Genomic DNA, 144179 nt, shown 5'->3' on the forward strand with positions numbered 1-144179 from the left:
GAGGTTTAAGTTTTGAGTAAAGTAGAGATAAATCTCTTTCAGTTATAAACGAAATTAAATAAAATACATAGACTCACAAAAAGAAAAATATTTATGTGTCTCAGTAACACTGAAGTAGGGATGTATAAAAATACTGAATGATAATATAAGGTGACCACATCCTGCCTTTGGCTTTTGCCACATCATCTGTTAGCATATTTAAGTATTTAATTTGTTGGTTACGCAAAATGCAAACATAGAAGTCCCCTGTGGGCAATTTTTTTTTAACACATATTGATGCTTAAAAATTCGCGGCTTCTCTAGATCAAAACTATATATGTGTGTGGGTTTAGTAACTAAAATATTCCTGTATTCTCGTCAGAACCATATCCAGAAAAGTTATATTTATTTGAGAAGTTATGTTAGATAATGTCAGGAAAATAGGCCAAATTCACTTCTTCTGCTTTTCTGAAACTTAACGATTCCTTTGCGAAGATAGGCTGACAGCCGTACATACATTACACAAACCACTTAATGAAATTGGTACAGAAAGGTCCTAGATTTAGTATTACTCCATTTTTACTGCATTTCTTTCTAACTACTAGAAACTCTTAGTAAAATGAACTAAGTAACTAGTAAAATGAACTAATAGTCTGATTTTAATGTCCATTAGTTATATATCACTGTCAAATCCTGTGAAAGAGGTAACATTATACGACAGATATGGAAAGTAGGCACATTTATGATGCATATACTATGTGCCCAATTACCCCCATAATAATGTTATACATGGATTTTCCCGTGACGGGACTAATTGTTCTGTTGGAATATAGTGTTATAGGATGACATTCCTATCTCAGTGAAAGTGAGGAGGTATAAGAAGAGCTATTGAATGGAGTGAACAGAGTAATGAGCATGCACTATGAACTGAGAGTAAACCGGAGAAAGAGAAAAGTAATGAGATATAACAGAAATGTGACTAGCGATAAACCTAACATCATAACGTGAGGCCCGAATTAGACTAAGTAAAGGCTTTCTGATACTTCGGAAGCAAACTAGCACATGACAGAAGAAAAACGGAGGGCATATGAAGCAGCACAGCACCAGCAAAGAGGACATTCCTGGACCAAGGTATTCTACCAGTATCAAACATTGGCCTCAATTTGAGGAAGGAATTTGAGCAAATGTGTGTCTGGAGCACGCCATTACATTGACATCAGTCAGAGAATATGATAAAGCCGGAAAAGACGGGAATCGAGCGTTGGAGACTTGGTGGTGTAGATGAATGTTGACAAGTTGGCTGCTAAGAAGTGACGAGGTTCTCTATAGTATTATCAAAGAAATTGAAAACTGCAACCACGCACAATTTAATTTATTAATACTGCACAACAACATTCGAAATTTAATTCCTATTAATCAGGCACATATATTCTAAAGTGAGAGTTGTAAAACATACAAAACAGACACTATTTACAAAATTGAAATGCTGCCCGTAGTCACCGAATAATGCAATAGATCTTGCGAGAACTCGTTTCATTACTAGACGCCTTTTTTTTTTTAAATGAGTCAAAAAGGGACAATATGCCATAGCCAGTACATTTGGAGTTACGGAAGTTTCTCTTTTTCTTTCACCGACAAGATGGCACAATGGTTCAAATTCCCGTCTCGTCACCCATATTTACGTTTTTATGGTTTGCCTAAATATCTGGAGACAAATATCGTGATATTTCCTTTAAACAGAATACGGCTGATTTCTTTCCCAACCCTAACTTCGTATCAAATGACTTTGTGGTCGACCGGGCGTTAATCTCTTATGTTCTTTTCCTCCCTCCCTCCCTCCAAAATCGTTTAAGTCTGGCAACGAAAACAACAGTGTGTTGGATCAGTGAAGGCTCAATGGGACTCTGAGACATATTTCGTGTACTTAGTGCATATCCCTTAGTACTAGGCTTTCGGATAACAACAAGCACTGCAAATGTAAGGATATGAAACATGGGAAATGTTCCATCATCGTTGAACACATGCTTCCAGTAACTAGCTGTAAAGTAATAAAACTGAGCATCCCGTTGGTGATGTCGAAATTCGATAGCTGTGGCCAGTCTAATTTAGGGGAACCACAGGTATTTGTCAAAAGAATGTAGATTCACACCTGATACAGTCTAGGGCTGCCTTCTCCTTCCAAAGAAGCCAGCATCCTTCTCATGAAATTTACCACTCGCTTGTTGGATGACAGTCGAGGAAAACAGAACCACAGTTGTTTTACCACCATATTATTTGCCACACAGATGACAGTGCTTCGAAAACCTGGCGATCTTGAAGAACGCTGAAGAAGTATTATTTCACTACCACGCTTATCAACTCAGTGATTGATGCTTCCAGCCAAATGAGCTGCAATTTTATCATTCTGTACGATATAATTCCCATCAGGAGACAACTCCTCCCACACCGGTGAATAAGGGAGATCACCTATAGTTTCACAAGTTTGCCAATTATCTTTCCAGTATTAGGAGACGAAATGTTAACCAGAGAAATATTCACTGGACAACAGTCTAATGCCCATAAAACAAACACGACCAAGAATGAAATGATTTTCACAATCAGCACTTTTGACCCGGCTAATACAGTTACTGTTACACGCAACATATGCTATAAGAAATTGAATAAAGGTGAATAAGAATACCGTATGAGCCCCAATAATAAGTCGCCACCGCACAGAAAGTGCACCTCTAAATTCTGAGGAAGAAATTAAAAAAAAAAAAAATTGCGTAAATATTGAGAGGAGAAAAATTACCAGAACTGTACATGTATTGACATGTAACACATAGATACGTACCGTAAACTTGTGGTCTAAGACATGATACAACACACTGGCATCTGACATCTCGCTACCATAAATTAACTTTCCATACACTGGTAGTTTGGCCATATCTAACGCTACTTTGGTATTCTCTATAAGGTTTTTAATCATACTGTATTGGGGTCTGTTGGTAACGTTAAATTTCAATCCCTTATTTAAAACATTTAATTCTTTATCCGTGAAGATTATACCGGTAAGATTCTCGACTCTTTTCAAAAATTTGAAATTGCTATGTTCACTTTTTTCAGCGTTTTGACAGTTATTCCTACTTTGTGTAGCTATCAGATTAGATATTTTCTTTGCTTTGTTCTAATTTGTTCACTAACATAATGAGCAAAGTCATTTACAATTGTTATTAAATAATCGAATCGTAACGGAGGGACACTCTTACCTAATTGTAGATGTGCTAACTACAGCTTTTGACCCAGCAACTCTTTTCTTTTAAAACTGTCTTTAATTCGTTCTTTGAGCCACACTTTTTCACATACCTTTTTAGCTCGTTTTGCTGCAGTGGAGGAAGGTTTAATTTTCACGTTGATGTATTTTGGAGATATTTTTTTCCAACATTTTAGAGCACTAGGAACTGAAATGTGGGGAAAAAACCGCAAATTGGCATTTATAAGAAGAGGAACAACACCAAAAATGCAACAGGAGCGTAATATATAGAAAATCGTCCAGGCAACCTGTAAGTACAGTTCAAAATATTACTACATAATAGTGAAAACCAACCACGAGAGCCGCGCGGGATTAGCCGAGCGGTGTATGGCGCTGCAGTCATGGATTGTGCGGCTGGTCCCAGCGGAGGTTCCAGTCGTCCCTCGGACATGGGTGTGTGTGTTTGTCCTTAGGATAATGTAGGTTAAGTAGTGTGTAAGCTTAGGGACTGATGACCTCAGCAGTTAAGTCCCATAAGATTTCACACACATTTGAACATTTCTGAACAACCACCAGAACTGTTTGTAACCTTTACGAACATTGACCAAAATGTAGACTAAATAGCAAAAATATGTACATATTGCAAGCCACTGAAGATGCCTTGCAGAAATTAATGGCGAAACGCGTATGGCACGAAATTTGTGTTTCATTAAGTTGTAGTCAGACAGTCCATAAAGTAAAAATTATCAGTATACCGTAATATTACACGCAAGGACTACAGAAGTTGAAGATGTTAACGAAACAGTGTTTGTAGTGGAATGTTTCGTGGCTTATCTTCCTATTCGGGCTGATAGGAATGGGCCGTTGAAACACCCCAGAAGTCGATCTCCAGCTCTCGTACTTCACTGGGTTTTCCAATTCTCTTATGTTTTCTGTCGATCGACGTACAGTATTAGCGCTGCAAGGGCCCTGCTAAGTAATGCCCTTGAACCGTGAATCAACCTCCCGATGGGCTTCTATCTGCTGCGTCGACGATGCTGAAAGAGATTTTTTCTTGTACCTAGTGGAATAACACTGCCACAGAAGTGTAAACGCAGGCTTCCGCGGCCATTGTCACTGCCAATGAAATTCTTCTGGGCTGTTAACCGTATTTTCAATACATAAAACGACATTTCGGCCACTATTACAAGGGGCCTTCCTCAGTGCTTTGTGCAAAGCTGACTACTGAATGAGAGAGACTTTCGATCTTATATACGTCACAGCTACCGTCAGTTTCTAATCCGGCTGTTGCCGCCAATGGCAAGAAATTCTGTAAACACCAATCAAGCACGTCTTTATCCACCAATGAGAAGGAATAATATAAAGACCAATATAGAAGCCTAACACCCCTCCTACTGTCCTCAAGTTCTCTATCACATTACGTAAAAAGCTTCCTACTATCTGAAGTCTCTCTCATTCAGCTGTCAGCTTAGCACAAAACCCTGAGGAATGCCACTTGCAATAGTGGCCGAAACGTCGGACGATTTTATGTATTGACAAAGCGGTCAAACAGCCCACAAGAATTCTATTAGCGTACCCCGAGAAGTTGAACTCAATGTGTTTCCTATAACATACAGTTCTGACTTCATCTAATTGATCGACTACATACGCGTAAAATTCCAGCCAGATGTTTTCAAAAGTGTGTCTTACAAGAGTGTCTGAACAATTTTTGCAATAAAATCTGAACGTCAGTTGCCCTATCGGCGATGATTTCTTTAAAGTCATGGTCACGAGCGCACCATGCCCTTCACTCGCGGTCCCTACAGAGCAAACTGACTCCACCCAGCAGGTAGAAAGGCAGTCCGTGGCCCACATCGCTGATAGCACAGGATTGGTACAACTCCGATCTGCACGAACCATGAGAAACGTCCCGCAGTGGGGGTGCTTCCAACTTACTAACTACTTCAACTCACGAAAATCTTTCATCGGCCAATGGAGATCAAGAAGAGTCACAAGCGTCTTTCACCAAACTGTGTGCCTACGGAGTATCGCCTCAGTTGTGGGACTAGATTCGTGATTTCCTGTCAGAAAGGTCACAGTTCGTAGTGATAGACGGAATGTCATTGAGTAAAACAGAAGTAACATATGCAATATCTGCAAACATGTGGCAGGAATTTTACACGTATGTAGTCGATCAGTTTTTTACCTTTATCTTAGATTTTTTTATTTTCTTTGTTGTTTTAAAGATTTTATTTGTGCCATTTATTTAGTGAAATTTTTAAGAAAAGTTAATAGAAGAGTTAAACTTCTAGTTTTATGTTTTCAAAACATATGCTTTTCCTAAGCTAAATACTTATTTATTCGTTAATTAGCTTATCTAATGCGTTTCCAACATGGACATTAATTAAGAAGTATGCAAAGTAGATAATTGTTAAGATTTGTCCTGTTATGATGTAAGGTTCTTCAACTGGTCATTTACCAATTCATGTTAATAACCATACAACAACTACTATAATTCAGAATAGAATCTGATTAATAGGATAAAATTGGATACCTTGGAATGGTATTTTATTAAAGAATGGTAAAATTATTAGGATTCTAATTGATAAGAGTTGTGCAATAACACCTCCAAACTTGTTAGGAATTGATCGTAGAATTGCATATGCAAATAGGAAATATCGTTCTGGTTGAACATGAACTGCTGTTAGTAATGGATTAGCATGTACAAAATTATCTCGGTTTCATAGAAGGTAAGTGTTAATTAGACATAATATAATTAATAACGATGTTAATATCACAAATGTGATAGAATCATTGAAAGTAAAGTATGGGTGAAATGAGATTTTTTTGATAGTTCCATTTAGCCCTAATGGGTTATTAGATCTTGTTTGATGAAGGAAGAATAAATGAATAGCTGCTATAACTGCAGTAATAAATGGTAGTACAAAATGAAATGTAAGGAATCCATTTAATGTTGTGTTATCAACAGCAAATCCTTCTCACACTCATTGCACTAAATCTGTTCCTAAGTATGGAATTGCTGATAATAATTTAGTAATTACTGTTGTACCTCAAAATGATACTTGACCCCAAGGTAAAACGTATCCTATAAATGTAGTTGCTATAACTAAGAATAGAATTACTGTAGCAATTATTCAGGGGTATATATAAATAAATTGGCCTAATATACCACCAAGCAATGTTAAGAACAAAATATATGATAGTCAAGATCTTTCCATTTTTGTTACTGTTATTAATCCAAGTAAGAAAGTTTGGAGGATAATGAAAGGTGTTATTGATATTGGATGTATTAATTTAATAAAATTAATATTTATTGCAGTTGATAATGATATAATTATTATTTTAATCATTTCAGGGGTTAGTTTATATAAAATATCGGTTTTGGAGACCGACAATGGAAGCTTTCCACCTCTGAAGTTTTAAAAGTGGGGGCTAGACTTATTTCTGGTTTACAAGACTGGCGATTTTTTAAACTATTAAAACTAATGTTTATATTCTCTGTTTTTACTTCTTTGTTGGTGTATTTTGCTGGTGTTTATGTTTTTTTTCTAAATGTAAACATTTATTTATTGTTCTTCTGAGAAAGGAGTATATTGTTCTTTTTTTGTTTATAGTAATTATTGTTTTTCTTATTGAATTTGATTATGATTATTTCTTTCCTGTTATTTTTTAGTTTTTTCTGTTTGTGAAGGTGCTTTAGGTCTTTCTATTTTGATTTCAATAATTCGGTCACATGCTAATGATTTTTTTAATTCTTTTGGTTTATCTTTATGTTAAAGTATTTATTTATAACTATTTTTTGATCCCCCTTTGTTTATTAAATAATTGTTGTTAGTTGGTTCATTATTCACTGTTTCTGTTGAGTTTTGTTTTTTTAATTTGTGTTTATTCATATGCTGACTTAAATATAATTAGATATTATTTTGGTATTGATTATTTTTCTTTTAGTTTAATTTTGTTGGGTTTTTGAATTTGGTCTTTAACAATTACTGCTAGAGGTTCAGTTTATTTAAGTTCTTATAATTCTAATTGTTTGTTTTTATGATTTAAATTTTAATAATTATGCTTTATTGTTCATTTGCTAGATTGAGACTTCTTTCTTTTTATATTTTTTTAGGCTAGATCAGTCCCTACTTTGCTTTTGATTTTGGGTAGAGGTTATCAGCCTGAACGTTTACAGTTTGGTGTTGATTTAATTTTTCACGCTTTGGTTGCTAGATTATCAATGTTGTTGGTTTTATTTAAGGTTTCTGATTTTTCTAACACTCTATATTTCCCTGTATTGGTTGATTTTGGTTCTTATTATCTTTTATTTTATGTATTTATAATTTTGACTTTTTAAGATGCCAATATTTTTGGTTCATTTATCGCTTCCTAAGATTCATATAGAGTCCCTATTTCAGGTAGAATAATTCTTGCTGCTGTTTTATTGACGTTGGGTGGTTATGGGATTTTTTGTGTTATAAAGGTTATTTCTTATTTCGGTTTAATGTGTAATTATTTTTTATTATCTTTAGGTTTATCTGGTGGAGTTATTCTTAGATTTATTTGCTTCCATCAGGTTGATTTAAAGTATTTAATTGCATATTCTCCTGTCGCTCATATAAGATGGGTTATTGGTGGGTTGATGACCATAAATTGCTGAGGTTTTATAGGTTCTCTTTCTTTAATGGTTGGTCATGGTTTATGTTCTTCTGGATTATTTTGTTTATCTAATATTATTAATGAACCTTTAGGAAGACGAAGATTATTAATTAACAAGGGTATAATTAATTTAATACCTAGAATGGCTCTATAGTGATTCCTTTTAAGATCATAAAATATGGCTGCTCCTCCATCATTAAATTTGGTAGGTGAACTTAGATTATTAAATAGAACTATATCTTGATCTTCTTTTAAATTTGTTGCCTGAATCTTTTTATCTTTTTTTAGAGATGTTTGTACTTTATATATATATATATATATATATATATATATTCTTATTCTCAGCATAGAAATTATTATTCTGGGGTTTATTCTCTTGGTTATTTTCGTGAATATCATCTTTTACTTTTGCATTGGTTACCTTTAAATATTCTTTGTTTAAAGGGTGAGTATTTCTTTGTATAAATTTCTAAAGTATTTTAATTTAAAAGATTGTTTTGTGGAATCAATGATATGAAGTTTTTATCTTGGACTGTGAATTTATTTTCTATTGGTTCTTTGAGTTTTTTCTTTGTTTTTTCTCGAACCATGTTTTTTATTTTAGGTATTTATTATTTAATAATTGATTATAGAGTTTTTGTTGAATGAGAACTTTTTAATATGAATGGTTCTGTTATTGTTATAACTTTAATTTTGGATTGAAGATCTCTTATTTTTACATCTTTTGTTATGTATTTTTCTTCTTTAGTGATTTGCTACAGAGAGGATTAGATATCAGGAGAAAAGAGTATAAATCGTTTTACTATTATTGTTTTAATATTTATTCTTTCTATAGGTTTTTTAATTATTAGTCCTAATTTGATTAGAATTTAGTTATTATGGGATGGTTTATTTATTATCAAAATGTAAAATCTTATAGTGCTGGTATATTAACTCCTCTTTCTAATAGTATTGGTGATGTTGCTATTTTATTTTCAATTGTCTGGATGTTAAATTTTGGTGGTTGAAATTATATTTATTGTTATGATTTCATTTCTAGTGCTTTTGAAATAATGCTTATTACTATGTTAATTGTTTTGGCAGCTATCACTAAGAGAGCTCAAATTCCATTTTCTTCTTGACTTCATGCAGCTATAGCTGCTATTACTCCTGTTTCTGCTCTAGTTCATTCTTCTACTCCTGTTACTGCTGGAGTTTATTTACTGATTCGTTTTATAGCAATACTTGATACTTCTAATTGTGGTTGATTTTTCTTTTAATTGGTCATATAACTATATTTATGGCTGGATTGGGTGCTAATTTTGAATTTTATTTAAAGAAGATTATTGCTCTTTCTATTTTAAGACAACTTGCATTAATAATAAGAATTTTGGCTATACATTATCCAAAGCTTGCATTCATTCATTTATTGGCTCACACTTTATTTATGACATTATTATTTATGTGTGCAGCTTCAGTATTCATAATTTAAAGGATTCTCAGGATATTTGTTTTATGGGCTCAATTGCTAATTTTATACCTTTAACTTCTGTTTGTTTTAATGTTTCTAGTCTATCTTTGTGTGGTATACCTTTTTGGCAGGGTTTTATTCAAAGGACTTGATTCTTGAAATGGTTTGTTTAAGATGAATTAATTGTTTAATTTTGTTTCTTTATTTTTTCTACTGGTTTAATTGCTTCTTATTCTTTTTGTTTATTTTATTATTCAATATCTGGGGATAATAATTTTTATTCTAGATTTTCTTTTGATCATAAGGCTTATCACATTTCATTTGGTGTAATTGGTTTATTATTTGTTGCTTGTTTTGGTGGTAGTCATTTATCTTGATTAATTTTTCCTATTCCTCATATGATTGCTTTACCTTATTATTTAAAATTTTTGACTATTACAGTTGTTGTTTAAGGTGCTTATCTGCATTATCTTATTTCTAAGTTTGATTTTTCTTATAATTTTTTTCTTTAATTATGCTTTCTTTTGTTAGATTTGCTGTTTCTATGTGATTTATACCTTTTCTTTCAACTAAGTTTGTTAGATATGTTCCTTTAAAGTTGGGTTATTATTAGTCAAAATCATTTGATTATGGTTGAGGTGAGTTATTTGGTGGCCAAGGTTTATATAGATTATTTATTTATTTAATTGGTAATATCCACAGTTGATATGATTCTAACTTCAAGATTTATTTTTTAACTTTTATTTTTTGAATGTTTATTTTAGTAATGTATTTTTCGTATACTTAAATAGCTTACAATTAGAGCATGACACTGAAGATGTTAAGGAAGTATTTTCACTTTTAGTTATTTATAAATATAGATATATTATTTTTACAGTGAAAATGTAATGTTTTATTTGAACTATATAAATTTTAGAAATGTTAACAGAGTTTAACCGCTAATATAAAAAGTTAGCAGCTTTCATATTGGCTTTACATTTCATTTATTGGAACTTCATACTTCAATTATATTATTAACAGTAATATGCCTCTTTTTGGCTTCAATTAATAAGATTAAGGGTATGTTATTTACCAATCTTTCAGGTCGAAACTGACTGCAGTATTTCGTTTCTTATTCTATTTAAGGTTGATTGATTACATCAATACTTTTTGAATGCAACTCAAATGTTATAGTTAACTACAACCCTTCTGCTCATTGTAAGGCTCCTTGATTTCATTCATGGTGTAGTCCACCTAATAGAACTAGAATAAAAAATATTGCTGATAGTGTCCAGATTATAATGTCTGAAGTTTTGAAAATAATTACAATTGGTAGAATCAATGCAATTTCTACATCAAAGATTAGAAATATTACTGCAATTAGGAAGAATTGGAGGGAGAATGGTATTCGTGTTGATCTTTTTGTATCAAACCTGCACTCGAATGGTGAATTTTTTTCCTGATCATTGATTAATTTTTTTGATAATGTTGTTGCAAGGATTATAACAATATTTGGAATAATAAATCTAATAAAAACTCTTGTAGATAGGATTAAGATTGTTTTTCCTGATTTATATCAAGTTTTCTGATTGGAAGCCAACTGTATTATTTATACTAGAAAAACAATTATCTACTTCATTAGTAGTGAAATTAGGTGTCCTGCAATTATGTTTGCTGCTAGTTGTACTGCTAGTGTACCTGGTCAAATGACATTTTTAATTGTTTCAATTAATACTATAAATGATATTAATGCAGGTGGCGTTCCTTGTGGAACAAGGTGTGTAAATATATGATTAGTATGATTAATTCATCCAAATAATATTAATCTAAATCATATAGCTAGAGCGATAGCAAATGTTAATGCTATTTGTCTTGTTCTAGTAAAAATATAAGGGAATTGTCGTATAAAATTATTACATAGTATTATAATAAAAATTGAAATAAAGATGAATATTGTTCCATTAAATGATTTCCGCCCTAGTAGTGTTTTAAATTCGTTGTGTAAAGTTAAGTTTAGTTTATTTAAGATAATATTAATTCGTGATGGTGTAAGTCAGAACATTTATGGGACTAATAATAGCGCTAAGAATGTTCTAGTTCAATTTAATGACAAGTTGAAGATGTTAGCTGATGGATCAAATGTTCAGAATAAATTTGTTATCATTTTCAATTTAGTTTTTTATCTTAATTGTTCTTTTTTCTGCTCTTTTAATAAGGTTAGGTTTAAATGAGTAAAAATTATTTGATTGAATAGGATTAAAGTAGCTGAATATATAATGAATAGGGAGAATCATACGAGACGAGATATTTGAGGGATTTAGATTTAGTTTCCCCATCAGAAGTAGTCGTTAATTTACTATTGTTTGGTTTAAGAGACCATTACTTACTTTCAATCATCTGATGTTTCAAGGTGTACTAATTGTTTAGTTATTTTAGATTGACACTCTAATGTTATATATTTTAACTAACTCCTTAGATTATCTTAGATAATAACTTGATAAATAAATTTACTGAAGTTCTTTCAATTACAATTGGTATAACTCTGTGGTTTGCTCCACAATTTTCTGAACATTGGCCAAAGAATAGTCCGGGCCAGTTTATTGTAAATGTTCCTTGATTTAGTCGACTTGTTGTTGCATCAATTTTAACCCCTAGAGCAGGTACTGCTCATGAGTGAAGAACATCTGATGCACTTGTTAATACTCATACTTCTGTATTTATTGGGAGGATTGTTCAGTTATCCAGGTGTTTTTACTTTAATTTTTTTTGCTGAGTATACTAGAATTGTTTTTATAAGAATATTATTAGCTTCAATTTTTTTGTGGGTTGATTTTTATTCTTTTATATTTGTTATTAAGCTTGCTATTATATCTTTTGCCTTTATTTGAGTTCGGGGTACCTTACCATGGTCCCATTATGATAAGTTGATATACTTAGCTTGAAATAGTTTTTTACCTTTATCTTTGAATTTTTTTATTTTGTTTGTTGGTTTAAAGATTTTATTTATCTCATTTATCAAGTGAAGTTTTTAAAGAAAAGTTAACAGAAGAGTTAAATTTCTAGTTTTATGTTTTCAAAACATATACTTTTCTTAACCTAATTAACTTATTTACTCTTTAATTAGGTTATCTAATGCATTTCCAACATGAACATTCATTAAGAAGTACGTAAAGTAGTTAATTGTTGAGATTTGCCTGTTATGATGTAAGTTTCTTCAACTGGTCGTTTACCAATTCATGTTAGTAAGCATACAACAACTACTATAATTCAGAATAGAATCTGATTAATGGGATAAAATTGGATACCTTGGAATGGTGTTTTATTAAAGAATGGTAAAATTATTAGGATTTTAATTGATAAGAATAGTGCAATAACTCCTCCTAACTTGTTAGGAATTGATCGTATGCAAATAGGAAATATTATTCTGGTTGAATATGAACTGGTGTTGCTAATGGATTAGCATGTACTAAATTATCTGGGTCTCATAGAAGGTAGGGGTTAATTAAAGATAATATAATTAATAACGATGTTATTAATACAAATGTGATAGAATCCTAGAAAGTAAAGTATGGGTGAAATGGGATTTTTTCGATATTTCTGTTTAGCCCTAATGGGTTATTAGATCATGTTTGATGAAGGAAGAATAAATGAATTGCTGCCATAGCTGCAATAATAAATGGTAATACAAAATGAAATGTAAAGAATCGATGTAATGTTGTGTTATCAACAGCAAATCCTCCTCACAGTCATTGAATTAAATCAATTTTTCTTGTTTTGGTTAACTTTTAAATTTCTTATTTTTCTTTCCCAAAAGTTTTATTCTTGCTTGTTTATTCACTTTTTCTTTGTATTATATGTAAGTTTTGTTAAACTAAATGTTCTTTTTGTAGTAATTTGATTTAATTATCAAGTGATTTTGGATTTAGCAATTGATTTAGTATCTGCATAATTCGTTAGAGCAGCTTCTCTTATACGATTGATACAGGTGAATATTATTGGTTACAACAGTTGTTTATATTAGTAGGGTTAAAATATAAATTTGTAAGGTGAAATGTTAAAATTTATTTGTAGCTCTTTTTATGAATCTGTGAAATTTAAATAATAATCTAGGATTAGATACCCTATTATTTTAAATGTTAATTATATTTACCAGGGTATTATTAGTTAAGGTCTTTAAACCCAAAGAATTTGGCGATATCTCATTCCATTCAGAGGAACCTACTCTGTGATTGATAATACACAATTTATTCTACTTAATATATTTGTTTGTATATCTCCATTATCAGGGAATCTTTTTAGAGTTATAATTCTAAAGATTTATAATTATAAAATATTTCAGGTCAAGGTGCAGCTTATAGCTAAGAGAAGAGTTAAAATTAATTTTTGTTTATGACAGATTTGATGGTGAAATACTGTTAATGAAGGTGGATTTGATAATAATTTGATTTATTTAATTGAGCTGATATTGGCTCTGAGGTGTGTACCCATCACCCATCACTCTCATGATTGATTATTCTGATTGTCTTAAAGTAGCTTCAATTTAGATGAGATAAGTCATAACATAGTAGATGTACTGGAAAGTATATCTTAGAAGAGGTTCAAGATATAACTTATTAGTAAAGTGTTTCACTTACACTGAAAATTTTTCTGTGCAGATCAGAATATCTTGATTATTTATTTTATTATATTTATTTTTCGTTAATTTAATTATTTAATATAAATAATTTTGTTGGCCTTTGTCTTAGTATATTTTATAGAATTGTTTTTTAAAATTATAGTGTATTGGTAATGTAAATGGTTTATGAAATACTATTTTAAATTTTTTAAAGTAGGTTTTATTTATTGTCCCTTTTGTATCAGGGTTTATCAAAATTTCAGTACTTATTTTACTTTTCTCATTTTGGGTTGATTTATAAATAATTTATAGTTGATGTATCATAATTATTATTAAATTATTTATAGAAATGAGATGTTAATCGTTTCCTAAGATATCTAGTTTCTTAAGAAAAAATTTATTTTTTTAAAGTTACTAGTATTTATTTAATTTTTAAGTATAAATATTAAATTATTTGTTCTTTAAGGGATAAGCTTTGAAGTTATAGCCAATAATTTGTTTTTAAACATATAATAGTAAGCTTTAAACCAGCTATCTTTGAGATTACATTTTTGGTTCATTATTTTATATTTTGATTTTATAACTATTTTAGGTTTTTTAATTATGATTGTTGATTTAATTTAAAATCTTAGTAATAAAGATAGAATTAGTATATTTATTTGTCTCATATTTTTACCTTGTAAATTTATGATAAGGAATTAGGCAAAATTGGTTTCCAGCTGTTTATCAAAAACATGTCCTCTTGAAAATATTTTGAGGTCTGGCCTGCTCACTGAGCGGATTTTTAAAGAGCCGCGGTATTTTGACTGTGCAAAGGTAGCATAATCATTAGTCTCTTAATTAGTGGCTGGAATGAATGGCTTGATGAGAAATCAACTGTCTTAATAAATTTTTGTATTTAACTTTTGAGTCAAAACGCTTAAATACTTCTTTAGGACGAGAAGACCCTATAGAGTTTAAGATTTTACTTTTATATAGTTCTTTGTTTGTCTTTCTACATTTAATGATGATGTTTTGTTGGGGTGACATGAAGAATAAATAAACTCTTCATTATTATATTATTGATTTATGTTTGTTGTTATGATCCATAATTTATGATCATAAGATTAAGTTACCTTAGGGATAACAGTGTAATTGTTTTTGAGAGCTCATATCGACAAAGCAGATTGCGACCTCGATGTTGGGGGACTGGATTCGTGATTTCCTGTCAGAAAGGTCACAGTTCATAGTAATAGACGTAAAGACATCGACTAAAACAGAAGTAATATCCAGCATTCCTCAAGGAAGTGTTATAGGCCCTCTATTGTTCCTGATCTATATTAACGACATAGGACACAATCTGAGTAGCCCTCTTAGATTGTATGCAGATGATGCTGTCATTTACTGTCTTGTAAAGTCATCAGATGATCCAAACAACTTGCAAAATGATTTAGATAGGATATCTCTATGGTGCGAAAAGTGGCAGTTGACCCTGAATAAGGAAAAGTGAGATGTTATTCACATGAGTACTAAAATAAATCATCTAAATTTCGATTACGCAATAAGTCACACAAATCAGAAGGCTGTAAATTCAACTAAATACTTAGGGATCACAATTACAAATATCCTAAATTGGAACGATCACATAGATAATGTTGTGGGGAAGAGCAAACCAAAGACTGCGATTCATTGTCAGAACACTTAAAAGGTGCAACAGGTATACTAAAGAGACTGCTTACACCAGGCTTGCCCGCTCTGTTCTGGACTATTACTGTGCAGTGTGAGATCCGCATCAGGTGGGACGGATGACATCGAAAAAGTACAAAGAAGGGCAGCTCGTTTTGTATTATCGCGAAATAGAGGAGATAGTGTCACAAAAAGTTACAAATGTGTGTGAAATCCTATGGGACTTAACTGCTAAGGTCATCAGTCCCTAAGCTTACACACTACCTAACCTAAATTATCCTAAGGACAAACACACACACCCATGCCCGAGGGAGGACTCGAACCTCCGCCGGGACAAGCCGCACAGTCCATGACTGCAGCGCCTGAGACCGCTCGGCTAATCCTCCATGGCTGATAGTGTCACAGATATGATACGTGAACTGGAGTGGCAATCATTAAAACAAAGCCGTTTTTCGTTGCGACGGGATCTTCTCATGAAATTTCCATCACCAGTTTTCTCCTCCGATTGCGAAAACATTCTGTTGGCACCCACCTCCATCGGTAGAAATGATCACCACGCTAAAATAAGAGAAATCATGGCTCGCACAAAAAAATTTAAGCGCTCGTTTTACCTGTTCTAGAGTGAAACGGTAGAGAGACAGCTTGAAGGTGGTTCATTGATCTCTCTGCCAGGCACTTTATTGTGAATAGCAGAGTAATCACGTAGATGTACGTCTCATTCTACGAATAGCATGTTACACCTCAGCAGACCTACACAGTGTTAAGGCCAATATAATACCGGTAAAAATTTACATTGTGGCACCAGATCTGTTTACAGGTGCTAGTTGTTATGAGGGGGGACCCAAAAGAAACCGGACTCCGAGGGCGCTGCCATTCGTAGACGTAGTGCAGGGTTCTCACGCTAGATGGTGTTATCAGAGACCTTCATGAAACAGCTGTGCAGACGGCGTCAGTGTAGATCTGAGCGTGCAAGTGTGGTATTGTGTTTCTCTGACTGTTGCCGGGTTACCTCTGCGAAGTCATTATGGCAACTTTAAAAGAACAAAGAGCGTGTGTGAAATTTTGTTTCCTGCTTAAAAAAACTGCAACGGAGACACAGCAAATTCTTCAGGAAGCTTTGCAGGAGGACGCTATGAGCCGCACGCAGGTTTTCGAATGGTTTGGGCGCTTTAGACGTGGTGAGATGTGTGTTGAAGACCGAGCTCGTTCTGGACGCCCTTCAACATCGCGAAATGAGGAGAACGTTGAAATGGTCCGCCAAAAGATCAACGAGGATCGTCGCCAAACGATCGACCAAATTTCAGCAGAGACAGGAATCAGTTGGAGCTCGTGCCAGCGGATTTTGAGTGAGGATTTGCACATGAGACGTGTTGCTGCTAAATTTGTTCCGCGCCTTCTCACACAGGAGCATAAAACCATCCGCATGAATGTGTGTCAGGACTTGAAAACAGAGATTCCACGTGATCCAAACTTCTTGAACAAAGTCATTACAGGGGATGAGAGTTGGTGTTACGGGTATGATCCAGAAACCAAGCAAGCGTCAAGCCAGTGGAGGACTCCCAACTCTCCAACACCAAAAAAAACAAGGCAAGTGAGGTCAAATGTGAAGACGATGATCATTGTTTTTTTTTTATGTTCGTGGAAATGTGCATCGGGAATTCGTACCCCCTGGCCAGACTGTTAACCAGCACTTTTACTTGGATGTTTTAAGGCGTCTGCGAGAGGAGGTGAGGAGGAAACGCCCGGAACTTTGGCGATCAGGTGACTGGTTTCTGCATCACGACAACGCTCCAGCACACACGGCCTTACGAGTGACCCACTATTTCGCATCTCAGAGGTGGTCTGTCGTTTCCCACGCTCCGTATTCGCCGGACCTAGCCCCGTGCGACTTTTTCCTATTTCCACGAATGAAAAAAAAAACGCTAAAAAGGGGAGCGTTATGACGATGTGGAGGCGGTAAAAACAGCTTCGCAAAGGGCAATGTCAAACTTGAACAGTTCCAAACATGCTTCCAACACTGGGGAAAGAGAGTTGACAAGTGCATCGCATGTAATGGAGAGTATTTTGAAGGTGACTGTAGTAATTTCGTAAAAAGGTTCATCAATAAATTTTTTATGCAATCCGGTTTCATTTGGGTCCCTCCTCGTATCGTTGCAAATGAGCGAAGCTTTTTTACTGCAAGGATATATAAAGAGACAAGACAGCGAATATAAGCCGCACCCTAACTTTCCCAGGGTGAAATCTGGATAAAAGTGCGGCTTATTTTCGGGCCAGTGCTGTAGCGGTGGCTTCAAGTGCGTGGAACGGTTACAAGGACGGAGACGAAACGTGGAAGCCTGGTGGCAGCAAGCAGGTGCTGTGCCTCGCATATCACTACTTCCGGCGCATGCGCCGTTGCGCCCCTCCAGCAAAGAGCGGTGCCGCGGTCCAGCGGTCGGTCTGGGGCGACGCTGGAAAACGCAGGCGAGTGCGCCTCCGGCTCCAGCTGTGGCTCCAGCCACGGTTCCAGCTCGAGGGATCAATACGGTGCGTAGTTAGCGCTCCTCAGGCTGCGCCCCGGGCCATCCTCCAGCGCGCCTCGGTGTGAAATCGTGGTGGTGGCACCACTGCGTGACGCGCGACACGCGCCTCCCCCCCCCCCCCCCCCCCCCTTGTCCTAAGCCTGCTAGCCTCTGCCAGGCGACGTCTCTGTCCCTTGCCCCTGTGTAGGCAGGCGGCTATGGCACCGCTACCAAGCCTACGTGTGAGTCGTAACTTTGCAAGTACGCTGAGGGTCCAATATTTGGAAGCACGATTTTCAGCACGTACCAGTATACAAAGTGGCGATGCATTTGCTGTACAGTCAGTGCTACGTAAAATATTGCGTCGGTGTGCAAGTTCGTAGCGTTTTTGTTTTGCATATTAGTATTCCGGTCGCCGTAGGTTTATTTGTCCATTTTCATTTTTATTTGTAGTTCATTGTTGCTGTTTGAGTTTACTTATTATCATTTTGTCATTTGGAGACTCAGAGTGAAGCTGTGGACGCTAGGAAATAGAGTGCCTTGTTGACATTTCGAGACATTTCCGACATATTCTACTGTTTGGCTCCAATGCAGGATCTAGTATGATAAAAAAAAATTATTATTATTATTATGTTAAATATATTTCAATTCTATCAATTTAAATCTGTGTTTCATACTAGAATGTCGTGTTCCCAGTTTGGCACAGCTTTTCCACAGGAGACACGAAAGCGGTCGAAGGCGTTCGTCTTCTGGTCGGCTCCTGATCGTTGTCAGAAGGAGGCTAGTTTTTGATTACGCAAAGACTTCTATTACTTGGAAAAGAACAACCCGGATTTCTTTACGTAATCAGTATGAATTTTATAATTACCTAAGGGACCTTTAACAATGAACAGTAAAAAAAAAATGCATTTGCAAATGAAATCATTCATAAATGGGGCAGCTATGAATTATATAGAAGACAAGGAGCGGCCTTCTGTCTACGACCAGGATGCCGCAGTATTCTCTGCTGTAGGAAAGGCTGTTTGACATTTATAAAAATAATATGGCATGGAGGATAAAAAAGTATAAAGGAAAAGAATAGAATAAGAAATCTGGTAAACACTAAATATATTCTAATAATTCTCACAAGCAATTAGAGCTACTTTATAGACAGCATAACTTACATAAGTAATTATCTAACTCTATGGTGCGATCAGATTTCAGCCTGTCCTGTACTAGCTCCTATGTTCGCGTTTTTGTCACAAATTACAGTCACTTTTCTCCTTCGTTAAAGACAATTCTTGCACTGTTCAACACCTCCGATAACAATAGCTTGCCGAGTTACAGTTTCGAACATAAATTACTTGAATGTTATTAATTAATAATGTTGTCTGCACACTGGCAAGACCGCTCACTTTTTTTTAGCTTAAAGTCGACGTTCTTCTACGTTTTCACATTACAAGCAGAACTACATTAAAAAATCTGAAGATCTACCAAAGTTTTTTTACTGTCATCTTTTATTTAGATCGAAGCGGAACGTCGTTCAGCTTCTGTTAAAATGTTTCTTTGACTGCGCAATCGTTGTGTTAGCGTCAGCGCTAGATGCGCATCTTTACAGTAATGTTAATTATATAAAATAAATGTCCTTCATGTTAATTATATAAAATAAGTGTCTTTCAAAGAATATGTCTCATAGGTTGATCATTTAATATACAGATAGTTGAATGCCTTTCCAAGGGTACTCAAAGTTTTCATAGGACGGAAATACCAATAATATTACAAGGAGTGACAGCTGCGGAGGCAGGCAGAAACTTTTTCGAAGTGTATGAGGATACTGCCATTTGAAAGAGCACGGGTAGAAAATGGTCAAGGAGGATCGCTCTGAAATTAGCGACTGTCCACGCTCCGGAAGATCTTTAGGGTTTGATGAAGATCACGTAATCGCATTAATCCACAAAGACCAGGTCAGTGTACTTGAGAAATGGCAAATGTGATGATCTATCATCATTTCTCCATAGTGCAATATTTGCATGCAAAGGGGAAGGTTCAAAAATTGGGTGTATACGTACCGCATGCTGTAAGCCAAAAATCACAAAAATCAGTAGATGGGCCTAGGTATATCTCTGCTTGCTCGTCATCAATTGTCTCCGTGAACAACACTGGCCATTCATATCCCGTATCGTTGCTGGTGATGAGAAGTTGTGCCTTTATGCTAAAATAAGGATAAGAAAGGAATGGCTGAGTCCAAACAAACCACCACTTTCACGTACAAAGACCTGCGGGAATCCACAAAAGTGAATATCATGCAACAGGTGGAACAGGTACGATGCGATGACTACGAATTGATTCCCCGAGCTGTAAGCATCACTGCCGACATTTCTTGTCAATATCTGAGACGTCTTGCAGTCTTAGTCCAAGAAAAATGGCTCTGAGCGCTATATGCAGCAGGATTTTGAAAAAAAAAAAAAAAGTTCAAATGGATCTGAGCACTATGGGACTTAACATCTGTGGTCATCGGTCCCCTAGAACTTAGAACTACTTAAACCTAACTGACCTAAGGACATCACACACATCCATGCCCGAGGCAGGATTCGAACCTGCGACCGTAGAGGTCGCGCGGTTCCGGACTGCGCGCCTAGAACCGCGAGACCACCGCGGCCGGCGAAGTCCAAGAACAACAACCAGGAAGACTGCGTGAAGTGATGCTAGTTCACGATCATGCCCGCCTGCATTTTACTAGACAGGTAAAAAGCAACATACAGGAGCTGGGTTGACAGGAGCTAGGTTGGGAAGCCATTGAGCATCCACCTTATTCACCTAGTCTTGCGCCCTCAGATTCTCATCTCTCCCCGCTTTATCGAACAACCTTCAAGCACCTTTGTAACCGCCTCCTCACTTATCGACCTTAACGACAGTGAAAAATTAAACCGCGTGTACCTAATGGAAAATTGGGAAAAGCAATCGTCACCAAAGTTAATCTCTCGGTAAAGAGGGAAGAAGGGTTACATCTAAATGAAGGGAAAAATGCAAATGAAATTGGTGGAAATTAATTTTGAAAAGGGGTAAACTGAATAAAGAAAGTAAATGTGCGGTCGTTACGTTAACAATTAACTGGCGTTAATTAGATATTTGAGATTTGGGGAAAATTACGGTCGCCAGTCCTATGGACAACTACTATTACAACTGAAAAAGAAAGGTTAATGCACATTTAATTAGCACTAAAAGCGTGGCCACTGAAGGTTGACACGTGCAGTGTGAAAACTGAAAGTTTGTCAGAAGTAATAAATTTCGCTACACTCTTACTTAATTTAGCAAAAGAATTAATAAAGCTGGAAAATTGAAAGTCAGTTTAGTGACTGAAATTAAAGTGAACTTTGTTTCTGAATCACTACGAAATTAAATTAAATAAGGTTACTCTGGGGCTACCTCAACAATCATCTCAAAAGCAACTTGAATCTACGCAATTTAGAAATAAGAGATTTAATTCTGAACTTGAATTAAATGATTTTGAGCAATTAACAATAGTAAAATTTAGTACGTACCAAGCTGAGGCGCAGTCACAAGTAAGCTAAAATATGGTAACAAAACTCGCACTCTTAATTTGTGCTTGTGTAATCTAAATATAGTTCTCTTTGCTTATTGTAGCCAGCTATGAATACTTTAACTCAACTTTGAAATTAAAGCAGTGAAATGGAATGACATTACTTTAATGCTGGCGTCTGAATTTCATCGACACTCGGGTTCATTTCGGAAAAGGAAGGGACCCTGCTTGGTAATGCAATTGGGGCAATGAAAAACAAAGGTTCATGCTAAGTTGCTGTATTTTAGCGATGCAAATGGAACAGTTTGAAAAGCTGAGGTCTGCCATACAGTTCTAAAACTTTACGTGCTTCCAGTCTTCCTTGTTGGTTGATTGAAGGTTTGAAGCCGTCGATCGAGGAGGTGGCGACAGTCACTCATTGTCGGCCGTCGCTGTTGCAGAAGCTGGATGTTGGCGCGCCTTCTTCTCGACACGATCACCAGGCGAAACGAGCTCTTGATGTGTGCCAGCCAATGTTTCCCGTCCGCGACACCGTGTCAGAAACTATCATAGCAAGTCGAGCGCAATTACATGCTGCCCAACCTCAAAACCGCGGCAACTCCCTACTCCAGCCAGACTCCGCTCTGCCCGCGTTCCACGCGCCAGAGTTAACACTACCCAAGATGCTAAACTCTTCGGTTCTCCACACGACCTACCGATGCAATCGTTCGATAGCACAGTTTTGCCTAGGCAAGACACAGCGTAAAAATACAAATAATATTTACAAAACAAACCAATTATACATCGACACAAATTGTAAAACAATTACGGTGTATAAAGACACAGAAATATCATATCTTCAGGTAACAAAATAAGAAAAAAATTTACAGTACAATAGATGGAAATAGGAGGATATGCATTTCCGGCGTTACAACTTCCTTTCCGCATGGAAATGCGGTCTGTACATGGCTCGACTAGTTCTTCGCCACAAAACTACGTGATTTCTTCAGCCACGTAATCGAAAAGTTACTCCAGTGTTAACAGACGCCGACCGGGGTGGCCGTGCGGTTCTAGGCGCTTCAGTCTGGAACCGCATGATCGCTACGGTCGCAGGTTCGAATCCTGCCTCGGGCATGGATGTGTGATGTCCTTAGGTTAGTTAGGTTTAAGTAGTTCGAAGTTCTAGGGGACTGATGACCACAGATGTTAAGTCCCATAGTGCTCAGAGCCATTTGAACCATTTGTTGACAGACTGTTGTAAATAGTGAAGCGGAATGCGTCATTCATGGCTTATAAAAATGTTCAAATGTGTGTGAAATCTTATGGGACTTAACTGCTGTAGTCATCAGTCCCTAAGCTTACACACTACTTAACTTAAATAATCCTAAGGACAAACACACACACACCCATGCCCGAGGGAGGACTCGAACCTCCGCCGGGACCAGCCGCACAGTCCATGACTGCAGCGTCATGGCTTACAGTGTCTGTTATGTGTATCTGTAGTGTTTATTAAACACTGTTACGAACTTCTGCGCCTACCCAATTTTTACTTATGGCGATAATTAGGGAGCTCGTGTAGTGATCTGCGGCTACAGCCGCGAGTGTTAATGTGGAAGGGGAAAAAGGAAGCCCGAAATGATACTACGAGCAGACACAGAACTTATGCGCAGTTGCTGTCCGTCCCACCGACTACAGTTCCATCCCAGGGACTACCAGTGTAGCTCGACCGGCCAGAGCCGCTGAAGATCTCCGTTACTTTAAAAGATGGGCCTCCGTTGGTCACGTCGGAGTTTCCCGTGATACAATTATCTCAAGCCTGCTGTAAGCTCCGGCTGTTAACTTTCACTGATGCGAACTCGTAACCCAGCAGTCTTCTAGACCTGGAAACGATGGGTAAAGGCATTCAAGGCGGCGTCTCCACCCCGGAAAAGGAGAAGCAACAACAGTAAGCTGCGACCCTACCAAACGCCGTACACGTGACTGCTGTTGATAGTATTTATACCAAATAAATGGCCAGTTGCTGGTAGGACTCGCGCATTGAGGGCTCCGTACAGCCTCAGATATGTATGCAGGCAGTTCATCCATACCGAGAATAGAACATCTCCACGATTTTTGCCAGATAGCCACACTGATTCTCGCAAGATATTAGTCCCAGTTACTCCAAGATTTTCGACAATGTTTCAATTTCGAGTTTGAAATCAGATAACCAGTGACAAAAGAAATATTTTTCTTCCCGTGATATAATTTCAAATCAACGATTTTCAGTTTCTTTCCTTTACTTGTACTATGAAGCCTTGCTTCTTGCCAAATCTCCTGAATCTGTGTCAGTGGTAAGTGCTCTACAGGTCTTAATGATTGAGTTTGCGAGTATCAAAATATGTGACATAAATGGCAGGATCTTTTGAGAGCATCGGCTTATAAGCTAACGTTCATTATACTGCCAAGACACCACAGACATTAGTCCGTCACGCGAATTTCAAAGTGATACGTCCACCCATTCCAGAGAAAAGGGGTCTTAACAGAACGACAAACAAACAGTCTGAAAATTAATGACATTTTTGTTTTCGTGGATATAATTCCATACCAACAATTTTCGTATGTTTTCCTTTACTTGTACTGTAAAACCTTGCTTCTTGCCAAATTTCATGATGCTAGATCAACGAAAAGTATCCTGCTGGTTTTTGATCAGTAAGTTTGCAAGAATCAAAATAGTCGCAAAAGGCCGTGTCTTTTGGCTGCATTGCCTCAGAGGCTTACATTTATTACTTCGCCAAGGGGCCATAGAACTTATATTACAGCTTGATAGGTCTACCCGTTCCTGAGAAAAAGGAGTCTTCATAGACGAGCGGACAGACAGACAGTCTAATGACAAATGACAAAAATATTTTATCTGGTTTTATTTACACGTCAAGTTCCATAGGACTAAATTGACGAGCAAATCTCCAAGATCATGGAACGTGTCAGTACATGAGATAAAGCATAAATGTAATAACAGACAAAAATAAAATGTTTATGGTTCAAATGGCTCTGGACACTATGGGACTTAACGGCTGAAGTCATCAGTCCCCTAGAACTTAGAACTACTTAAACCTAACTAACCTAAGGACATCACACACATCCATGCCCGAGGCAGGATTCGAACCTACGACCGTAGCGGTTGCGCGGTTCCGGACTGAAGCGCCTAGAACCGCTCGGCCACTCTGGCCGGCAAAATGTTTATGAACCCAAAAGAGGTCAAGCCATAAGTTTCAGTAGAGGCAATCAAGACTATAATAATTAGCTTAATTTCTCAAGGGACTCCTCAACAGAAGGAGTGACCCTCGAGGAAATTCTTCAGTTTCTATTTGAAAGCGTGTGGATTACTGTTCAGATTTTTGAATTCTTGTGCTAGCTTATTGAAAATGGATTCAGCAGTACACTGCACACCTATCTGCACAAGAGTTCAAGGAAGTCCGATCCAAATGCAGGTTTGATTTCTGCCGAGTATTAACCGAGTGAAAGCTGCTTATTCTTGGGAATAAGCTGATATTGTTAACAAGAAATGACAGTTTGGAATATATATACATATATTGAGAGGCCAATGTCAAAATACCCAGACTAGTGAACAGGGGTCGACAAGAGGTTCGCGAACTTACATCACTTATTGCCCGAACTGCCCGTTTCTGAGCCAAAAATATCCCTGTAGAATGGGAAGAGTTACCCCAAAATACAGGGTGATTCAAAAAGAATACCACAACTTTAAAAATGTGTATTTAATGAAAGAAACATAATATAACCTTCTGTTATACATCATTACAAAGAGTATTTAAAAAGGTTTTTTTTCACTCAAAAAGAAGTTCAGAGATGTTCAATATGGCCCCCTCCAGACACTCGAGCAATATCAACCCGATACTCCAACTCGTTCCACACTCTCTGTAGCATATCAGGCGTAACAGTTTGGATAGCTACTGTTATTTCTCGTTTCAAATCATCAATGGTGGCTGGGAGATGTGGCCGGAACATCATATCCTTAACATACTCCCATAAGAAGAAATCGCAGGGGGTAAGATTAGGGCTTCTTGGAGGCCAGTGATGTCACGGGGTGCCTGGCGGACGATCCATCGCCTCGGGTAGTTGACGTTCAGGTAGTTACGGACAGATAAGTGCCAATGTGGTGGCGCTCCATCCTTTTTCGTAGGACTCTCCATACAGTTGATTGTGGAATTTGCAGCTCTCTGCTAGCTCTGCGAGTCGATTTTCCTGGGCTGCGAACAAATGCTTGCTGGATGCGTGCTACATTTTCATCACTCGTTCTCGGCCGTCCAGAACTTTTCCCTTTGCACAAACACCCATTCTCTGTAAACTGTTTATACCAACGTTTAATACACCATCTATCAGGAGGTTTAACACCATACTTCGTTCGAAATGCACGCTGAACAACTGTCGTCGATTCACTTCTGCCGTACTCAATAACACAAAACGCCTTCTGTTGAGCGGTCGCCATCTTAGCATGAACTGACGCTGACGCCTAGTCAACAGCGCCTCAAGCGAACAAATGTACAACTAAATGAAACTTTATAGCTCCCTTAATTCGCCGACAGATAGTGCTTAGCTCTGCCTTTTGTCGTTGCAGAGTTTTAAATTCCTAAAGTTGTGGTATTCTTTTTGAATCACCCTGTATAATACCATATGACATAAGCTAATGAAAATAAAAAAAAAGTAGACTAATTTTCGTGTCGAACAATCACTTAGTTCAGATACCGTTTGAATAGTAAAAATTGGAGCATTAATTCTTTGAACAACATCCTGAACGTGGCCTTTCCATGACAGTTTACTATCTATATGTACATCTATAAATTTGAACTGTTCAGTTTCACTAATCGTATGCCCATTCTCTGAAATGAAAAGTCAGGTTTTGTTGAAATGTGTGTTGGAAACTGTAAAAACTGAGTCTTACTGTGATTTAGCGTTTGTTTATTTTCCATAAGTCAAGAACTTGCGTCATGAACTGCACTATTTGAAACGGAGCCAGTGTTGCACACAACATCCTTTACTACCAAGCTAGTATCATCAGCAAACAGAAATATTTTAGAGTTACCCGTAATACTAGAGGGCATATCATTTATATAAATAAGAAACAGGAGTGGCTCCATCACTGAATCACTGATCCCTGTGGCACTCCCCCCCCCCCCCCTTCCTACTTGGCCCCACATTACAGAGCCATTCTCAACACTGTGAATAATGATATTTTGCTGTCTGTTGTTAAAGTAAGAGGATAACCAATTGTGAGCTACTCCCCGTATTCCGTAATGGTCCAACTTCTGGAGCAATATTTTGTGATCAACACAATCAAACGCCTTAGTTAAATCAAAAAATATCCCTAGCGTTCGAAACCTTTTTTTTTTTACCCATCCAGTACATCACAGAGAAAAGAGAATATAGCATTTTCAGATGTTAAACTTCTAAAGCCGAACTGTTCATTTGATAGCAAATTATGTGATGCATTAGGTCTACAACTTTGCTTCGGCCGTTTTGCAATAGACGGCAGTAGCGGAAAGTGGGGTTTAGGTGGTTGGTCATAGGTGTAATACAATAAGCCTAGGCATCTGTAAACATAATGCCATAAAAATATTAGACGATTTGTGATTGCATCGTAAGGTTTTTCTCGATTAAGTACGTCAACTTAGGTACCCATTTCTCACCATCTGTTGAAGTTTTAATTTTTATGCTTTTACATGAAGAAATCTGCGGCTGTGGCTCTTAAAATGCTGGCTAAGACCAATGGTGAGGAAACTATTAGTGGAAGAACGTGCAGAGAACGTTTTCAACGCCTTAAGAACGGGGATTTTGATGTCGAAGACTGGCATGGTGAGGGAAGACAGAACGTTTTCGTAGCTACTGAAACAGACGCAGAAAGTCACAGGACATCATTATTAAAAGCAACTGATGCGTTCGAACCCAGCACTGAAACACAAACGGCCACAATACAGCGATAGACACGTAAAGGTAATTTTGCAGCAGGTCAGTGCTCGACCCCATGTCGCAAAACCCGTCAAAATAAACGTGGAAACGTTGAAATGAGAAGTCCTATCCCTCCCACCGTATTCTCCATACGTTGCTATGACTACCACCTTTTTCGATCAGTGGCATACAGTCTGACTGACCGGCACTTCCGATCATATGAACAAGTGCAAAAATAGAATCGATTCATGGATCCCCACAAAAGACACCCAGTTCTTCCGCCACGGGATTCGTATGCTATCCGAAAGTGGCCAGCGATGGGAAATACTATGAATCATAATTTTTTTTGAAGTTTTTCACAATAAAGCCCCGAACTTCGAGAAAAAATGGCGGAAGCAAAGCTGTAGACCTATTAAAATTATCAATATGTGACATAAATGGCCTTATGTTTTGATTGCACTGACATACAAGTTTCAATTTTTTACGCCGCCAAGGGACCGGAGACCTTAGTAAGAGTCATAAGTTTCAGCGAGATACGTCGACAGACAACAAAGTGATATCATAAGGGTCCCTAAAAAGGCAAGGAAGCGACACACGAAGGGAGACGATCACAGTTTGGATAGTTCCGCAATGCTCGCAAAAATTCGCCAGGGCCCACCTCAGGAGAAGGTAGATAAATAAGATCATAGCCTATGAAATCCCACATTTTATTCAACAGACACTTCCCTCCGCGTCATGCACATGAGGGACGAACCTGTGACCTTTGATTTTCGATCACTGATGTATAACTTCACAGTTTCACGTCTCGCCTCTGCTCATTTATCACTGGGAGTACTATACCTCTCATATGAGGTTTTTTTTTACCGTTCCTCCTAAAAGACAGAAAATACGTAATTATTGAACAACAGTGTTGGCCCCTTTGGATTTCCATTCTTTCGCAATTTTCTCAATTATCCGAGTCGAGTATAAGTGTCCATACCATAGGACAAACAGCCATCTGAATTTTCAGCGTTACTTTACAGCAGATAGGTGCTGACCGGTCGCAACGCCTAAAGGTCGCGCGCACACCTTCCGGTCACAACACTTTGAAAGTTGCTTGTCGTAAATATCAAACTTATACCTGTAGGTCTGAGTGCCCCAGCGGGCTTTTAAAATCATTTCCCTGTATTCAGGCACAATATAAGTGCTTATGAATCCACTTCTCTCGGATTTGTTAGAAAATATACCATATAATTCTTTCTATTAAGTCACTGAATCGTAGGCGACATCTTGTGGCCTTACTTTACTACCTGCAACCACTCAATGTGCGTCGGAAATTAATCACTGAATTCCGATCTCACAATGCGACCGTATCTAACGGTTATTGCTGCTGGGTTGCTCTTCCTAACACGATCCCCGTTAACGTTACAACAATAAATTGAAAATAAGTGACTTTTCTTTGCTTGCTATTGCTTCAGGTCTAGCCAAGGTAGGGGAACAGGAGCTGTTTCGGCCATTGCTGTTGGTTACATATCGTGCAGATAGATTTACACACATTATTTTGATGCTAGGTGAAGCTGACATTCATGAATTATTTTTTGCGTCAGATGATTTACCGTTTCTTTCTAGTCTCAGAGAAGAATTAAAAAACCGAAATAACGTCCTCGTCGCTTTGCTGGATGCTATAAGTGTTAAGCTCTCACATACTCAGTTTAATTCACTGTTCTTTACGAGTCAGTATTCGCTATAGAATACTTAACTACAAACAATTCGGGCCCTATTTACTTTCCGTTACACTCAATTATGAAAGTACGTATCCGTGTGACTCTTTCTACTCAACTTAGCGAGTCAGATTATAAACCCCCGTGGTGTTTGAAACGTAACTGGAGTATGTTTGGTTATCGTTGTTGCCGCAATGAAATTCCCACTTCTGCAAATGATTAAAACAACCCTCTGTTGCCAACCTACACGTATGGGTACCCATAAAACGAAGTTTCATGTTGCGGATTTACTTCACTTCAGTTTAGAACAATCAAACTAATTATTCCTATCGGGATGCTACTAGAATGAATCACAACTTGGATACCATGTTGTTGTTGTTGTGGTGGTCTTCAGTCCTGAGACTGGTTTGATGCAGCTCTCCATGCCACTCTATCCTGTCCAAGCTTCTTCATCTCCCAGTACCTACTGCAACCTACATCCTTCTGAATCTGCTTAGTGTATTCATCTCTTAGTCTCCCTCTACGATTTTTACCCTCCACGCTGCCCTCCAATGCTAAATTTGTGATCCCTCGATGCCTCAGAACATGTCCTACCAACCGGTCCCTTCTCCTAGCCATGTTGTGCCACAAACGCCTCTTCTCCCCAATTCTATTCAATACCTCCCCATTAGTTATGTGATCTACCCATCTAATCTTCAGCATTCTTCTGTAGCATCACATTTTGAAAACTTCTATTCTCTTCTTGTCCAAACTATTTATCGTCCGTGTTTCACTTCCATACATGGCTACACTCCAAACAAATACTTTCAGAAATGACTTCCTGACACTTAAATCTATACTCGATGTTAACAAATTTCTTTTCTTCAGAAACGCTTTCCTTGCCATTGCCGGTCTACATTTTATATCCTCCCTACTTCGGCCATCATCAGTTATTTTGCTTCCCAAGTAGCAAAACTCGTTTACTACTTTAAGTGTCTCATTTCCTAATCTAATTCCCTCAGCATCACCCGACTTAATTCGACTACATTCCATTATCCTCGTTTTGCTTTTGTTGATGTTCATCTTATATCCTCCTTTCAAGACACTGTCCACTCCGTTCAACTGCTCTTCCAAGTCCTTTGCTCTCTCTGACAGAATTACAATCTCATCGAGGAACCTCAAAGTTTTTACTTCTTCTCCATGGATTTTAATACCGACTCCGAATTTTTCTTTTGTTTCCTTTACTGCTTGCTCAATATACAGAATGAATAACATCGGGGAGAGACTACAACCCTGTCTCACTCCCTTCCCAACCACTGCTTCCATTTCATTTCCCTCGACTCTTATAACTGGCATCTGGTTTCTGTACAAATTGTAAATAGTCTTTCGCTCCCTGTATTTTACCCCTACCACCTTTAGAATTTGAAAGAGAGTATTCCAGTCAACATTGTCAAAAGCTCTCTCTAAGTCTACAAATGCTAGAAACATAGGTTGGCCTTTCCTTAATCTATTTTCTAAGATAACTCGTAGGGTCAGTGTTGCCTCACGTGTTCCAACATTTCTACGGAATCCAAACTGATCTTCCCCGAGGTCGGCTTCTACCAGTTTTTACATTCGTCTGTAAAGAATTCGCGTTAGTATTTTGAAGCTGTGACTTATTAAACCGATAGTTCGGTAATTTTCACATCTGTCAACACTTGCTCTCTTTGGGATTGGAATTATTATATTCTTCTTGAAGTCTGAGGGTATTTCGCCTGTCTCTTACATCTTGCTCGCCAGATGGTAGAGTTGTGTCAGGACTGGCTCTCCCAAGGCCGTCAGTAGTTCTAATGGTATGTTGTCTACTCCCGGGATGCCATAAATTATTTATTCTCAAAACATGTAGAGAGTAAAAAAATGTATAAATACTAAGTATACAATGTCTGATTCTACATTACATGTACACAATGTCGGATTCTACATTACATGTAATATCGAGATTGGCAGAAGATATTTTTTACTTTCAATAGATTACGCAACCCTTCATTAGACAGGGACATAGTTGGCTTATACTGATTTTCGGTGAGAAACAGAAAACATAGACCCTGAGTGACTCTTTCAGAACAAGCTCAGTGGAGAATCAAACGGAATTCAACCCATTTGCTGTGGGTGTCGCCCTGTCTGCTGAGCTAGAGTGCGCATATCACGTATTGAAGCACAGACAGCAGTTGTAGTGCACGGATGATCTGCCCCTTGAGGCGTTGGCCACTGTACAGACAATGTGTGTGATGTACCTATAATTCTCTGCCTACACCGTGACGCAGTATGCTGTCTGAAAACTCCTAGGACTGAAATTACCTCAGAATAAGACAGAACAAGATTCAAGATTTCTCTTTGCTCACTAGCCAGGAACAGAAATTAGACTCGAGTAGTCTTCTGTAAAGAAGCACTTCAGTGTATGTCAGACTGCAAAACAGCTAAGGAACCGTCCCTCGAATAACAGAGTAGCAACTCTGTTCACAGAGAAGCTGTGACACTGGGTCAGCTCACGACCATAGTTTGTTGCCCCCGTGCAGTCCTTCGCAGTAAAAGGATGTCTTTTCACCTTGTTCTGCCCGTGATGTTCTTTCGGCAGGTGCACTACTCTGAAATTCTTTTTCGTCCCAACAGAGTTCAGCCTCTCACCCGCACTGTCCATGCCACCAGCGCTATGAACCGCCGCGTTTTCGCTCTGCTCTCTCTCAGAGCTGTAAATGTCTGCCCCTGCAGAACGTCACAACTCTCTTCCCCAGCCCCTGGTTAGCTGATAGCGACTTCTGAGGAATGCTTTAGCCCACAGCGCCCTTCCTGTAAGCGCTCACCTCTAATTAACTCCCACACATGCAGTACTACAAAAACTGTTAGTATGCAGTGCTAGCCAGTGTCAGACAATGAAATCTGAAGGACTGTTAGGGCAACAGCCTGACTAGAAAAGGGGAAAGGAGTACAGTAGAAGACGAATTGATAGCTTTAAAAGATGAAAAGCGAAGACCAGCAGATGATCAAATAGGTAAAACGACAAGGCCTATTAGAAATCCTTGACTAACACAAAATATATTGAATTTAACTGATGAAAGTAGAAAATTTAAAAATGCAGCAAATGAAGTAGGCGAAAGGGAATGCAAACGTTTAAAAATGAGATTGGCAGGAAGTGCAAAATGGCTAAGCAGGAATGGCTAGTGGACGAATGTAAGGATTTAGAAGCGTATTTCACTTGGGGAAAATAGACACTGCCTATAGGAACATTAAAGAAGCCTTTGGGGAAAAGAGAAGCTGGCATTTGAGTATCAAGGGCACATACGGAAAACCAGTCGTAAGAAAAGAAGGGAAAGCTGAAAGGTGGAAGGAGTATAAAGTGACTCTATAGAAGGAAGATAGGAACATGAAAGCAGTATTGTAGAAAGGGAAGGGGAGGTAGATGAAGATGAGATGGAAGATAAGATACTGCGAGAAGAATTTGACAGAGCTCTGAAAGATCTAAGTCGAAACAAAGCCCCAGAGGTGTACGATATTCCGTCAGGACTACTGATAGTCGTGGGAGAGCCAGCCATGACAAAATTCTTCCATCTGGTGTGCGAGATGGATGAGACAGGCGAAGTACCCTCAGACTTCAAGAAGAATGTAGTAATTCCAAAGAACTTAGCTCAGACAGGTGTCAAAATAACAGTTTAATAAGTTGTGGTTCCAAAATACTAACACGAATTCTTTACAGAAGAATGGAAAAACCGCTGGAAGCCAATCTCTGGGAAGATCAGTTTGAATTCCGGAGAAATATCGAACCCCCACCCCCGGGCAATACTGCCGCTACGACTTATCTTAAAAGGTAGTTTAAGGAATGAAAAACCGGCGCTTTAGACTAAATGAAAGCTTTTGACAATGTTGGCTGGAATACTCCCTTAGAAATTCTGAAGGTAGCAGGGGTAAAATAAGGGACCTGTAGGGAAACAGCCTACTCACGCCATAGTAAATTCACATCTGTCTTTCCATTGTGTGCCAGCCAGTCCGCTGTAACTAGCTCTGACGTCATAAATGTTGCGCAATACTTTAAAAATCAAGCAAATAACCTGAAATGTTTCTAGCATGTCAGGAGTAATATTAAACTAATATGTGTTGAATATCAGTTCGATACCTTCAGCCATTTTCGAAATTTGGACGTTTTTCTGTAAAAATCATTGGCGCAACAGAAAAGAGCTAGAGACTTCAAATTTTATAATTAGATTCATTTTTCATAAATATTCAATAGAAACAGTCTTCTGGCTCCCACAAATTAAGATTTTAATTGAAATTCATGATTTTCTGGTTTGTGTCTTAAAAATTAAGGAAGCAAGATAGATTAAGTAGGCTAATAAATAAGGCTAGGATGTTTATATTTAAGTAGAATGGAGATCCGCTATAACCATAAGGATATGAGAAGTTTCATTTGAATACCTATAAAACTATAGCGATAGCGTATCTCCAGATGGCCAGTTCAGAGCTCGTCTACTGCGTGCAGTGTAATTAAATTAATTCTCTCACCCAAAATATTTAACTTAGCCACGTCAAACTTTTATTATGATTACTTACCTGTGTGCTGAATGCACATTTAAATTAAGAGCTTCATCGGCCATAAGCAAAAGAAGCTATGATTTATTCGGTAACCTAATGTGGTGCATTACTAGCCCAGCGGCTAGTCGGGAGAGCCGATTTGATCAGGCGTTCCCTTAGCCGTCCGCTCCGCGGCTTTATATATAAGAACGCTGCGCGAGGAAGCAAGGCCCCAGTTCTCTCCAGACGCTAAATAGCACGCCATCTGTGTCGGGAGTCGCGTCGCGTCGGTATCATTGCTACAAACAGCCTCGGATGCCGTATTAAGTTACTCGGGATACGCGTAACCATGAAATCATTTTCGAGTGAAGTGTTAATTCTGGGTTGACTTTAACTATCGATCTTCAGTTTACGTATTGTCGTATTTTCACGTGCCGCCGCGGGACAAACATTCTACCATTATTTAGCGTGGTGTTTGATGAACCTAATCATCAAATTATGGCGAGCATTCATTTAAATATTCAATTTGGACAATTATAGTTGCATCAGCGCATTAGACTCTGAACTGCTCTGTTAGTTAGGTTGTGTGGATTCTTTTGTTTTTCATCTGTGACTTTCAGAATATACTCAACTATTTTAGAAAATCGTTTTTGATTATAAATCCCGGACAATCTCCTAATTCCTCAGAGCTATAAGCTGTAACTATAAGTGTATTCTCAGATGAAGTGGGCACTAGGAATTCTAATTACAGGCTTCACGTTTTACTAATCACTTTCTGGTTGCCAATATTGTAGTTAAAGAGCCAGTGTTGAGAATGGCGAAAGACAGCATAAATAACATTCTAAATAATAGGAACTGGTTTAACATTCTACAAACCTAACTTTTCTGTAAACAACATAAAATTGATAAAATTCTATCCGCCGCCCCACATATGGTGCTTCGGTCGGGAAATGCAGTGTTTCCACATGCAAACAAACTTTTATATAACATAAATTCTATCCGCCGCCCCACAGACCGATAGACTATTTACAACTTGTAAATGGTTGTAGCCTATCCCCGATGTTATTCAGTCTGTACACTGAACAAGGAGTGAAGGAAACCAAAGGAAAATTTGGAATAAGAATTGAAGTTCAGAGAGAAGAAATAAAAACTTTGAGCTTTGACAATGACACTGTAAATGTGTCAGAGACGGCAAAGGATTTGGAAGAGCTATTGAACAGAACAGACAGTGTCTTGAAGTTGAATATAAGATGAACATGAACAAAAGCAAAACAAGGTTGTAAGGGGTTCATTGCTATTCGCTAGCGCACTTGAGCAGAAATAATTTCGATGGATTGCTCACGCACTGCCTGCGATATGGAATATCTATGTTACAATATAATCTCAGAGCAGTGTTGGCAGTAAGTCGAGTTTAGTAGCTCGCAGAGAGCAGTCGTGTTTTGTAGAGTTCTGGAGTTCGGACAGGGCAGTCCAGCGATTGACTTGTGTTGGGCCGGTCGTGCAGAAAGATGGCAGTGCCTGAACGATATAGTGTAAGGTAAAAAAAAAATTATTATTGTTCTTTGTTGCTGCGCGCATATGATAATTGCTACAACGCTTTTTCGAATCCTTCTGAACGACTTACGAAAGAAATTGGTAAACTATGTAGAATATACTGCCATAAAAGAGGTACTGATTGGGGCACACACATATTCTCATTCCAGGATATAATTAACTTTATACCAAATGAATCTACTATGTTACCTCCTATTGTTATCTTGAAAAACGTTGAACCACCCAACAAAATTAAATAATTGGTATCTTTTCCTACATCTCGTCGACTACGCCACCATGAAATAATTGACATTGCGCTCAACAATGTCAAGCGTGCCGCACAGCGCCGCAGAAGGCAAAAAGAAACAGGTTTGTAAATGCCGCGAATTTCACATAGGACAGAAGATATTAGTACGCACACACTATTTATCCAACAGTGGAAAGAGTAGATGCAGTAAATCCGAGCTTCTATACGCTGGTCCATATAGAATTCGCAGCATTCCCCTCCCCAATGTAGTACATATTAAAACTTTAAGAACCAGAAATCCAGGGGCAACCACCACATTTCAGATATTAAACCCTTTATAGAATTAAGATACTTTATGATTTATAACACTGTAATGCCATTTTCTCCAGATGCACTTACATTTATGTGACCACTTACTGATGATGGTCGTATTTTTCTTGGCAAGTGCCAGGCAAGGTAAGGTTAGCAGGTCGCTTTTCTTTTCGTTATATATAAGACTGTGCACATTTTGTATATGACATAACTTTCTTGGGAAGGTCCCAATAAGTTGAACTTAGCAAGTGAATCCATGTACTATAATCATAGATCTGAGACGTTTTCCACTTTATAATGTATATATGATAGTTTTCCTATAGAATGTAGAATATTCTCTGTATGCATTATGTATTGTTTAAGATATAACAAACACCAGTTGTCCTTCACATTTCGCCTTATGGTATCCCACTACCTTGACTGTTCTACAATTTTATGCTACTACATTATGATATGATGTATACACTTCTGCAGTTGAAAATACTCTTATCTATGGATTTGACCTAATACATTTTCTGTCATGCTATGCTGTATGCTTAGTTATATCATTAGGAACACGAGTTCCTTCAGTGAGTATATGATATAAATTTAAGATAACAATCCATATTCATCATTTTCAGAAAGCAATACCCTGTAAAAGAAATAAATTAAATAACCATGGTACTTACTGTAAAATGACGTGGATATTTTACCATCAGAATGAAAGAAAGAAGATGCAATACTTTGTCATGAAAGGTAAATGGATCGGAATTAACGATCATTAACAAGAATATACTATACATACCATATGATAGCGGTCTTGACTAATTATCTTTCTTTCAGAATATGATGCGATTGTGGCAGGCTGCCGGACAAAACTACACATGTCAATTTTAGTTATGACATATGCTAGAAGTAAGAAGCTCTATGATATATGAAATAATGAATGATGATGAATAGTTGTATGAAGAAAATGGTAATATGAATAATGAAGTGTTTATTCTTTTGCAAATGATCATAAATGATGATGAATAGTTATATGAAAAATATGGTAATATGAATAATGTAGTTTTTCTTTGCAGATGATGATAATGATGAAGTTTATATATTTTCTATTAGTTAAGAGATGCTATGTAATTATTTAAGTATTTGTCGCAGTTCTTTTTGACAGTTTGTCATATGTTGCATAGTATAATGATTGAATGTTTTGGGAAAGACAGCTAGAGTTCATAGATATTAAGTACACGTTTCATTACCTGTTAATTCGAAGTTTACTAGTTTTCAGCATAATACGAATACATTTCTTTCAGCTCAAGATCATTTCTGAAATATGTTCTTATGTTATATGCTACAAGCACTTAGTTAATAAAAACCAGTTCCAGTACTTGCATGTTACCCAGTTGTTTCTATGATTCATGAATGTGATCACATATACTCTACTTGCTTGCTAACCTTGCTGCAGCTGACTCATGACAAACGACAAACGACTTTCATTACTTTATTTCCAGCAGTACATAAAACGCAAATATTTTCATGCATCAGAGATTAAATATTGATCCCCATGCAATGGATTGCTAGTACACAAAAAATTATTACTGGTCCCAACTTTTACTAGAACACAAATAAATAATGTTACCAGTCTAAAAAATATTGCTGTTCTATTACCTGTATGTATTATTAGGCTAAGCACCTTGAGTACTAGGTCAAATGTCTTACATTTTAAATATATCTTATGTCACTTGCATAATATCATATGTACTCGCTAGACATGCAATAACTCTTGTTTTTGAAGAGTGACTTCTATATCATTTCTAATACATAATGAAACAACAGGCCACTGAGTGCCAACACTTATCTCGTATGTACTTCTGAATGATGATTAGTGTAAGACTCAATGTATCCTTGACCTTCTGACCTAATTACCACCAATTACTGAGGAATCCCTTTATCCTGTCCATCCTCATGGTCATGGAGCACTCTATTAGTTTTTTACACTAAATCTACATTGATGTAAGAGTATGGATTCTACAAGAATGTGGTGTTAATATATCAAACTGTCCACCACCTTCAACGATGGAGATGTTATTATGGACCTACTGTTTGGTGTACCTAATCTACTACCAAAATGATAACATACAATATTAATACAACATTTCGGTTCCTTGGCTACACTGATAAGTGTTTCAGGGAAGAGAACTTCAGATTGTATCACTCGGTGTTGTGATTTTGTAAAAAGATGTGGACTTTTAGTGCAGCTATGTGCAATCCACCGTGCTGCAATCATGATGCTATCTTTCCCATTCCTTTCCTAGTTCTTGTTAAAATTCTAAAGACTTACACAGTGCTTGTGCACTTAATTTCTTTTGTTAATATGATCAATTCTCCTAAACATGCTAATGACGTTTCCAGTGTGTGTGCACTTTATTTCATTTCTCAATGTCTACAGTTCTTGTGAAAATGCTAAAGACTTATACAGTGTGTGTGTACTTCATTTCATTTCTCAACGTGTTCAGTTCTTATAAAAATGCTAAAGACTTATACAATGCGTGTGCACTTTATTTCATCTCTTAATGTGATCAGTTCATATAACGATGCTAAAGACTTCTACAGTGTGTGTGCATTTCATTTCACTTCTTAATATGTTCAGTTCTTGTAAATATGCTAAAGACTTTTACAGTACGTGTTCACTTTTATGACATTTCTTAATATGTTCTGTATTTATATTATTTATCGATAATGTCATATGTACTCTGTGACTGTAGACTTAGTAAACTAAATATGTCATATCTAGCGCGGGCAGGTGCTCTACCAACTGAGCTACCGAAGCACGGTTCACGCCCGGTACTCACAGCTTCACTTCTGCCAGTACCTCGTCTCCTACCTTCCAAACATTACAGAAGCTCTTCAAAAATGGTTCAAATGGCTCTGAGCACTATGGGACTTAACATCTATGGTCATAAGTCCTCTAGAACTTATGACTATTAAACCTAACTAACCTAAGGACATCACACAACACCCAGCCATCACGAGGCAGAGAAAACCCCTGACCCCGCCGGGAATCGAACCCGGGAACCCGGGCGCGGGAAGCGAAAACGCTACCGCACGACCACGAGCTGCGGGCACAGAAGCTCTCCTGCGAACCTTGCAGAACTAGCACTCCTGAAAGGAAGGATATTGCGGAGACATGGCTTAGCCACAGCCTGGGGGATGTTTCCAGAATGAGATTTTCACTCTGCAGCGGAGTGTGCGCTGATATGAAACTTCCTGGCAGATTAAAACTGTGTGCCCGACCGAGACTCGAACTCGGCACCTTTGCCTTTAGCGGACAAGTGCTCTACCAACTGAGCTACCGAAGCACGACTCACGCCCGGTACTCACAGCTTCACTTCTGCCAGGCTGTGGCTAAGCCATGTCTCCGCAATATCCTTTCTTTCAGGAGTGCTATTTCTGCAAGGTTCGCAGGAGAGCTTCTGTAAAGTTTGGAAGGTAGGAGACGAGGTACTGGCAGAAGTAAAGCTGTGAGGACGTGGCGTGAGTCGTGCTTCGGTAGCTCAGTTGGTAGAGCACCTGCCCGCGCAAAGCAACGGTCCCGAGTTCGAGTCTCGGTCGGGCACACAGTTTCAATCTGCCAGCATGTTTCATATCAGCGCACACTCCGCTGCAGAGTGAAAATCTCATTCTGGATGTCATATCTATTTGAGATAGAAGAATTTGTTGCTCATGGCAAGTCAAATTGACTCACCATCGCTGCCAAATTTTTACCCCCAGTGGAGGATTATGAAAGGGGTTCATTAGGCGTTCATTACTATTCGGTAGCGCACTAGAGCAGATTTCATTTCGATGGATTGCTCACGCGCTGCCTGCGATATGGAATATCTATGCTACAATAGAATCGCAGGTGAGAGCAGTGTTGGCAGTAAGTCGAGTTTAGTAGCTCGCAGAGAGCAGTCGTGTTTTGTAGAGTTGTGGAGCTCGGACAGGGCAGTCCAGCGGTTGACTTGTGTTGGGCCGCTCGTGCAGAACGATGGCAGTGCCTGAGCGATGTAGTATAAGGTAAAAAACATATTATTGTTCTTTGTTGCCGCGCGCGTATGTTAATTGCCACAACCGATTTAACCGCAATCGTAATGTTTAAGTCCCATCTAATTCCTTGCAGAAATGTTTCAATAACAACTTTTGTTCCGAAGAAAACTTTTGCCAGTCATTTATCCGAGTTTAAAGATTTTACGAATTTTTCCTGTGCATACTCATGTTGATTAAGCAAAATAAAATCAGTTGCTTTCCTACAAATTAAAATCTATCGGCCAGCATTGCACTGGGCTGTGCCAGAAATTTCTAATAGGAGGAGATACGTAGATAGAGTTATTCGGTGACATCATTGTGGGGTAAGAATTTTTCAGTTTATTCAGGATGATTTCACAGGGCCATGGCGCAGCGCTGCTGACGTTAAAACTTATTAATCTCGATATGAAGTCAGTCTTTAATGGAAGGTCACATTAAAAGTTGAAATTTTATTATTGGAAAGAAATTTTTCTATTGGGAACTTAAACGAGATTTTTTCTGTTGGCAGGTTACAAGGTTAATGGAGTGTAGTCGCTATAAATCAGGGGTTGCTAAGCGGATTAGATTAGGAAACGAGACACGTAAAGTAGTATGTGAATTTTGCTATTTGGGTAGAAAAATAACTGATGATGGTCGAAGTAGAGAGGATATAAAATGTACACCGGTAATGGCTAGAAAAGTGTTTCTGAAGGAAAGAAGTGTCAGGAAGTCTTTTCTGAACGTATCTGTATGAAGTGCTGCCATGTGTGTAAATGAAACATGGACAATTAACTGTTTAAACAAAAACAGAATAAAAGCTTTCGAAATGTGATGCTACATAAGAATGTTGAAGATTGTATGGGTTGATCACGTAACTGAACATGGATTGGGGAGACAAGAAATTTGTACCACAATTTGACCAGCAGAAGAGATCGGTTGATAGGACACATCCTGAGATATCAATGGATCACCAATCTAGTATTGGAGGGAAGCGTAGGGGGGTTAAAATCATTGAGGGAGACCTAGATATAAATACAGTTAGCAGATTCAGAAGGATGTAGGTTGCAGTAGCTATTCGGAGATGAAGAAGCTCGCACAGCATAGAATAGCATGGAGAGTTGCATCAAATCTGTCTTCGGACTGAAGACCACAACAACAACGGATCATTTATTGATTTGTAATATAATGTTTGCTAAGACAAATCAGAAGCAAAAATTTTGTAAATTGTGTTAGTTTCTCCGTGCAGTAAATAGGATATAGAATGCGACACCTAGTTCCCAAAGTTGCTTGTCTAATTCTTCTTGCTCTTTCCTGTTCTTTTTACGTGCTATAATGATGTGATAGAATTCAGTTATTTTAAAATTTTCTCGTGGCAGTAAGAATAGTCCTCAACGTTTAGCCCATGGGGGTCGACTGGATAACGTGCACGGCCTAGACGCAGCCTGATGATGGGTGTTGCATGCCGTCACCTAAGATTCAATTCACAAAACCGTATTTTTTCAGGCGTGATATGTTTAGCACAAAGTTGTGCTTTCGCAAATAGTAATAGATAGACTAATTAAGAAACCAAAACTGAATCAACCAAATGCTGAGCAGCTACCTACAAGCATTCTTGCTTGCATTTCTAAAGGTACATTTCCTCAGAAAGATCTCTCACCAGACTTCCAGTTTCCTTAAGAAATGTAAATGTCATGGGACGACGGCCTCCCTTCGGGCAGACCGTTCGCCGTGTGCAACTCTTTCGATTTGACGCCACTTCGGCGACTTGCGCGGCGATGGGGATGATGATTCGGACAACACAAAAACACCCAGTCCCTGAACGGGGAAAATCTCCAACCCAGTCGGCAATCGAACCCGGGACCTTAGGTTTGACATTCTGTCGCGCTGACGACTCAGCTACCGGGGGCTTAAGAGATGAGAGCTAAGAGTATACTTCTCCACCAGCAATAAAACGCAAAATAAAATGATGCGCACTACCTAAACTACTATGAAAAAATATTGGAAGTGAGTAAAAGTATTTGAAATTCTTGTCCAAGCCTTGGCAAACTAGTAGAGGCTACTCATCAACATTCAGAGAGAACATTGATGCATTCCGCCTGAACTACCGGGACAAATCCTGCAGCATAGCAGAATGACTCTCTTATGCCTGGCTCTTCAGTAGCGTATTGCCAACAAATGCATAAAAATTGACCTTCTTCAACAAACTGAATTTTTTATGTCGTGATGCCACAAGAGAGTGAATACTGTATTGTGTTTAGTATTCACACAGTGGTCGTGTTTCAGTTATTGTACATAGCCATACCTTTTTCTGTATTTTGCTGCTGTCAGTTGTCAGTATATTAGATACTGTGTGTTGTCGTGATTTCCATAGTAATAGTTGAGTAGCTGGTGGATGTTCTTAGTAACAGACAGTTTTTCTGCTGTTGGATACATTCCGTGCTTTGTGTATTTATGCGTAAATTGGCAGGCACTTTTCAGAAGCAAAGAATCTGTAGTCATCTAGACGTCTGGTACTGTAACTTATCTTTAGAGTGAAAACTGTGAGTTCGCCCTAGCAGGTCGCCTATACTTCGAAATAAACCAGCCTATGAGTATGCTTGCCAGGCAGGATCAGTTACAGGGGACTGCACGGCCAGCAGACAAAGGCAAACTTTGCTCTTCTGCTTGGTGCCGTGAGGTTATGCTGATCTGTTTAGTACAGTAGCTTTGTACTGTGATTAAGAAATGGCCACGTAGGGGCTACATTATCTTTGATTATGGAGAGAAGGTTGCTTGTTTGCGCTGCATTTTTGGAATTATATTTTGTGGAACAGATTTTCTCAAGTGAGATATTTCGTGAGTCATACCGGCGCATATTGATAGCCCCCTGTAGTTATCTATACTGGTTGCCCAGCAATGGGTTCAAGAGTATCACGCTCGAGGGCGCAGCCTGTACGCCTGTAAAGCTAGTAGGCTGTTCCTGTCCTGGACTGATTTGGTGGGTTTGGCGGCCTCGCACCAGACCATTTGGAAGAGTCGGACCCTGGCCGAACGCTGGTCGAGCACGGCGTGCTGCGTCAGTGCCGAACTACGAGGGTCACTCCAAAAGATATGCACACTTTTTTTAAAATCCATCTTTTATTCTACATGTTTGAAACTTTTACAGTGTGTAGATACATCCTTTAGGAACAATATTTTCATTTCTACACATAATTTCCATCCCTCTCAACTGCCTTACGTCAACTTGGAACCAGCGCCTGTATACTCGCACCGTAAAATTCTGGACTAACCTGTTGGTGCCACTCTTTGGCAGCGTGCACAAGGGTGTCATCATCTTCAAACCTTGTTCCATGAAGAGAGTCTTCCAGTTTCCCAAAGAGATTATAGTCAAATGGAGCCAGGTCAGGATTGTAAGGCGGGTGTTTCAGTGTTGTCCATCCGAGTTTTGTGATCTCTTCCATGGTTTTTTGACTGACATGTGGCCGTGCATTGTCGTGCAACAGCAAAACATCCTGCTTTTGCCGATGTTGTCGAACACGACTCTGTCGAACTTGAAGTTTCTTCCGTGTCCTCACATATGTATCAGAATTTATAGTGGTTTATAGTGGTTCCACTTGGCATGATGTCCACAAGCAAGTCCTTCGGAATCGAAAAACACCGTAGCCATAGCTTTTCCAGCAGAAGGTGTGGTTTTGGATTTTTTTTTTTTGTTCCTGGGTGAATTTGCATGATGCCACTCCATTGATTGCCTCTTCGTCTCTGCTGAAAAATGATGGATCCATGTTTCACCACCTGTCACAATTCTTCCAAGAAATTCATCTCCACCATTCTCGTGCTGCTCCAAAAGTTCGCTGCATACCGTTTTTCTCGTTTCTTTGTGAGCCACTGTCAACACCCTGGGAACCCACCTGGCACAAACCTTTTTTAACGCCAACACTTTCAGTATTCCTCAAACACTTCCTTCCCCTATCCCATCGTAGCGTGACAATTCGTTCACTGTGATGCGTCTGTCAGCAGTCACCAATTCGTTAACTCTCTGCACATTGTCTGGAGTGTGTGCAGTACGAGGCCTGCCGCTGCGAGCACAATCCTCAATATTGCCGTGCCCGCTTTCATCACGTAACCTGCTTGCCCACCGACTAACTGTACTGCGATTGAAAGCAGAATCTCCATATACCTTTTTGAACCTCTTGTGGATGTTTCCCACTGTCTCGTTTTCACAGCACAGGAATTGTACGACAGCACGTTGCTTCTGACGGACGTCAAGTGTAGCAGCCATCTTGAAGACATGCTGTGACGGCGCCACTCACGGGAACAGGCTGAACTAAGTTTGAAAACAAGCGGGAAGAATGTATCTAGACACTTTAAAACTTTCACACATGCAGAATTTTTACAAAAATAGTGTGCATTTCTTTTGGAGTGACCCTCGTACAAGAGGTAGGGGGCGTGTTAGCTGGAGAGTTTCCGGCTGTAACACGCAGTGGGCTAAGTGGCGAGATCGGTCGTAAGCAGTCGTTGGATGCATTGGTGCACTAGCTGTGGAAGCGTGCAGCACCCACTTTGTTCAACACACGCAGATGTAAGATGCTGGTGAATTTGATGAACATCTTTCTGAACATTTTCCCACAGCATTTGTGTGTTCAGAGAAGGAGCCCCGTGGCTATGCGAGTTGGTTTGGCTCGTTGTTTCTGAAAGTTCAGGGGACAAAAATGTTCAAATGTGTGTGAAATCTTATGGGACTTAACTGCTAAGGTCATCAGTCCCTAAGCTTACACACCACTTAAGCTAAATTATCCTAAGGTCAAACACACACACCAATGCCCGAGGGAGGATTCGAACCTCCGCCGGGACCAGACACACAGTCCATGACTGCAGCGCCTAAGACCGCTCGGCTAAAACGCGTGGCAAAATTAGGGAAGGAGAGTTGCAAAAGTTTTTGGCCGCCTTATGTGAGAGAGGAAATCTCAGAAGTGGAATTTTTTGTCTTCTTGTTTGCAGCTTAAACTGTTACGAGTTAAATTATTTATTTTTATATTTAAAGACTCCTTTAATTTATTGCACATTATATTGTAAATTATTGTGACTACGACTGCCACCTCCCTATTCAAGATTTTAAGATTGTTTGTGTTACTGAAATTCTGAGGATCTTTACTAGTCGATTATTATGGGTTTAACTTAAACTTGCCTACGGCTTCACAAAGTTCTTGGATCGTTACAAGCAATCGGCCCTATTTAAACTGTAAACACTATTTTATTCTTTATATTGATCTGTTTCAAGGTCTATTGTTTCTTTTCATTGGTGTTATTATCGCGTTGTAGAATTCTTTGTGTTGTGGTGCTTACTGGGGCCGGCCGGAGTGGCCGAGCGGTTCTAGGCGCTTCAGTCTGGAACCGCGCGACCGCTACGGTCGCAGGTTCGAATCCTGCCTCGGGCATTGACGTGTGTGATGTCCTTAGGTTAGTTAGGTTTAAGTAGTTTAAGTTGTAGGGACTGATGACGTCAGATGTTAAGTCCCATGGTGCTCAGAGCCATTTGAATCATTTTTTGAACTTACTGGGGCTTAAGAATCACCAGAGAAATTTCCCTGTTTCTCATGTAAAATTGTCGAATGTAATCTAGTGAGCGCCTTTCTGGATGTTGTAATACGTACGGTCTGTGCGCGAACGTAGACGGAAGTTGTGTGGAGTGGCGCCTCCACTATTTCTGGGTTGCGGCGACTTCTCTCTGGGTGCGTTATCGGCTCATGGTAAAGGGTCTGACCAGTTCTTTCAGCACCTTGGTTTTATGGTACATTTTTGGCAGTTATTTATGTTATTTCGGTAGTTAATTAAATGAATGCAGTTTTGGCTTAAGTAAATAAAAAGTTTCAATACTCACGTGAATGATATTCATTTGGCCGCTTGGCACAGCCACTTAAGACTTCCTCGCTCCCCACCTTCTATTTTACAGTTGCATATAACTTGGAAAATATTATTAAAAACCATTCAACAGGCAATACCGCATAAAATATTTTTTTTTCATTTAAGAGAACTAGTTTCAACAGATTATGCTGTCATCTTCAGGTCTTAAAATCTTTTGTTGTAAGATATGATTACTTTATGCTGACCTCACGCACAAGATGTCAAGTGGATAACAATAGCACATCATGAAAGGTCTGTCTTCGCTAAAATATTTAAAAACGTGAAGCATCTTGTGCAACAGGCTATGTCCATATTCAACATACGGCTCAGTTGCTTGTTGCGACATACAAACACGGTGGACGCAGCTTGTTCCACAAGATGCTTCATGTTTTTAAATGTTTTAGCGAAGTTAAATCTTTTATAATGTGCAATTTTTATCCGCTTGAGACCTTGTGCGTGAGCTCAGCGTAAAATGAACATGTTTTACAACAAAAGATTTCAAGCTCTGAAGATGAAAGCATAGCCTGTTGAAACCGGTCGTTTTGAGTTAAAAAAGTACTTATATTAGTTCTTTTCTCGAGTTCACAGTTTCGTCATAACACGTGCGAATAAATATTCAATTTCTATTCAGCCATCTGGGCTCATAAGTTGGTTATATCATTGCTTTTCCACTCATGAAATAATACGATAGGTGTTAATACGGATATAAGGTGAGTTTTAATCTCTTTTGTTTATGTACGGTCATGTAACCTAATCACGTGATCTAAGGGCACTTATACGTGAAATATAAGATTTTGTACTCACTGTATGAACAATATTTTGTTGGCTTAATTTGGGATTCTCAATAACTTATGTTTCACTCCTCTGATCTTTATTGAAGCGTTTGCATGCTTTCCCTTAAGAAGTGTGTTTCGATTTCAGTATATTTAAAGCGTGCAAGAATAAACTGCCTTCCACAATAATGGTGTTTTCTTATTTTGAAATGAAATTCTCAGTCAGTCAGGTACGTCAGTGTTGCAGTGGAACTCCAAGGCTCATGGTTGCAGCTACGGAGATACTTTGTTATGTCAGTGGCTCAAAACCTTTGAATTTTTTATGTGATGTAGGATACACAGGACATGCACTTACACACTGCACGAATGACACCTCTAAGGCATAGTTCACATACACATTGAGTAGCTGTATGAGATCTGTTGCACGGAATATGATTTCAGTTTTGTCTTAGTTTAGGTTACGTTTAATCTCCTCAGTTACCCCGTTGCGCTCTGAGAAAGTTCCTTCTCACTTCGAACTCGAACGTTACTTTGCGTTTGTTGACTTGCGTGTCGTAGTTCACATAAAGAGGAATGTTTGAGGGCATCTTATGAACTCATAGGTCAAAGAATGATATAGTGAGACGCCTCCAAGCTTTTCCTTTATTGTTTTGTAAGATGGCAAGAACTATGCCCCTTACATGAAGTCATTCAAGGTCACCAAACTCATGTTGAGCGAACAATAGGGCTGAACAAAAATGACTGACAAGGCACAATGCATCTTGTAGAGGGCATAGTATGGACATATTAGAATAATTAATGTGGGTGATGTTTTTAAAGTAATTCACACGAAATGAAAACTTTGTGGAAACAAGTCGATTTACTGGAGGCTAGTTTATTCCAGGGAAGCATTCAGAGTTGAACGTTGTCGGCTGGGGAGCAGTGAAGGAAAGCGACAATACGCAGCTTAGGGCGGCTCAGGCTCTGAGAAAGCAGTAACGGGGCGTGGCCTCCAGCTGCCTTAAAATGAGTGACAGTGAGTGGGTGGTTGACCCCATGCTGGTGTACTGAGAAGCAGACAGAGAACTTTTATGCCTGTTGATAAACGTCCGTCGTCCCGTTTTCAGTGAAACATGCAAGAAAGCCGCGCAAATCAACGGTGGGACAGTCAACAGAGGTCGAAATATGCTTGTTTGTGACTATAGCAACTTCATGCTGAATTCACGGTCCACAGATTCAGAAGTAAATCAGGTGAAGAGCTACAGAGTGAAATACGCCGGCCTCCGATGGGAACGTAGGACCAAGAAATTTGAAGTACTCTCCTGGGAATCAGAATTTCTGAAAAATTGGTGTTTTAAGCAGTTGCTGACCTTGATGGGTGGCCAAGGAGGAGCTAAATAGCGGAAGTTGAGAGGAAGGGAAATTTTGTGGCAATTTGTTCACTTCCCAGAGCAGGCATTGGTCGGCGCTGGGAAGCGAAACATAATTAACGCGACTTAAGCTGCAACTGGCGTAAGTGATTTTGCTGGAGGGGAAACTGAGGCGAAGAGCAGACTGTCAGAAGTCTCCTTAGAGGTCTTCTGTTTCCAGCTTGCCTAGAGTGTGGACGTGGCGTTCTTTACTCAGCTCGCCTGAGAGAGAGTGAGCATCTCTGCAGTTTAGGACTCAGAAAAAGGAACGATTGAGCTTGGAGATAGAAAGTTATCGCTCAGCTATGTACTGAGCAAGACAGTTAGGAGTGAATAGACGAGTGCAGCCTTGTAGCACCACGAGGCCGGCTGACGTCTGCACAAAGACGTCGCCCCGCCACGCTGAATTCGGTGATATTGCGCCCGCTCCGGCTTCAGTTAGGCCACTGATTAAATTGTTGGATCACGTCAGCAAAATTTCATTGGCTGTGTATTGTAGAATTCTTCTCGCACTTCTCATTATGCCTGGGTCAGTCGACAGGAATTAATTTTGATTTATTGCGCTTTACTCCATGTAAACGCAATTTATTCCCAATGCCTGTTAGGAGAGTCATGTAATGTGGTGAATGAAGGTCGTGAGTTACAGTAAATTTGTGCTAATCGACTGCATCTGTTTTCAATCAAGTAGTTGAAATGCCAAGTCACTTTCTTAATTAATTTTATGTTCAACATTTGCATCTGGTGTTCAATAGCTGAATATAACATCAATGTGCGCGTCTTTTTAATTAAAATGGTTGTTGTTGTTGTGGTGGTCTTCAGTGCTGAGACTGGTTTGCTGCAGCTCTCCATGCTACTTTATCCTGTGCAAGCATCTTCATCTCCCAATACGTACTGCAGAATACACCCTTCTGATTCTGTTTAGTGTATTCATCTCTTGGTCTCCCTCTACGATTTTTACCCTCCACGCTGCCCTCCAATACTAAATTGGTCATCCCTTGATGCCTCAGAACATGTCCTACCAACCGATCCCTTCTTCTTGTCAAGTTGTGCCACAAACTCCTCTTCTCCACAATCCTATTCAATACCTCCTCATTAGTTATGTGATCTACTCATTTAATCTTCAGCATTCTTCTGTAGCACCACATTTCAAAAGCTTCTATCCTCTTGTCCAAACTATTTATCGTCCACATCTCACTTCCATACATGGCTACACTCCATACAAATACACTCCTGGAAATGGAAAAAAGAACACATTGACACCGGTGTGTCAGACCCACCATACTTGCTCCGGACACTGCGAGAGGGCTGTACAAGCAATGATCACACGCACGGCACAGCGGACACACCAGGAACCGCGGTGTTGGCCGTCGAATGGCGCTAGCTGCGCAGCATTTGTGCACCGCCGCCGTCAGTGTCAGCCAGTTTGCCGTGGCATACGGAGCTCCATCGCAGTCTTTAACACTGGTAGCATGCCGCGACAGCGTGAACGTGAACCGCATGTGCAGTTGACGGACTTTGAGCGAGGGCGTATAGTGGGCATGCGGGAGGCCGGGTGGACGTACCGCCGAATTGCTCAACACGTGGGGCGTGAGGTCTCCACAGTACATCGATGTTGTCGCCAGTGGTCGGCGGAAGGTGCACGTGCCCGTCGACCTGGGAGCGGACCGCAGCGACGCACGGATGCACGCCAAGACCGTAGGATCCTATGCAGTGCCGTAGGGGACCGCACCGCCACTTCCCAGCAAATTAGGGACACTGTTGCTCCTGGGGTATCGGCGAGGACCATTCGCAACCGTCTCCGTGAAGCTGGGCTACGGTCCCGCACACCGTTAGGCCGTCTTCCGCTCACGCCCCAACATCGTACAGCCCGCCTCCAGTGGTGTCGCGACAGGCGTGAATGGAGGGACGAATGGAGACGTGTCGTCTTCAGCGATGAGAGTCGCTTCTGCCTTGGTGCCAATGATGGTCGTATGCGTGTTTGGCGCCGTGCAGGTGAGCGCCACAATCAGGACTGCATACGACCGAGGCACACAGGGCCAACACCCGGCATCATGGTGTGGGGAGCGATCTCCTACACTGGCGGTACACCACTGGTGATCGTCGAGGGGACACTGAATAGTGCACGGTACATCCAAACCGTCATCGAACCCATCGTTCTAGCATTCCTAGACCGGCAAGGGAACTTGCTGTTCCAACAGGACAATGCACGTCCGCATGTATCCCGTGCCACCCAACGTGCTCTAGAAGGTGTAAGTCAACTACCCTGGCCAGCAAGATCTCCAGATCTGTCCCCCATTGAGCATGTTTGGGACTGGATGAAGCGTCGTCTCACGCGGTCTGCACGTCCAGCACGAACGCTGGTCCAACTGAGGCGCCAGGTGGAAATGGCATGGCAAGCCGTTCCACAGGACTACATCCAGCATCTCTACGATCGTCTACATGGGAGAATAGCAGCCTGCATTGCTGCGAAAGGTGGATATACACTGTACTAGTGCCGACATTGTGCATGCTCTGTTGCCTGTGTCTATGTGCCTGTGGTTCTGTCAGTGTGATCATGTGATGTATCTGACCCCAGGAATGTGTCAATAAAGTTGCCCCTTCCTGGGACAATGAATTCACGGTGTTCTTATTTCAATTTCCAGGAGTGTACTTTCAGAAACAACTTCCTGACACTTAAATCTATACACGATGTTAACAAATTTCTCTTCTGGAGAAACGTTTTCCTTGCCATTGCCAGTCTACATTTTATATCGTCTCTACTTCGACCATCATCAGTTATTCTGCTTCCCAAATAGCAAAACTCCTTTACTACTTTAAGTGTCTGATTTCCTAATCAATTTCCCTCAGCATCACCTGACTTAATTCGACTACATTCCATTATCCTTGTTTTGCTTTTGTTGATGTTCATCTTATATCCTCCTTTCAAGACACTGTCCATTCCGTTCAACTGCTCTTCCAAGTCCTCTGCTGTCTTTGACAGAATTACAATGTCATCGGCGAACCTCAAAGTTTTTATTTCTTCTCCATGGATTTTAATGCCCACTTCGAATTTTTCTTTTGTTTCCTTTACTGCTTGCTCAATATACAGATTGAATAACATCGGGGAGAGGCTACAACCCTGTCTCACTCCCTTCCCAGCCACTGCTTCCCTTTCATGTCCCTCGACTTTCATAACTGCCATCTGGTTTCTGTACAAATTGTAAATAGCCTTTCGCTCCCTGTAGTTTACCCCTGCCACCTTCACAATTTGAAAGAGAGTATTCCAGTCAACATTGTCAAAAGCTTTCTCCAAGTCTACAAGTGCTACAAACGTAGGTTTGGCTTTTCTTTGTTAAAATGGATCAATTCTGAATCAATTAATGTCAACACTGCCACCGCAGTTCAATCAGGAGTCCCAGGGCCTCATTGCTTTCTTTGCGTTATCCGATATTGCGGTAGTTTTGCGCTCTCTGTTGATCTGTTAGTCAATTAGCTGGTGTGAACACACGCCAAAACCAGATAAGTGGCGGGTGGGGCGTTACAATTTTATCAGATATATTGACACCAAACACTCGTCCTGGTAGTATATGGCGGCAAAGAAATTCTCTCCGGCGTTTTGTCAGCTCTAGTTGCCATGGAGACGGTGCCCTCCAGGGGTTGCAAACGGCACTTGTGGCCTAGCCGGTGTCACCCCAGGCCCGGGGCGTCACGCGAGGGTGCACACACAAAGATTTCCCTGGGGCGAGCCACCCCTCACCCCTCACCACTGCCCCTCGCTAATCGCTATTACTTTTTTAGTGCCACTCTCTAATTGTAAGGTTCGCTCGTCATTCGGGCGACGCTGCTTCGGAGTTCCGCGACGGCGTTCTTTTGTTTGTAGTCACGACAGGAGGAAGCGAAAAAAAAAAAAAATCTCCGAGGGGAAGCTAAATGAGCTGGTCTTGCTTTTCTCCCTGAGCAGGTTTCGGAACTCTCATCACGTTTCCGTTATTCATTCACGGACGGCTCTGACAAGTGCTGTTGAAATAAGGCAGGCTCTCTTTTCGCCTCAACAGCTTCTCTCAAGCAGTAGCTGAATGTAGGATGTATCTATTATTTGTTTTCTTTCAGTGTCGAACGATGTCTTCTTCAGAAGTACAACTGTGCCATAAAAGAGTATAGTAAGATCGCTTACCCGCTCAGCCCTGTGGTCTAACGCCCGGCTTTCCGGGCGGGAAGGAGCGCCTGGTCCCCGGCACGAATCCGCCCGGCGCACTTGTGTCGAGGTCCGGTGAGCCGGCCAATCTGTGGATGGTTTTTAGGCGGTTTTCCATCTGCCTCGGCGAATGCAGGCTGGTTCTCCTTATTCCGCCTCAGTTACACTATGTCGGCTATGGCTGTGCAAACAAGTTCTCCACGTACGCGTACACCACCATTACTCTACCACGCAAACACAGGGGATACACTCGTCTGGTGTGAGACGTTCCCTGGGGGGTCCACCGGAAGCCGAACCGCACAATAACTCTGGGTTCGGTGTGAGACGGCGGAGGGGTGAAGTGGACTGCGGTAGTCGTCGTGGGGTTGTGGATAACTGCGGCTGCGGCGTGGACGGAGCCTCTCCGTCGTTTCTAGGTCCCCAATTAACATACAATGCAATACAATACAACATCGCTTATGTACGCAATACACTGATAAGACATATCAGTCACGTTGTAGCCGATGATGCTGCTTGTTACGGGAGAACGTTTCCCTTTGGATGTTTGTGTACGAAGTCACCTTAATAACATCATACATTGAGCTACCGGCAACACATTTGGAGAACTGGGCCAGAGAATTGTGAACGCTTGTCAACAGTATGGAAATGATTCGGAGGTGTTCAAAAGTATTCTGAGCTTAATGTAGCGACGAGCACAGTACACTATTAAGTTACAAAGAAGACAGAACGAACATCTCCCTTAACCGATACACCTGTACTGATAATCAGAAGATACAGCTGTAACGTGCTAACGTATATCTGTATCTTTGTTAATAAAATCAACTGTACTACTAACAAATTAAGCAATCGCTTTGGTTAACCGTTACCGTTTGTCGAACCGGGACACCACAATGCAGTCCTATGGGGTACTTACTTAATTACACTACTGGCCATTAAAATTGCTACATCACGAAGATGACGTGCTACAGACGAGAAATTTAACCGACAGGCAGAAGATGCTGTGATATACAAATGATTAGCTTTTCAGAGCATTCACACAAGGTTGGCGCCGGTGGCGACACCTACAACGTGCTGAAATGAGGAAAGTTTCCAACCGATTTCTCATACACAAACAGCAGTTGACCGGCGTTGCCTGGTGAAACGCTGTTTTGATGCCTCGTGTAAGGAGGAGAAATGCGTACCATCACGTTTCCGACTTTGATAAAGTTCGGATTGTAGCCTATCGCGATTGCGGTTTATCGTATCGCGACATTGCTGCTCGCGTTGGTCGAGATCCAGTGACCGTTGGCAGAATATGGAATCGGTGTGTTCAGGAGGGTAATACGGAACGCCGTGCTGGATCCCAACGGCCTCGTATCACTAGCAGTCGAGATGACGGGCATCTTATCCGCATGGCTGTAACGGATCGTGCAGCCACGTCTCGATCCCTGAGTCAACAGATGGGGACGTTTGCAAGACAACAACCATCTGCACGAACAGTTCGACGACATTTGCAGCAGCATGGACTCTCAGCTCGGAGACCATGGCTGCGGTTACCCTTGACGCTGCATCACAGACAGGAGCGCCTCCGATGGTGTACTCAACGACGAACCTGGGTGCACGAATGGCAAAACGTCATATTTTCGGACGAATCCAGGTTCTTTTTACAGCATCATTATGGTCGTATCCGTGTTTGGCGACATAGCGGTGAACGCACATTGGAAGCGTGTATTCGTCATCGCCATACTGGCGTATCACCCGGCGTGATGGTATGGGGTGCCATTGGTTACACGTCTCGGTCACCTCTTGTTCGCATTGACGGCACTTTGAACAGTGGACGTTACATTTCAGATGTGTTACGACCCGTGGCTCTACCCTTCATTCGATCCCTGCGAAACCCTACATTTCAGCAGGATAATGCACGGCCGCATGTTGCAGGTCCTGTACGGCCTTTCTGGATACAGAAAATCTTCGACTGCTGCCCTGGCAAACACATTTTCCAGATCTCTCACCAACTGAAAACGTCTGGTCAATGGTGGCCGAGCAAGTGGCTCGTCACAATACGCCAGTCACTACTCTTGATGAACTGTGGTACCGTGTTGAAGCTGCATGGGCAGCTGTACCTGTACACGCCATCGAAGCTCTGTTTGACTCAATGCCCAGGCGTAACAAGACCTTTATTACGGTCAGAGGTGGTTGTTCTGAGTACTGATTTCTCAGGGTCTACGCACCCAAATGGCGTGAAAATGTAATCACATGGCAGTTCTAGTATAATATATTCGTCCAATGAATACCCGTTTATCATCTGCATTTCTTCTTGGTGTAACAATTTTAATGGCAAGTAATGTAAGGCTGATGCTTACTATAAACAATACGAAGTACGATTTGCTTTAGTATCTAGTCATTATACATACATGTACACCAGCAATGAAGAAACAAGTAAAACCAATGTCAGTGTACTGTCTGTCTTTAATTTGATATGGTTATGTTTCAGATTAGAAGCGTGTGTTGCCATGATTTTGAAGTCACCTAATGGTTTTGAAGTCACCTCGTAAAAGAACACAAGTACACTCATTCTCATAAATCAAGAATAATTGCAGAATGTGGTGCCACACGACGTGGCACTACACAAACTGGTGCTAATAGCATAGGCACATAGGGAGCACGTACGACACAGATCTGTAAGTCCACGGTACTGGTGATAAGTTGAGAAAACCGCCCCGAAACACATGTGCTACAAAACACCACTGTTTCCTGCGCATGTACCCCGACATCAACATGGGATATGATCACCATGCACACGTACACAGGCCGCACCAACGGGTTGGCATACTCTGGATCAGGTGGTCGAGCAGCTGCTGGGGTATAGCCTCCCATTCTTACAGCAGTGCCTGTCGGAGCTCCTGAAGTGTCATAGGGGTGTGAAGACGTGCAGCGATACGTCGACCGAGAGCATCCCAGACGTGCTCGATGGGGTTTGGGTCTGGAGAACAGGCACGCCACTCCATTCGCCTGATATCTTCTGTTTCGAGGTACTCCTCCACGATGGCATCTCGGTGGGGCCGTGCGTTATCATCTATCAGGAGGAAGGTGGAACCCACTGCGCCCTTGAAAAGGCGGACATACTGGTGCAAAATGACGTCCCTATACACCTGAGCTGTTACAATTCCTCTGTCAAAGACATGCAGGTGTGTACGTGCACCAGTCATAATCCCACCCCACACCATCAAACCACGACCTCCATGCAGGTGCGTTTCAAGGACATTAAGGGGTTGGTATCTGGTTCCTGGTTCACGCCAGATGAAAACTCGGCGAGAATCACTGTTCAGACTATACGTGGACTCGTCCGTGAACATAACCTGGGACCACTGTTCCAGTGACCATGTACTGTGTGTTTGACACCAGGCTTTATGGGCTCCCCTGTGACCAGGGATCAGTGGAATGCAGCTTGCGGGTCTCCAGGCGAATAAACCGTGTCTGTTCAGTCGTCTGTAGACTGTGTGTCTGGAGACAACTGTTCCAGTGGCTGCGGTAAGGTCCCGAGCAAGGCTACCTGCAGTACTCCGTTGCCGTCTGCGGGCACTGATGGTGAGTTATCGGTCTTCTTGTGGTGTTGTACACTGTGGACGTCCCGTACTGTAGCGCCTGGACTCGTGTCCTGTCTGCTGGAATCGTTGCCATAATCTTGAGATCACCCTTTGTGGCACACGGAGGGCCCGTGCTACGACCTGCTGTGTTTGACCAGCCTCCAGTCGCCCTAGTATTCTACCCCTCCTAACGTCATCAATATGTGTTCTTTGAGTCATTTTCGACACACAGTCACCATTAGCACGTCTGAAAACGTCTGCACACTTACTCGCTGCACCGCACTCTGACATGCACCAACACACCTCTGCGTATGTGGACTGCTGCCAGAGGGACCGTGCGACGACCGCAGGTCAAATGCACAGCATGGTCATACCCCGGGGTGATCTAAACCCGCAAACCGCCCACTAGAGCGTTCTTTCACCATGTATCAGCATTATCCTTAATTTATGAGCGTGTGTGTAGCTGTGTTGCTTTGGGTACGTATAACTAAAACGTGAAAAAGATGAACAGTCACGTGACGATCTACTGAAAGTGTTTTTCTCTTTTCTCCGGTTCTATGTCTAGTAAAACTGGTAGGGTCCTGGGAAGAAGAGTCATAATACGTGTTTTGCGACCACCTAAGAAGTTAAAGGAGATGCTGCAAACGGGTTAAGGACAGTCTCGGTCAGCGTCCCTGGAAGTAATACGATGCCTTGTGAGTTCGAAAGCAGCTACACCGGTCAGTCTATCCATAACGTTACCGACGGCTGTGCGTAATATCAAAAATCGAGAACCTGAGAAATCAGCAGTTGATTTACGTAGGATAGTGTCTGATGAAACTAAAATTTTGTCCTCCTTTTCTACCTATTGCCATTCTACTCTTAAAGAAGCAGTAAAAATTACAAAGTGAGAAAACGACTTCGATCGGGACCGCTGTTATACTGTTAGTGGTGGGTGGAAGAGATCGCTCATTGCCGAGAAGACAGGGAAATGAACTGCAGCGTTTATGTTCCTGCGAGAATGGTGACGTCACCAATCGCCACATGGACACATTCAGTGGAAGCGTGACGTAATGATGAGGAATGCCAACCAATCACAATCCACCTATGGGCTATAAATGGCCACCGCTACAGCAGCCACGACAGTCAGTTGATCCTACAAACACAATGGACGATTTCGTATAAAGCCTGAGGTTTTAGCCAAATTTGACATGTCAAGAAAATTGTGAATGTTTTGTCCAAGGATGTCGTCACGAGAAACTTCAGTCTCATAGCAAATCGATATTGTACATAGCAATTTCGACCGAGCGAGGTGGCGCAGTGGTTAGCACGATGGACTCGCATTCGGGAGGACGACGGTTCGATCCCGCGACTGGCCATACTGATTTAGGTTTTCCGTGATTTCCCTAAATCACTTCAGGCAGATGCCGGAATGGTTGCTTTGAAAGGGCATGGCTGACTTTCTTCCCTAATCCGATGGGACCGATGACCTCGCTGTTTGCTCCCCTCCCCCAAATCAACCAATCAACCAATCGTAAATCGAAACTATGATTGGCTGAAACTACTAGTTCTGGATGTACTTAACTGTAATAAATATTATATTACAATTGGTGACCTTCTTAGAGTATTGGACATGAGAGCGTGTATTAAAATCACTATCATCTTCCATGCCTCCGTAAAATAAAGATCATGTTCCACAGTGTAAAAAAGTGTTAAATGAAAATATTATAAACTCTTTGGTGTGATGTAAGGGAATTATGATGGACTCCAACAGATTGTTTGATACTTGCACGTTAAGTGATACATACAACGAACACATTAGAGTTTTCGCTCCATCTGGAAATGTGTTTGTTGGTCCCTGCGTTCCACTGAATTTATGCGGCGAAGGGCTCTTGACCGTACCTAGAAAGACATGGGGAAAACCACGGTGCTTGACAAAGTTCGGTGTACCGAGTTAAAATTGGGGACACAAACATCTTGGGGTACACATAGATGAAAAATTGAATTTCCACGAACACATAAGGGTAACAACAGACAAAGCAGAAAAAATACTATACAAAGTGGTGAGGCTAAATTCAAAACAGTACAGACTACCTCTACCAGTCATACGGACAAACCAATGTGCGCTCTTCGAATCAGAACTCAGCTTCGCAGCTAGCACGTGGGCACATAGACTGAAGGTCACCAACAAAGCATCGGTCAGACGAGGGCAGAGAAGTGGCCTACTTAGGCTATCTGGAGCCTTCGGTACCACCTCAATAGATGCACTGTGTGTGGTGCTCGGAATATGCCCCATAGATATCACGATCAAATACAGAGCTGCAAGGTACTGGTTAAAGGGGGGAGAGTAGGTAAGGTACACACAATAACTTGTGTGCCTATAGAGACGATACGTCACCTTAAAAGTTGGTGTTTGGATACATGGCAAGGTGAGTGGGATGTAAGTGATAAGGGACGTAGACTGCACGACTTCCCCCCTGACATAAGGGAGCGGTTGAGAATGAGACATATCGATCCCAGCCGCGGTATGGTACATTTCTTAACCGGACACGGACCTTATCCCACGCACTTAAACCGCGTGAGTCTGAGGCAGACACCTACATGCACATGCGGGGAAGAAGGTTCCCCAGAACACACTGTCTTTTTCTGCGGGCAATACGCGAACAATAGACATACACTACACTTAGATTACACAGATACAGACATAGATATATACACAGCAATACGAGACGAAGAACAATGGGCACAATTAAACGCACTGACAAACAGTATTTCAAAAACAACACATGAAGAGTATATGCAGACACGACATCACAGACATGCCTATGTGCAGCGTAACAGAAATCTCCAGAGGATGGACAGCGATACCCACAGTGACAGCGAAAATAGTTACAATGAGGAGGAACAGGAGGAGGAAGCTGAGATGTGACAGTAAATAAGCATAAGGTGCTGGCAATATAGCCAAGAAATCACCAAATGTTCTACATGGATGGGCACCTAAAGTATAGGATTAGAAATAAATAGGATAAGCAATATTATTTCTCTACTAATAACCATTTGTATGTGTGTGTGTGTGTGTGTGTGTGTGTGTGTGTGTTCGCGCGCCCTCGCGTGCGTGCGCGTGTGTTTCTGTGTGTGTGCGATTGGCGGTCAACTGCTCGAAGAAACATTTCCGAGGTATTCACCATCAGTCATATTCGGTAATGGTACTTACAAATCTCTCCTCTATCTATCCTCTTTTTATATCCTTCTCAAAAAACAACAAAATTTTATTTATATTTCAGCCTTAAGTTACTGTTATTTTGAAAAGTACAGGGTGATTCAAAAAGAATACCACAACTTTAGGAATTTAAAACTCTGCAACGACAAAAGGCAGAGCTAAGCACTATCTGTCGGCGAATTAAGGGAGCTATAAAGTTTCATTTAGTTGTACATTTGTTCGCTTGAGGCGCTGTTGACTAGGCGTCAGCGTCAGTTGATGCTAAGATGGCGACCGCTCAACAGAAAGCTTTTTGTGTTATTGAGTACGGCAGAAGTTGGTTGGTTGGTTGGTTTGGGGAAGGAGACCAGACAGCGTGGTCATCGGTCTCATCGGATTAGGGAAGGATTGGGAAGGAAGTCGGCCGTGCCCTTTCAGAGGAACCATCCCGGCACGGCAGAAGTGAATCGACGACAGTTGTTCAGCGTGCATTTCGAACGAAGTATGGTGTTAAACCTCCTGATGGGTGGTGTATTAAACGTTGGTATAAACAGTTTACAGAGAATGGGTGTTTGTGCAAAGGGAAAAGTTCTGGACGGCCGAGAACGGGTGATGAAAATGTAGCACGCATCCAGCAAGCATTGATCGCAGCCCAGGAAAATCGACTCGCAGAGCTAGCAGAGAGCTGCAAATTCCACAATCAACTGTATGGAGAGTCCTACGAAAAAGGTTAGTTATGAAACCTTATCGTCTGAAATTGGTTCAAGCACTGTCTGCAGCTGATAAGATTTAAAGAATCGATTTCTGTGATTTTATCCTTGCTCAAATGGAAACAGATGAATCGTTTCAAAGATTGTGTTTAGTGATGAAGCAACTTTCCACACTAACGGGAAAGTCAACCGTTACAATGTCTGTATATGGGGCACTGAGAATCCGCGGGAAACAACTCAGTATGAACGTGACCCGCCTAACGTGAACGTTTTCTGTGCCATTTCAGCCAATAAAGTTTTTGGTCCCTTTTTCTTCGAAGGTGCTACTGTAACTGGACTACAGTATCTGGAGATGTTAGAGAATGGGCTGTTCCCTCAGCTCGGACAAGAAGCACAACAATTAATATTTCAGCAGGATGGAGCGCCACCACATTGGCTTTTATCTGTCCGTAACTACCTGAACGTCAACTACCCGAGGCGATGGGATCGGCCGCCAGGCAGCCCGTGACAGAGCACTTCATCACTGGCCTCCAAGAAGCCCTGATCTTACCCCCTGCGATTTTTTCTTATGGGGGTATGTTAAGGATATGGTGTTTCGGCCACCTCTCCCAGCCACCATTGATGATTTGAAACGAGAAATAACAGCAGCTATCCAAACTGTTACGCCTGATATGCTACAGAGAGTGTGGAACGAGTTGGAGTATCGGGTTGATATTGCTCGAGTGTCTGGAGGGGGCCGTATTGAACATCTCTGAACTTGTTTTTTAGTGAAAAAAACCTTTTTAAATACTCTTTGTAATGATGTATAACAGAAGGTTATATTATGTTTCTTTCATTAAATACACATTTTTAAAGTTGTGGTATTCTTTTTGAATCGCCCTGTATAATTCTTTGAAAATGTTGTAGATAAAACAAAAGAAAAGGAAACTGTAAAAAGATGAAAAACGAAAATTGTAAGATGTACGACCCGTTTTAAACATCAGGTAATAGGTCTATAATTTGGCAATAAATAAATAAAGTACCGAGTGAGGTGGAGCAATGATTGACCCTTGATTCACTCTCGTAAGGAGCAGGGCTCAATTCCCCAGTCCAATACCCACCTTTAGTGTAACTGTGTTCCCTAAAATCGCTTAAGACACCTTTTGGTATTGACTGCGCCTTTGAAAAGCATATGGTCAGTTTCCTCCACCATCTTTGTTCATTTCGAGCTTCACCAGTATCTCAAATGAGCCTATTGTAAACGGACGCTACATCCAAATCTTACTCCCTCCCCTTCTAAGCCTGGCTTCCTGCGCCTACTCGTGTGCCTAAAAATACAGACGCCGCCCCCATCGTCTATGCACTACGACTCTGTTTACTGGCAGCTTACTAACAAAGCTCACACCCCTCCTTTTCCCCAGGCGACAGAGTTGCGGTCGCAATTAGCGTTAGTTTGTACACAGAGGGGGAGATAGTAGTTCCTAAAATAGACTTACAACGAACTTCTGTTTGACATTTACACCCATATCACTTTAAATGGATAAGCTAAATTCGTCGTAATTCTAACATGTGAACCGGGTGGAGCGAGGAGTCAAAGTGGAATTGGTATTCTTCACAAATTTAAAAGTTAGGTAACGCACAGCAAGTGCAAGAAAGCAATGTGCAACGGATCGGAAAATACAGAAGGGAGGTAATAAGCTTTAATGTCGGCTCCAGTGATTGCTCTCATAATTGTGCAAACAACTAACAGGCAAAGATAGACATAGAAAATTGTTACCTCAGCCAAGCAACCACTGCATTGAATTTAACATGTTAGTGATTTTATTCTATTGATACATTTGCTTATAGAGTTGCCCCCCTTCTAGCAGTGCTGTACCGTAGGTCTCTAGAAGAGCGTAGCGCTCCAAAGGATTGGAAAAGGGCACAGGTCACTCCCGTTTTCAAGAAGGGATGTCGAACAGATGTGCAGAACTATAGACCTATATCTCTAACGTCGATCAGCTGTAGAATTTTGAAACAGGTACTATGTTCGAGTATAATGACTTTTCTGGAGACTAGAAATCTACTCTGTAGGAATCAGTATGGGTTTCGAAAAAGACGATCGTGTGAAACCCAGCTCGCACTATTCGTCCACGAGACTCAGAGGGCCATAGACACGGATTCGCAGGTAGATGCCGTGTTTCTTGACTTCCGCAAGGCGTTCGATACAGTTCCCCACAGTCGTTTAATGAACAAAGTAAGAGCGTATGGACTATCAGACCAATTGTGTGATTGGATTGAAGAGTTCCTAGATAACAGAACACATCATGTCATTCTCAATGTGTAAGTAGGCTGTTCATGTTTTCTCTATGTAAGTAGGATGTTTAGGTTTTTTTATTGGTAACGCCACCTCTGTATGAAAATCACTGGCTGTGCTGTGTGCAGTCTGTGGCTGCTTTGCATTGTTGTAATACTCGCCATTGTAGTGTTAGGCAGCTGGCTGTGAACAGCGCGTAGCGTTGCGCAGTTGGAGGTGAGCCGCCAGCAGTGGTGGATGTGGGGAGAGAGATGGCGGAGTTTTGAAATTTGTCATGAACTGCTATATTTATATATGATGATATCAAGGTAAATATATTGTTTGTTCTCTATTAATATCTTTCATTTGCTAACTATCCCTATCCGTAGTTAGTGCCTTCCATAGTTTGAATCTTTTATTTAGCTGGCAGTAGTGGCGCTCGCTGTATTGCAGTAGCTTGAGCAGCGAAGACTTTTGTGAGGTAAGTGATTTCTGAAAGGTATAGTTTAATGTTAGTCAGGGCCATTCTTTTGTAGGGAATTTTGAAAGTCAGATTGCGTTGCGCTAAAATTATTGTGTGTCAGGTTAAGCACAGTCATGTATAAATTGTTCAAAAGGGGACGTTTCAAATGGAGAGAACTCTTCCGAAATAAGAGTGATTTCAGGTGTGCCGCAGGGGAGTGTCGTAGGACCGTTGCTATTCACAATATACATAAATGACCTTGTGGATAACATCGGAAGTTCACTGAAGCTTCTTGCGGATGATACTGTAGCATATCGACAGGTTGTAACAATGGAAAATGCAGGAGGATCTGCAACGAATTGACGCATGGTGCAGGGAATGGCAATTGAATCTCAATGTAGACAAGTGTTATGTGCTGCGAATACATAGAAAGAAAGATCCTTTATAATTTAGCTACAATATAGCAGGGGCGCAACTGGAAGCAGTTAATTCCATAAATTATCTGGGAGTAGGCATTAGGAGTGATCTAAAATGGAATGATCATACAAAATTAATCGTCGGTGAAGGAGATGCCAGACTGAGATTCATTGGAAGAATCCTAAGGAAATGCAATCCGAAAACAAAGGAAGTAGGTCACTGTACACTTCTTCGCCCAGTGCTGGAATACTGGTCACCGGTGTGGGATCCGTACCGGGGTTGATAAAGAAGATCCAACGGAGAGCAGCGCGCTTCGTTACAGGATCATTTAGTAATCCCGAAATCGTTACGGAGATGATAAATAAATTCCACTGGAAGACTCTGCAAGACAGACGCTCAGTAGCTCGGTACGGGCTTTTGTTGAAGTTTCAAGAACATACCTTTACCAAGGAGTGAAGCAGTATAATGCTCCCTCCTACGTATATCTCGCGAACAGACCATGAGGATAAAATCAGAGGGGTTACAGCCCATACAGAAGCATACCGACAATCTTTCTATCCGCGAACAATACGAGACGGGAACAGAAGGGAGAACCGATAGAGGTACCCAAGGTACCCTCCGCCACACACCGTCAGGTGGCTTGCGGAGTATGGAAGTAGATGTAGATATAGATGTAGACAGCTAGGCAAAGAGAGCAATAATTTTAGACATAGAGTCTAGCCAACTGCAGTGATTGATTTCCAGAAGCTAATCTTAAAACAATCCAAGCCGCTTTTTATTTACACTTTGTCATCGGCTACGCTGAAGTACGAGGGGCGTTCCGTAAATAAATTCAAAACATTTTTTCCTGGTCAAATAGGCTGAAAAAATGCGGAATCTGTTGCGGGACATCACGGAATATTTCTGCTTCAACCCCTACAGTTTCATGTAGTACTAATTAGTGGTGACGCTGTGTGTACCCTCCAAAATGGAGTCTAGAACGGAAGTGCGTTCCAAGCAGAGAACTGTCATTGACTTTCTTTTGCTGGAAAACCAGAGTGTCGCATGTATTCATAGGCCCTTATCTATGGAGACCTGGCAGTGAACAAAAGCACAGTGAGTCGTTGGGCGAGACGTCTGACGTCACCGCGAAGAAGCCACGCAAACTTGTAGGATCTCCCTTACGCCGGCCGGGCGCACACAGCCGTGACTCTGCAATGTCGAGAATTGAAGAAACGATTTCAGCTTGCTCGTCGTCACAAAAATGCAGGCGATATTCTCCTTCTCCAAGACAATGCAAGGCATCACAAAATTTTGCGCACCCGAAGGGAGCTTAGAAAACTTCATTGGACTGTTCTTCCGCATCCACCCTACAGCCTGGATCTCGTACCTTCTGACTTCTACCTGTTAGGCCTATTGAAAGATGTACTCCACGCGAAGCAGTACGTGCAGGATGGGGGGGTTATTATTGACTTCGACGTCGACCAGTAGAATGCTACCGTGAGGGCATACATCTACATCTACATCTACATCTACATGGATACTCTGCAAATCACATTCAAGTGATTGGCAGAGGGTTCATCGAACCACCTTCACAATTCTCTATTATTCCAATCTTGTATAGCGCGCGGAAAGAACGAACACCTGTATCTTTCCGTAGGAGCTGTGATTTCCCTTATTTTATCGTGGTGATCGTTCCTCCCTATGTAGGTCGGTGTCAACAAAATATCTTCGCATTCGGAGGTGAAAGTTGGTAATTGCAATTTCGTGAGAATATTCCGTCGCAACGAAAAACGCCTTTCTTTCAATGATTTCCAGCCCAAACCCTCTATAATTTCTGTGTCACTCTCTCCTATATTTCTCGATAATACATAACGTGCTGCCTTTCTTGGAATTTTTTCGATGTACTCCGTCAGTCCCGTCTGATAAGGATCCCACACCGCGCAGCAGTATTCTAAAAGAGGACGGACCTGCGTAGTGTAGGCAGTCTCCTTAGTAGGTCTGTTACATTTTCCAAGTGTCCTGCCAATAAAACGCAGCCTTTGGTTACCCTTCGCCACAGCATTTTCTATATGTTCCTTCCAATTGAAGATGTTCGTGATTGTAATACCTAGGTATTTAGTTTAATTTACGGCTTTTAGGTTAGACTGATTTATCGTGTAAGCGAAGTTTAACGAGTTCCTTTTAGCACACGTGTGGATGACCTCACACTTTTCGTTATTTAGGTTCAACTGCCACTTTTCACACCATTCAGATATCTTTTCTAAATCGTTTTGCAGTTTGCTTTGATCTTCTGATGACTTTATTAGTCGAGAAACGACAACGTCATCTTCAGACAACCAAAGACGGCTGCCCAGATTGTCTCCAAAATCGTTTATATAGATAAGAAACAGCAAAGGGCTTATAACACTACTGTGGGGAACGCCAGAAATCACTTCTGTTGTACTCAATGACTTTCCGTCAATTACTACGAACTGTGACCTCTCTGACAGGAAGTCACAAATCCAGTCACATAACTAAGACGATATTCCATAAGCACGCAACTTCACTACGAGCAGCTTGTGTGATACAGTGTCAAAAGCCTTCCGGAAATCCAGAAATGCGGAATCGATCTGAAATCCCTTGTCAACAGCACTCAACACTTCATGTGAATAAAGAGCTAGTTGTGTTTCAGAGGAACGATGTTTTCTGATCCCATGTTGACTGTGTGTCAATAGACAGTTTTCTTCGAGGTAATTCATAATGTTTGAACACAATATATCTTCAAAGATCTTGCTGCATATCGACGTTAATGATATGGGCCTGTAATGTAGTGGATTAATCCTACTACCTTTCTTGAATATTGGTGTGACGCTTGATATGAATACTAGCCCTCCCAGTAACATGGCGTGAGTCTGTCGTATTGAACTATTTGGAATTAGAAGTTTTGTAGCCAAAGGGATGAGGAATAATATGATGTACTGGAATGCTGAATAAAATCAACGCCGCGTGGGATTAGTCGAGCGGTCTCAGGCGCTGCAGTCATGGACTGTACAACTGATCGCGGCGGAGGTTCGAGTCCTCCCTCGGGCATGGGTGTGTGTGTTTGTCCTTATAATGATTTAGGTTAAGTTGTGTTTGAACTTAGGGACTGATGACCTTAGCAGTTAAGTCCCATAAGATTTCACACACACACAGGAACCTTTTTGAATAAAATCAACATACTTTCAGGAAAAAAGTGATGGATTACTTATTGAAAGCCCCTCGTAAAAGTTCTCAGACCAAAACGTCCTTGGTAAGGTGACTGCACTGGCGTCATTGATGAAATTATACTTAGTAACATATTTCAGTGAATTCTGTAAACACAGATTGTTTGGCCTCTGCTAGGGGACTTCAAATAGTAAGTTAAACATGTCGTTCCAGTTGGCATCCATACGCACCGCCGCAAGGATGTAACAGTAATGGAGGATTCGGAAATCGTCAAAGTAACGCTTTCCAAGAGGGAAATAACACAAAATACAACGCCGGGTACCTTGCTCACCATCAAGAAATAACTGTACAGATTGGAATAATTGGCGCTGTACCGACGATAACACACATAAATAACAATTGTGAGGACAAAGGCTGCGGGAGCGACATAAACCACAATCAGCGAAACGTCACCCCCAATAACGCGCAGAATACAACATGGCAAAATACCGATCACGTTGTAAACGTTGTGGACATGGCTGACGGGAGAGGCAGCCCCCCCCCCTCCCCCCGCCCCCCTGACAGTTAACGGTGATCGGTCGGCCTAGACCTACGTTTCTAGCATTTGTAGACTTAGCGAAAGCTTTTGACAATGTTGACTGGAATACTCTCTTTCAAATTCTAAAGGTGGCAGGCGTAAAATACAGGGAGCGAAAGGCTATTTACAATTTGTACAGAAACCAGATGGCAGTTGTAAGCGTCGAGGGTCGTGAAAGGGAAGTAGTCGTTGGGAAGGAAGTGGGACAGGGTTGTAGCCTCTCCCCGATGTTTTTTTTTTTTTGTTTCTTTTTTTTTTTTTTTAATATTGTGGGACTGAACTGCTAAGGTCATCAGTCCCTAGGCTTACACACTACTTAACCTAAATTATCCTAAGGACAAACACATACACCCATGCCCGAGGGAGGACTCGAACCTCCCCCGGGACCAGCAGCACAGTCTATGACTGCAGCACCTAAGACCGCTCGGCTAATCCCGCGCGGCCCCGATGTTATTCAATCTGTATTTTGAGCAAGCAGTAAAGCAAACAAAAGAAAAATTCGGAGTAGGTATTAAAATCCATGGAGAAGAGATAAAAACTTTAAGGTTCGCCGATGACATTGTAATTCTGTCAGAGACAGCAAAGGACTTGGAAGAGCAGCTGAACGGAATAGACAGTGTCTTAAAAGGAGGATATAAGATGAGCATCAACAAAAGCAAAACGAGGATAATGGAATGTAGTGGAATTAAGTCGGGTGATGCTGAGGGAATTAGATTAGGAAATGAGACACTTAAAGCAGTAAAGGAGTTTTGCTATTTGGGGAGCAAAATAACTGATGATGGTCGAAGTAGAGAAGATATAAAATGTAGTTTAGCAATGGCAAGGAAAGCGTTTCTGAAGAAGAGAAATTTGTTAACGTCGTGTATAGATTTAAGTGTCAGGAAGTCGTTTGTGAAAGTATTTGTATGAATTGTAGCCATGTACGGAAGTGAAACATGGATGATAAATAGTTTGGGCAAGAAGAGAATAGAAGCTTTCTAAATGTGGTGCTACAGAAGAATGCTGAAGATTAAATGGGTAGATCACATAACTAATGAGGAGGTATTGAATAGAATTGGGGAGAAGAGGAGTTTGTGGCACAACTTGACTAGAAGAAGGGATCGGTTGGTAGGACATGTTCTGAGGCATCAAGGGATCACCAATTTAGTATTGGAGGGCAGCGTGGAGGGTAAAAATCGTAGAAGGGGACCAAGAGATGAGTACACTAAGCAGATTCAGAAGCATGTAGGTTGCAGTAGGTACTGGGAGATGAAGAAGCTTGCACAGGATAGAGTAGCATGGAGAGCTGCATCAAACCAGTCTCAGGACTGAAGATCACAACAACAGACCCCAGTCGCCGACCGAAAATGAGAGTGGGAGCTTGACGCTGAAGACAATTATTTCTTAAGATACCACAAAGCAATTGATATTCGGAATGACCTTTATACAGATAAGACAAATGATATAAAACAATAAACGATGAAGTACAGGTAATGTCTAATATCAAAATAAAAACAATAGATGTACATGTGATACTAGATACAGGAGCGGCTAGAAATCTTGTTTCATACAGCTTGTTCGATGAAATAAAATGGAAACTAACCCTACCTAATTGACGTGTGTAGAATTGCCATATTTTAACAGCTACAGGAAATAAGTCAGAAGGCTTAAAGTTACAAGCCTATATTCTAACAACTTTCGTTGTAACCACAATTACTTCTACATTCCTAGTGGGAGGAAAACTAATAGTTAATTATTTCCTAAGAATGGATTTTTAATATCAAATGAAAATTAATCTACGCAGTCTCAAATGTTTTCTTTGCGCAGGCGATGACGTAATTTGAGTTGATTTAATGAAAACAAAGTCTTGTATGAATAATCTGTTAGCAGATAAAGTGAGTGTCGATCAGATGTACCCAGAAGTCTATTATGTGAATGAGCAATATAATAAAAAAATGTCAGAGGAAATGAGAATTTTACACGCTATTGAGAGTAAGGTAGAAGAATCGGGAAACAAGAGCTAGGTATATTGTTGTCGCAATATTTGCATGTTTTTGAAAAGAAACCAGGAATAATTAAAGGATATGTTCAACATATGCAAGTACACCCCCATGAAACTTACTGTCATACATCATACACAATTTTTTGGACAAAGAAAGAAGCAGTAAGAAAGGAGATTGAATGTATGATCTATTGTAATGTTATTGAACCATCTAACTTGCCATATTACAGCCCCAGCCTAGCGATAAGCAAACTCGAAGGAAGTGTATGACTTGTTTCGGGTGGGAGGGAAATTAACAAAACCATAGTACCTGTAAGAACCAACCCATAAAACCTAGAGCAGCAATTATTAAAATTCCATAGAGTAAAATTCCTTATGACAATAGATCTAAATAAATTATACTGGCAAACCTTGTTGTATCCACATACCCAACAATACACAGCATTTGTCTGTAATGGTAGAAGTTTTCAATTTCGCATTTTGCTGCAAGTGCGGGAGTGCACGTGCGTTTATTGAAGATTTGAATAAGGTTCTAGGCCCTGAATTATTGAGTCAAGTTAGAGTCTATGTGGATGATATACTTACTGCTACAGCTGAATGGGAAGACCAATTCCACGTATTAAGAATAGTGTTAGACAAATTTTTCACTTATGAAGTCGCACTTAACTTAAAGAACTCAAAATTTGCCGAAAAAGAGTTTATGTTCTTAGGTCAAATTATTTCACCAAGGACATTCTTCCTGATCCACACAATCTACACGGCATCAGACATTTTCCTATCCTACAAACTAAAATGAAACTGAAGAACCACTTCCACCATTACGGACAACTGAAGGTTCTTATCGTCGTCAGGGAGTTCAAATACCTGGGCGCAGTATTCAGAGATGAACCATCCAGTAAAATGGAAATACAGGCAAGACAACAGGCAGGAAATCGCTGTTCCACGGCCTTAATGCGCTCCTCAAAACCAAAAGTTTGTTAAGACGTTTCAAAATAAACATCTACAATATACTACTACAGCCATTAGTAAACTACAGGCCATTAAAATTGCTACACCATGAACATGACGTGCTACAGACGCGAAATTTAACCGACAGGAAGAAGATGCTGTGACGTGCAAATGATCAGGTTTTCAGAGCATTCACACAAGGTTGGCACCGGTGGTGACACCTATAACGTGCTGACATGTGGAACGTTTCCAGCCGATTTCTCATACACAAACAGCAGTAGACCGGCGTTGTGATACCTCGTGTAAGGAGAAGAAATGCGTACCATCACGTTTCCGACTTTGATAAAGGTCGGATTGAAGCCTATCTCGATTGCGGTTTATCGTATCGTGACATTGCTGCTCGCGTTGGTCGAGATCCAATGACTGCTAGCAGAATATGGAATCGGTGGCTTCAGGAGGGTAATACGGAACGCCGTGCTGGATCACAAAGGCCTCGTATCACTAGCACTCGCGATAACAGGCATCTTATCCGCATGGCTGTAACGGATCGTGCAGCCCCGTCTCGATCCCTGAGTCAACAGATGGGGACGTTTGCGAGCCAACAACCATCTGCACGAACATTTCGACGACGTTTGCAGCAGCATGGACTATCAGCTCGGAGACCATGCCTGCGGTTACCCTTGATACTGCATCACAGAAAGGAGCGCCTGTGATGGTGTACTCAACGGCGAAGCAGAGGGCACGAATAGCAAAACCTCATTTTTTCGGATTAATCCAGATTCTATTTACAGCATCATGATGGTCGCATCCGTGTTTGGCGACATCGTTGTGAACGCACACTGCCGGCCGCTGGTGGCCCAGCGGTTCTAGGCGCTACAGTCTGGAACCGCGCGACCGCTACGGTCACAGGTTCGAATCCTACCTCGGGCATGGATGTGTGTGATTTCCTTAGGTTAGTTAGGTTTAAGAAGTTCTCAGTTCTAGGGGACTGATGACCTGAGATGTTAAGTCCCATAGTGGTAAGAGCCACTTGAACAATTTTCTGAACGCACATTGGAAGCGTGTATTCGTCATCGCCATACTGGCGTATCACTGGGCGTGATGGTACGGGGTGCCATTGGTGACACATCTCGGTCACCTCTTTCTCGCACTGACGGCACTTTGAACAGTGGACGTTACATTTCAGGTGTGTTACGACTGGTGGCTCTAGCCTTCATTCGATAGCTAGGAAACCCTACATTTCAGCAGGATAATGCACGACTGCATGTTGCAGGTCCTGTACGGGCCTTTCTGGATACAGAAAATGTTCGACTGCTGCCATGGCCAGCACAGTCTCCAGACCTCTCACCTCAATCGTGGCCGAGCAACTGGCTAGTCACAATACGCCACTCACTACTCTTGATGAACTGTGGCATCGTGTTGAAGCTGCATGGGCAGCTGTGCCTGTACACGCCATCCAAGCTCTGTTTGACTCAATGCCCAGGCGTATCAAGGCCGTTATTACGGCCAGAGGTGGTTGTTCTGGGTACTGATTTCTCAGGATCTATGCACCCAAATTGCGTGAAAATGTAATCACATGTCAATTCTAGTATAATATATTTGTCCAATGAATACCCGTTATCATCTGCATTTCTTCTTAGTGTAGCAGTTTTAATGGCCAGTAGTGTACTATATGGATGTGCCAGCTGGAGTATAACCACGCAATATTTGATCAGACTGATGATATTTGAAAGGAAACTCCTCCGGAAGATTTTTGGACCAGTTTACGATAATGAGAGCGAGAAATGGAGGATTCGTCACAATACAGAGTTGTATGACATTTACAATGAGCCGAAAATCGTGGCTATAATGAAGACAGAACTACTCCAGTGGGCAGGGGATGTAGTTCGAATGCAGGGTAACCGATTGCCTAAAACTGTGCTCAACACCAAGCCAACCGGCAGAAGGCCCGTGGGAAGACCTAGAACCCGATGGAGTGACTGCGTATCCAAAGACTTTCAGAGAGGGGGACTGCTGGTAGGATGGCAAAAAGGAGCAGAAGACAGGCTGAAGTGGAGGCAATCTCTCAAAGCAGCGCGCGGTCCACTGGACCTGACCGCGTAAACAACAACAACACAGCAACAACAACAAACTAAAATACAGTTAAAAGCATTCATAGGTTTAGCCTCATGGCCCTCATCAGCTCCTAAATAGCGATGCACTGTTAACTCTTTTGAGGAAAAACCGCACATGGCTATGGACAGAAAATCGTCAGACGGACTTTGACGCCATAAAACGAGATTTGCTAAACTCGGACATATTAGTATATCCTGATACGACACAAGAATTCTGCCTCAGTACTGATACATCCTTCCAGGGCCTGGGGGCAATATTGTTCCAGATTAATCATGTTAAATCAAAATAAAACAATAAACTGGTAGCCAAGATCGCGGGATTTCTTTCTATTCCATGGTTACCGGTTTCGGCGAAACTAAAGCCGCCATCATCGGATCTTCGGACACATACATGTTACAACATCAAGGCAAACAATGGTGATATTAATAGTTGCCTATAACACGCAGGCCTTACAAAATTGTCGTAACTAGCACGTAGGCGTCTCTCTTGGACAAAAATCCATATTATTTTTGAAACATATTGGAGAACCTAATAATGGATGTTTCACTAGGTATAATCCAATGTAAGTACGAAGATTCTATGAAATCTATTACGAAAATTTTGTTACTGTGCTCAGAGCGGAATGACAACATACAAACTGTAAGTTAAGTATATTTTTGGAAACAATGAATACGAACAATAACAATGAAGTCTAGCAGCCAGCGCTTGCCGAAGCGCGAGGGGAGGAGTTTGCGGATGATAGATAGTTCCCCACTTACCTCTTACGGAGAAAAGAGAATCACTTGTAAGAATATCAAGCGCTCAGATGAAAACCCAGTTATAAGCAAAGAAGGGAAAGCAGAAAGGTGGAAGGAGTATATAGAGGGTCTATGTACTTGAGGACAATATTATGTAAATGGAAGAGGACGTAGATGAAGATGATATGAGAGATATGATAATGGGTGAAGAGTTTGACAGAGCACTGCAAGACCTAAATCGAACCAAGGCTCTGGCAGTAGAAAACATTCCATTAGAACTATAGATAGCCTTGGGAGAGCCAGCCCTGACAAAACTCTATCATCTGATGAGCAAGATGTAAAAGACAGGCGAAATACCCTCAGACTTCAAGAAGAATATAATAATTCCAATCTCAAAGAAAGCAGGTGTTGACAGATGTGAAAATTACAGAACTATCAGTTTAATAAGCCACGGCTGCAAAATACTAACACGAATTCTTTGCAGACGAATAGAAAAACTGCTAGAAGCCGACCTCGGGAAAGATCAATTTTGGATTCCGTAGAAATGTTAGAACACGTGAGGCACTACTGACCTTACGACTTATCTTACAAGATAGATTAAGAAAAGGCAAATCTACGTTTGGATCATTTGTAGACTTAGATAAAGCTTTTGACAATGTTGACTGGGATACTCTATTTCAAATTCTGAAGGCTTCAAGTGTCAAATACAGGGAGCGAAAAACTATTAACAATTTGTACAGAAACCAAATGGCAGTTATAAAAGTCGAGGAGCATGAAAGGGAAGCAGTGGTTGCGAAGGGAGTGAGACAGGGTTGCAGCCTATCCCCGATGTTATTCAATTTGTATATTGATCAAGCAGTAAAGGAAATAAAAGAAAAATTCGGAGTAGGTATTAAAATCCATGGAGAAGAAATAAAAATTTTGAGGTTCGCCGATGACATTGTAATTCTGTCAGTGACAGCAAAGAATCTGGAAGAGCAGTTGAACAGAATGGACAGTGTCTTGAAAGGAGGATATAAGATGAACATCAACAAAAGCAAAACGAGGATAATGGAATGTAGTCGAATTAAGTTGGGTGATGCTGAGGGAATTAGATTAGGAAATGAGACACTAGTAGTAAATAACTTTTGCTATTTGGGGAGAAAAATAACTGATGATGGTCGAAGTAGAGAGGATAAAAACGTAGACTGGCAATGTCAAGGAAAGCGTTTCTGAAGAAGAGAAATTTGTTAACATCGAGTATAGAGTTAAGTGTCAGGAAGTCGTTTCTGAAAGTATTTGTATGGAGTGTAGCCATGTATGGAAGTGAAACGTGGACGACAAATAGTTTGCATAAGAAGAGAAAAGAAGCTATCGAAATGTGGTGCTACAGAAGAATGCTAAAGATTAAATGGGTAGACCACATAACTAATGAGGAGGTATTGAATAGAATTGGGGAGAAGAGGAGTTTGTGGCACAACTTGACTAGAAGAAGGGACCGGTTGGTAGGACATGTTCTGAGGCATCAAGGGATCACCAATTTAGTATTGAAGGGCAGCGTGGAGGGTAAAAATCGTAGAGGGAGACCAAGAGATGAATATACTAAGCAGATTCAGAAGGACGTAGGTTGCAGTAGGTACTGGGAGATGAAGAAGCTTGCACAGGATAGACTAGCATGGGCAGCTACATCAAACCAGTCTCTGGACTGAAGACAACAACAACCTCTTCCCACTTTTGACGTAGTCTGCAGTGTCCATATTCCCGCAAGCGCGCTATACTCTACGCACTAGTGCGTACCTTAATAAATAACGACTGAATGTAAGACACAAAACGCGTTGTTCAAACATTAAGCGGCCGGCCGGGGTGGCAGAGCGGTTCTAGGCGCTACAGTCTGGAACCGCGCGACCGCTACGGTCGCAGGTTCGAATCCTGCCTCGGGTATGGATGTGTGTGATGTCCTTAGGTTAGTTAGGTTTAAGTAGTTTTAGGTTCTAGGGGACAGATGACCTCAGCAGTTAAGTCCCATAGTGCTTAGAGCCATTTGAACCAAACATTAAGCAGTGAAAATGACAAAATAAGACTTAATTGCGCAAAATAACTACTATGAATAAACCGCATCAAGTTAATACTGACACATACGTAAAACCAAATTACAGGAAATTCGAACAAGTGAATTAGCAGTTTCTGCATGTTACATATACAACTATTTGCAGGAACATTGAGTACGCTTGATAACCCGTATCACTAGCCAATGTATTACCCATAAGAATAAACCTGCATGACAGGTATTATTATTACAACTTTGTATTTTCTGCACAGATTTTTCCAGTATGAAACATTTTATCTAATGACATACCTACACTCCTGGAAATGGAAAAAAGAACACATTGGCACCGGTGTGTCAGACCCACCATACTTGCTCCGGACACTGCGAGAGGGCTGTACAAGCAATCATCACACGCACGGCACAGCGGACACACCAGGAACCGCGGTGTTGGCCGTCGAATGGCGCTAGCTGCGCAGCATTTGTGCACCGCCGCCGTCAGTGTCAGCCAGTTTGCCGTGGCATACGGAGCTCCATCGCAGTCTTTAACACTGGTAGCATGCCGCGAAAGCGTGGACGTGAACCGTATGTGCAGTTGACGGACTTTGAGCGAGGGCGTATAGTGGGCATGCGGGAGGCCGGGTGGACGTACCGCCGAATTGCTCAACACGTGGGGCGTGAGGTCTCCACAGTACATCGATGTTGTCGCCAGTGGTCGGCGGAAGGTGCACGTGCCCGTCGACCTGGGACCGGACCGCAGCGACGCACGGATGCACGCCAAGACCGTAGGATCCTACGCAGTGCCGTAGGGGACCGCACCGCCACTTCCCAGCAAATTAGGGACACTGTTGTTCCTGGGGTATCGGCGAGGACCATTCGCAACCGTCTCCATGAAGCTGGGCTACGGTCCCGCACACCGTTAGGCCGTCTTCCGCTCATGCCCCAACATCGTGCAGCCCGCCTCCAGTGGTGTCGCGACAGGCGTGAATGGAGGGACGAATGGAGACGTGTCGTCTTCAGCGATGAGAGTCGCTTCTGCCTTGGTGCCAATGATGGTCGTATGCGTGTTTGGCGCCGTGCAGGTGAGAGCCACAATCAGGACTGCATACGACCGAGGCACACAGGGCCAACACCCGGCATCATGGTGTGGGGAGCGATCTCCTACACTGGCCGTACAACACTGGTGATCGTCGAGGGGACACTGAATAGTGCACGGTACATCCAAACCGTCATCGAACCCATCGTTCTACCATTCCTAGACCGGCAAGGGAACCTGCTGTTCCAACAGGACAATGCACGTCCGCATGTATCCCGTGCCACCCAACGTGCTCTAGAAGGTGTAAGTCAACTACCCTGGCCAGCAAGATCTCCTGATCTGTCCCCCATTGAGCATGTTTGGGACTGGATGAAGCGTCGTCTCACGCGGTCTGCACGTCCAGCACGAACGCTGGTCCAACTGAGGCGCCAGGTGGAAATGGCATGGCAAGCCGTTCCACAGGACTACATCCAGCATCTCTACGATCGTCTCCATGGGAGAATAGCAGCCTGCATTGCTGCGAAAGGTGGATATACACTGTACTAGTGACGACATTGTGCATGCTCTGTTGCCTGTGTCTATGTGCCTGTGGTTCTGTCAGTGTGATCATGTGATGTATCTGACCCCAGGAATGTGTCAATAAAGTTTCCCCTTCCTGGGACAATGAATTCACGGTGTTCTTATTTGAATTTCCAGGAGTGTATTTTGCCACGTCATTATGTGACAAACATCAAAACCAACTTCACACATACAACGTAGACGTAGAACTATGACGTGAGCAAAGAACTATTTACAGAAAGAATGTTTTTAGATAAAGAGTTCTAAAATACGATATTGGACTAGGTATGTGAATGAAGTACTGTGCTTGTAGGCAGGTACCAACAGACAATTAAATACATTTTTTCAACGTTTGAATTCACACCACATAAAACTCAAGTTTATAATGGAGTTTGGAGGAGATTCTTTCAAGTTTTTTGACCTCACCAATATTGACATCAGTAAGCAACAGCATTTATTTAAGATATACAAGCAAGTTACCTCAATAGAGACAGTAATGCCAGTCAGTTCCCAGCATCTCATAGCCCATAAACATTAAGCTTCCACTCGATGGTGCACAGCCTTAAATATCTGTACCCCAAACCAAACCAGATTTTGAAAACTAATTGAAAATAATTACAGAAACAGTACACAGTAATGGCTATAGTCCTACACTGCTTGATAATTTACTCAACCTCAGACAGTACAGAACCACATGCTATATGTGAATAGGACTTCACATGTTCTTGCCAGGAAACTAAAGTCAGGAAATGTACTCCAGCTTTTTACGCTAGGAATTCTGCTGTGCACTTTATGGTCAACAGTAAAGATAAGATTCTGTTTTTAGAACACAGTGGAATTTATGGAATTTCCTGCTATCTGTGTGGCAAATTATATGTAGGTCAATCAGGATGGGCTATAACTACCAGACTGACTGAGCATGAAGGGAGTTGGAGACTGAGAAAGGGATTCCGCCTGTACTGAGCATAACCCTGAGTGAATGCCATTCAGATGGTGTGAAATGTGATGTTCTCCATAAGGGAATTAAAGGAAGTAAACTAACATTACTCGAAATTCTGGCCGCTGATAAACAACAGTCAAAAAATCCACACTTGGTCGTTAATGACCAAACACAGTTCGATTACTCAACCTTATTGTGTCATCATTAGCTACTAAGCTTGTCATAAATGTTCCACGCACATGTTCCATAGACTTCTCTCTTCCCCTCACTTTATTCGGTCTGTTCGTCACATTCACCAATTTCTGCTTTATACACTCACATAGTTTTAATATTTGAGTATAGTGTGATATAAAATTTATTTGTTCAGTGTCTCTTTAGGTATTATACTGTGCTTGTGTTTTGTATCGATATAGTCAGAAAATATCACATATTTTTGTACAGCTATGAATTCTCACCGAAGTTGTGTGGACTTTCCGTTCAGCTTTAAGTTATCTGACGATCGCCCAAGAACCCGAAAGCCGGTTCATGAAGAACTAATAAATATTACTGTGGGGCATTAATACTGTTTGTTCACGATAAGTCGACGATAGGCGCGATAGCTGTCGGTAACGGCTGTGCTTCCGCATTACGGTTCCCGGGGGGCAGACGAGCGAAGTCATCTAATCTGTTGACATATTCATGATCGAGAGTTATAGCTTCAACTTACGTATTATTTATTTACTTATCGGAAATAATGAAAAAAGGAAGTAGATGAATGTACAACTTGCGACACAGTGAATCGAAAGTCAAAAAAATGATATTTGGAATCTGGTGCACATTTCATTTATTAACTCCTGGACCGTGGTGTTTGTTGTGGAGAAAAGCGCCCGTTGGCGGGCTATTGTCAGCCGCTTCAGCGCTACTCAGACGCAGAGTTTTGGCGCCCAGAACTGTTCCCGCGCGTGTAATTCTTTCCGCGTCTCTAGCGCTTATTGTAGCGGCGCGATCTGACACGCTTATGTGCGATTGTCATGAGGGCAAGTGATTATCTGACAACTGAAGAGCTAACAATTCGAAGATTTTCACAGTAGTAACGCTGTTGCTGAAAATAAAAAAGTATTTATTATTCATTTTATATTATTTTTAGTGGTAGAACTAAGGGAAACACAGATTCTTGAAGAATATTTATTAGAAATTACTCTTTGTATGGTATAGCTCAAAGCATGGTACTGCACACAATCCAACATCACACTCTTCACAATACACACGCGTTTCTCTTTTTATTTTTTTTCCGTAGTCACCCAGTTTGCTGCAACACACTCTGCATTTTCGTGTCGGCACCTTCTTGTTTTCAGTAGGTGGAACGTGTTTGGAAAAGTGCCGACCTACCAAACGTGTTGGGCCTGAAACTTGCCAGGGGCGTCCAACCCTACTGTGCTGAGAGCACGAAACAACACGTACACTGTATTTTTCCAGTAAACTTTCGATTACACGAATTTGAAAGTTGACTCGTCCCAATTTTCCACCACGTTTCTTGTATATAACGTAGGAACTGAGAGCTGTCACGTCTAGGAAATGGCGAAACTGCTTCATATAATGTTTTCGTATGCGGTTTCTTGTGGCAGTATAATTTGTCATCTACTGGTCAGCCAAATCAACGCTGCCCATTCTGTAAGTGTATTTCAGTATTTGGTAGGAGATTTTCTCCGCTCAGGGACTGGGTGTTGTGTTGTCCTAATCATCATCATTTCATTCCCATCGACTTGCAACTCGCCGAAGTGGCGTCAAATCGAAAGACTTGCAGCCAGAGAACGGTCTACCCGACGGGAGGGCCTAGTCACACGACGTTTACATTTATTCAGTATAACTTCAGGCTTTGTTTTTGCTGTTCTCCTCTTCTCAGTTTGTTTCAGTTCGTTACTATAGATACTGGATAGTGTGTACACATCTTTTTTATCTCGCCTTCGCATCGCCATCAACGTTCCTCTATAAAAGGTCTTAACTTGACCCTTCTCGAGTTTTCCTTCCCTCAAAGCTGCTGGCATTTCTTTTCTGTTCACCATAACTGTTCCAATACAGTCAGTGCTTTTAGGTTCAAAATGGTTGAAGTGGCTCTGAGCACTTTGGGACTTAACATCTGAGGCCATCAGTCCCCTAGACTTAGAGGTACTTAAACCCAACTAAACTAAGGACATCAAACACATCCATGCCCGAGGCAGGATTGGAACCTGCGACCGTAGCAGCAGCGCGGTTCCGGACTGAAGCACCTAGAACCGCTTGGTCACAGCGGCCGGCACTTTTAGGTACAAGAGAATCTAACAGCTGGGGACTTGAATAGAATCGGTCGGTAAAAACCGTATATCCCTTGTCAAAATACCCTTCGAGCAACGACAAAGCAACTTTCGACGCTAAAGGATAGTCAGTATATTTTGGCTCAAACACTGTGTCTTTTCCTGTGTAAAAGCGACGCAAATAGCCACTTTTTGCTTCGCACAGACAAAATGACTTAATTCCAAAACGAGCACGTTTCAACGGAATATACTGCTTTATAGTAAGCCGCCCTTTCCACAATAGGAGGGATTCATTAATTGACAATTCTTGTTCCGGTGTATAAGCCTCTTCAATTTTTTTTTTTTTTTTCTGTAAATGATGAATGACAGGTTTCAGTTTGAACAGTTTGGAAGGAATTCCATAGTCTTGCGAACACAATGAATTGTCACTGAAATAAAGGAACTTCAAGAGAAGACTAAATCTACTTTCAGACATAATTTTTCAAAAAGTGGAGTTTGAACAACTTATTTTCTCGAATAATACATTTCGAATTCCGGTTTTTGCGCAAACAACGTATAGAGCTCGCCATTATTTGTAGGTAACCACTTGTGCACACGAGATCGTTGTTTCAATTTGTCTGCATATGAACTTTTAAACTGTTCAGCATATTTGTTTGTTTCACTTGATATAATTGTTAACAAGCTCTCATCAAAAAAAGACGGTAAAAATGTTTAAAGGATCTGGAGTATCAAACCAATTTTTACTCCTGGAGTGCACGTGAAAGGAAACTTACTCATATCAGCACTACATTTAACTGACCAAGATCTTGGAGACCTGGTGTCGGCAGTCAGCACTTCTTCTGCGACGTCCTCTTCCACACTTGACGTTTCTGTATCACTGACACTGAAATTGTCATCACTGTCTTCTCCACCGCTGGAAAAACTGTCACTAGACCACTCATTATCGCTTTTGTTTGGTAATAGTTCGATGTCTTCTTCACACAGAGACGAAGAAGATGCGCGCTTCGACACGTCTGCACTTATAAAATTCTCTGTCTCACAAACTGTACTGTTTCACTGAAAAGTCCTCCAGCGACCTCCGTTGAAAGAACTGAAGACTGTTTACGAGGTGCATTCAAGTTCTAAGGCCTCCGATTTTTTTTCTAATTAACTACTCACCCGAAATCGATGAAACTGGCGTTACTTCTCGACGTAATCGCCCTGCAGACGTACACAATTTTCACAACGCTGACGCCATGATTCCATGGCAGTGGCGAAGGCTTCTTTAGGAGTCTGTTTTGACCACTGGAAAATCGCTGAGGCAATAGCAGCACGGCTGGTGAATGTGCGGCCACGGTGAGTGTCTTTCATTGTTGGAAAAAGCCAAAAGTCACTAGGAGCCAGGTCAGGTGTGTAGGGAGCATGAGGAATCACTTCAGAGTTGTTATCACGAAGAAACTGTTGTGTAACGTTAGCTCGATGTGCGGGTGCGTTGTCTTGGTGAAACAGCACACGCGCAGCCCTTCCCGGACGTTTTTGTTGCAGTGCAGGAAGGAATTTGTTCTTCAAAACATTTTCGTAGGATGCAGCTGTTGCCATAGTGCCCTTTGGAACGCAATGGGTAAGGATTACGCCCTCACTGTCCCAGAACATGGACACCATCATTTTTTCAGCACTGGCGGTTACCCGAAATTTTTTTGGTGGCGGTGAATCTGTGTGCTTCCATTGAGCTGACTGGCGCTTTGTTTCTGTATTGAAAAATGGCATCCACGTCTCATCCATTGTCACAACCGACGAAAAGAAAGTCCCCTTCGTGCTGTCGTTGCGCGTCAACATTGCTCGGCAACATGCCACACGGGCAGCCGTGTGGTCATCCGTCAGCATTCGTGGCACCCACCTGGATGACACTTTTCGCATTTTCAGGTCGCCATGCAGGATTGTGTGCACAGAACCCACAGAAATGCCAACTCTGGAGGCGATCTGTTCAACACTCATTCGGCGATCCCCCAAAACAATTCTCTCCACTTTCTCAATCATGTCGTCAGACCGAGGTTGTTTCGGTTTGTTGTCACACGATGTTCTGCCTTCATTAAACTGTCGCACCCACGAACGCACTTTCGACACATCCAAAGCTCCATCACCACATGTCTCCTTCAACTGTCGATGAATTTCAATTGGTTTCACACCACGCAAATTCAGAAAACGAATGTTTGCACGCTGTTCAAGTAAGGAAAACGTCGCCATTTTAAGTAATTAAAACAGTTCTCATTCTCGCCGCTGGCGGTAAAATTCCATCTGCCGTATGGTGCTGCCATCTCTGGGACGTATTGACAATGAACGCGGCCTCATTTTAAAACAATGCACATGTTTTTATCTCTTTCCAGTCCGGAGGAAAGAAATCGGAGGCCTTAGAACTTGAATGCACCTCGTAAAGCGACTCTAGCGGCTGGTATGGACGACAAAATGAATTTCGTAGGCGGCCGACTGCACGCCCGAGCGCCGTTCGTTGAGCACATACCATAGCGCCAACAGGTAGTCGAACTCGGTTCGACGAACACATCTGGCAAGAGAGCGCGGCTGGACGAACGCTGTTCGTCGAGCACGACGACAGTGCAACAAAGACTCCCGAGCTCAGTTCGTCGAGCACGGTCGAAGGGTTAAACACAGCACAGAAGTAATATTTACTAATTAACTGTGCCTGAAAGAACTGCCAAAACGATGTTCACTATAGATAAAGTTCAAGATCGTCATGATCATCGTGTCTTGATGGGTGCTACTGATGATAACTTAATCGATGACCATTTCCATTATTCCATCTCGTGTCCAGTACTCTTCCTCCAGATGCTGCACTTTCCTGCAGTAGCTTTTCGAATCCTGTGCAATAACTGAAAGGAAACCAACATAACAAGATTCTGCAGTCTTTCCTTTGACAATTCACCAGTCCCGTTCTTCTCCTTGAAACTGCGTTTTATTTTGGTCCGGGCCAGTTTTATAGCATTTAGATCGAAGTTAGAGGGCGGTAAACGGACTATTTTATGGTCCTGCTCTCAGCGACTTTATCCACGACATACACTTTCATGGCTAGTTTATTTTCATTTCAGGCAACAGTTCAGTCTTACTGATTGAGTCTTGCAGTTGTTTTTTTTTTATTTATTTATTTATTTTTTTTTTTTTTTTGCCTGGCTGGCAACCACTCTAGCATCGTAATCCTGTCATCATATTAATTAGACTTTGTGTCGAACTTCCTGCCGTGATATGGCGCAGTATTCATTCAATCACTACATTTGGCGGAATGTAGCAACCATCATACTTGCAAACACCCTCCCCCCCCCCCCCCCACCCCTCTTCCCTCTGCCGTGGTCCGGTAGTTTCGTCAACTTCAAGAAATTTGCAAGTAACTGAAAACAGTTTCTTGCATGAAACTTCCTGACACACTAAAACTTTGTGTCAGAGCGGATTCCCATGTTCGAGTCCCGGCCTGGCACACAGTTTTAATTTTCCAGGAAGTTTCAGATTAGCGCACACTCGGATACAACGTGAAAATCCGTTTGAATTTTTCATTTTGTGGAAGTTTTTCTCAAACATACATAGGTTGTGTGTGCTCAGTACTGATGAGAAAACGTCAGTGTCGAAAACAGAATGGCACAAAGACAGACGGGCCGAAACAAATGAACCACTGGAATCCTTAAACACATGTCAAAGAAATGTGAAATGTATTTGCCAATGAAACTGTTCCACTTGCAGGGAAAGCAAAATTGGCAGTATAGACGTCTTTAAATTTTAAATGATTTTTTTAATGTTATCGTAAACATAAGTGCATTACATTTACGATAAAATCAGTAAATACTGATTGCAAAAATCGAAAAGTAATTAAAAGGCAGTCTCTTGGCGAGATACCGCGGTGCATTTTTGTTTGTCGTTATGAAATATTTGATTACACAATGACAAGAGATGTTCGAAATTTCAATACGACATCCTCAAATGACAAGAGAAGTTTGAAATTCGAGTATGACATCCTAAAGGTTTTTAATCTAAGTGAAACGCCCTGGTTTTAGTTAACTGAATAGTGTTTCTCGGTGACATAAATATATACTACTCTAACTTTTTTCTATTTTTTTTAATTTTGTGTTTCATCATGATTTTTATTCATTAATAATAATGCAACTATAGTGACGACTGCTTTGGTTTTTGAGAGTAACTGCACTTCTGCAGCAAGTACTTGCAGAAAGTTCCTGAAGTAAACTCGGCCCAGTGACGTTCAAAAATGGTTCAAATGGCTCTGAGCACTACGGGACTTAACTTCTGAGGTCATCAGTCCCCTATAACTTAGAACTACTTAAACCTGACTAACCTAAGGACGTCACACACATCCATGCCCGAGGCAGGATTCGAACCTGCGACCGTAGCGGTTGCGCAGTTCCAGACTGTAGCGCCTAGACCCGCTTGGCCACTCCGGCCGGACCAGTGACATTGACAAGTAAACTTGAGAAAGATTTTGTTCTAATGTAAACATCTCAGCAAGTGCTTTCAGACGTTACTTATTAGTAAACATAAGCCCATCGTAATACTGTGCGTCTAGGGACAGCTTGACGTTGGCAGCGCTCGGAGACAAATGAATAACTTTCAAGTGGTGTCGATTTTCTCCCCTTCTGGCAGCACGAGCGCCATCGTTAAATTATCGTGGCTAAACAGTACGTCGTGTTCAAGTTATTAATACATCTATATCTGTTCGTAGCATACAAATACCGTTTCAATAGTGACAAGCTCAGTGACAAATATAAATATTAAACAAAGGATTTTGAGATGTAGATAGGAATATAAGAAACACTATGCTGAGACAAATGGATTTACAATTAGCATTTCCCCTGTCGTCGAAACGTAAATTGTTTGTGCAAACAAATATTAGTACAAGAAGATGCACAATGTTTATCTTAAACAGAAGTTGCTTGATGAAATTCCTATACTCTCCCTTTCCTCCGAGGGGACTGATGACCATGTTAAGTCCCATAGTGCTTAGAGCCATTTGAACCATTTGAACCTTTCCTCGTGAAGTGATGAAATTGCTCTTGATTACGAGGAACCACAAATTAGAATAGTGATAAGATTTTCTCGCAACTGCGATTATATTATTTTTATTTGTGTCATATCTTTGTGTACATTTTGTAAACCTGTGAAAACCAAACTTATGTGTCACCAGACGTATTAGAAGGCGCAAATACATGTAAAAGAGTGCAATGTAAGTTGTGTAACATTCCTCAAATATGTGGGATTCTCATCTAGTGATAAAAAAATAGTGCTGTGCAATGGTTCAAGTTCGCAATCTCCACGTGATTCATCAACTGCAATTCAGAACGTTTAACAAATCTACACTGTCGAGCTGAATAAGCGGAACAGTGGCAAGTGTGTGCTAATGGAAAGGCGGACGCTCACCAACATGTCGACGAAAATTTTGTCCTGACGTTGCTGGTTCAGTAGGTTTCTTTCGGCTTCACAATGTAGTAGAGACCGTCGTAGCTTACGGAATCCGTAGGCGGATGGAAATACCGGGTGATCAAAAAGTCAGTATAAATTTGAAAACTGAATAAATCACGGAATAATGTAGATAGGGAGGTACAAATTGACATACATGCTTGGAATGACATGGGGTTTTATTGGAACCAAATAAATACAAACATTCAAAAAAAATCCGACAGATGGCGCTTCATCTGATCAGAGTAGCAATAATTAGCATAACAAAGTAAGACAAAGCAAAGATAATGTTATTTACAGGAAATGCTCAATATGTCCACCTTCATTCCTCAACAATAGCTGTAGTCGAGGGATAATGTAGTGAACAGCACTGTAAAGCATTTCCGGAGTTATGGTGAGGCATTCGGGTCGGATGTTGTCTTTCAGCATCCCTAGAGTTGTTGGTCGATCACGATACACTTGCGACTTCAGGTAACCCCAAAGCCAATAATCGCACGGACTGAGGTCTGGGGACCTGGGAGGTAAAGCATGACGAAAGTGGCGGCTGAGCACACGATCATCACCAAACACGACGCGCACAAGAGATCTTTCACGCGTCTAGCAACACTTTTTTTCTTTTGTTATAATAAAACTTCATGTCATTCCAAGCATGTGTGTCAATTTTTACCTCTCTATCTACATTATTTCGTGGTTTATTAAGTTTTCAAATTTATACTGACTTTTTGATCACCCGGCACACACATCAAAAAAAGTTTTGCAGCACCCCAGTTCCCAGAACTCCTGATGGTGACTGTGGATATTGTATCACAGACACTGTCGCTTCGACTGTTCAGAGATGTTACTAAACCCGCCCAAAGATGTAAACAACCATGCATGAGCAGCGCCTATTGTCGGAGGGGGTCCGACAGCCGATCAGTTCCAGCCATTCCACTAGGTAGGAGGTAGACGGCTCGTGTGGTTCAACCATTCTTAGACGGTCAATACCGCGGTTCGATCGTTTCCCCATTGTTACTTTGTGCCAGGATGGGCTCTCAATAAGGGAAGTGTCCAGACGTCTCGCAGTGAACCAAAGCGATGTTGTTCGGACATGGAGGAGACACAGAGCCAGGAACTGTCGATGACATGCCTCGCTCAGACCGCCCCAGGGCTACTACTGCAGTGGATGGCCGCTACCGAAGGATTATGGCTCGGAGGAATCCTGACAGCAACGCCACCATGTTGAATAATGCTTTTCGTGTAGCCACAGTACGTCGTGTTACGACTCAAACTGTGCGCAATGGGGTGCATGATGCCCAACTTCACTCCCGACTTCCGTGGCGAGGTCCATCTTTGCAACCACGACACCATACAGCGCTGTACAGATGGGCCCAACACCACGCCGAATTGACCGCTCAGGATTGGCATCACGTTGTCTTCACCGATGAGTGTCGCGTATGGCTTCAAACAGACAATGGTCGTGTTTGGAGGAAACCCGGTCAGGCTGAACGCCTTAGACACACTGTCCAGCGAGTGCAGCAAGGTGGAGGTTCCCTGCTGTTTTGTGGTATCATTATGTGGGCCGACGTACGCCGCTGGTGCTCATGGAAGGCGCCATAACGGCTGTACGATACGTGAATGCCATCCTCCGACCGATAGCGCAACCATATCGGCAGCATATTGGCGACGAATTCGCCTTCAAGGACGACAATTCGCGCCCCATCGTGCACATGTTGTGAATGACTTCCTTCAGAATAACGACATCGCTCGACTAGAGTGGCCAGCATGTTCTCCAGACATGAACCCTATCGAACATGCATAGGATAGATTGAAAAGCACTGTTTATGGATGATGGGGCCAACCAACCACTCTGAGGGATCTACGCCGAATCGCCGTTGAGGAGTGGGACAATCTGGTCGAACAGTACCTTGATGAACTTGTGGATAGTATGCCACGACGAATACAGGCATGCATCAATGGAAGAGGACGTGCTACTGGGTATTAGAGGTACCGGTGTGTACAGAAATCTGGACCATCACCTCTGAAGGTCTCGCTGTATGGTGGAACATGCAATGTGTGGTTTTCATGAGCAATAAAAAGGGCGGAAATGATGTTTATGTTGATCTCTGTTCCAATTTTCTGTACACGTTCCGGAACTCTCGGAACCGAGGTGATGCAAAACTATTTTTGCTGTGTATAGTTACCTTGCGTGCATACTAAGAACTGTTCACACACAGTCACACTCTCGAATAATGTTCTGTGTGGTGACAAAACAATACGACTAGGAACTTCAAACAATGGAGCCAGCTCATGCTGACGGCTTGACGACAATCGTGAAACAAAGGAAGAGACATGCAATTGTCATAATGTAAACAAAGAATGTTGTAAATAAAGAATGATAAATTATTAATTGAATGTGAAAAAGACTTCATATTTGAAACCTCATATATTTTCCTTATATATGTGAAGCAACTGATTTAGTTGAAATTTTTATACAGCGTAAGAAAAATTTTGGTAAAATATATGATAGGTATAAAATTTTATAAACACAAAGTTGCCACATAGCTGACACACATTAGTCAAATACTATATTAAACTATACCAGACAAATATGCCAATAGTTGAACGGCCAAAATAAAGATTTCTGACCTTTCGTCCATGAAAGTAGACGACTGTCGGTTTATTTCACAAACAGTTCATCTCACCCTATCGAAATACGTGTTTCTTTCTTTAGGTGACACTGTCAATAATTAGCAACTTCTGTGGCGGCTGTATTGAAGAGAAGCATCGCAGCAGAAACAAGAGTTGAAGTTTCCCACCGAGAAGAAAATACAACTATGAACATTTACTGTCAAAGTTCCTATAAAGTTTATTTCAGCTATGTTTGATGGTGCCTGTTCAACAGCCAGCCGTAAGAATATTTCATTAACTTCCATTTATGACTTCACAGTTAAGAGTCATAAAAGATTTCCATTTCAAAAATTGTAATTGATTACTGAGCCAGTAGTAAAAATAAAATATAATACAACCGAAGTTCATTAGCTGTAAGTACTGAAAACATTTTTACGTGTATGTCTACGTGTATGTGTGTGTGTGTGTGTGTGTGTATGTTCATTATCTATGTGTACATTCCATACATATAATCAGCGGTGTCCAAAACTCAGAGAGAAAAGTAACTTTCACATGATGTTTCACTGCCAAGTAAAATGACTATATTTGACAATGTTCCTGGATGCATTACATGTCCCCATCTCTCCTCATATGTGGATCTATAATACACCCAAGAGCATTGTCGAACATGTCAGGTTTGGTGGTACAGGTTTTGTGATGCGACGGGACATAATGTTGGGTATACTGACTTCCGTATCTCTGAACACAGTATGCTCACCAATCAATGTTTTTTTAACACTGCACGACTTTCCCAAGTGTGTATTTTTAACAAGAGGTTGCGCGGTTCCAGACTGAAGCGCCTAGAACCGCTCGGCCACAGTGGCCGGCGGTGATTTACTTTACTGCTCAGACAATCCCAGTCTGATGAATGAGTTTGGTAGTGAATATGAAAAAGGAAGACTGGAGGCTGTTTATGGATTCATCCAAAACTAGTATCAAGGCTGCTTTATTACACAATGGTAACGTGTATGCATATATACCTGTTGGACATTCTCTACATATGAAAGACAGCTATTAAAATCTAGAAATAGTGCTGAATAAAATAGGCTATTCTGCTCATAGTTGGATGATATGTGACGACCTAAAAGTAACATGCATGCTCCTTGGTCAGCAAGGTGGCTTTACCCAATTTCCATGTTTCTTGTGTGAACGGGACAGTAGGGCTAGGGATCAACACTGGTACAGAACGAACTGGCCTTTGAGGGAGTCTTTAAAACGTGGTGAGAAGAACATTCTACACAAAAACTTTGTAGATCCAAAAAACCTACTCCTACCACCTCTACATATAAAGTTAGGCCTAATGAAACAGTTCGTAAAGGGTTTGCCTAAAGATGGACCATGTTTTAAGTATCTCTGCCAAACGTTTCCACACTTTTCAGAAGCTAAACTAAAAGAAGGCGTCTTTGCCGAATCTGACATTGGAAAATTTATGTTTGATGTCAACTTTGAATCCACAATAACCTTAAATGAGAAAGAAGCGTGGGTATCATTCAAGCAAGTCGTTACAAAGTTCTTAGGACATGAAAAAGACCCAGAATGTATTTCTATTATAGCTACAGTGTTAAATAAGTGTAAAACTTTAGGATGTTTAATGAGCCTGAAGGTTCACTTTTTGAACAGTCACCTTGATTACTTCATGGAAAATATGGGAGATGTTAATGAGGAGCAAGGAGAGCGTTTTCACCAGGACATTAAAGTGATGAGAAAACGCTACCAAGGCCGCTGGAACACCAACACGGTGGGGGACTACTGCTGGTCGCTTTGCCGGGAAGTTCAGCAAGCGACTCATCGTAGAAAAAGCTACACAAGAAGCTTGAAAGATAAAAGACTAGGAAAGTACATACTAATTCCAGCTGACAAGTGAAACCTCTATTAACTCGTATCATTGTTTTAAGTTGCTTACTGTAAATGGAAACCATGCTTATGTTGTAACAAAGCGTTGCATTAATTTCCCCGTTTACCGTATAGCATAGGATTTTTATACTATATAATAAAAAGCATATATATTGAAAACTATGGGCAATACAAAAAAAACTAAGGCTAGATTTGGACGCAGCTCATAAAAATCTATAAAGATCAAAGTAAAAAAAAGTTTTTCAAAAAAAATTTTTGTTTGGCCTGTGTTATCAGTTGATTACAAGCCTTAATCTCTGTTATAAAAAGAACTCTGCGCAACTAAATTTTAAGTATTGGGTTACAGAACGACTTATCAGAGATCACATTTTGCTATCATATTCAATAATTACCGACGCTCGGTCGCAGCAGAGGCTTGGAGAGTGTGGAGCGGTTTGCGCGTGGTCGCGCGGATAGTAATACTTTGGAGTGCCGACTGGTGCACTTGTGAGATTTCCGTGACTTCTACAGTGAAGACGTAGTGTGCGTTTACAAGTGAATATCTTGCAAGCTATGTTGTTGTTCATAACTAATTACGTGCTGTAGGAATCTATCGTTTCCCTGTTATTCAACCTATATTTTATTTAGTTGCTGGACCATCGGCACCAATAAGTGTTTTGCAGAAATATACCGCATTGTCAAAAGTACTTCTACTATCGTACTAATCATTTAAAGTCGCTAAGATAGTACCTGCAGATTTTATTTAATTGCAATTTTTCAACTATAAATTTATATGTTACTTTTATAATTCGCAATTGCCGAGTGATAGAAACCTTCGACCATTCGATTAATGTATGTATTCTTATCGTATACTGTAGACTCAGCAGTGTGTGGCCTGTAATGCGGCAACTACGTATCCCAGCCCCTAGACAGTCCTATATGAAAGCCCGCAACATGCACTGTTAGACTCTTAAATGCAAGATAAAGTTATGAAAAGAAATTACTGAAAAGGAATTACACCTCAATCTTGTAGCAACTCAATTATTGATCGAAAACAAAATTGAAACCAACCAGGGAAACAAAGTCGCATAAACCTGAGTGTTTTTCATACCAGAATGGAACTGAATGGAAGGGGGTGGTCTTTTAGGCTGCCATCTCACAAGGAGACAACCATGAGTCTTGGGGACTTCACTGCAATTATTGTCTTTCAATAAAAGCGTTATTTCCGTTTGTCTCATTGCTTATTTGTTTCATTTATCTTCAGTGATTTACTGTAGCAGTTATTTCTGTGTGTGGTATAAGATTATCGAGCTATGTTACTTACAAGGGAACCTCCCCATCGCACCCCATTCAGATTTAGTTATAGGTTGGCACAGTGGATAGTCCTTGAGAAACTGAACACAGACCAATCGAGAAAACAGGAAGACGTTGTGTGGAACTATGAAAAAAATAAGCAAAATATACAAACTGAGTAGTCCATGCGCAAGATAGGCAACATCAAGGATAGTGTGAGCTCAGGAGCGTCGTGGTCCCGTGAGCAGCTGCGGAACGAGAGGTACTTGGTTCAAGTCTTCCGTCGAGCGACAAGTTTAATTTTTTTTATTTCCAGACAATTATCAAAGTTCAGGCACTCACACATAATCAACTTCGCTCTCCACAATTCCAGGACATGTTCAGATTTGTTTGGACATATGCAGGATTTGACGGTCTACACACGGAAAAACTTGAAAGCGTTAAAAACATATGTTTTGACAGTGCACAAGGAAAACTGTGCGACTGTGAAACTGTTCCATTCATTTTTTTATGTGACAAAGTCTTATGTTTTCACCACTCTTTTAGGAGTGATTATCACATCCACAAGAAAACTTAAATCGGGCAAGGTAGAAGAATCTTTTTACCCATTCGCCAAGTGTACAAGTTAGGTGGGTCGACAAGAAATTCCTGTCATGTGACGCACATGCCATCACCAGTGTCGTATAGAATATATCAGACGTGTTTTCCTATGGAGGAATCGGTTGACCTATGACATTGCGATCAAATGTTTTCGGTTCCCATTGGAGAGGCACGTCCTTTCGTCTACTAATTGCACGGGTTTGCGTTGCGGTCTCCAAACACAGACACTAAACTTATTACAGTGAACAGAGACGTCAATGAATGAACGGACAGATCATAACTTTGCGAAAATAAAGAAAGTAAACTTTTCACTCGAGGGAAGATTTGAACAAAGGACCTCTCCTTCCGCAGCTGCTCACGCTAACCACGGGACCACGGCGCTCTTGAGCTCACACTATCCTTGATGTTGCATATCTTGCTCATGGACTACTCAGTTTGTATATTTTGCTTATTTTTTTCATAGTTCCGCACAACTTCTTTCTGTTTTCTCGATTGGTCTGTGTTCAGTTTTTCAAGGCCTATCCACTGTGCCAACTTATAACTAAATCTGAATGGGGTGCGATGGGGAGGTTCCCTTGTTAGCAATTAGACGTTATGCAAAAGTTAGTTTTATGCTTAAGTTCTGCACACCAGTCCATTTTTTTTTTTTTTTAAATTTCCCACCATCCGTTGCCATGTCGGGTTTTTCAATGTGACCGCCGACGCCATTTTGTGACGTCAGAAGAGAAAGTAGGTCGGTGGTGGTGTGCCAGAAACTGTGGGCATGTACTCCCCCTGGCTAGAGATGAAGTTGCAGAGGGCCACCAAAACAACGTCCTTGTTTGGCCACAGCCAAATACATTTTCACTACCCTCTTCTTCAAAACATGCCACCATGTGCGTATTCCCATCGCCCTATCCCCTTTGACTTCTTCAGTCGCATGCCTTTCCCACCTGTATTATTTTATGATTGCCGGTTACCTCAACATCCGTAGCAGATCCTCAGAGGACGAACTCCAGTGGTGGTATTAATTTACTCACTTCTTGCAAGATGACATAGTCCCTGACCCACAACACACCCACCCTGAAACTAATACTACTCCTAACCTCATCCTATTAGCTCTTAACTTCCTACTTTATCACCTCAATATTCCTTAATCCAACTGGAAGTACTCGTATACCCATGTTACATACCTCACCTCATCCCAATATCTGCCCCAAACGTATCCAAGGCTACTCTCACATGTAATGGTATGCCTAGTGGGAAGCCATAGACACCCATATGACAAATCGTCGTCAAACTACGTCCTTTCTTCAGCACGCATTGTTAGACGACATATCATCCCACATCCCTATCCTAACAGTTTATCCTAAGCACCTTAGATCAATCCTCAGACTCTGTTCATCCTTCCTAAGTCCTAGCACTTAACCTGGATATTGCTACGGACTCAGGATACACTCACACGTCAGCGACAATTACAGAGACGTATCAGAAACTTACTCCACTCCAAAAACTGCCGAGAATGGCGTCAGAAATGCACTACAATTAACGCTATACTACCCATTAACTGCCGGCCGCAGTGGTCTCGCGGTTCTAGGCGCGCAGTCCGGAACCGCGCGACTGCTACGGTCGCAGGTTCGAATCCTGCCTCGTGTGATGTCCTTAGGTTAGTTAGGTTTAAGTAGTTTTAAGTTCTAGGGGACTGATGACCACAGATGTTAAGTCCCATAGTGCTCAGAGCCATTTGAATCCATTAACTCCTTCAATTATTTCAAAGCTTTCCACCGACCACTGGCAGGAACTCCATTCCAAATAAATTATTTTTGTACACGTGAGAGCTACCCCAGCCCATATGGGGCGAAGGTCTGAAATAACAATAAAGCAAAAGGAAGAGGGAATCTTATACACGGGGAAAAAGTCATTTTCACAGAGTCAGTAAGGGTGGCTGTCTTTTTTGCTAGCAGAAAATTAATCTTTGACTTTATTGTTATGGAAGATACGCCATATTTCAAAGGTTCCCCTGTAAAGGTTACGTAAGCCGTTCACCTGAACTTTTCCTCTTCAGTTTCCTCATGTGGAATACGCACATTCGGCTTCAGTTCCAAAGCCTCGTGGATCTGCTATGGTGGATAGCCATTATCGTCAGAAACGCTTCTGAGATGTTCGGTTTCTTCCTGTAAAAGAGCTTTATCAGCAACGCTATGTCCCTTCTGTGCAAGTGTATTTGGGATACCGTTGGTCTACGCAAGATGACGAACCTTGTCCTCTCGCAGGTATAGATCCGTATGTGTCGCCTTGAGAAAGACAGTATGCCTCAGGGTGCCGATGGTTTTATTATGAATCAAGATATCCTAGAAAGGGAGCCATCCGTCTTTCTTTATCTCCTTGGTAAACTGGATGTTCCCAATGAAAGGCTACAGTTATATATTTGCCTTGGACCCCTCGTTATTTTTACAGGAAGAATCAGCAGTTAGAGACTTGCTTCCCAATGCATACCAACCCCTGATTAAAGACTTGCAAAGTGGGTCTAATATGGTTAAACAACTAAAATATTCTTAACAGTGTAATGTTTTATTTACGCTATGGATAACGAAACAAGTGCGAACACTTAAGAGGAGCGAACTAATCGTCAGCAATTCTTAAGCTTCCAGAATGAGATTTTCACTCTGCAGCGGACTGTGCGCTGTTATGAAACTTCCTGGCAGATTAAAACTGTGTGCCCGACCGAGACTCGAACTCGGGACCTTTGCCTTTCGCGGGCAAGTGCTCTACCAACTGAGCTACCGAAGCACGACTCACGCCCGGTACACACAGCCTTACTTCTGCCAGTATCTGGTCTCCTACCTTCCAAACATTACAGAAGCTCTCCTGCGAACCTTGCAGAACTAGCACTCCTGAAAGAAAGGATATTGCGGGGACATGGCTTAGCCACAGCCTGGGGGATGTTTCCAGAATGAGATTTTCACTCTGCAGCGGAGTGTGCGCTGATATGAAACTTCCTGGCAGATTAAAACTGTGTGTCCGACCGAGACTCGAACTCGGGACCTTTGCTTTTCGCGGGCAAGTGCTCTACCAACTGAGCTACCGAAGTATGACCCGCGCCCTGTACTCACAGCTTTACTTCTGCCAGTATCTCGTCTCTTACCTTCCAAACTTCTTAATCTTCCTGTATAATTATTAGCAGTGATTTCTTTCGAAAACATATTGCTCTCACGGCTGGGAAAATTATCTGGATGGAGCTAGCAATTGCTGCAGGGAGCGAAATGTTATTTGCGTGAATAACAGTGTTTCTTTTTCAGTTATAAGTCTCATTATTTTCTTAAATCCAAGAGTTTGGGGGAGAGGAATTTATTGGAACACAATAAATACAGAGTTTACAGAATTATGGGTCTCAGAAGTGATACTAGAGTTATCGGTCACGTAATTTGTTCTGTCAGGCACGCAGGACAGCATCTAAATAGTATGTTTCGGCCGGATGAAGGCTGTTTCCAGTAAGCAATAGACGCTTAGACGCAGACAATTAATCGCACACTGCACAGTGACATCTAGTACTAGTTACCAAAATTCTAGCCTGCCGTATATCTTTGAATCATCCCCTAGTCTCTGTTCTTTTCTAAACTTACCCATATAGCTGGGTTGGCAATTGTTCTAGCCGGCCGCTGTGGCCGAGCGGTTCTAGACGCTTCAGTCCGGAACCGCGCTGCTGCTACGGTCGCAGGTTCGAATCCTGCCTCGGGTGTGGATGTGTGTGATGTCCTTAGGTTAGTTAGGTTTAAGTAGTTCTAAGTAGTTCTAAGTTCCCCCATGAACCATGGACCTTGTCGTTGGTGGGGAGGCTTGCGTGCCTCAGCGATACAGATAGCCGTACCGTAGGTACAACCACAACGGAGGGGTATCTGTTGAGAGGCCAGACAAACGTGTGGTTCCTGAAGAGGGGCAGCAGCCTTTTCAGTAGTTGCAAGGGCAACAGTCTGGATGATTGACTGATCTGGCCTTGTAACAATAACCAAAACGGCCTTGCTGTGCTGGTACTGCGAACGGCTGAAAGCAAGGGGAAACTACTGCCGTAATTTTTCCCGAGGGCATGCAGCTTTACTGTATGATTAAATGATGATGGCGTCCTCTTGGGTAAAATATTCCGGAGGTAAAATAGTCACCCATTCGGATCTCCGGGCGGGGACTACTCTAGAGGATGTCGTTATCAGGAGAAAGAAAACTGGCGTTCTACGGGTCGGAGCGTGGAATGTCAGATCCCTTAATCGGGCAGGTAGGTTAGAAAATTTGAAAAGGGAAATGGATAGGTTAAAGTTAGATATAGTGGGAATTAGTGAAGCTCGGTGGCAGGAGGAACAAGACTTCTGGTCAGGTGACTACAGGGTTATAAACACAAAGTCAAATAGGGGTAATGCAGGAGTAGGCTTAATAATGAATAGGAAAATAGGAACGCGGGTAAGCTACTACAAACAGCATAGTGAACGCATTATTGTGGCCAAGATAGATACGAAGCCCACACCTACTACAGTAGTACAAGTTTATATGCCAACTAGCTCTGCAGATGACGAAGAAATTGAAGAAATGTATGATGAAATAAAAGAAATTATTCAGATAGTGAAGGGAGACGAAAATTTAATAGTCATGGGTGACTGGAATTCGAGTGTAGGAAAAGGGAGAGAAGGAAACGTAGCAGGTGAATATGGTTTGGGGCTAAGAAATGAAAGAGGAAGCCGCCTGGTAGAATTTTGCACAGAGCACAACTTAATCATAGCTAACACTTGGTTTAAGAATCATGATAGAAGGTTGTATACATGGAAGAACCCTGGAGATACTAAAAGGTATCAGATAGATTATATAATGGTAAGACAGAGATTTAGGAACCAGGTTTTAAATTGTAAGACATTTCCAGGGGCAGATGTGGACTCTGACCACAATCTATTGGTTATGGCCTGTAGATTAAAACTGAAGAAACTGCAAAATGGTGGGAATAGAAGGAGATGGGACCTGGATAAACTGAAAGAACCAGAGGTTGTACAGAGTTTCAGGGAGAGCATAAGGGAACAATTGACAGGAATGGAGGAAAGAAATACAGTAGAAGAAGAATGGGTAGCTTTGAGGGATGAAGTAGTGAAGGCAGCAGATGATCAAGTAGGTAAAAAGACGAGGGCTAGTAGAAATCCTTGGGTAACAGAAGAAATATTGAATTTAATTGATGAAAGGAGAAAATACAAAAATGCAGTAAGTGAAGCAGGAAAAAAGGAGTACAAACGTCTCAAAAATGAGATCGACAGGAAGTGCAAAATGGCTAAGCAGAGATGGCTAGAGGACAAATGTAAGGATGTAGAGGCTTATCTCACTAGGGGTAAGATAGATACTGCCTGCAGGAAAATTAAAGAGACCTTTGGAGATAAGAGAACCACTTGTATGAACATCAAGAGCTCAGATGGAAACCCAGTTCTAAACAAAGAAGGGGTAGCAGAAAGGTGGAAGGATATATAGAGGGTCTATACAAGGGCGATGTACTTGAGGACAATATTATGGAAATGGAAGAGGATGTAGATGAAGATGAAATGGGAGATACGATACTGCGTGAAGAGTTTGACAGAGCACTGAAAGACCTGAGTCGAAACAAGGCCCCCGGAGTAGACAACATTCCATTGGAACTACTGACGACTTGGGAGAGCCAGTCCTGACAAAACTCTACCATCTGGTGAGCAAGATGTATGAAACAGGCGAAATACCCTCAGACTTCAAGAAGAATGTAATAATTCCAATCCCAAAGAAAGCAGGTGTTGACAGATGTGAAAACTACCGAGCAATCAGTTTAATAAGCCACAGCTGCAAAATACTAACACGAATTCTTTACAGACGAATGGAAAAACTAGTAGAAGCCAACCTCGGATAAGACCAGTTCGCATTCCGTAGAAACACTGGAACACGTGAGGCAATACTGACCTTACGACTTATCTTAGAAGAAAGATTAAGGAAAGGCAAACCTACGTTTCTAGCATTTGTAGACTTCGAGAAAGCTTTTGACAATGTTGACTGGAATACTCTCTTTCAAATTCTAAAGGTGGCAGGGGTAAAATACAGGGAGCGAAAGGCTATTTACAATTTGTACAGAAACCAGATGGCAGGCATAAGAGTCGAGGGACATGAAAGGGAAGCAGTGGTTGGGAAGGGAGTAAGACAGGTTTGTAGCCTCTCCCCGATGTTATTCAATCTATATATTGAGCAAGCAGTAAAGGAAAGAAAAGAAAAATTCGGAGTCGGTATTAAAATCCAAGGAGAAGAAATAAAAACTTTGAGGTTCGCCGATGACATTGTAATTCTGTCAGAGACAGCAAAGGACTTGGAAGAGCAGTTGAACGGAATGGATGGTGTCTTGAAGGGAGGATATAAGATGAATATCAGCAAAAGCAAAACGAAGATAATAGAATGTAGTCGAAGTAAGTCGGGTGATGTTGAGGGTATTAGATTAGGAAATGAGACACTTAAAGTAGTAAAGGATTTTTGCTATTTGGAGAGCAAAATAACTGATGATGGTCGAAGTAGAGAGGATATAGAATGTAGACTGGCAATGGCAAGGAAAGCGTTTCTGAAGAAGAGAAATTTGTTAACGTCGAGTATAGATTCAAGTGTCAGGAAGTCGTTTATGAAAGTATTTTTATGGAGTGTAGTCATGTATGGAAGTGAAACGTGGATGATAAAGAGTTTAGACAAGAAGAGAATAGAAGCTTTCGAAATGAGGTGCTACAGAAGAATGCTGAAGATGAGATTGGTAGATCACATAACTAATGAGGAGGTATTGAATGGCATAGGGGAGAAGTTTGTGGCACAACTTGACTAGAAGAAGGGATCGGTTGGTAGGGCACATTTTGAGGCATCAAGGGATCACCAATTTAGTATTGGAGGGCAGCGTGGAGGGTAAAAATCGTAGAGGCAGACCAAGAGAGGAATACACTAAAGAGGTTCAGGAGGATGTAGGTTGCAGTGGGTACTGGGAGATGAAGAAGCTTGCACAGGATAGAGTAGCATGGAGAACTCCATCAAACCAGTCTCAGGACTGAAGACCACAACAACAACAACAACAACAAGTCTAGAGACTGATGATCTCAGATGTTAAGTGCCATAGTGCTTAGAGCCAATGGTTCTAACCTACTCATGCACCTGTGGTTACCTCCTGCAGACATTCAAACTTACGATCCACTCACAATTATTCATATGTGTACACACAAGTGAGATAGCAGCGATGAATCCAAGGGGTGGCGAGGGGGGGAAGGCTATGGGGCTCCAAGCCCTCTCTCCACCCCCTACCCACGTAGAACTAACCCGTTAAGAAACAGGTTAGATAAGTAAAGATAAGTAATAAAGATAATTAATCTCTACAACATAGCTTTCAGACTTAACTATCCCAAACATTTTCTCACTGTTGTAGATGATGTGATAACAGATTAAGAAAACACCTCCGTTGACACTAGAGTATTTGGAGATGTTATAATGTCACAAAATTTCAACGAGCTCATCCTCCACCCCTTCCCCCACCCTCCGCCCCCCCCCCCCTCAGTCTCCCATTTCCAGTGACAAAAATCCCGGGTTCCACTCTGGAGGATAGAAGGATCAGGATGGATGTGAACCAACAAATAAATGAAACAACTGTGCCCATTGCATCTTCACAGCCTGATGGTTCGCTGAGCACTTAAAATGCACAAGAAAGTCAGTACTGAATTTATGCACGTACCGTCAAATGAGGTGGAAATGGTACGTATGCTCCTGTTTAATCGTGAATGAAATTCAGATGGTCCAAGAATTGAAGTTTCTCCCAGTCATCGGGGCGACACTACAAAAGTGTTAGTCCATACATCTCCAAAGGATCGCAGGCTTAAAACTAGCAGTATCCTGTGCCTTCTCCTCAAAATCTTCCATAAGATATTGCCCCTCAAGGGAGACTAGGGATCTCCAATGACGATGCTGTTAAGGGGGGCTAGGACGTCAAACGGGCCGACTTGGAGCAGGAGAGGCACCACAGGACATTTTAAGTTCCACTGTCTATACTTTTACAGATAAATTCATAAAACTTAGTCAGCATGACCAGGAATGATTCAGGATTCACACTCGTAGCAGTGGAAGTGCAAAAACATAACAAAATAATTTTTTTTTAGATATGAAATTCCATCATTTTTTCACTTACTTTTGGGTGCTTTTGTTGTTATAGGTACTTTTTTCTTCACAAGTAAGAGTGTTCGATGAATTTTGCACAGCATACAAACCATACTTACAGGTGTATCAAACTCTAGAATTTTCCATATCTATCAAAAACTGTGGTAAAAATGGAGATAATTAACTAGAAAATTTGATTTTTTTCTAAACATAAAGTTTAAAACGTAACAACTCATTCATTTTTTTAAAAATTAAATAGATTCTAGAGTTTCAGACAACTGTAAGGATGGTTTGTATGCTGTGCAAAATTCATCGAACAGTCTCTCTTACTTACGAAGAAAAGTGTACCTATAGCAACAAATGCAGCCAATAGTAAGAGAAAAAATGATGAAATTTCACATGTGAAGAAAATATTTTGTTGTGTATTTCAACATCCGCTGCTACGAGTGTGAATCCTGAATCCTTCCTGGTCACGCTGACAAAGGTTTATGAATTTACTTTTTAAAGGTATAGACAGTGGAAATTAAAATGTCCTCTGGTGCCTCTCCTGCTTCAAGTCGGTCCGTTTGACGTCCTACCCCCTTTAGTTGTTTATAAAGCTCGTTACTGAATAAAGCCCAAGTTGAGGACAGCATATGCTGAAACGGTTGTAATCTGTCTGTTAAAATGTTTTGCAATCAATGATAAGGATTCGGCGAGCGTGTGAAATCAATCCTCTTTAGAGATGGGTAGTTCGCGAACGAACGGGTGAAAAGGAACGGTTCACCAAGATGAACGAAACGACCGAGGAACGAATTCCAAGGAACGATCGGTTCATAGTTCACTTCGGTCGCGGCGGTCTACTTATAGTTCCCGGGAACGAGGAACGATCGGTTCATAGTTCACTAGTTCACTTCGGTCGCGACGGTCACTTCGGCAGTTCTCGTTCCATCCTCGGTCGCGTGCTCGTCTCAGTCTCGGTCTCCCTCGGCCGCACTCGTCGTTCTTCGCATGACCACCTGTCTCATTTCCACTGCCGACTGCTCCTAGTTAGTTCAGTATCCAGTTGTTCGTTTCGTTCACTGCGCTCGCCTATGTTACATGTGTTCCAAACTGTTCTTGCACTTGGTTCTGGCTATTCAGCGTCCACGACCGGTAATCAAAAAGGATTTTATAGTTTCGTAAATTACATAAAAATTAGGTTTTATGTAATAGGTACGTCTTTTCAGGTAACAAAAGGGCATATCAGCTCACTTCATTATATCGATGAACAGCAGAAGACATACTTATAACAAGGCAAGTTTTTATGTTATTCATATATTTTTGGTTTCATCGACTTGATTTAGGAGCTAACTTTCAATAATTTGCTTAATTTTTAGTGTAAGAAAATTCATATAAAACGATTTTCGTGTATCTTTCATACACAAAACCGCATTTAGGAAGGCTCAAATTTTTTTAAAATTTTGGTTGTTTCCAATTTGCATTACCTGCTAGTTCGGTTTCTTTGCAAAAAAAGTGGGTTGTGGGTCATTTTGGCTCAGTAGGAAAAGCGGTGCCTCTCCATTTGAAAAGACATAGATTGCCATAAAATCGTATTTACTTATTATCTCAAAAACGTTTGTTCAGAAGGAGCTTTCAAACCGAAAACTTTACTACTGCGAACTTAATTATTATTATTATTGCTGCATTAGCTTTAATAATGCAACATAAAAACCTAATTTTTACTAAGCGTGTGACGCAAGTATGAGAAAACTACATTGTATTTTATGCTTCCATAAAGTCTCTACTTCGCCTACGAACTCAGAGACAACGTGAAGTATATATAGGGTGTAAACGATTATTGTTTACAACGTAGCATAGCTATGTAGTGGAAGTGGAAACGAAGAATTTTATACAAGACACTTGTGGTCTGTTAAGTTGGGAAACAGCCACCAACAGGTTTACAGGACTACATAAACTATAGCCCATGCGCGTCGCGTGAGATTTTCATGTTCTCTTCTCCAGCTCTCTATACATCGTCATCGATTGCTTCGCAATTTTTGCTTGCATGAGTTTGTTATTTCTTCACTGCCTAATTATTACATGTTTGTCTGTTTGTTGCATCTTGTCGTAACGGGCAACACATCGTCCGTAATTGGCGAGCTGTCTGTACTCGGGGCCGGTTTCCCGTGCGCCACCCTATATTATTCCCCTGCGATCAGCCACACAAGGCTACGGTTAGCTAAACGAGAGGTTCTGCAGAATCACACAAATTACTTCTAAGTAAGTGTGTAAGAATTCTGTTATTAATTATGTAATTAATAAAAACTCTATACTTCAGGGGGAGGCAAGTGCCCCCTCTTGGTGCCCTCCATCCTTTAGCGTTCTCGTTTCCCGTGCCCGGGTTCCCGGGTTCGATTCCCGGCGGGATCAGGGATTTTCTCAGCCTCGTGATGACTGGGTGTTGTGTGCTGTCCTTAGGTTAGTTAGGTTTAAGTAGTCTAAGTTCTAGCGGACTGATGAGCATAGATATTAAGTCCCATAGTGGTCAGAGCCATTTGAACCATTTGAATCCTCCATCCTTCAGTCACCTACACTACTAGTTTTCAGTTTTCCGTAATAAGCATATACCAAGCACAAATGAACGGTGAACGAGTAAAAATGAACGGTTCCCAAAAAAGAACGGTCAGCAGTGAAGTAGTTCCCAAAGATGAACGAGTTTGCCCATCTCTACTCCTCCTGTCCGGTGACATCCACTCTGAGCGTATGGTGGTCGCACTTACAATTTTTGCTGAGTGTCAGAATTTTTTTTATCTGGTGGAAAAGCCTTCAATAAGGTCCATTCATACTCATCATCATCAGTAATCTGCTATGTTGGCAGGTCCTTTGCCTCTCCGTTTTCTGCGATCCATTGCTTCCTTCTTAAGGCTGCTGTATGTTGTACCGACCATCATGTCATCCAGTATCTGGAATCTCTTCCTTCCTCGCTTCCTTTTCCCTTCTCCATAACCTTCTAAAGCTGTTTTTATCAGTCCGTCATTCTTTCTTAATATATGCCCAATCCAATTTCTTTTTCTTCTCTTTATTACACCTAGTAACTGTCATTTCTCTCCCACTCTTCTCAGTACCTCTTCATTTTTTACTCTGTCCATCCAACTTATTCTTTCCATCTCCCGCCATGTCCAGATCTCAAAAGCCTCCAGCCTTTCTCTGTCTTTTCTCCTCATAGTCCACGTTTCAGCGCCATATATAAGAACACTCCAAACAAGACATTTTATGAGTCTCTTTCTGAGTTCTCTGTCCAGATCGCTGCAGAAGATTCTCCTTTTCTTATAAAACGCCCCTTTTGCCATTGCTATTCTTGTTTTAATTTCTGTGGTGCGCTTCCAGTCGGTGTCTATCCTGCTTCCAAGATAATTAAAATTTTGCACCTATTCTAGTGTTTCTCCATTCAGCATTATTTTTATTTCCTTATTTCCTCCTGGCAACGGCCTTGCCGCAGTGGATACACCGGTTCCCGTCAGATCACCGACGTTAAGCGCTGTCGGGCGTGGCCGGCACTTGGATGGGTGACCATCCGGGCCGCCATGTGCTGTTGCCATTTTTCGGGATGCACTCAGCCTCGTGATGCCAATTGAGGAGCTACCTGACCGAATAGTAGCGGCTCCGATCAAAGAAAACCATCATAACGAATGGGAGAGCGGTGTGCTGACCACACGCCCCTCGTATCCGCATCCTCCACTGAGGATGTCACGGCGGTCGGATGGTCCCGATGGGCCACTTGTGGCCTGAAGACGGAGTGCGGAGTGCTATTTCCTCCTAGTGCCAATACTTTTGTTTTATTTGTATTAATTTTCATTTCATATTTTTTCCGTTGGTTGCAATGGTGTCCACCAAATCCTGTAATTCTTTTTCTCCTGTGGCTAGAAGGACCATGTCACCAGCAAATCTCAAACACCCTACTCTTCTTCCTCCAGTTTCTACTCCTTTGTCATCTAATGAGCATTGGTCGATCATATTTTCCAAGTAGAGGTTGAAAAGAGTAGGTGATAAACAGCATCCTTGTCTTACTCCTTTTCCTAGTCTGATCCAGTTGGTACTTTCGCCTCTGACTTTAACTGAAACTTTTTGATTAAGATATAATGAGTTTATAAGTCTTCTGGATTTCATACTAAGTGGACCCAAATGCGGCAAGTATCGGCGCAGACAGCAGGGCAACGCCCGCTAGTCGCTCCGCTTTCCGCCTGCCGGCTGCCCTGGCAATCGGACGGACAGCCACCTGCAATAACAAGCCGCGGAGAGCCAGCTCCGGCGCCACTCTGCTCTCCGGTCCTCTCTGCTGCAGAGTGCAGCCCGGCAGGACACGACGGCGTCCCTCAGGCTGTCAGCCGCACGGCCTCCGCTGGCTCTGCATAATGCATTGCCGGCAGCCGGCACTGCTCCCGCCCACCACCCCACCACTGGTCAACGGCCTGTCTGCCATTGGACACAGCCGACCGAGCTGCCGACAGCCTGCTCTTCCCAACGCCGCACACCGCCGTCCCTGCATAGTACTGCCCGGCGTGCAACGAACGCCAGTTCAATTCCATCATCTAATCCCTTCCGCCATAACATACACTGTGTGTTGTGGTGGTATTGAATCCTGAGACTGGTTTGATGCAGCTCTCCGTGCACCCTATCCTGTGCAAGCTTCTTCATCTCCCAGTACTTACTGCAACCTACATCCTTCTGAATCTGCTTAGTGTATTCATCTCTTGGTCTCCCTCTACGATTTTTACCCTCCACGCTGCCCTCCAGGTGATCCCTTGATGCCTCAGAACATGTCCTACAAACCGGCCCCTTCTTCTTGTCAAGTTGTGCCACAAACTCCTCTTCTTCCCAGTTCTGATCAATACCTCCTCATTAGTTATGTGATCTACCCATCTAATCTTCAGCATACTTTTGTAGCACCACATTTCGAAAGCTTCTAGTCTCTTCTTGTCCAATCTATTACCATATTTCACTTCCATATATGGCTACACTCCAAAAAAATACTTTCAGAAACGACTTCGTGACACTTAAATCTATACTCGATGTTAACAAATTTCTCTTCTTGAGAAACGCTTTCCTTGCCATTGCCAGTATACATTTTATATGCTCTCTACTTCGACCATCATCAGTTATTTTGCTCCCCAGATAGCAAAACTCCTTTACTACTTTAAGTGTCTCTTTTCCTAATCTAATTCCCTCAGCATCACCCGACTTAATTCGACTACAGTCCATTATCCTCGTTTTGCTTTTGTTGATGTTCATCTTATATCCTACTTTCAAAACACTGTCCATTCCGTTCAGCTGCTCTTTCAGGTCCTGTGCTGTCTCTGACAGAATTACAACGTCATTGGCGAACCTCAAAGTTTTTATTTCTTCTCCATGGATTTTCATACCTACTCCTAATTTTTCTTTTGTTTCCTTTACTGTTTGCTCAATATACAGATTGAATAACATCGGGGAGAAGCTACAACGCTGTCTCATTCCCTTTGTATGTAGGCTGTTTAGGTTTTTATGTTGCTAACGCCACATAGCGCTCTATATGAAAATCACTGGCTGTGCTGTGTGCAATCTGTGGCTGCTTGGCATTGTCGTAATAGTCGCTATTGTAGTGTTGGGCAGTTGGCTGTTAACAGCGTGTAGCGTTGCGCAGTTGGAGGTGAGCCGCCAGCAGTGGTGGATGTGGGGAGAGAGATGGCGGAGTTTTGAGATCAGACGATCTGGACGTGTGTCCATCAGAGACAGTAAATTCGTAGGACTGGATGTCATGAACTGATATATATTGACTTTTGAACGCTATTAAGGTAAATGCATTGTTTGTTCTTTATCAAAATCTTTGATTTGCTAACTATGCCTATCAGTAGTTAGTGACTTCAGTAGTTAGAATCTTTTATTTAGCGCTCGCTGTATTGCACTAGTTCGAGTAACGAAGATTTTTGTGAAGTAAATGATTCATGAAAGGTATAGGTTATTGTTATTGTTAGTCAGGGGCATTCTTTTGTAGGTATTTTTGAAATTCAGATTGCGTTGCGCTAAAAATATTGTGTGTTAGTTTAAGCACAGTCATTTATAATTTTTCTAAGGGGACGTTTCACCTTCCCAACCACTGCTTCCCTTTCATGCCCCTCGACTCTTATAACTGCCATCTGGTTTCTGTACAAATTGTAAATAGCCTTTCGCTGCCTGTATTTTACCCCTGCCACCTTTAGAATTTGGAAGAGAATATTCCATTCAACTTTGCAAAAGCTTTCTCTAAGTCTACAAATGCTAGAACTGTAGGTCTGCCTTTCCTTAATCTTTCTTCTAACATAAGTCTTAAGGTCAGTATTGCCTCACGTGTTCCAATATTTCTACGCAATCCAAACTGATCTTCCCCGAGGTCGGCTTCTACCACTTTTTCCATTGGTCTGTAAAGAATTCGTGTTAGTATTTTGCAGCTGTGACTTATTAAACTGATAGTTCGGTAATTTTCACATTTGTCAACACCTGCTTTCTTTGGGATTGGAATTATTATATTCTTCTTGAAGTCTGAGGGTATTTGGCCTGTCTCATACATCTTGCTCACCAGATGGTAGAGTTTTGTCAGGACTGGCTCTCCCAACGCCGTCAGTAGTGCTATTGGAATGTTGTCTACTCGCAGGGCCTTGTTCCAACTCAGGTCTTTCAGTGATCTGTCAAACTCTTGACGCAGTATCGTATCTCCCATACACTGACCGAAGAAAATTGAAACAGTAAAAAAATAATTAATGTAGAGTAACGAAATTTCGGGAATACATTTTTCTAGAAAATACGCTTAAGGGTACCACGCCCTGCCTATCTAGCCCATGTTAATTTAGGCAAGTATTTGATCCCTTTCTGAAAAAACTATTTGATGCAGGAAAAAACTTGAAATTCGTTACTTACAGTTAATTAAAACTGTCCTGTTGCATATGATGGCCCTTCTTTAGCCTGTAGCAGGTCTTCCGGCTTCGTTTTCACCGTCCAGGATGTTTGTCTTAGTTTCTTGGCCATATTAGATGCAGGCCTGTCTGCATCGGCTATCCTCATTTTATCGCAATGACGCAGCTCAGTGATCCTATTTTCACCAGGATTACTTCTCAGCTTTTTCAGTGCCCAACACTTTCCAATATTAGCAGAATTGAATGTAATAACAGCATCATGAACTCCTAGTTTCATTGTATGCATGCCTAAAAATGCAGTTTTAGGAAGGCGGTTTCAAATTATGCTTTTGAAACATTCATTTGGGTTCTGTGTCTGCCCATGCAGACATTTCCTTCAAAGGTCAGGATGAGCCAAGTCTCTGAAAATGGTTCAAATGGCTCTGAACACTATGGGACTTAACTTCTGAGGTCATCAGTCCCCTAGAACTTAAACCTAACTAATCTAAGGACATCACACACAGCCATGTCCGAGGCAGGATTCGAACCTGCGACCGTAGCGGTCGCGCGGTTCCAAACTGTAGCGCTTAGAGCCGCTCGGCCACTCCGGCCGGCCAAGTCTCTGAAAATAGGTTTAATTGCTGTAACAACAGCAGCAGGAAGAGAATGCTGGTGAGAATAAGATTCTCCAGTTGCCTGAAGCCTATTGTATTTGCACGACGAATTTTCTCCTGATGGACACAATCCATGACATGGCTTACCATCAGTAGAGGGCTTATGGAATAATATGGCCCAAACATCTTTCTTCATTGCTTCCAGATTTTCTTTATTTCTCCTAATTGCCTGCCCATAGATTACCTGCAAGTTTTCTATCTCAGTTTTAGTTAACTGACCCTGTCCGGTCAACAATTTTCCATCTTATAATATTTTTGCTCTCATATCAACAGTTAGTTTTCTCAGCCTTGTTCCCAAACTTTTTTGAACATGGCCTACACATTCTATTTTACTAATAAAGGCATCTCCATATGGCTAGGAGTTGACAGTGGGTGACAGGAAAGTGGGCGTGGCACATAAACACACGTGGTAGGAAAATGCTCTTTAAATGCCCGAAAAAAAAATTCTGAAAAATCCTTTTCAGACAAATGTTGATGGTGATAGGACAGCAACCAGTCAGGAATTTACTCTCAATTCCTCTATTCAAAGGGTACCGTTACCGGTTTCGAATCGCTGTGATTCATCCTCAACCGGTTTACACGCTTTCTTTATGACATGTGGTGTGTTTTTTACAGATTAATTGTCCTAAAATATAAATAATAATCTGTACTAGTGTAAAAGGCATTACAGTTGCGTAAATGAATATATGATCCTTTCCAAACATAGGACATCATTGTCAAATGTTACGATATATCATAGCATCTTTGATGTATGTTGGTAAGCTCTTTGTATGTATCAAAACATGTGGTGCGTGGTAGAAATCTTCTCAGTGACAAATCTAAAGTGTTCAGTGAGAACAATTTACGTGTACAACAATAAGAATGCAGTGGGAATGTATTCACATCTGTTGGACGAATGATATGAAAACAGACACTCCAAACCGACGTTTCACGTAAGTCACATGCAACGAAGATCTGTAACGCAACCATATGTGTGTGGCGTGTTTATAATTATCTATTATTTATATTTTAGGACAGTTAATCTGTAAAAAACACATCACATGTCATAAAAAAGCGTGTAAACCGTCTGAGGATGAATCACAACGGTTCGAAACCGGTAACGGTACCCTTTGAATAAACAAACTGAAAGTAAATTTGTGGCTGGTTGCTGTCCTAACACCATCAACATTTGTCTTCAAACAACAGCCACGGTCTCCATCAAGTCATGATATGACAAAATTGCAACAATCCTTTTCATAGTACTTAAATAAAACCTTAATCTATCGAAATACACTCCTGGAAATGGAAAAAAGAACACATTGACACCGGTGTGTCAGACCCACCATACTTGCTCCGGACACTGCGAGAGGGCTGTACAAGCAATGATCACACGCACGGCACAGCGGACACACCAGGAACCGCGGTGTTGGCCGTCGAATGGCGCTAGCTTCGCAGCATTTGTGCACCGCCGCCGTCAGTGTCAGCCAGTTTGCCGTGGCATACGGAGCTCCATCGCAGTCTTTAACACTGGTAGCACGCCGCGACAGCGTGGACGTGAACTGTATGTGCAGTTGACGGACTTTGAGCGAGGGCGTATAGTGGGCATGCGGGAGGCCGGGTGGACGTACCGCCGAATTGCTCAACACGTGGGGCGTGAGGTCTCCACAGTACATAGATGTTGTCGCCAGTGGTCGGCGGAAGGTGCACGTGCCCGTCGACCTGGGACCGGACCGCAGCGACGCACGGATGCACGCCAAGACCGTAGGATCCTACGCAGTGCCGTAGGGGACCGCACCGCCACTTCCCAGCAAATTAGGGACACTGTTGCTCCTGGGGTATCGGCGAGGACCATTCGCAACCGTCTCCATGAAGCTGGGCTACGGTCCCGCACACCGTTAGGCCGTCTTCCGCTCACGCCCCAACATCGTGCAGCCCGCCTCCAGTGGTGTCGCGACAGGCGTGAATGGAGGGACGAATGGAGACGTGTCGTCTTCAGCGATGAGAGTCGCTTCTGCCTTGGTGCCAATGATGGTCGTATGCGTGTTTGGCGCCGTGCAGGTGAGCGCCACAATCAGGACTGCATACGACCGAGGCACACAGGGCCAACACCCGGCATCATGGTGTGGGGAGCGATCTCCTACACTGGCCGTACACCACTGGTGATCGTCGAGGGGACACTGAATAGTGCACGGTACATCCAAACCGTCATCGAACCCATCGTTCTACCATTCCTAGACCGGCAAGGGAACTTGCTGTTCCAACAGGACAATGCACGTCCGCATGTATCCCGTGCCACCCAACGTGCTCTAGAAGGTGTAAGTCAACTACCCTGGCCAGCAAGATCTCCGGATCTGTCCCCCATTGAGCATGTTTGGGACTGGATGAAGCGTCGTCTCACGCGGTCTGCACGTCCAGCACGAACGCTGGTCCAACTGAGGCGCCAGGTGGAAATGGCATGGCAAGCCGTTCCACAGGACTACATCCAGCATCTCTACGATCGTCTCCATGGGAGAATAGCAGCCTGCATTGCTGCGAAAGGTGGATATACACTGTACTAGTGCCGACATTGTGCATGCTCTGTTGCCTGTCTATGTGCCTGTGGTTCTGTCAGTGTGATCATGTGATGTATCTGACCCCAGGAATGTGTCAATAAAGTTTCCCCTTCCTGGGACAATGAATTCACGGTGTTCTTATTTCAATTTCCAGGAGTGTATGATGAAAACCGAAAATGGATTTTTTTCGACCCCTTAAGTGAGTAACATTGCAATATCATATGTTAATGTAAGCGCGAGATACGCTATCGCAAATGTGAATTGCTGGTACATTAACAACCGGTGTAACCATCAGAATGTTGAATGCAAGCGTGCAAATGTGCAGGAATTGTGCCGTAAAGGTGCCGGATGTAAGTTTGTGGGCTGGAGTTCCATGCCCGTTACACTTGGTCGCTCACTACGCGGACGGTTAATACTGTTTGCGAATGACGCTGGAGTTGTCCGGTGATGTCGCATGTGTGCTCGATTGGAGACAGATCTGGTGATCGAGCAAGTCAAAGCCTCACGTCAACACTCGGTGGAGCATATTGTGTTACAACAGAGGTACGTGAGCGAGCGTTATCCTGCTGGAAATCAGCCCCTGGAATGCTGTTTATAAATTGCAGCACAACAGGTCGAATCACCAGATTGAGATACGGATTTGTAGTGAGGGTGCGTGAGATACCACGACAGCGTTCCTTCTGTCGTACGAAATCGCACCTGAGACAGTTACGTCGGATGTAGGTCTTGTGTGTCTAGCACGTAGAAATGTTGGTTGTAGCCACTCGGCTGGCGTCTTTTTAACCAACACACGTCCATCGCTGACACCGAGGAAGAACGAGCGTCCATCAGAAAACACAACAGGCCTCCAATCTGCCATCCAATGGACTGTCGCTTGACCCCATTGAAGTCGCAAATGGCGGTGGTTTCGGGCGAGTAGAATCCACGCTACGGGGTGTCCGGTCTGATGTGTCCTTGAGGTAAGCAAAAGATCATTATTCACAATGTTGATAACGGCTGTGATGTGGGATCTGAGTGGGTTACTGTCAAGTGGGGGGTGCCCCAGGGATCAGTGTTGGGGCCACTCCTGTTCCTTATGTATATAAATGATATGCCCTCTACTGTTACGTGCAACTCTAAAATATTTCTGTTTGCTGATGAATGTTGTGTGCAACATTGGCTCCGTTTCAAATAGTGCAGTACATGACCTCAGTTCATGGCTTGTAGAAAATAAACTAACGCTAAATCACAGTAAGACTCAGGTTTTACAGTTTCCAACACACATTTCAACAAAACCTGACGTTTTAATTTCACAGAATGGGCATATGATTAGTGAAGCTGAACAGTTCAGATGTATAGATGTACATATAGATAGTAAACTGTCGTGGAAAGCCCACGTTCAGGATGTTGTTCAAAGACTTAATACTGCCATTTCTACTATTCGAACAGTATCAGAAGTGAGTGATACTTCAGCACTAAAATTAGTCTACATTGCTTATTTTCATTCGCTTATGTCGTATGGTATTATATTTTGGGGTAACTCTTCCCAATCTACAAGGATATTTTTGGCTCAGAAAATGGCGGTTCGGGCAATAAGTGGTGTGAATTAACGAACCGCCGTTCCCGAGTCTGGGTATTTTGACATTGGCCTCTCAATATATATATATTCCTTATTGTCGTTTCTTGTTAACAATATTAGTTTATTCCCAAGAATAAGCAGCTTTCACGCGGTTAATACTCGGCAGAAATGAAACCTGCGTTTGGATCTGACTTCCTTACCTCTAGTGCAAGAAGGTGTGCAGTATACCTTTGCATCCATTTTCAATCAGCTGCCACTCTAATTCAAAAATCTTAGCAGTAGTGCACGCGCTTTCAAATCGAAACTGAAGAGTTTCCTCGTGGGTCACTCCTATTCTGCCGAGGAGTTCCTTGAAAAATTAAGCTGATTCTTATTGTATTGCTCATAGTGTTATTTAAACTTAAGTACTCACTTTTTTCAGGTTCATCAACATTTATTTTTATCTGTTATTACTTTTATGTTGTAATTTCATGTACTGACACGTTCCATGACCTTGGAGATTTGCTCCTCAATTTGGTCGAACGCAACTTGACGTCTAATCGAATAAATAAATAAATAACCGAAGGAACTTGCGCCCCTTCTTGCAGCGGTGTACCGTACGTCTCTAGAAGAGCGTAGCGTTCCAAAGGATTGGAAAAGGGCACAGGTCATCCCCATTTTCAAGAACGGACGTCGAACAGATGGCTCAGTTTCAAATAATGTAGTACATGACCTCAGTTCACGGCTTGTAGAAAATAAACTAACGTTAAATCACAGTAAGACAGTATCTCTAACGTCGATCAGTTCTAGAATTTTGGAACACGTATTATGTTAGAGTATAATGACTTTTCTGGAGACTAGAAATCTACTCTGTAGGAATCAGCATGGGTTTCGAAAAAGACGATCGTGTGAAACCCAGCTCGCGCTATTCGTCCACGAGACTCAGAGGGCCATAGACACGGGTTCCCAGGTAGATGCCGTGTTTCTTGACTTCCGCAAGGCGTTCGATGCAGTTACTCCACAGTCGTTTAATGAACAAAGTAAGAGCATATGGACTATCAGACCAATTGTGTGATTGGATTGAAGAGTTCCTAGATAACAGAACGCAGCAAGTCATTCTCAACGGAGAGAAGTCTTCCGAAGTAAGAGTGATTTCAGGTGTGCCGCAGGGGAGTGTCGTAGGACCGTTGCTATTCACAATTTACATAAATGACGTTGTGGATGACATCGGAAGTTCACTGAGGCTTTTTGCGGAGGATGCTGTGATATGTGGAGAGGTTGTAACAATGGAAAATTGTACTGAAATGCAGGAGGATCTGCAGCGAATTGACGCTTGGTGCAGGGAATGGCAATTGAATCTCAACGTAGACAAGTGTAATGTGCTGCGAATACATAGAAAGAAAGATCCCTATCATTTAGCTACAATGTAGCAGGTCAGCAACTGGAAGCAGTTAATTGGTTCAAATGGCTCTGAGCACTATGGGACTCAACTTCTGAGGTTATCAGTCCCCCAGAACTTAGAACTACTTAAACCTGACTAGCCTAAGGACATCACACAACACCCATGCCCGAAGCAGGATTGGAACCTGCGACCGTAGCGGTCACGCGGTTCCAGACTGAAGCGCCTATAACCGCAAGGCCACAGCGGCCGGCCGAAGCAGTTAATTCCATAAATTATCTGGGAGTACGCATTAGGAGTGATTTAAAATGGAATGATCATATAAAGTTGATCGTCGGTAAAGCAGATGCCAGACTGAGATACATTGGAAGAATCCTAAGGAAATGCAATCCGAAAACAAAGGAAGTAGGTTACAGTACACTTGTTCGCCCACTGCTTGAATACTGCTCAGCAGTGTGGGATCCGTACCAGATAGGGTTGATAGAAGAGATAGAGAAGATCCAACGGAGATCAGCGCGCTTCGTTACAGGATCATTTAGTAATCGCGAAAGCGTTACGGAGATGATAGATAAACTCCAGTGGATTCTGCAAGAGAGACGCTCAGTAGCTCGGTACGGGCTTTTGTTGAAGTTTCGAGAACATACCTTCATCGAGGAGTCAAGCAGTATATTGCTCCATCCTACATATATCTCGTGAAGAGACCATGAGGATAAAATCAGAGAGATTAGAGCGCAGACAGAGGCATACCGACAATCCTTCTTCCCACGAACATTACGAGACTGGAATAGAAGGGAGAACCAATAGAGGTACTCAAGGTACCCTCCGCCAAACACCGTCAGGTGGCTTGCGGAGTATGGATGTAGATGTAGATGTAGATGTAATATTCGTTGTGTCATTGTGGTGCCACCTGTTACTCAAATTGCTAGTACAGACGCAGTACGATGTGCCACACCCATACGCCGGACACGATGGTCTTCCCTCACGGTAGCGCCACGTGCCCCACCAGAGCCCAGTGTTCTTGCGGCCGTACGTTCTCGTGATAACCGTAGCAAGCAATCAAGTACAGTGGCTACGTATCTGCCAAGCCTTTGTGCAGTGTCTCAGAAGGAACATCTAGCTTCTCGTAGTCCTATTACAAGACATTGTTCATATTCCGCGAGATGTTGGTAATGACGTCTTTGTCGTCTCAAACGCATTCTTGCCTAACATAAACTCACTACCTACTACTATCTCAAAGGTAACTAACACTCACGAATGTTACAGGTTGTGTTTGAAGCAAATCTGATGTACATCCTCTTACTGGCGCTGCTAGCGCCACTCTTACGCCATGCCGCGAAGTCTGAATGATGGGGCCCCATAATCCAAGGAGCGTAGGGGACGATGCAGGAGATCCGAGATCCGTACCGCCGTACTAGGCAAGGTCCTAGTGGAGGTGGTCTGCCATTGCCTTCCTCCGACCGTAATGGGGATGAATGATGAAGACGACACAACAACATCCAGCCATCTCAAGGGCAGGGAAAATCCTTGACCCCGGTGGGAATCGAACCCGGGACCCCGTGCGCGGGAAGCGAGAACGCTGCAGCAAGACCACGAGCTGTGGGCTGAATTCTGAATGGACACCATCTTTCAGAAGTAGAAACAAGCCTGCCAACTTTTGTTTATCTTGTAAGTAGGCTGTTTATGTTTTCTTATTGGCAACGTTACGTAGAGCTCTGTATGAAAATCACTGGCTGTGCTGTGTGCAGTCTGTGGCTAGTTTGCATTGTTGTCTGCCATTGTAGTGTTGGGCAGCTGGAAGTTAACAGCGCGTAGCGTTGCGCAGTCCGAGGTGAGCCGCCAGCAGTGGTGGATGTGGGGAGAGAGATGGCGGAGTTTTGAGATTTTTAAAACTGGATGTCATGAACTGATATGTATATTATGAGTTTTCAACATTATTAAGGTAAATACATTGTTTGTTCTCTATTAAAATCTTTCATTTTGCTAACTATGCCTATCAGTAGTTAGTGCCTTCTGTAGTTGAATCTTATATTTAGCTGCCAGTAGTGGCGCTCGCTGTATTGCAGTAGTTCGAGTAACGAAGATTTTTGTGAGGTCAGTGATTTGTGAAAGGTATAGGTTAATGTTAGTCAGGGCCATTCTTTTGTAGGGATTATTGAAAGTCAGATGGCGTTGCGCTAAAAAATATTGTGTGTCAGTTTAAGCACAGTCGTATATAATTTTTCAAAAGGGGACGTTTCAGTCTCACACAACTCCTTGTTGCTGCTGCGATTTTTTCCCGTCAATGTATGTACGGCATAATTAGCGTATTAGTGTGCTGGCTCATCCAGCTCAGTACACATACGAGTAATTGAGTTCGAGACACCAATCTACTACCGTGTGGCACTTTGTTTTGCCCTGATGATGACAACAATTGGCTGTGTCACGGACTCTACGAGAAAGCCAATCCGTTGGGCGACTATCCTGACTTATTCAACTGCCGCGCCCAGCTCACTTAGATTGATACGAGTTGAGTCTCGGGGAAGTTTTCTGTGCTTCGTGGCGTTCTAGATTCGCTAAACGTCAACAGGTGACACTCAGTCTCCTGAAAGGTTCTGACATAGCTCTGAAGCGAGGGCTTGCTGTGTTGTTTCGCTGAAGGTGAGGTTAAATGCGCCGGCCGCTGTGGCCGAGCGGTTCTAAGCTCTTCAGTCCGGAACCGCGCTGCTGCTGCGGTCGCAGGTTCGAATCCTGCCTCGGGCACGGATGTGTGTGATGCCTTTAGGTTAGTTAGGTTTAAATAGTTCTAAGTCTAGGGAATCTCAGATTTTAAGTCCCATAGTGCTTAGAGCCATTTGAACCATTTGAACCATTTGAGGTCAAATGCAAGTAGCTCTAAACAAAGAAAACAGGTACACTTGATTCTGAACTAGCTTTCTGTATTCTTCACCAGTGAGAGAGGATAAGGGCAGCAACAGAGTCCCATTTTATCGCATTTAAACATCTCCCACAGGAGAACACTGCTCTAGCAACCATCTCGCCATGGATGGACTGTCTACGTACGTAATTAAGTTTGTACAGAACCCCCAGTGCGTGGGATCGTGCTCGCATCTGGCCAATTTTCTAAACTACGGAACAATCAGATCACCGACCCAAGCCAAATATCACCAATCAAACCAATTCAACCTCTTGTAAAACATACAAGGTTCCACAGCTGTTGCAGTATTACTAAATTAAAACTCATTGAATAACCCTCACATTAACATTCAATAGACTCAGATTTGACACTTAAACTCCCATTGCGCATCAGCGTAGAGAATCTATGTTGATAGAGAGTAGCTTTCAGTAGATCGTTGCCACACTACCGTTTATGTGGCGGCCAACTCCCAACTGCCCACTACTACTTCTGAACGTGTACAGCTCTTCGCTAGACTATACGCCTCATGTTAATTCGCAACGGAGTATTCCCCTCCGCCTTAACAATCAAGGCTATTATTGTTTGCCGCTGCCCGCCCGTGCTGGCGCTGAAGCTTCGCAGTCCTTTACTCTGTGCGGTCCAGGTTTCTGCTTTGGGGCAGACCGCCTTGCCGCCACTGTGCGATTGCGTTAAGTTTCCTCCACAAGCACAACAGATAAAACAAACATATATAAGAGTCACACAAGATATGTATTTACATATAATACACCTACCAGCGGTTACTATACACACAGCTGACTGCCAGTGCTGTTGAGGCGACAAAGTTAAATGCAAAATTTGCTCATCGGCTCAACCCATTGCTATCAACCGTGGAGCAATAACGGTTCAAAACAATCAGGTCTGAAAGAATGTCAGGCTAATTAGTTATATAGATTTTCTCTAATGCCTTAACAATTCCTGAGTGTAAATTATAGATTTCAGCGATTAGTCGTCTAAATTTTATTGGCAGATCTAGATTTCAGATAGAAGCTAGCTATTCTCAATGCACTATTATTTTTGCTCAATGCATGTAATGCCTGGCCAGCCGGAGTGGCCGTGCGGTTCTAGGCGCTTCAGTCTGGAACCGCGCGACTGCTACGGTCGCAGGTTCGAATCCTGCCTCGGCCATGGATGTGTGTGGTGTCCTTAGGTTACTTAGCTTTAAGTAGTTCTAAGTTCTAGTGTGTAATGCCTGTTGGTCGAGCTTCATCCAGAATTCACAGGCATTACATGCATTGAGCAAAAATAATAGTGCGTTGAGAATGGCTAGCTTCTATCTGAAATCTAGATCTGCCAATAAAATTTAAAATGGACGACTGATTGCTGCGCTCTATAGTTTACAAGTCAATATAACAGTCGCTGAGTGCAACAGCTTTCTGAATGGAAGGTAACCAGAACAATTCCTCAGTGGCTATTTTCTGCTTAGAATGCAGAAAAGGCCTCACTGCGTTGTCTGTATATCATCCTCCACACTAGGATAACGTTTCGATATTAATACTGCAAAATGATGTTAAATATATTGTTCGCTATAATAAGAGATAGATTTTTAAAACTTAAGATAGAAGTGGCCTAAAATTAGTGAAAAACAGTACATATCTCAATGGTAATTTTATTTAAAATGAGCGGTTTCAGCCTAGTCTTAAGCCATCTTCAAAATAGCACTGTCAAGGATATAAATCGTGCTAGTTTCATAAAGAAGTCAGTGACTTCCAGTAAAGTAATTTATACTTATTAAAACCGAAGAGTCGTTACCCACCAGCTGAAGCTGACGATGGCCAGAACAGCCAGTAGATCTCAGTCGCTGAAACTGCTGCTGTCGACTAGTCAGCATAGCTTTATACAAATCTGGTGACGACATGTTTATGCTGTATGACGTGAACGTCAGCCAATGAGGAACGATTTACATAAATTACGTATCATTTGAAGATACAGTTTATCTAAAAGTGAATAATTAAAAAAGGTAGTGCCTATAGGACAGAACAGATTGTTAAAACCTGCGAGTAACTATAGTAAGATTATTTAAAAATTGTTTCTCTTATTTCTTGTAATACCATGTGGCGTAAATAATTTATTTAACCAGTAAAATATATGCATAGCATCGGAGATTTAATCAATAAAACGTATGTATAGAATAAACAAATGGATTTATGTAAAATTGTTATCATCTATGAGAATGATACAGTAATTACACTGTGTTCTGGATAATACGAAATTTAGTAGAAAAATGGCGCCTTCTTCTGGCCTGGGTTTCCCATCTGCAGACGTCGCTGCCATGGAACGTCGTAGTAAGATGACCAGCAAATATCAAAGACGTATGTCATGGATGCGATGTGTCACCATACATACTGAGGTCGATCGCAATCAGGATAGTGTCTTCTGAAGTGGCGTAAAACAATTTTTTCTATACGTTGCCAGCAAAAAAACTAATCATACGCGTAATGTAAAAATGTAAATTCCGTGTGGCTAGTGCCTACCATCGGATAGACAGTTCACCTGTTACAAGTCTTTCAAGTTGACGCCACTTCGGCGACTTGCGTGTCGATGGGGATGAAATGACGATGATAAGGACAACACAACACCCAGTCTCTGAGCGGAGAAAATCTCTGACCCAGCCCGGTAACGAACCGGGGCCGTTAGGTATGACATTCTGTCACGCTGACCACTCAGCTACCAGGGGTGGAAATGCTCGTAATACAGACCTGTTTTACAAAAGGGCAATGGTCCTTCGAAGTCAACAAACCGTTATTTGTGGTGAAAATTACGTCAACGTATAAAATCTGATTATTAAATGGCGTCTGATCATGTCATGAAATTGGAGTGCTGGTCATATTGTTTAAAAGAGAACTATTTTTTCACAGAAAACAATATACTTGGAATCCCGTAAGGCGTTATTTGTCGAGAATTTAAGTCACCATACAAAATCTGGTCATAAAAGAACGTATGGTCAGTTAATGATAGTGGAAGAATTGTAGAGTAGTCCACTCATGTCAAAATTTTGTTAATAAATCCACAACAAGATAATTACACTGAAGCGCCAAAGAAACTAGTATAGGCATGCGTATTGAAATACAGGGATATGCAGACAGGCAGAACACGGCGATGTGGTCGGGAATGCCTGCATAAGACAACAAGTGTCTGGCGCTGCTGTTAGGTCGGTTACTGATGCTACAATGGCAGGTTATCAATATTTAAGTGGATTTGAACGTGTTGTTGCAGTCGGCGCACGAGCGATGTGACCCCGAGGTAGCGATGAAGTGGGGATCTTCCCGTATGACCATTTCACTAGTGTACCATGAATATAAAGAATCCAGTAAAACATCAAATCTCCGACATCGCATGGTTGTGTGTGATGTCCTTTGGTTAGTTAGGTTTAAGTAGTTCTAAGTTCCAGGGGACTGATGACCTCAGAAGTTAAGTCCTATAGTGCACAGAGACATTTGAATCCATGGAACCTGCATGTCAGCAAGGGACTGCAAGCTATGTAACGGTGTGGGGTTTGTGTATTTGGAGTGATATGGAACCCTGATGCGTTTAGATACGACTCTAACAGGTGACACGTACGTAAGCATCCTGTCTGATCACCGCATCCATTCGTGTCCATTGTGCATTCCGGCGGACTTCGACGATTCCAGCAGGACAATGCGACACCCCACACGTCCAGAATTGCTACAGAGTGGCTCCAGGTACACTCTTACGAGTTTAAACACTTACGCTGGCCACCAAACCTTGCAAACATGAACATTATTGAGCATATCTCAGATGCCTTGCAATGTGGTTTTCAGAAGACATCTCCAGCTCCTCGTACTCTTACGTTTAATGGACAGCCCTGCAGGATTCATGGCGTCAGGTCCCTCCAGCACTACCTCAGACATTAGTCGAGTCCATGCCACGTCGTGTTGCGGCACTTCTGTGTGCTCGCAGGGGCCCTACAAGATATTAGGTAGGTGTACCAGTTTCTTTGACTCTTTAGTGTGTATGTTATGTGTGTGTTAAGAGATTTTAAGTGGAATAATTTATACTGCTGCAGTAACTTTGTACTAATATTTTATTACCACAATGCATTTCGGCAGCATGTTGCCATCATCAGGTGCATTATACAGAAACTTATACATCAGGTGATAGGTTATGTACATTAGCTATGTGTGCCAGTGGCGTTACGAATTGAAAAACAAACCTGTGTGGAAGGATAAGTCTGTTACAGTGTGTACATTATGTGAATAGCATGATTCGGTAATATGTTAATTCGTTTACTTACATTTCTGTTGGTGATTTCATTTCCTGGCACACAGAGCACAGTTGTAGGAAAGTCAAAACTCAGCATTTTCACAAACCTCTGTTTACATCTTTCCAAAGAGTTTTAAAATCTAAAATAAAGTACTTACAATTAAAAAGACTGTTAACATCTTTCCAGAGAGTTATAAAATCTAAGCTATACTACTTACAATTTCAACCAGAGTAATGTATACCTGTAGTGAAGATCTTTTTTATCTAGATGTATTGGCAATATGGAGAATGTTACATAGATACTTAATGAGAACTATTCTGTGAATGAAATAAACATTTAATGTTGAAGAAGGTAAGATTATCACTTTCAAGCTTATCATTTAATAATACATCTCCATGTGCTGTGTCATGAATGAAGATTTCCGGTTCTTCATGTAAGTCCATTTGGTGTCCCTTATTCTTTTTATGTAATATATGAAGATCATTCGCAATATCATGGAATGGATGGCCTGTGTCTTTTATGAGGGTAGCTATTGCTGATCTGTTGTAATTGTTAGTGTGATAAACATTTATGTGTTCATTATATCTTGTTTGGAAGTCTCTCCCAGTTTGGCGTATATGGAGGGATCTGCATGGATTACATACTATTTTATAGATGCCTGATTGTGAGTGTGTATCCGTCTGTGTCTATATATTTTGTCTCTGTGTGTGTTGCAGTTTGTTGTGTGTTGTAAAGGCAATGTTAATGTCGTGTGGTCAGAGAATGTTTGCTATTTTGTAGGAGAGCTACCCGTGAAAGGTATGCAAACTGTGGGTTTCTTATTATTTTCATGTATGGAACGTGTTTTATTATTGTTTTTCCTTTTTGCGTAAGGTTGTCAATTAATACTTCGTCATAGCAATTTGCTGAAGCTATTTGTTTTGTTATGCTGAGCTCATCAACATGTGCATATTTATCCATTAGTATATTGTTAGCTCTGTTAACTAGTGCTCTGTATGCAGCAAGTTTGTGTGTTATGGGGTGACATTATGAACTGTGTATGGTGGTATCTGTTGCTGTTGCCTTGCTGTAAACTTTGAAGATGTGTGGGTTGTTTTCTTTACTGATGTTTATATCAAGGAAATTGATGCTACCATTGCTCTGATATCCCACTGCGAATTTTATATTTCTATCTTGTTTATTGAGTGTGTCGAGTATGTTGTTAAAATCTTTTGTGTCACCATCTACCAAGAGTAATGTATCATCAACATAACGTTTATAATAAATGATTTTATCCATAGAGCTTGATTTTATAGCAAAAGTTTTTTGTTCAAGGTGGTTATATATGTTGGCAATTGTAGCAGCTATGCTTGAGCTCATTGCAAGACGTCTATGTTGCATGTAGATCTTATTATTAAATGTAAAATAGTTCTAGTTTAGTACTAGTTCAAGGAGGTCCATGAATTCAATAATTTCGGGCAATGATAGTTTTTTATTTTTTATGAGGTTTGACCTGATGATTTTGAGCGTTTCAGAGATGGGGATGTTACTGTATAGGTTTGTAATGTCAAATAATACAAATTGGGCTGAATGGGGAATGTTGATGTTTTTAATTTCGTGTATTAGCTGCTGATTGTTCTTTACTGAGTAGTTTTTAGTGTATGTGTATGTCTGTAATTTTGTAACCTGGGCTGTTTCTTCAGTTCACAATTATGCGAATTGGATACCCTTCTTTATGTATCTTTGGTTTTGATCTTAGTTTTGGTGGTCGAGGACTCATGACAGTGAATTTAAAATAGGAGAGTTTACTTTACAAAACGAATATACCTCTGGAAAACAGAAATGCAGCAGTCTGTTTAATTGACATCTTCAAATAATTCGGAGCCAGGTTTTTCTCGGAAATGCACCTGTTCATCCAACAGGGATGAAGAGTTATTTTTGAAATGTACAAAGATTGTGATTCTCTAATAGTGTTCAGGAGTAAACATTTTGCAACAGTACGCAAAACTTTGGGAACTTGAGGAGATGGGACCTGGATAAACTGAAAGAACCAGAGGTTGTATAGAGCTTCAGGTAGAGCACTAGGGAAAGATTGACAAGAATGGGGGAAAGAAATACAGTAGAAGAAGAATGGGTAGCTTTGAGAGACGAAATAGTGAGGGTAGCAGAGGATCAAGTAGGTACAAAGTCGAGGGCTATTAGAAATCCTTGAGTAACAGAAGAGATACTGAATTAAATTGATGAAAGGAGAAAATACAAACATTCAGTAAATGAAGCAGGCAAAAAGGAATACAAACTTCTCAAAAATGTGATTGACAGGAAGTGCAAAATGGCTAAGCAGGGATGGCTAGAGGACAAATGTAAGGATGTAGAGGCACATATCACTAGGGGTAAGATAGATACTGCCTAGAGGAAAATTAAAGAGACCTTTGGAGAAAAGAGATCCAGTTGTATGAATAACAAGAGACCAGATGGAAACCCAGTTCTAAGCAAAGAAGGGAAAGTAGAAAGGTGGAAGGAGTATATAGAAGGTCTATACAAGGGCGATGTACTTGAGGACAATATTATAGAAAGGGAAGAGAATGTTGATGAAGATGAAATAGGAGATATGATACTGCGTGAAGAGTTAGACAGAGCACTGAAAGACCTGAGTCGAAACAAGGCCTCGGGAGTAGACAACATTCCATTAGAACTACTGACAGCCTTGGGACAGCGAGGCCAAACAAAACTCTACCATTTAGTGAGCAAGATGTATGAGACAGGCGAAATACCCTCAGACTTCAAGAAGACTATAATAATTCCAATCCCAAAGAAAGCAGGTGTTGACAGATGTGAGAATTACCGAACCATCAGTTTAATAAGTCATGGCTGCAAAATGCTAAGACGAATTCTTTACAGACGAATGGAAAAGCAGGTAGAAGCCGACCTCGGGGAAGATCAGTTTGGATTGCGTAGAAATGTTGGAACACGTGAGGCAATACTGACCCTACGACTTACCTTAGAAAATAGATTAAGGAAAGGCAAACCTACGTTTCTAGCATTTGTAGACTTAGAGAAAGCTTTTGACAATGTTGACTGGAATACACTCGTTCTAATTCTGAAGGTAGAGGGGTAAAACACAGGCAGCGAAAAGCTATTTACAATTTGTATAGAAACCAGATGGCAGTTATAAGAGTCGAGGGGCACGATAGGGAATCAGTGGTTGGGAAGGGAGTGAGACAGGGTTGTAGCCTCTCCCCGATGTTATTCAATCTGTATATTGAGCAAGCAGTAAAGGAAACAAAAGAATAATTCGGAGTTGGAATTACAATCCATAGAGAGGAAATTAAAACTTTGACGTTCGTCGATGATATTGTAATTCTGTCAGAGACAGCAAAGGACTTGGAAGAGGAGTTGAACGGAATGGACAGTGTCTTGAAAGGAGGGTATAAGATGAACATCAACAAAAGCAAAACGAGAATAAAGGAATGTAGTCTAATTAAATTGGGTGATGCTGCTGGAACTAGATTAGGAAATGAGACGCTTAAAGTAGTCAATGAGTGTTGGTATTTGGGGAGTAAAATAACTGATGATGGTCGAAGTAGAGAGGATATAAATGTAGACTCGCAATGGCAAGGAAAGCGTTTCTGAAGAAGAGAAATTTGTTAACGTCGAGTATAGATTCAAGTGTCAGGAAGTCGTTTCTGAAAGTATTTTTATGGAGTGTAGTCATGTATGGAAGTGAAACGTGGATGATAAAGAGTTTAGACAAGAAGAGAATAGAAGCTTTCGAAATGTGGTGCTACAGAAGAATGCTGAAGATGAGATTGGTAGATCACATAACTAATGAGGAGGTATTGAACATAATTGGAGAGAAGAGAAACTTGTGGCGCAACTTGACTAGAAGAAGGGATCGGTTGGTAGGACATGTTCTGAGGCATCAAGGGATCACCAATTTAGTATTGGAGGGCAGCGTGGAGGGTAAAAATCGTAGAGGGAGACCAAGAGAGGAATACACTAAAGAGTTTCAGAAGGATGTAGGTTGCAGTAGGTACTGGGAGATGAAGAACCTTGCACAGGATAGAGTAGCATGGAGAGCTGCATCAAATCAGTCTCAGGGCTGAAGACCACAACAACAACAAAGATACTGATACTCTCAGAGTGTTCGGGAGTAAACATTTCGCAACAGAACGCAAAAATTTGAGGTTATTCGTCGTATCTCATTTTAGATGATTATTAAAGTTCAGATGTTGTCCAAGGACTGCTTGATTACGTGCTTTGAAGACAAGAGACAATCTAACGGGATTAAACTTTTCTTTTCCATTTTATCCGAAACTCATTCAGATGGACTTGTGCCCTCTCAGTATGGGCCAGGTAGCTTAGAAAGCTGAATAATGAGAGAGTGTCTTTGAGGTAATGACGAAGACCGCTCTACAGCCGTGCGGTGTGGGTGGGCTGATGCCTTCCCCCCCCCCCCCTCCCCGCCCCCCTCTCACTGCTGTCGCTATGGTCGCGTGAGCATGACGGTGACAGTGACAGTTGACAGTCGGCTGCTGGCGTCTCGGCAGACCTCGTCACCCGCAGGCCATCCGATGGGAAAGCAGAGCGCAGAGCCCGTGGCGCCCCGTCGAGGTCCACCGATTAAACCAGGCCAGAGGCAGCCACAGCCCTCAAAGCCAACCTCCGGGCTCCGCTGGTGGGCAGTCTGCCGACGTTACAACAAGTGGCCGAGGGCCAGCGAGCCCTCGTGATGCAGCGTTGTGCTTTTGTGTCGCTGTCCACCTGTGAAATAGCTTCTGTACTGACCCCGCGTTCCTTATATATAATTTTCTATATAATTTTCAACGCTATTCCGATAACTAACCTTACTAAAACGCGAGAACTTCTTATTAATTAGCATCCGATTGACTGTTGTTTTTGTTGTTGTTGTGGTCTTTAGTGAGAAGTCTGATTTGACTCAGCTCCGTTCCGTCCAAGCCTCTTCACCTACACCTACATCTACATCTATACTCCTCAAGCCTCCCAACGGTGTGTGGCGGAGGGCACTTTACGTGCCACTGTCATTACCTCACTTTCCTGTTCCAGTCGCGTACGGTTCGCGGGAAGAACGACTGCCGGAAAGCCACCGTGCGCGCTCGAATCTTTCTAATTCGTGATCTCCTCGGGAGGTATAAGTAGGGGAAAGCAATATATTCGATACCTCATCCAGAAACGCACCCTCTCGAAACCTGGACAGCGAGCTACACTGCGATGCAGAGCGCCTCTCTTGCAGAGTCTGCCACTTGAGTTTGCTAAACATCTCCGTAACGCTATCACGGATACCAAATAACCCTGTGACGAAACGAGCCGCTCTTCTTTGGATCTTCTCTATCTCCTCCGTCAACCCGATCTGGTACGGATCCCACACTGATGAGCAATACTCAAGTATCGGTCGAACGAGTGTTTTGTAAGCCATCTCCTTTGTTGATGGACTACATTTTCTAAAGACTCTCCCAATGAATCTCAACCTGGCACCCGCCTTACCAACAATTAATTTTATATGATCATTCCACTTCAAATCGTTCAGTACGCATACTCCCAGATATTTTACATAAGTAACTGCTACCAGTGTTTGTTCCGCTATCATATAATCATACAATAAAGGATCCTTCTTTCTATGTATTCGCATTACATTACATTTGTCTATGATAAGGGTCAGTTGCCACTCCCTGCACCAAGTGCCTATCCGCTGCAGATATTCCTGCATTTCGGTGCAATTTTCTAATGCTGCAACTTCTCTGTATACTACAGCATCATCCGCGAAAAGCCGCATGGAACTCCCGACACTATCTACTAGGTCATTTATATATATTGTGAAAACCAATGGTCCCATAACACTTCCCTGTGATACGCCAGAGGTTACTTTAACGTCTGTAGACGTATCTCCATTGAGAACAACATGCTGTGTTCTGTTTGCTAAAAACTCTTCAATCCAGCCACACAGCTGGTCTGATATTCCGTAGGCTCTTACTTTGTTTATCAGGCGACAGTGCGGAACTGTATCGAACGCCTTCCGGAAATCAAGGAAAATGGCATCTACCTGGGAGCCTGTATCTAATATTTGCTGGGTCTCATGAACAAATAAACCGAGTTCGGTCTCACACGATCGATGTTTCCGGAATCCGTGTTGATTCGTACAGAGTAGATTCTGGGTTTCCAGAAATGACGCGATACGCGAGCAATGTTCTAAAATTCTACAACAGATCGATGTCAGAGATATAGGCCTATAGTTTTGCGCATCTGTTCGACGACCCTTCTTGAAAACTGGGACTACCTGTGCTCTTTTCGAATCATTTCGAACGTTCCGTTCCTCAAGAGACTGGCGGTACACGGCTGTTAGAAGGGGGGCAAGTTCTTTCACGTACTCTGTGTAGAATGGAATTGGTATCCCGTCAGGTCCAGTGAACTTTCCTCTGTTGAGTGATTTCAGTTGCTTTTCTATTCCTTGGACACTTATTTCGATGTCAGCCATTTTTTCGTTCGTGCGAGGATTTAGAGAAGGAACTGCAGTGCGGTCTTCCTCTGTGAAACAGCTTTGGAAAAAGGTGTTTAGTATTTCAGCTTTACGCGTGTCAAACGGCGTCTCTTCACCTGTGAATAACGTAGACATACAATCGCACCAAAAAGTATTGGCACACTTGCGTATTTATCTTTGCTGGTTACGAAAGCCGCACCTTCCGGTACACAGGACATGTACGTGCTACCTCATATACCAAACATTATAATTCTGCCTACAGTGCGTACCATTAACAAAGAAATGCAGTGTTAAGGGCAAACATGTATCTGCTCTGCACACAAAAAGTATTGGCACAGAGCGTGGCTTCTCGGTACATTGCTGGGTTTTCAGGTACCGGAACGCCGTCTGCTGACGCAATAGACACTGCGTGCTGTTTACGGCCCAGTCGCTAGTATGTGGCTGTATTGCGCGATAGTGGCCAGCACGGGGCCGAAGAAGAAGGAACGTTCAGTGGCGTTGCCTGAGAGAGTGGTATTGCTCCATTCACAAGGGAGAAGCTATCGACAAATCGCAGCTGAGGTGTCTGTTAACTACACCACGGTACGAGCCATCATTCATAAATATAAAGAGACTGGAACAACAGTGAATAAGTGTCGTCCTGGACGTCCAAAAGTGCTTGCAACCCGAGAGCGTCGCCGTATCATCGCACTTGCTCGGAAGGAACCTGCTACAAGAGCAGCAACTATTGCTGAGGTTGTTCGGACAACGTCTGACAAGGCGGTTAGTGTTCAAACTATAAGAAATGTGTTGAATGAGGCTGACATGCATGGACGTACTCCCAGGAAAAAGCCATACGTATCGGAAACTAATCGGCAGAAACGCCTGCAGTTTGCCAAGGACTACATCAGCAAGCCGATGGAGTTTTGGAACACTGTGATATTTAGTGACGAATCGAAGTTCAGTGTGTTCGGGTTTGATGCAAGAAAGAAAGTTTGGCGCTAACCGATTAATTTCCGATACGTATGGCTTTTTCCTCGACATCAGACACATGCATCCCACAGTCAAAGACGGTGGCTGTGATACGTCTACATCTACATAAATACTCCGCAGTCCACCATACGGTGCGTGGCGGAGGGTACCTCGTACCACAACTAGCATCTTCTCTCCCTGTTCCACTCCCAAACAGAACGAGGGAAAAACGACTGCCTATATGCCTCTGTACGAGCCCTAATCTCTCTTATCTTATCTTTGTGGTTCTTCCGCGAAATATAAGTTGGTGGCAGGAAAATTGTACTGCGGTACAGAACTTTCTTCAAAAGTCATCTAATTCAGAGGCAGATCCAAGGTGGGTACGAGGTGTCTACTACAGAATCGATCGAAATCATATATGCCATGAAAAACAATGTAGGTGACTGCAATAAAATTAAAGATATGAATCGGCAGTAATAGTGCATATGTGACTACGTCATACAGCGCCTAGAGGATGTGTTTAATCCGTGCTGTGTGTCAAGAATTACTGTAAATGGGGGCATTTAAGCAAATACCAAATGACGAAAGTCAAGTAGATGTATTGAGTCCGAGTTCCATAATTAGTAGTATGGGTAAGGGCTGAAACGAAATCTGTAATAGCCAGAACACCTAAAGGTATATGATAAGCAGGTTTCAAAATAATGCAGTAGAGATTAAATTCTGATTGGCTGCCACATGAGAAACCCATTAAGTGTTGGATGCAAAGAGTATCGTCATATACTGTGAATATTACACGGCGATTACGTTATCTATAACTTTTGGGGGTAATGGGATGGTACTTACACGCTGTTTTACTACAAGGGCCTACATATCTGTACATACATACTTTATTTATAAGCCAACCAACTTGTTAACCTGTAAACGCCTCCTCTGGTTTACCTAGACGTACAATACACCATCACAAATGCTAAACAAAATTATGGCAGCTGACGCTAACGGGTCATTCAGAAGGTTATCTGGGTATCTATTTTTATTTCTGTAAATTTGTAGCTTTTTACCACTGGGTGCTTCATAAAGGATTTTCATACTAAGGCGAATGTCTACTATTCTATGCTTAGATGTACCAAGATGGTGCCCGAAGACAGTTCTATTATGAACACTTGTGTGTTATCTGAAGCGGGTGAAAAAAGGTCTGCTCGACTGTTGTTGTTGTTGTGGTCTTCAGTCCTGAGACTGGTTTGATGCAGCTCTCCATGCTACTCTATCCTGTGCAAGCTTTTTCATCTCCCAGTACCTATTGCAACCTACATCCTTCTGAATCTGCTTAGTGTATTCATCTCTTGGTCTCCCTCTACGATAGTTTACCCTCCACACTGCCCTCCAATACTAAATTGGTGATCCCTTGATGCCTCAGAACATGTCCTACCAACCGATCCCTTCTTCTGGTCAAGTTGTGCCACAAACTTCTCTTCTCCCCAATCCTATTCAATACTTCCTCATTAGTTATGTGATCTACCCATCTAATCTTCAGCATTCTTCTGTAGCACCACATTTCAAAAGCTTCTATTCTCTTCTTGTCCAAACTATTTATCGTCCATGTTTCACATCCATACATGGCTACACTCCATACAAATACTTTCAGAAATGACTTCCTGACACTTAAATCAATACTGGATGTTAACAAATTTCTCTTCTTCAGAAACGCTTTCCTTGCCATTGCCAGCCTACATTTTATATCCTCTCTACTTCGACCATCATCAGTTATTTTGCTCCCCAAATAGCAAAACACCTTCACTACTTTAAGTGCCTCATTTCCTAATCTAATTCCTTCAGCATCACCCGACTTAATTAGACTACATTCCATTATCCTTGTTTTGCTTTTGTTGATGTTCATCTTATATCCTCCTTTCAAGACACTGTCCATTCCATTCAACTGCTCTTCCAAGTCCTTTGCTGTCTCTGACAGAATTACAATGTCATCGGCGAACCTCAAAGTTTTTATTTCTTCTCCATGAATTTTAATACCTACTCCGAATTTTTCTTTTGTTTCCTTTACTGCTTGCTCAATATACAGATTGAACAACATCGGGGAGAGGCTACAAACCTGTCTTACTCCCTTCTCAACCACTGCTTCCCTTTCATGTCCCTCGACTCTTATAACTGCCATCTGGTTTCTGTACAAATTGTAAATAGCCTTTCGCTCCCTGTATTTTACCCCTGCCACCTTTAGAATTTGAAAGAGAGTATTCCAGTCAACATTGTCAAAAGCTTTCTCTAAGTCTACAAATGCTAGAAACGTAGGTTTGCCTTTCCTTAATCTTTCTTCTAAGATAAGTCGTAAGGTCAGTATTGCCTCACGTGTTCCAGTGTTTCTACGGAATCCAAACTGATCTTCCCCGAGGTTGGCTTCTACTAGTTTTTCCATTCGTCTGTAAAGAATTCGTGTTAGTATTTTGCAGCTGTGACTTATTAAGCTGATAGTTCGGTAATTTTCACATCTGTCAACACCTGCTTTCTTTGGGATTGGAATTATTATATTCTTCTTGAAGTCTGAGGGTATTTCGCCTGTTTCATACATCTTGCTCACCAGATGGTAGAGTTTTGTCAGGAGTGGCTCTCCCAAGGCTGTCAGTAGTTCCAATGGAATGTTGTCTACTCCGGGGGCCTTGTTTCGACTCAGGTCTTTCAGTGCTCTGTCAAACTCTTCACGCAGTATCATATCTCCCATTTCATCTTCATCTACATCCTCTTCCATTTCCATAATATTGTCCTCAAGTACATCGCCCTTGTATAGACCCTCTATATACTTCTTCCACCTTTCTGCTTTCCCTTCTTTGCTTAGAACTGGGTTTCCATCTGAGCTCTTGATATTCATACAAGTCGTTTTCTTATCTCCAAAGGTCTCTTTAATTTTCCTGTAGGCGGTATCTATCTTACCCCTAGTGAGATAGGCCTCTACATCCTTACATTTGTCCTCTAGCCATCCCTGCTTAGCCATTTTGCACTTCCTGTCGATCTCATTTTTAAGACGTTTGTATTCCTTTTTGCCTGTTTCACTTACTGCATTTTTATATTTTCTCCTTTCATCAATTAAATTCAATATTTCTTCTGTTACCCAAGGGTTTCTACTAGCCCTCGTCTTTTTACCTACTTGATCCTCTGCTGCCTTCACTACTTCATCCCTCAAAGCTACCCATTCTTCTTCTACTGTATTTATTTCCCTCATTCCTGTCAATTGCTCCCTTATGCTCTCCCTGAATCTCTGTACAACCTCTGGTTCTTTTAGTTTATCCAGGTCCCATCTCCTTAAATTCCCACCTTTTGGCAGTTTCTTCAGTTTTAATCTACAGGTCATAACCAATAGATTGTGGTCAGAGTCCACATCTGCCCCTGGAAATGTCTTACAATTTAAAACCTGGTTCCTAAATCTCTGTCTTACCATTATATAATCTATCTGATACCTTTTAGTATCTCCAGGGTTCTTCCATGTATACAACCTTCTTTCATGATTCTTAAACCAAGTGTTAGTTATGATTATGTTGTGCTCTGTGCAAAATTCGACCAGGCGGCTACCTCTTTCATTTCTGTCCCCCAATCCATATTCACCTACTATGTTGCCTTCTCTCCCTTTTCCTACACTCGAATTCCAGTCACCCATGACTATTAGATTTTCGTCTCCCTTCACAATCTGAATAATTTCTTTTGTTTCATCATACATTTCTTCAATTTCTTCGTCATCTGCAGAGCTAGTTGGCATATAAACTTGTACTACTGTAGTAGGTGTGTGTTTCGTATCTATCTTGGCCACAATAATGCGTTCACTATGCTGTTTGTAGTAGCTTACCCGTATTCCTATTTTCCTATTCATTATTAAACCTACTCCTGCATTACCCCTATTTGATTTTGTGTTTATAACCCTGTAGTCACCTGACCAGAAGTCTTGTTCCTCCTGCCACCGAACTTCACTAATTCCCACTATATCTAACTTCAACCTATCCATTTCCCTTTTTAAATTTTCTAACCTACCTGCCCGATTAAGGGATCTGACATTCCACGCTCCGATCCGTAGAACGCCAGTTTTCTTTCTCCTGATAACGACATCCTCTTGAGTAGTCCCCGCCCGGAGATCCGAATGGGGGACTATTTTACCTCCGGAATATTTTACCCAAGAGGACGCCATCATCATGTAATCATACAGTAAAGCTGCATGCCCTCGGGAAAAATTACGGCTGTAGTTTCCCCTTGCTTTCAGCCGTTCGCAGTACCAGCACAGAAAGGCCGTTTTGGTTATTGTTACAAGGCCAGATCAGTCAATCATCCAGACTGTTGCCCTTGCAACTACTGAAAAGGCTGCTGCCCCTCTTCAGGAACCACACGTTTGTCTGGCCTCTCAACAGATACCCCTCCGTTGTGGTTGCACCTACGGTACGGCTATCTGTATCGCTGAGGCACGCAAGCCTCCCCACCAACAGCAAGGTCCATGGTTCATGGGGGGGCTGCTCGACTGGTCAACATAAAAAACTTCGCAGTCGTCGCACTGGAGTTCATGTATCCCGGCATTTCTCTACCTATCGTGTTGATTTCCTAGTGTATGTCTCAGTTTATGGCGTAAGTGTTATTTTTATCAAAGTCAGGGAATATATTAGAATTATGAAACTATTGCTAAGTTTTGTCTGCCAGAGGAAGGTTGTAGATCATAGAAATATACTTTTTCTCCTTTGCCTTATTAGCAGTTTTATTTCTACCTTTTTTTCACTTGTTTTTAAAACTATAGGTGGATCTTTTTTTATTTTTTTTATTTTTTATTTTTTTTTATTTTGGTCATCAGTCTACTGACTGGTTTGATGCGGCCCGCCACGAATTCCTTTCCTGTGCTAACCTCTTCATCTCAGAGTAGCACTTGCAACCTACGTCCTCAATTATTTGCTTGACGTATTCCAATCTCTGTCTTCCTCTACAGTTTTTGCCCTCTACAGCTCCCTCTAGTACCATGGAAGTCATTCCCTCATGTCTTAGCAGACGTCCTATCATCCTGTCCCTTCTCCTTATCAGTGTTTTCCACATATTCCTTTCCTCTCCGATTCTGCGTAGAACTTCCTCATTCCTTACCTTATCAGTCCACCTAATTTTCAACATTCGTCTATAGCACCACATCTCAAATGCTTCGATTCTCTTCTTCTCCGGTTTTCCAACAGTCCGTGTTTCACTACCATACAATGCTGTACTCCAGACGTACATCCTCAGAAATTTCTTCCTCAAATTAAGACCGGTATTTGGTATTAGTAGACTTCTCTTGGCCAGAAATGCCTTTTTTGCTATAGCGAGTCTGCTTTTGATGTCTTCCTTGCTCCGTCCGTCATTGGTTATTTTACTGCCTAGGTAGCAGAAATCCTTAACTTCATTGACTTCGTGACCATCAATCCTGATGTTAAGTTTCTCGCTGTTCTTATTTCTGCTACTTCTCATTACCTTCGTCTTTCTCCGATTTACTCTCAAACCATACCGTGTACTCATTAGACTGTTCATTCCGTTCAGCAGATCATTTAATTCTTCTTCACTTTCACTCAGGATAGCAATGTCTTCAGCGAATCGTATCATTGATATCCTTTCACCTTGTATTTTAATTCCACTCCTGAACCTTTCTTTTATTTCCATCATTGCTTCCTCGGTGCACAGATTGAAGAGTAGGGGCGAAAGGCTACAGCCTTGTCTTACAACCTTCTTAATACGACCACTTCGTTCTTGATCGTCCACTCTTATTATTCCCTCTTGGTTGTTGTACATATTGTATATGACCCGTCTCTCCCTATAGCTTACCCCTACTTTTTTCAGAATCTCGAACAGCTTGCACCATTTTATATTGTCGAATGCTTTTTCCAGGTTGACAAATCCTATGAAGGTGTCTTGATTTTTCTTTAGCCTTGCTTCCATTATTAGCCGTAACGTCAGAATTGCCTCTCCCGTCCCTTTACTTTTCCTAAAGCCAAACTGATCGTCACCTAGCGCATTCTCAGTTTTCTTTTCCATTCTTCTGTATATTATTCTTGTAAGCAGCTTCGATGCATGAGCTGTTAAGCTGATTGTGCGATAATTCTCGCACTTGTCAGCTCTTGCTGTCTTCGGAATTGTGTGGATGATGCTTTTCCGAAAGTCAGATGGTATGTCGCCAGACTCATATATTCTACACACCAACGTGAACAGTCGTTTTGTTGCCACTTCCCCCAATGATTTTAGAAATTCTGATGGAATGTTATCTATCCCTTCTGCCTTATTTGACCGTAAGTCCTCCAAAGCTCTTTTAAATTCCGATTCTAATACTGGATCCCCTATCTCTTCTAAATTGACTCCTATTTCTTCTTCTATCACATCAGACAAATCTTCACCCTCATAGAGGCTTTCAATGTATTCTTTCCACCTATCTGCTCTCTCCTCTGCATTTAACAGTGGAATTCCCGTTGCACTCTTAATGTTACCACCGTTGCTTTTAATGTCACCAAAGGTTGTTTTGACTTTCCTGTATGCTGAGTCTGCCCTTCCGACAATCATATATTTTTCGATGTCTTCACATTTCTCCTGCAGCCATTTCGTCTTAGCTTCCCTGCACTTCCTATTTATTTCATTCCTCAGCGACTTGTATTTCTGTATTCCTGATTTTCCCGTAACATGTTTGTACTTCCTCCTTTCATCAATCAACTGAAGTATTTCTTCTGTTACCCATGGTTTCTTCGCAACTACCTTCTTTGTACCTATGTTTTCCTTCCCAACTTCTGTGATGGCCCTTTTTAGAGATGTCCATTCCTCTTCAACTGTACTGCCTACTGCGCTATTCCTTATTGCTGTATCTATAGCGTTAGAGAACTTCAAACGTATCTCGTCATTCCTTAGTACTTCCGTATCCCACTTCTTTGCGTATTGATTCTTCCTGACTAATGTCTTGAACTTCAGCCTACTCTTCATCACTACTATATTGTGATATGAGTCTATATCTGCTCCTGGGTACGCCTTACAATCCAGTATCTGATTTCGGAATCTCTGTCTGACCATGATGTAATCTAATTGAAATCTTCCCGTATCTCCCGGCCTTTTCCAAGTATACCTCCTCCTCTTGTGATTCTTGAACAGGGTATTCGCTATTACTAGCTGAAACTTGTTACAGAACTCAATTAGTCTTTCTCCTCTTTCATTCCTTGTCCCAAGCACATATTCTCCTGTACCCTTTTCTTCTGTTCCTTCCCCTACAACTGCATTCCAGTCGCCCATGACTATTAGATTTTCGTCCCCCTTTACATACTGCATTACCCTTTCAATATCCTCATACACTTTCTCTATCTGCTCATCTTCAGCTTGCGACGTCGGCATGTATACCTGAACTATCGTTTTCGGTGTTGGTCTGTTGTCGATTCTGATTAGAACAACCCGGTCACTGAACTGTTCACAGTAACACACCCTCTGCTCTACCTTCCTATTCATAACGCATCCTACACCTGTTATACCATTTTCTGCTGCTGTTGATATTATCCGATACCCATCTGACTAGCAATACGTGTCTTCTTTCCACTTCACTTCACTGACCCCTACTATATCTAGATTGAGCCTTTGCATTTCCCTTTTCAGATTTTCTAGTTTCCCTACCACTTTCAAGCTTCTGACATTCCACGCCCCGACTCGTAGAACGTTATCCTTTCGTTGATTATTCAATCTTTTTCTCATGGTAACCTCCCTCTTGGCAGTCCCCTCCCGGAGATCCGAATGGGGGACTATTCCGGAATCTTTTGCCAATGGAGAGATCATCATGACACTTACTCAATTACAGGCCACATGTCCTGTAGATACACGTTACGTGTCTTTAATGCAGTGGTTTCCATTGCCTTCTGCATCCTCATGTCGTTGATCATTGCTGATTCTTCCGCCTTTAGGGGCAATTTCCCACCTCTAGGACAAGAGAGTGCCCTGAACCTCTATCCGCTCCTCCGCCCTCTTTGACAAGGCCATTGGCAGAATGAGGCTGACTTCTTATGCCGGAAGTCTTCGGCCGCCAATGCTGATTACTTATCAAAATTCAGGCAGAGGCGGGGATCGAACCCGGGACCGAAGACGTTTTGATTATGAATCCCTAGACCACGGGTACATTACGGTTTTTATAAGCGATATACTTTAACACTGTCATTTCTTGCTTGACAGTGTTACGTTCCAATGGAATTCTTAACAAACTATGTATCATAGAGTAAATCTATGCTTTTTTATATTTCTTAGGGTGACACGAATTGGCATTAGTAATCAGATTGGTAGAGGCGGTTTTCCTGAAAATACTAAACTTATGATGGCCAGCTACCTTTTTATGGTAAGGTAAAATAGTTAGTATTATTGTCTTCTTCCAGTTCAAAAGTAAAAGTAATCTGGTTGTGCATCAGATTAAGAGCTGTAAGACAGTTCTCAACGTCGTTGACATCGCCTCGAATAAGGGCGATAATGTCATCAATGTACCTTCCATGATATACTGTTCTGTCTTTAAGATCAACGTTGTCATCAAGGAATTTACTTTCCAGGCTATTACTAAAGGTATCGGCCATAGTGTTAGCAAGCCATTTACACAGGTCTAAGCCGTCATGTACATGGTAAATGTTATTACCGAACTGGAAAGCATTGAATGAAATAGACAACTCTAATAGGCCAAAAATTTATACTAGTTCTGTCTGGCTTCATTTTTGATACTTCATGAGTTTGGCTTTAGTGAGTTCAGTACAATCATTAATGGGGCTGTTGTTATACAGATTTTTTCGTATATAAAAACTAAACTGTGTTGCACCATCACGAATTTTAATATCGCTATTTCCTCACTACTTTTATTGTTAAATGACGATTCAAACACGCACACCCGTCTACGTTTATTATTTAGGTACCTGTTTAATTTAGCGTTTGGTGTGGATCACCAACTATCGGCCTCATAGACTTTTCACATTTATGTCTCTTAATTTATGCCCTTAATTTAGGACCTTCAAAGGCTATCATTTTTAGATTGCGTTTTGAAGCCAGGTTATTATATACGCTTACAGGTTGCAGATATTACAGATTCCGCCTCAGCCCTTAATCATACTACATACATCAAAAAAGGTTTTGCATCACCCCAGTTCCCAGAACTCCTGAAGATAGACGTTGACTGTGGATGTATCACAGACACAGTCCCTTTGACTGTCCGGAGATGTCACTAAACCCGCCCAAAGATGTAAACAACCATGCATGAGCATCGCCGATCAGTTCCAGTCATTCCACCAGGAAGGAGGTACACGGCTAGTGTTGACTGTAGTTCAACCATGCCTAGTCGGTCAATACCGCGGTTCGATCGCGTATGCATTCTTACTTTGTGCCAGGAAGGGCTCTCAACAAGGGAAGTGTCCAGGCGGAGTGAACAAAAGCTGTGTTGTTCGGACGTGGAGGAGATACAGAGAGACAGCAACTGTCGATGACATGCCTCGCTCAGTCCGCCCAAGGGCTACTACTGCAGTGGATGACCGCTACCTACGGATTATGATTCGGAGGAATCCTGGCAGCAATGCCACCATGTTGAATAATGCTATTCGTGTAGCCACAGGACGTCGTGTTACGACTCAAACTTTGCGCAGTAGGCTGCATGATGCGCAACTTCACTCCCGACGTCCATGGCGAGGTTCATCTTCGCAACCACGACACCGTGCAGCGCGGTACAGATGGGTCCAACAACATGCCGAATGGACTGCTCAGGATTGGCATCACGTTCTCTTCACCGATGAGTGTCGCATATGCCTTCAACCAGACAATCGTCGGAGACGTGTGTGGAGGCAGCCCGGTCAGGCTGAACGCCTTAGACACACTGTCCTGCGAGTGCAGCAAGGTGGAGGTTCCCTGCTGCTTTGGGGTGGCACTTTTGTCGCTGATAGAATTACAATGACATCTGCAAATCTCAAAGCTTTTATCACTTCTACATGAGCTTTAATTCTTTTTTCAAAATTCCTGCTTCGATTCCTTTACTACTTGCTCACCGTACAGATGGATAACATCGAGGGTGGGCCACAAACTTGTCTCACTACTTTCTCAAATCTACTTTACTTTCATACCTTTCGAATCTTATAACTCCAGTCCGGTTTCTGCACTAGCTTTCTCCAACTTTGAAAATGCTGTAAACGTAGGCCTACCTATCTTCAACCTATCTCCTACGATAAGTCCTAGGGTCAGTGTTAACTCGCGTCTTCCTCCATTTCTCTGTAACCCAAACTTATCTTCACTGACGTCGGCTTATAGCACTTTTTCCATTCTTCTGTAAATAATTTGTGTCATTATTTTGCAACCATGACTTAGTAACGGACTGCTCGGCAATATTGACTCCTCTCTGCAGTTGCCTTCTTTGGAATTAGAACTATTGCATTCTTCTTTACGTCTGAGCGTATTTCACTTGTTTCATATCTTGCACTTGCAGTTTTGTCATTGCTAGCTCACCTAGGATCTCAGCAATTCTGAAGGGATGTCATTTAATCTAGGCGCCTTGTTTCGACTTACATCCTTCGTGCTCTGTCAAGTTCTTCTAGCAGTTTCATATCTGAAAGCTCATCTTCAACCTCTTCCGTTTCTGCAGGGTGGTCAGAAACAGCCTGAAAAGCCTGTAATGGTGTTGCAGGCCTGTTGCATCGCCGGCCTGGGTGGCGGAGCGGTTCTAGGCGCTACAGTCTGGATCCGCGCGACTGCTACGGTCGCAGGTTCGAATCCTGCCTCGGCCATGATTGTGTGTTATGTCCTTAGGTTAGTTAGGTTTACATAGTTCTAAGTTCTAGGGGACTGATGACCTCAGAAGTTAAGTCCCATAGTGCCCAGATCCATTTGAACCATTTTAACCTGTTGCATCATTTCAGAGTTAACTGCTGCTGAAGTTCATCAATCCGGCCGTTGCGTGTGCAAATTCGAGTCCCATCAGATACGATTAGTGTCAGCTTTTCTCATCGTGTAGATGACAGCAATCGAGAGCGCTGTCTTTGGCTCGGGTTCGCCCCGTGTCCAATATTTGTATCGCTCTCTTGGTCGATTTTAGGAAACCAGAGGTAGTACACGTTTGGCGACACCGCCTCCGGTTGACCACTTGAATACGCGCGAGCAATGGCCTGAGTGCCTAACTTCAAGGCTAATCAACTCGGAAACGGCGCAACGCATCGAATTTTGTTCTTGACAATTATTTCCCAGCACAACCTACACTCCAACATCCGTATAAGCTTTTCTGACTGTTTAGACCAACCTGTGTAATGACTGGCTATTGAAAGTAAACAAGTATAGGGTGCGGCACATAAAACCTGCCCGTTAAGTCAACACATGAACATAAAATGAAATTTAATGTATTGAATGTGATTACTCACCTTCGCAGTAGGTGCTGATAGTGTCCGCCCACTTCAGCTCAGATGTACCCTCTTCAGTTCTTGTGTCGTGGCGCAGGTCGGCCTTCTTCACTATTACACATCACTTACCCGGTACGGTTTTAACTTCACTCCCATTAAAACACGTCTGCACCTCGCATGAACCTGTTGACTTAATCTCCTGGTTGACGCACGAGGAGTTATTGTCATTGTCTCCAGCAGCTGCCTCTTTAATTCAGGTGTGCGGGGGTCTGTCCCTGGGAGCATTCTAATCGATCCTATACGCCATCAATTTTCAATCAAAACCTCTATTGCGCTTTTTGCTATCACTGAACGTCCTGGACGTTTCTCCTGCAACAAATTTTTTGTTTGCCATTGGTTACACGTCTCGGTCACCTCTTTGTCGCACTGACGCCCACTTTTAACAGTGGACGTTACATTTCAGATGTGTTACGACCCGTGGCTCTACCCTTCATTCGATCCCTGTGAAATCCTACATTTCAGCAGGATAATGCACGACCTCATGTTGCAGGTCCTGTACGGGCCTTTCTGCATACAGAAAATGTTCGACTGCTGCCCTGGCCAGCACATTCTCCAGATCTCTCGTCAATTGAAAACGTCTGGTCAATGGTGGCCGAGCAACTGGCTCGTCAGAATACGCCAGTCACTACCCTTGATGAACTGTGGTATCATGTTGAAGCTGCATGGGCAGCTGTACCTGTACACGCCATCCAAGGTCTGTTTGACTCAATGCCCAGGCGTATCGAGGCCGTTATTACGGCCAGAGGTGGTTGTACGGGATACTGATTTCTCTGGATCTATGCACCCAAATTGTGTGAAAATGTAGTCACCTGTCAGTTGTAGTATAATGTATTTGTCCAATGAATACCCGTTTATCATCTGCATTTCTTTTTGGTGTAGCAATTTTAATGACCAGTAGTGTATTATTGTTGCATACGACGGGCCGATGTTACGGGCCGCACCCTGCACTTGTTGCTACTGGGGTTCAGGCTGCGTTAGTCAGCTTTCTCTTTCGTTCGTCTGAGTGTAAGCAGCAAACGACTGAAATGGACGATGTTACTAGGTGTCTCCGGCCTTTTGCACGATACGTTCTGTCATTTGCTTCCTGCCAGCACAAGGAGTCAATGCCATCGATATTCGTCGTCGACTTTGCCCTGTGCACGTGAATTTAATTGAATACTTGTTTCTTCCTCTGCATGTCAGGGCTCCTGTTCTCCCAACTCTTCCTCCCTCACTTTCAAAAAACTTCGATTCGGGTCCTCCTCGCCAACGTTCTTCAAATTGTGATTGATTTTGCCTAACAAACTTTGTAGGAGACTTACTGTATTTTGAACCTGTTAACTATGTGCCTACCTTTTTCTAAGTAGTTGCCTCTACGAGATAAAAAGATGGATGCCAAGTATTGTCCTCCTGTCTTACAATGACAAAAAGGAAACAGAGCTACTTGCTCATGATGTTCTCATCATATTTAAATCCAATAGAAGAGAAACAACTGAAATTAAAATTAATGAAATACTTCAAAAATTTAATTGATTCTCAGTAATGCTTTGTGGAAGATGTTCGGTACTCTTTATCCAAGGGTTTTCCTGTTAATAGTGGCGCACAAATGATTGGGTATCTTCTTCCTCCCACAATCAGTCAACACAAAAATATAATGTTCATAAGACAAAAGAGAAAATGAAAACCTTTAACATTGAAAGCTATGACCTCCCCTCGAATTGTGGGCTGGAACGCGCATGTGGAATCACACCTGAAGTACGTTCAGCGCTATAGACTCCGTTTACATCCAATAAAATGCGAGTGCACTATATACTTAGATTTGTTCTTTACGATCCCGTAGAAGTCGAACCTAGTTAGTACCGCAAGCTTCGCAGTAGCAGTCTGCAAGTATTTGCATCATGGATTTAGTTGTTATTAATAAAAAACCGTCCGTTATTGAATGTAGTCTTCCTTTTTTATTGGTTCTTTTGATTCCACACATGTATCAGAAGCATTAAAGGTGCAACATTAGAACTAACATTGTGCAGCACTATAACAAATATAGAATTTACAAAACGTGTCTTGACATCTTCAACTTTTGTAGTCCTGTCTTCCTCAGTTGCGTGTAACATTACGGTATATTGATAATTGTTACTTATGGACCGTCTGACAGCAACTGAATAAAACACAATTTTAGTGCCATACGCGTTTCGCCTTTATTTTCTGCAAGGCATCATCAGTGGCAGGTTGCGTGGACAGTTTCTTACATATTACTCTCCTGTTGCATGTTTGGTGTTGTTCTTCTTCTTCTTCTTATGAACGCCAATTTGCGGTTTTTTCACATTCCACAGCACTATTCACTGAACGTTTGTTTTAATGCGATGTTTTGGTTTCTGTTGCCGACTGTCAATTTTATTCAGTTGCTGCAGACGGTCCATAAGTAAAAATTATCAATATACCGTAATAAAACGTGTCTTGTCTTTGCTAACAGATCTGACAGACAACTGTGAAAATGTGGGTTAAACACTAAACATATCTTCGAAATTTTTTATGTAATGTTTCTACTTCTTCGAAATGATTATAAGCTATAAAAATACAATTTAGAGTTCCTGTTTTCAGCAGTCCAATGAACTTGGTCTCTGTGGCTGTTGTTGATAGTCAGGAAGACAAAATTACAATTTGACGTTGTATTCTTTCTGAACATGACATTTTAAGTTTTAAATATTGTTTCAGTTCTACAAAAATTTTATCCCAGTTACACTGTTATCTAAATTGCATTGTGCTCTAAGCTGTCCAAGAGGTATAAATTGCCGAAAGGTAATAACTTTTTAAAAATACTTAAACTTTGACACTAAGTGTATCATCAGATTATGTACGAATATCAAGGTCAGTCAAACAAAAACGAGACACATGGAAAAAATTTTAGTTAACTTTATTACTTAAAAAATAATCGCTATAATTGTCAACATAAATCTATGGGCGCGAATGTCTTTCTTCAGCGCTCCCAAAATAAGGAAGTCATGTGGGGAGAGGTTATTATTAACAGACAAATTGTCTCAAGGATAGCATCATAAAGGAAGCGATCAAAATAAAAATTTCTGAAACCCTCGACGAGGACGGTGCTCTACAGCTAAGCACGGCGTCGAACCGGTCCATCTGAAAGCTGAAGCAGGTGCACCAGTCTTGCAACGAAAACATTACCTTACTTGCCGCTGGACTGGGTACCACTGAATTCACAGATGGTTGCGCCGTTATATATAAGGACGGCAGCGGTATCTACATCTACTCTTCGTAAATACTCCAAAAGAAAACGTAGGGTGCCTGCGGAGGCTACCCTGTGTCACAATCAGTCATTTCCTTTCCTGTTCCAGTCGCAAATACAGCGAAAGGAAAACGACTGGCTGTCTCCCTCCGCGTAAGCCCTAAATACCCTTGTCTTACCTTCGTAGTCCTTACGAGAAATGAGTTTTGGCGGCAGCAGAATCACTCTGCAGTCATCTTCAAATGCAGGTTCTCTAAATTTTCTCAATACTGTTCCTTGGAAAGAACCTCGCCTACCATCAGAGATCCCCATTTGAGTTCCCGAAGCATCCCTGCAACACCTGCGTGTTCCTCGAACCTACCAGTAACAAAACTAGCAGCCCGCTACTGAACTGCTTCGCTGCCTTCCTTTAATGTGACCTGGTACGGATCCCAAACTCTCAAACAATACTGAACACTGTGTCGCACTAGCTTCCTGTATGTGGTCTCCTTTAGAGATGATCCACCTCTAAAGTTCTCCCTATAAACCGAAGTCGGCCATTCACCTTCCATATTACAACCATCCCATTCTCGTTCCAATTAATATCGCTTTGCAACGTTACGCACAGATATTTAGACGAACGAAGCGACTGTTTCAAACAGGACGATACGGGTTTGTTTTTCCTACTCGTCCGCATTACTTACATCTTTCTACGCTTACAGGTAGCTGTCATTTATCACACGAGCAAGAAATTTTGTCTAAGTTATGTTGTATCTTCCTATACTCATTCGAATTCGACATCTTCCCTTATACCACAGCATCATCAGCAAACAACCACTCCACTAGATAATTTATTTACAAGGGGCGTTTGAAAAGTCCGTGCAAAAATAAAAAATACTTACGTGTTTGCGGTAAACCTTTTTTTATTTTTTGACATAGTCTCCTTTTACACTTATACACTTCGTCCAGCGCTGTTCTAATTTGTTGATTCCTTCCGAATAATAGGAATTGTTTAAGTCTGCAAAATAACTATTAGTTGCTGCAATCACCTCCTCATTTGAATAAAATCTTTGTCTCGCCAGCCATTTCTTCAAACTGGGGAACAAATAGTAGTCTGAGGGAGCCAAGTCTGGAGAATAGGGAGGATGTGAAACGAGTTGGAATCCTGTTTCCATTAATTTTGCGACAACAACGGCTGAGGTGTGTGGTGGTGCATTGTCGTGATGGAAAAGGACTTTTTTGCTTCAATCGCTGGCGTTTTTCTTGCAGCTCGGTTTTCAAACGGTCCAATAACGATAAATAATACGCACCTGTAGTAGTTTTACCCTTTTCCAGATAGTCGATGCGAATCCCAAGTGACAGTCGCCATAACCTTGCCAGTAGAAGGAATGGTATTCGCCTTTTTGGTGCAGATTCTCCCTTGGTAACCCATTGTTTACATTGTTGTTTGGTCCCAGGAGTTTTGTAATATATCCATGTTTCATCCACAGTGACGAAACGACACCAAAAGTCCTGTGGATGCTTCCTGAACAGCTGTAAACTATCCATGCAACACTTCACATGATTCCGTTTTTGGTCAAGCGTGAGCAATGGGGGAACCCATCTTGCGGATAGCTTTCTCATGTCAAAATGTTAATGCAAAATATTATTTACCCGTTCATTCGAGATGCCCACACCACTAGCAATCTCACGCACTGAACTCTTCTGTCATCCATCACCATATCAATGATTTCTGGAGTCGTAACCGCCACAGGGCGTCCAGAACGTTCAGCATCACTTGTGCCCATATGGTCACTCCGAAAATTTTGAAACCACTTACAAACTGTTCTAATCGAAGGTGCAGAGTCACCGTAATCTTTATCAAGCTTCTCTTTAGTCTCCTGAGGCGTTTTGCCTTTCATAAAGTAATGTTTAATCACCACACAAAATTCTTTTTCGTCCATTTTTTGACATCACTCGACTTGCTTGATTCATACGAATGCCAGACACAAAGAAATAGACCAATATGGCTGAAACTTGGTGTGCGTTCTTTCCAAAGATTCTACTAACTAAACATGACCTCGATACGCGCCGGTGGTGCCATCAACCGGACTTTGCACTGACTTTTCAAACGCCCCTCGTATATAGTATATAATGGCGGTCCTGTCACGCTTCCATGGGGCACTTCTGGCGATAGCCTAGTCTGTAGTGAACACTCGCCGTCGACGACAGCATACTAGGTTTTATTAGTTAAGAAGTCTTCGCGTCCTTCGCATAACTTGGAATATATTCTATTTGCTCGTACCTTCTTTAATAGTCTGTAATGGGACATCCTGTCAAACGCTTTTCGGAATCTGCCGGTTGTTGACCTTGCAATGGTACTCGAATTACGCACCTCACCTGAACCTCTCGATACCAGCTATATTCTACTGTGTTTCTGCAAAGTAGTTGACATATTTCTGAGACATCATTCAGATTTGATTTCATTTGTGATACATCGATATGTTTATATTGTAATGATATTATTCTTATGCGTATTCTTTCTTTTGTCACTATGATCTTTGACGTACTTGTAACTCTGATTTTTGGGCGCGTAAGCGATTGTTAGTTGGTTGTTAACTTGATAGAGGGTCGGACCTTGAGAAAGTCAAGTCTTGGACGTCATGTTGGAAAGACGTATAACGTAGTCAACTTATAAAATGCGAACTTTAGCAGTGACTGTGAGAGAAATGTTTTCAAGTATGTTTTGGATTGTGAAGTGATGTTTTGTGTTTACGTGATATTGCAATTAAAAAGAAGTGTAACTTAAATTCTGAATGCTGATTATTTTTTTTACACCACCATTGTCCTGCAAAAGTGTAATCTTGAATAATGTTTTGTGAAGCGCATCTACAAAACTTTTGAATATAGCGGAATAAAACCTAGGCCTCTTTGCATCCGAGCTTGGAATCATAATCACCTAGATTTTCAACGATTGAGCCACGATAATACGAGACCAGCGTGGGAAACACAAAAAGATGAGTGCCTAGTCTTTTTTATTATTACATGAAATGACTT

At 41.7% G+C, this 144179-nt stretch overlaps 1 pseudogene; it reads left to right on the forward strand.

Annotated features, from left to right (window-relative positions):
- The first annotated feature begins 102387 nt into the window (after positions 1-102387).
- Positions 102388-102505, forward strand: LOC126475880 (5S ribosomal RNA; annotated as a pseudogene).
- The last annotated feature ends 41674 nt before the right edge of the window (positions 102506-144179 follow it).

The sequence above is a fragment of the Schistocerca serialis genome, chromosome 4, assembly GCF_023864345.2.
Source record: "Schistocerca serialis cubense isolate TAMUIC-IGC-003099 chromosome 4, iqSchSeri2.2, whole genome shotgun sequence".
Lineage (NCBI taxonomy): Eukaryota > Metazoa > Arthropoda > Insecta > Orthoptera > Acrididae > Schistocerca > Schistocerca serialis.